This window comes from Protomyctophum parallelum (genome assembly GCF_964188405.1).
Source record: "Protomyctophum parallelum genome assembly, chromosome: 13".
NCBI lineage: Eukaryota > Metazoa > Chordata > Actinopteri > Myctophiformes > Myctophidae > Protomyctophum > Protomyctophum parallelum.
In genome coordinates this window covers 12,723,183-12,867,361 of record NC_139708.1, presented here as the reverse complement: position 1 = coordinate 12,867,361, position 144,179 = coordinate 12,723,183, and the positions used below count along the sequence as shown (strand labels likewise).

General features: G+C 42.3%; 8 protein-coding genes across 20 annotated transcripts in view; 4 read left to right on the top strand and 4 right to left on the bottom strand.

The window, feature by feature from the left end:
• st6galnac2 (ST6 (alpha-N-acetyl-neuraminyl-2,3-beta-galactosyl-1,3)-N-acetylgalactosaminide alpha-2,6-sialyltransferase 2) overlaps positions 1 to 1,374 on the bottom strand; it is a gene marked incomplete at both ends in the record, with an annotated part of 11,880 nt that extends 10,506 nt beyond the window's left edge. Inside the window, one exon of the mRNA XM_083778941.1 lies at positions 1,255 to 1,374. Coding sequence (XP_083635067.1) covers positions 1,255 to 1,374 — 120 coding nt within the window. The remainder of the gene's footprint in view (positions 1 to 1,254) is intronic.
• A 12,047-nt stretch (positions 1,375 to 13,421) lies between these two features.
• Positions 13,422 to 18,022, top strand: LOC310868851 (G-protein coupled receptor 182-like). Its single transcript, XM_083779323.1, has 3 exons — positions 13,422 to 13,545; positions 14,009 to 14,334; positions 14,821 to 18,022. Exons 2-3 carry the CDS (start codon positions 14,017 to 14,019, stop codon positions 15,592 to 15,594), a joined length of 1,092 nt encoding a protein of 363 aa, XP_083635449.1. The 5' UTR covers positions 13,422 to 13,545; positions 14,009 to 14,016; the 3' UTR covers positions 15,595 to 18,022.
• Positions 18,023 to 23,419: 5,397 nt separating this feature from the next.
• mfsd11 (major facilitator superfamily domain containing 11) lies at positions 23,420 to 37,507 on the bottom strand. The gene is made up of 14 exons (XM_083780540.1): positions 37,323 to 37,507; positions 36,532 to 36,695; positions 36,026 to 36,081; positions 35,163 to 35,270; positions 34,965 to 35,044; positions 34,363 to 34,459; positions 34,198 to 34,256; positions 33,754 to 33,913; positions 30,810 to 30,853; positions 30,494 to 30,559; positions 29,437 to 29,562; positions 28,335 to 28,509; positions 27,123 to 27,258; positions 23,420 to 25,703 (listed from the first exon to the last, which is right to left on the bottom strand). Exons 2-14 carry the CDS (start codon positions 36,625 to 36,627, stop codon positions 25,542 to 25,544), a joined length of 1,365 nt encoding a protein of 454 aa, XP_083636666.1. The 5' UTR covers positions 36,628 to 36,695; positions 37,323 to 37,507; the 3' UTR covers positions 23,420 to 25,541.
• A 766-nt stretch (positions 37,508 to 38,273) lies between these two features.
• On the top strand, positions 38,274 to 41,923 carry srsf2b (serine and arginine rich splicing factor 2b). Of its 4 annotated transcripts, XR_014570171.1 has the most exons (5): positions 38,274 to 38,555; positions 38,750 to 39,167; positions 39,711 to 39,990; positions 40,504 to 40,759; positions 41,189 to 41,923. XR_014570171.1 is itself a non-coding variant. In XM_083780311.1 (4 exons), the coding sequence occupies exons 2-3, from the start codon at positions 38,758 to 38,760 to the stop codon at positions 39,973 to 39,975; spliced, it is 675 nt and encodes a 224-aa protein (XP_083636437.1). In that variant the 5' UTR covers positions 38,274 to 38,555; positions 38,750 to 38,757; the 3' UTR covers positions 39,976 to 39,990; positions 40,504 to 41,182. The 4 variants fall into 4 exon arrangements, 3 of the variants coding, with proteins under 3 accessions (XP_083636437.1, XP_083636438.1, XP_083636436.1); XM_083780311.1 differs by lacking the exon at positions 41,189 to 41,923 and having other exon boundaries at positions 40,504 to 41,182; XM_083780312.1 differs by lacking the exon at positions 40,504 to 40,759 and having other exon boundaries at positions 38,275 to 38,555; positions 38,750 to 39,119.
• Positions 41,924 to 42,764: 841 nt separating this feature from the next.
• Positions 42,765 to 47,236, bottom strand: mettl23 (methyltransferase 23, arginine). Its single transcript, XM_083780864.1, has 5 exons — positions 46,956 to 47,236; positions 44,156 to 44,260; positions 43,630 to 43,867; positions 43,312 to 43,396; positions 42,765 to 43,228 (listed from the first exon to the last, which is right to left on the bottom strand). Exons 1-5 carry the CDS (start codon positions 47,064 to 47,066, stop codon positions 43,072 to 43,074), a joined length of 696 nt encoding a protein of 231 aa, XP_083636990.1. The 5' UTR covers positions 47,067 to 47,236; the 3' UTR covers positions 42,765 to 43,071.
• Positions 47,237 to 47,373: 137 nt separating this feature from the next.
• On the top strand, positions 47,374 to 57,587 carry jmjd6 (jumonji domain containing 6, arginine demethylase and lysine hydroxylase). Its single transcript, XM_083780863.1, has 6 exons — positions 47,374 to 47,952; positions 50,048 to 50,436; positions 51,711 to 51,997; positions 52,964 to 53,099; positions 54,123 to 54,261; positions 56,949 to 57,587. The coding sequence occupies exons 1-6, from the start codon at positions 47,824 to 47,826 to the stop codon at positions 57,087 to 57,089; spliced, it is 1,221 nt and encodes a 406-aa protein (XP_083636989.1). The 5' UTR covers positions 47,374 to 47,823; the 3' UTR covers positions 57,090 to 57,587.
• A 6,322-nt stretch (positions 57,588 to 63,909) lies between these two features.
• On the top strand, positions 63,910 to 99,431 carry LOC310869719 (uncharacterized protein). 10 transcript variants are annotated; one of them, XR_014570179.1, is made up of 7 exons: positions 63,910 to 64,458; positions 85,226 to 85,403; positions 85,872 to 86,006; positions 88,821 to 88,905; positions 92,176 to 92,249; positions 96,372 to 96,409; positions 98,410 to 99,431. XR_014570179.1 is itself a non-coding variant. In XM_083780587.1 (6 exons), exons 1-6 carry the CDS (start codon positions 64,078 to 64,080, stop codon positions 98,344 to 98,346), a joined length of 846 nt encoding a protein of 281 aa, XP_083636713.1. In that variant the 5' UTR covers positions 63,910 to 64,077; the 3' UTR covers positions 98,347 to 99,431. The 10 variants fall into 10 exon arrangements, 8 of the variants coding, with proteins under 8 accessions (XP_083636713.1, XP_083636715.1, XP_083636714.1 ...); XR_014570180.1 differs by having other exon boundaries at positions 98,321 to 99,431; XM_083780587.1 differs by lacking the exon at positions 92,176 to 92,249 and having other exon boundaries at positions 85,875 to 86,006; positions 98,315 to 99,431.
• Positions 99,432 to 140,493: 41,062 nt separating this feature from the next.
• The window catches only part of ubald2 (UBA-like domain containing 2), an 18,037-nt gene continuing 14,351 nt past the window's right edge, over positions 140,494 to 144,179 (bottom strand). The window contains exon 3 of the mRNA XM_083779332.1: positions 140,494 to 144,179. This exon is cut by the window's right edge and continues 655 nt beyond it. The gene's annotated coding sequence lies outside the window, so the exon portion shown is untranslated.

Below are 144,179 nucleotides of genomic sequence, written 5' to 3'. Positions count from 1 at the left end.
GGCTCTACAGCGCCGAACCGACTTTTATTGAGCTCTAAAATAGGAGTATGAATCGGCCCTTATGGCCACGCGGCAAACCACACGGGCATTCGGTGTAACCTAACATTTTTTGAGTGGCAAAAACTAGGCCGTTTTAGAGATGAGGTTTCCACCGGACAGTGACGATATTCAAGTAGCCTATAGTAACTGTAATATATCCCTTACTTATTTGTTAAACCATTCAATTAGCTTAATAATGTCTTATTAGGCTACTTTTAAGAAAAACAGCAGTGCTCTGCTCATGTCACATTATTTGTGCTCTATGTCCCTGTACCAACAGGAGGTGACCACGAGATGGTGGTGTTTACACTGCAATGGAACCAAACTCATTCTGCTAGATTAACACATAAATAATCATTATTTAATTGCATGCAGTTTGGTTTAAATGAGTTGTGCTTATTTCTCTTATAGTTTAATGTGTTATGTTACATAGGTTTTAACACCCTCTTGTTTTTTCAAGATTTACTGTCTAACTGTCTACTGTCTACAGATTAACTCTACAGTTTGCACCGCTGCCACAAGGACTTTGGTGTGCGTTAGCTTCTTTGTAGGCTACACAATACACATGTAGATGTAGGTTTTAATTGACATATCTACAACTTACAGTAGACTATAAACTTGGTTTGAAACTATGGGTTTTTTAGGTTGTAGGCCTACAATTTAAAAGTTCCTTTACTTTATAATTGAGTTTGTATTTTCTAGTTTAGTTATAGGCCTAGTTACTTTGCAGATTTACATTATCTATAATGAATGAAATTATTAATCACAAATCTTGAAATTGTTTCAAATAGCAGATCAAGGCCTACAACAACGTGACGTGTTTTGAGCTTGTAGTCATAGATTAAGATAATATAGTATAAAAAAATCACTTAAACCCTCTAAAGTAAAGTAAGTAGGCCTAGGCCTACAAACGTTCCTCAGGTACTTAAGGAAAACTCCTCAGACATAAACTAAGAAAATTGCACAAAACATATCCTATACATACTATAATAGTATGTATAGGATATTTTTTGTGTTCATTTTTGCCTGTCAATGTCTGTGACCTTAAACGGTCCATAGCTAGCTTTCTGTTCAAGAACATCACTTTAAGACAAAAGCAGGTGTTACAAAAAGGTCAATATCTCCAGAATGGAAGATGGTAAAATCAAAATACTTTTAAAAAATTGGAGTAGGATAAGATAAGTTTTCTTTTGAGGTATGCGGTGTGATTCTCACTATAAGAGAACATTTGGTGTGGGCCTCGGAAAAGGTCCTTCCTTCAATGCTATCCTCCTCCTCCTGTTCGATGCTGTGAGACATGAACTGGGAGCGATGCAGTGGTGGGAGATGTTCCATGCTGTGAGACAGGGGTGGGCAACGTTGACGATAGAGAGGGCCACTATATTTCCACACTCACTCCAGAGGGCCATATTGCATGCATTACTGTCATAGCAAAAAAAAGCTGATCTTGTAGATCAGCTATTTTTGCTATATTTGAATTGAAATCTGGATCTACAAGCTCATAGCGCAGCACCGAGTGCCGTGCTACGAGCTTGTGGGTCTGCTATTTTTGAAAAATCGTGAAAATGTGGCGCAAATCTTTGACTATAATATTCCAGGATGAACGTTTTTAACTCAAATCTTCCCTGAAACAACATCTTTTTAGATGGGGGTCGGCGGGCAATTACATATATTTTTGGGGGTCCTTGACATGAAAATGTTTGAGAATGACTGACATAGAAACATGGGGTTTTTCAGAAAACTGTCAGGATTTAGAAGACATTTATAGAATCGTCCTCAGGTCTAAATGGGTTAAAAAACTATTTTATGTTTAATACTCCCAGTGGTGAAGAGAGAAGCTTTTCTATAAATGCTTGTCTTCAGTTATGTTCCTCTATTTTTGGCCAGCATGCTATTTTCAACGGACCCCAACTAGCCTAATTAGACCCGACCGATTCTAAAGAAAAAAAGTCTTCTAAATAGTCAGTTTTCTGAAAAAAACTCTGTTTCTATGTCAGTGGTTCTCAAACTATTTTATGTCAAATAATTATATGTATTTGGCCACCGACCCCCATCTGAAAATATGTTGTTCCAGGGACACCCCACCAGAAGCAAAGATTTGAGTTAAAAACGTTCTGAAAGAATATATACCCGTATATTACCAAATAGTAACCCGGGAATGAATCTACCTGTTTCTAAAGCTAATGGTAAGGTCCCAGAATGAATCTACCTGTTTCTAAATCTAATGGTAAGGTCCCAGAATGAATCTACCTGTTTCTAAAGCTAATGGTATTAAAGGTCCCAGAATGAATCTATACCTGTTTCTAAAGCTAATGGTATTAAAGGTCTCAGAATGAATCTACCTGTTTCTAAAGCTAATGGTATTAAAGGTCCTAGAATTAATCTACCTGTTTCTAAAGCTAATGGTATTAAAGGTCCCAGAATGAATCTACCTGTTTCTAAAGCTAATGGTAAGGTCCCAGAATGCAGCTGTGCACAAAAAGATCTCTGTCTTTTGTATACATTTTGTGTAACATAAGGTTCAGGGCCATAAAAGTGTGAGTGTCCATTAATTATAAAATAGCATAATATTACATTAGTTGCCCTAATAAGCCACGTCATTTTACAGCATGAAGATCATTCACAGCGCTTCTTGAGAATGCGTCCCTATTCATCATAGATGAGTTGTGACTAGAATAATAATTAAAATACTTGGCCTATAATTAGTGCTATGATTGTTTTTATATAAAGTATTATGAGTAATCCTAATCCTCTCTCTCTGAGGGAATACCGGATGTCTCACCCACCTTAAGAATTTTTGTACTTCAAATATAGTATTTCAAAATTTCTGTAGGCCTACTTTTACTATACTATACACTACATCTCAGAGGCAAATATTGTACTTTTATTTTTTATTTGAAAACTTTAGTTAATAATTTGTCGATTGTGATTATATTATTACAAAACCCATTTCAGCCTTATATACATTTCGGCCATTTGAAATCAGCAGATCTACAAGCTCACAGTGTGTTGCGATGTGACACATTGTGAGCTTGTAGATCTGCTATTATACATTTGAAAACTTGTGAATTTAGACATTCTGCATAATTACTTTAATTACATTTTGATACCATGTTGTACTTTTACTCAAGTCAATTTTGAATTCCGGACTTTAATTTGTAACTTTCTACATTGTAGGCTATTGATACTTTTACTTAAGTAAAATATGTGAGTACTTGTTCCATGTACCACTGTCTACTCAAGCCTACTCTACTATACACTGACCGCAGTCCCCTATCCTAGGTGACGGACGGTCCCCTTTTCCTTTTTTCCCTCTACCACAATTCTCTTCTCTAAAAATAATTGACTCAAAACGTGTCACAACATCAGAATTGGATTATACTGCAACTACATTATCTTAAAATAAAGAGGTATTATTGGCGACCATCTTCGATTATAGCAACAAAGTTGCTACTTGGGAAACCATGCATGCTAAAATTGTTGTAGGTCCCCATATTAGTATACAAATGTTCCTGAACGTTCCAAATTGCTAATATAGAAAAAAAAAGGTGAACGTTCCTTTTGCTTTTAGAGCCCCGACACTCTGGAATGCCTTGCCCGAGAAGATAGGGCTTGCTGAATCTCAGCGCTCTTAATTTTAATGTGCGGCGTTGTCGGTGGTTGTCATTATTTTTCTTTTATTTGTTTGCTATTGTGAATGTATTGTTTTTATCTTTGTACTGTGGTTTCTTCTTCGTCAGGCACTTTGTGACTGAATGTTCTAAAAAAGTGCTATACAAATAAAGTTTATTTTTATTATTATAACGTTTTATTTATTATATTTTGAAAACAGAGCAATACTCATCAAAGTTGGTGTTGTGACTTTATAAATTGTCAATTACTTGCATGCAGGGGAGAGGTGGTGGAGTTGCTTTAGCAGACAGTTTGAGGGTCCAAATTGGACCCTCAAACCCATTGGACCGTCTAATGGAGTTAAGAGGTTTTGTCCAAAGCATTTTTTACTACTTTTCCATTGGTTCAATATTTTCGAAACAACACAGAGACAAGGGTGTTCAATAGCACTGATTTATGGAAAAAAAAATCAAAAACCTCAAAAATTGAGTTAGGTGTTTTCCTCCCGACAGCAACGGAAATATATCTTGCTATTGTGAATGAGTTTTACTTATTTACCAGTGCTGGTGCAGTAATAATATTAGCTTTACTCCTCGGGTAATAGACAGTGCTGACCCGTATATACGTATCTCGATGATGTTTACTCAGACTTCCACAGAACGTACAGGGTAGCCGGTAGCGGGCCTCAGGGACTGGTCTTCCTTAAACTTTCCCAGAATTAGTCATTCTGTGCTGAGTGCTGACTACTCCTTCCTGCTGCTTTGGAAAAAGACACAATTGGCTGTCAAACAGGATGGACGAGGAGAGAGTGAACAACAGTGGTGGACAATGTACTCGGCCCCAGTACTAGAAGTATTCCTGGTCAAATCAACCACGAGTTGAGCTTAAATAAATGATGTGATGTGAAATAGGGCTGAAGTGGGTAATGTATGTTTTGTAATATTAATAATAGAAATCTACAAACTAGTATAAAATAAAGTTTTCTAATAATTGCAGTGGAATAAAAAGTACAATATTCTTTTCTCTGAGATGCCGTGGAGTATAGTAAAAGTACTAAGAATTGGAAACACTCCAAATTCCTCAAAATTGTACATAAGTATGTGTACTTATAGTTACTTTACACTACTGGAAAGAGGAGACGTGCCATTAATCTGCAGCCAACACAAATGTCCCTGCATTCTGTCCCTGGCACACAGTGACCCTGTGTGTCATGGCCTTACTCTCACCCTAGTGACCACATGTCAGCTAGACAGGGGTCTTCATGGGTTGAGGTACCCATGACCATGAGTGGTATTCCATCCATTGATCCATCTTCAACCGCTTATCCGTAGTCGGGTGCGGGGGCAACAGCTCCACCAGAGAACTCCAGACATCCCTTTCCAGAGCAACATTAGTCATTTTCTCCTGCATGGGGGATCCCGAGGCGTTCCAAGGCCAGTGAGTCGATGTGATCCCTCCATCTGCACCTTGGTCTGCCCGGGGGTCTCCTCCCTGTGGAACATGTCTCGAGGACCTCCCTAGGGAGATGCCCGAGAAGCATCCTAACCAGATGCCCGGATCACCTAAGCTGGCTCCTTTCCAGGCGAAGAAGCAGCGACTCTACTCTCTTGCGTGACTGAACCTCTCACCCTATATCTCTAAGAGAGATGCCAGTCACACGTCAAAGAAAACTAATTTCAGCCGCTTGTATTCGCGACCTTATTATTTTGGTCATGACCCACACTTCATGACCACAGGTCCATAAGGAACAAGCTCCCGAAGATTGCTCGGTAGACAGAGAGCTTTGCCTTCTGGCTCAGCTCTCTTTTCGTCACAACAGTGCGGTACAGTGACTGCAATACCGCCCCTGCTGCTCCGATTCTCTGGCTGATCTCCTTCTCTGTCCTCCCCTCACTCGTGTACAAGACCCGAGATACTTAAACTCCACCTGGGGTAATGACTCATTCCATACCGGGACTGTACAATGACACAATCCATCGGTTTCCTGCTGAGAACCATAGCCTCAGATTTGGAGATGCTGATCCTCATCCTAGCCACTCTACACTCGACTGTGAACCGGTCCAGTGAGAGCTGAAGGTGTTGGACCAATGATGCCATCAGGACCACATCATCTGCAAAAAGCAGTGAAGAACCCTTAGCTCACCGAGCCGTATACTCTCTCGGCCACGACTTCGCCTCGAGATCCTGTCCATGAAAATCACAAACAGAATATAGGTGCATGGGTATGAGTGGTATTCCGGTATCCCCTAATTGCTTCCCTGAGTGCTAAATGACCACATCAGCTGGGGCAAACTGAAAAGTAGTTTCCCCTTGTTGGAATATTTAAGTCTTTATTATTATTATGAACAGCACCATGACCTTCAATATTGACCTGTGAAAACAAAATGACAGAGCTACGTGTGGGTGCTATAGGTGGGTTGGGTGGAGGTGGGTGAGTGTGGGTGGAGGTGGGTGAGGGGGGAGAAAGTGGCTTTGAAAGGAATTAACCTTTCTAGGACAGCAGGCTCATACAAGATGGTCCATGGTGGGGGTGGGTGGACATGGGTGGACGTGGGTGAAGCATATTATCACCTTTTTCACCCCAGGGCTGTTTGCATGGCTGTAGGTTAGGGTCAGCTATTTAAAATGTTAATTTGTTTATTGAATGATCTTTTTTCTCTCCTCTCAAGTTCAGTCTTCTATATGGCTTATCGCTGCCATATTGTATTGTTTGTTTTTGCTATGGATTTGCAAGGTTTCTTTGCCAGTGTCAGTCATCAGTCATGAATTTGACTGCTGTCAAATGCATACTCAGTACTTCGTACTTTGTGTGACAGGTGTTATTACTGCACCGGTATTTCTCGCGCTCTGGCTTTCTGCTTCCACCCGACCAACAAACCACACCACTTATATTAGGAACATACCTTCACAAAAAGGGCCTCCCTATTCGTGTTCAATCAGGACATTTATCATCTGTAGAGGGTTTTGTGACACAACTTCCACAACAATGTGGGCAGCAACATCTGCATGAATTTACATTTATGTTTATCATGCCTCACTGACGTCAACATATACCATGTATAGGACGTGAGGGGTCCATGGTCTCATCACAAACATCCCTCGACTAGAGGAAAGGTAGGCCTATATGTCTTTTTATCCTCTTCCACTGCCTCTACTCCTGTGTTGTCACATTAAGAGTTTAGGAACTAAGACTGTGTGATAAGAAGACTAGGGCTATTTACAGTCATTTAATGTAAAATGTTTGTTGTATTAAAATTAAAATTTGTTATAATATAAAATAAAGAATTATAGTTACGGTAAATGAAATGACCAATGCTTAAATTATCATTTTTCTTTTGTAGTACTTCTTGTCATCTCATCCTCATCATTATCATCATCGTCGTCTTCGTCTCATCTGGGTTTTGGCAATGTTGCTTCATCGGCATCTTTTGTCTCCAAATGTAACTCCAATCTCCACTGATGTCATATGGTGTGTGGACCACGTGGAGGGCCCCGTCATCTGGGCATGTTTCGCTGCAGTCTTTTGCTTATGTGGCTTTCCCGCCTGCGTCGCTGTCCTTTGGGAGCAATTTAAGAGACACAGGAATGGTGCCCCCTTCACCCCCAACGATGTCTTCATGCTGAACATCACTGTCATGAACCTGGTCTTCTTTGCGTTACAGCCGCCCGCCATCGTGAATTTGTTCATGAGGCTCAACTTGACGTTTCTTAAGGTCATTACGTATTTGTACGGGGTGGTCCTCACCGCACAGCCTCTGCTCATGGCCTGCATCTGCCTGGACTGCTACGTAGCCGTGGTCCAGCCGCTCGTCTACAGGGCCAGGAAGAGTCTGATTCCCCGGATCGTGGCGGCGTCCATCGTCTGGCTCGTCACGCTGACTTACGGGACTGTATTTGTAATTTATATCGTGTATTTGTCCAACAGTCCTGTGTTTTCGTGGCCGTACATCGTCGCTCTCCCCACCATTGCTTTCTGTGACTTCTCCATCCTCTGCGCTCTGAGGAGACCTGACCCCACCGGGGGAAGAGACATGAATCCCCAGAAGAAGAGGGCTCATCAGATCATCGTTAACAGCCTGGTCATGTCAGTCATCGTCTACCTTCCTCCCATGACGTTTCCTTTGCTGACACTAGTAATCCCACTGTCTGTGCCTGCGTTCATGTGTCAAGTGTTTTATACAATGTCCATCTTTCCATCTTTAGGCTGTGCACTATTGCCTATTCTCCACCTGGGAAATCTAGGCAAAATTACGGTAATCATTTAAAAGTTCAGATGAGGTTATTGCTGTTTAAATGCTGGAAGTCTTTTTAATACTCATTTTCTTATTAATATGGATTCTTCAATATACTCTTCAAAAGGTGGGTTATCGTTCATTCATAGCACCTTATGTCTAAAACAGCTACTTTTCAGGATTTAAATAAAAAGATAGCGCTATACAAGCTCAAAACAGAATGCGCTTTGAGCTTGTGCATGCCATGTAGATCTGCTATTTTTGCTACTTTTGTATAACACTGTAGTATGGAAAGTAGGGCATTAATTTACCCCCAAAAAGTTAAAATATGGAGTTATGACTGGTTTCTGCCCAACAGCAACGATATGCTAGATATAGTTTTCTCGTTTTCTAAGCAACATGTAGTCAGAAAAAGTGGGTAGGCCTACTAAAGCAAATATTTTCGGTTACTATTTCTCGCTTCAAACGTTTTCAAAAACATTCTTGAGCAATGTTTAGCTGTAAATGACGTATACACCATGGTTGCGTGCATGCAGCATAAAATGAAGCAGCGCAGAGGATGCACACGCAGATCAGACACACCAAAGATCCGACATGCGGGAACAACGGTCCGACATGCGGTCGAAAATGTGCTGCTCCGTGCTTGTGGTAAGGGTTGGTTAAGGTATAGGTTGTCGGTCTAACGTCTAACGACACGCGGACCACACCTGTGCTCTGAGCCTTTGTATGAAATGTATATTTATTAGGAGAAATCCCTTGAGATGCGCAATTTGCTAAATACGCTTCATACATAAAGACAAATAGAAATTGAAGACAATTCAACCAGACAAAACAAACAAAACAAGACATGTAAGACAAAACAATACATACTAAAACAAAACAACTGCAACAACACAACAGTACACATAGACTCTACAGCAAGATTGCATGGTGCTAAAGAGGAAAACATTGAGATTTGGTCTGGTATTGCAGATTTGGTTAAGGGCATGGTTTAATCATTATTATTATTATTATCATTATTTATTTATTTTTTGTCTCCATTGCACAGTAGTAGGAGTAATGACATTTTGTGGCATCTTTGGTCTGGGGGGGGGGGAGGGGTGGGTGGGATTGTTTGTTTTTGTGCTTTTGCTGTTATGTGTTGTTTTATATGTGTTTTGTTTTCTTTAAGTCATTCATGTTGTTAACGTGTATCATTGTGATTTTTGTCTTAAAATAAAAAACATTTGATAACAAAAAAAACAGTACACATAGACATAACACATGGATCATTGCATTATGGATCTGTTAGTGAAAAAATGTAGTCTCAAGATGAGAGGACAGCACAGTTTTGAACAATTGAATATGTTATTGAACGGTAGATTGTTCCAGTCAGAAGGAGCTTTAAACATAAATGATCTTTTGCCAACAAGACAATAAATGATCTTTTTGCCAACAAGACAAAACAATACATACTAAAACAAAACAACTGCAACAACACAACAGTACACATAGACTCTACAGCAAGATTGCATGGTGCTAAAGAGGAAAACATTGAGATTTGGTCTGGTATTGCAGATTTGGTTAAGGGCATGGTTTAATCATTATTATTATTATTATCATTATTTATTTATTTTTTGTCTCCATTGCACAGTAGTAGGAGTAATGACATTTTGTGGCATCTTTGGTCTGGGGGGGGGGGAGGGGTGGGTGGGATTGTTTGTTTTTGTGCTTTTGCTGTTATGTGTTGTTTTATATGTGTTTTGTTTTCTTTAAGTCATTCATGTTGTTAACGTGTATCATTGTGATTTTTGTCTTAAAATAAAAAACATTTGATAACAAAAAAAACAGTACACATAGACATAACACATGGATCATTGCATTATGGATCTGTTAGTGAAAAAATGTAGTCTCAAGATGAGAGGACAGCACAGTTTTGAACAATTGAATATGTTATTGAACGGTAGATTGTTCCAGTCAGAAGGAGCTTTAAACATAAATGATCTTTTGCCAACAAGACAATAAATGATCTTTTTGCCAACAAGACAAAACAATACATACTAAAACAAAACAACTGCAACAACACAACAGTACACATAGACTCTACAGCAAGATTGCATGGTGCTAAAGAGGAAAACATTGAGATTTGGTCTGGTATTGCAGATTTGGTTAAGGGCATGGTTTAATCATTATTATTATTATTATCATTATTTATTTATTTTTTGTCTCCATTGCACAGTAGTAGGAGTAATGACATTTTGTGGCATCTTTGGTCTGGGGGGGGGGGAGGGGTGGGTGGGATTGTTTGTTTTTGTGCTTTTGCTGTTATGTGTTGTTTTATATGTGTTTTGTTTTCTTTAAGTCATTCATGTTGTTAACGTGTATCATTGTGATTTTTGTCTTAAAATAAAAAACATTTGATAACAAAGAAAACAGTACACATAGACATAACACATGGATCATTGCATTATGGATCTGTTAGTGAAAAAATGTAGTCTCAAGATGAGAGGACAGCACAGTTTTGAACAATTGAATATGTTATTGAACGGTAGATTGTTCCAGTCAGAAGGAGCTTTAAACATAAATGATCTTTTGCCAACTGATGGAGGGTAGGCTAGATATTAAAGTAAACCCGTGGTCGTGGACAATGTCTAGTTGATGTGAAGAAGTGTATGGTATAGGCCTACCATAAACCTTGATTAGACAGCGGTCTGTCAACTCATTATACAGAAATTACTACTGCTGAATTTAGTGATTGACTAATCGGAATCAAGCATTCAACCAAGCTGTGTAATAAAGGTCTATATCTGTCCATTGAGAAAGTGGCAATATTCCACTGTTTTGGTGCCTACATTTCCCTAATTGTCATAACCTATCTTGCCACACCTATCTTGTGGGTCCCTGCATGTCACAAAATCTTTTGGGTGATATTTATTTTTTTCTTTTTGAGAACTATAGTGATATAGAACCAGGGACGTCACTGACCATGTGGTTGCACTACTCGTAGGATATTTGTGCTGCCCCCCTCCCGCCGAGAGCGCTATTCCCTCATGCAAGATCGGCTACTTTCGCCGTTTGCGAGGACGCACACACGGCCGCTTGTTATTACGGGGCAGAGCCGCGGAGAAATGTGTTATTATGAGGGTCGGCTTGGCACTTTTTGGCTCATTTTGTTGCCCCCCCCCCCCCCCCCCCGTCGGTCTGCGTGTTGCCCTATGCGCAGTGTGTGTTGCACTACGTAGCAACGGCACTGTATAGAACTAGATTATCTTCATTATCTAGATTATCTTGGTGTTCTCAACATCTCAACATTGAACAAATTTGAATGGAATTTAACTTGTAATCAAAACTCCAGTAAACTTCAGTTGGGTCATTGTAAACACTGTACTCTGAGTATTGCAGCGGAAGATAATGATGAGCTGAATGGTTCTCATCTCCAACCTGACACAAACCTTCTGCTGAAGCCAGGAACCTGATTGAACTACTTACTTAACAGGCCCATGATTAGACCAATACTTGTTGACTTCCTGGATACAACCATTATTCTGTCAGAGCAGAGGCCAATGTCTTCACCACTTAATCTGACTGAAAACATAATCCCTCGCCTTCGGTGGTTCCGGTCTTCTGGTGGAGATAGGATAATAAACCGGCTCTTTTGAGATCTTAAATTTAGATTTAACAGGAAAAAACAAAGTACAGCAAAGTACAGCGCACTGCGCACAAAGGGCCACAGATTTGCATAATCAGTTCAAACTGTGTTGTGTTGGTTGGTCTCTTCCAGCTGCACATATTTAAATGAGCTTCTGAGTGGTTGCTGATATGGTCTGGTATTGAATGTCATGATATTGTTGTTTTTTATCGTTTGTTTTGCTATGGATTTGCAAGGTTTCTTTGCTTGCACATCAGTCATGAATTTGACTGCTGTCTATAGGCCTACATACAATGAGTATAGACAGGTGTTATTACTGCACCGGCATGTCTCGCGCTGTGGCTTTCTGCTTCCACCTGACCTACAAACCACACACATACACACATACCTTCACAAAAAGGGCCTCCCTATTCGTGTTCAATCAGAATAAACATCACCTTCCTACACCATTTTGTCTAACCTGCAACGAATGCTGGAAATGGTGGTAATGAGCGGCATCGCTTCATCTAGCTGTGCCAAGGGGATGTGAACCCTCAAGTGACATCACAGTCCATGACAGGGAGGCAGGTACGATGGTTGCCATGGAGATTGTTGTGAAGCACATAATTATGAAAGAGTGACAAAAAATAAAATAATAATAACATTTAGGACTGAGGCTGATTCTAAAAACACCTTCAATCAGCTTTCAGTCACGCACCTTGAACAATGTCCGTGTTCATGTGACTATGTCCGTGTTAACCTATGTGACTATGAGCACCAGTATGACTATGAGTACCAGTAGGGGCGCTGTTGTGCCAGAAACAGAGAGAAAGAGAGATAGTGCTGCACTGTTGCCTGCTAATGAGAGAGAGAGAGAGAGAATGAGAGGGGGGGGGGGGAGTTGCACCACTCAGTTCACACAGGTGTGATTTTTTACCTCAGGTACATGTCGGTGTACTCTGCAGGCCAAATGGTGCGTTCACACGGGCAGATGATACTGGAACAGAGACTGTATTTTTTTGCAACCCATTTTTTCACCCAGTGTCAATTATCTAATGTAATCCTGGGCGCTACATTTCCTCTGCCAACCTGGGCGGAACAGAGACCGTCATAACCCTTTCCAAGAAGGAAAGGATGTCCTGTTACAAGTGTGTGTGTGTGTGTGTGTGTGTGTGTGTGTGTGTGTGTGTGTGTGTGTGTGTGTGTGTGTGTGTGTGTGTGTGTGTGTGTGTGTGCGTGCGTGCGTGCGTGTGTGCGTGCATGCGTGTGTGTGTGCGTGCATGCGTCCAAACAGAACATTTCTATCTGATTGTATTAAACAATGTTAAACTCAACATGAGTACGGAAAGCTTGAATTATTCTTTATATATCAGCAATGTTTTTGTTTCATAAACCATGCACCATAGACATGTTATGAGCTACTTTCTCCCATAAAATTACATGCAGGTGATTATTTTTCTTTTAATTGTCAGGGTTTGGCTCAGTTTTCAATAAGGCAACGTCCTGCTGCCTCCTGCATTATGTGAAATTTACAAACAGGTGGTATGCACTACGCAAGTATGCAGGGCCGTTGAGTGATTTCCAACGAGCGCTTCCAAACTCCAACGTTCCATGCTGCTAAATTTTTTGCCACTCAGTCTATCTATTTTATTATTTTATTGTGTTATTTGGCGCTGCACTGCGGCGACATGGACATAAGGGCTACGCTTGCATGCGGGCCCTTTGTCTAAGACAAATGTCTTCCTCAGGAGACAAATAATAAAGAACCTTGATCTATAGATGAGGTGGTTCTCGCGTCTGTCCACGTTCTATTGTTGGGAAGGCTTTCGCAGGAAATAGCAGATGTACAAGCGAAAGCATTCCCCCACAATAAGTGTTAATGAGCAGTGGGAGGGGAGAAACCGCAGGCTGCCTGATTGTCCAGACAGACAGTCCAGGACAGCAGAGCTGGTAGAGTTGTCTCGTGACTCTCAGACACGCCAAGCTGCACCTCAACATGGAACCCAACCTCTTCAGCATTTATCCTTTCCAGTAGACACACACCAACAGATCAAGGTAAATAATTATGACATATTCAGTACTGTACTTGAGTACACATTTTAGTACTTCCAATTTTCAACAAGCTCAAAGGCAAATAAAATATAGTTTTACTCCGCTTTAATTATTTGAAAACTTGAGTTAGTTACTTTGTAGATTTTGGCAATCAATCAATGTTTTAATATTGCCAAAGCTTGTAGATCGGCTATTGTCACTACTTAACGTTTGTTTTAAATTTTCTTCGATTTTTCATTTATTTCTTCATGAAATTACTGAAAAACATAATTGAATTTGTTTTGAATTCTTTAAAAAGTTTTCATTTTTGCGAATGTTTTCTGAAAATGGTTTGAAATAATAATTAAAAACTAAATGTAGGAAACCAAAAAATAAAGTGAATAACAGTGATTTAATCGAATATTACTAAAATACAATGGGGCAGTTGCAGCCCTAATGTCCTTTTCCTCCGTGCTTTGAACCCCAGAGACCATCATGTCGCTGGAAGAACACGGCAACCACTCGGACAACGACACGGACTGGTACCGGCACCACGACTGCACCTTCCACCTGAACAAGGACACGCGGCGCATCACACTCTTCCTCCTCTACCTGGTGGTGTTCGTGGTGGGCCTGCTGGAGAACGCCCTGGTGGTCTGGGTCAACTGGCGCCGGCGCCACACTGCCAGTGGCGTCCTCTTCTGCGTCATCAATGTGAGCCTGTCGGACCTCATGATGATCCTGGTCCTGCCGTTCTTCATGATGGAGGTGACTGTGGGCGACGTGTGGCTCTGGGGACACTTCCTCTGCAAGGTTATTGCTTTTTATTTTTTAAGCATTTTTCAATAATTTTATAGATCGCTTCGAAATTGAAATGTATACATTTCTTTTATATATTTATTTATTTAAATAAAATCTTTTAAAATACATAACGGTATACAGTGGATTCCACTGTCTCTCTGCGTTCTACGTGTTTGATTACACTGTCTCTCTGCGTTCTACGTGTTTGATTACACTGTCTCTCTGCGTTCTACGTGTTTGAAACAGTGGACTACACTGTCTCTCTGCGTTCTACGTGTTTGAAACAGTGGACTACACTGTCTCTCTGCGTTCTACGTGTATGAAACAGTGGACTACACTGTCTCTCTGCGTTCTACGTGTATGAAACAGTGGACTACACTGTCTCTCTGCGTTCTACGTGTTTGCCTTGCTTAAGGTAAGTTGCTCTGGGATAAGAATGTCTGCTAAATGCCTGGTCAGGTGTGATCGAAATTGTCTTTTTCTTTTCCTCTGCAAAAGGTCACCAACCTCATCTACATGCTGAACTTCTACAGCAGCTCCTTCTTCCTGGCCCTGATGACGCTGGAGCGCTACCTGTCTCTGTCCCGGCCCTCCGCCGTCTGCTTCCCGGCGGCCGACCGCCGGCGCCGCTGGCTGCTGTGCGGCGGCCTGTGGCTCACGTCCTTCCTGCTGGCGCTGCTGGAGAACGTGCACGTGGACCTGGTGGAGTGGGACGAGCCGGGCTGCTACATGATCCCTGAGCACGGCCTGACCTTAGCCTGGTTCGAGCTATTCTTCTTCCTCAACCTGGCGTGCCAGTTCCTGGGCCCCGCTGCCGTCATCGTCACCTTCAACGTCCTCATTGCCCGCGCCATTCGCTCGGCGCCGCAGGGTGCGCGGCCGCCGCCGCGAGAGACACGGCTGGTGCACGTCTACTCGCTGGTGTTCGTGGCGTGCTGGCTGCCGTACCACCTGGTGGTGACGCTGCTCATGATGACGTCCTACATCTACCCACTACAGCTGGACCACTACAGCTGCATGTCCATGGACGCGCTCTTCTTCATGTACGGCCTGACGCAGAACCTGTCGCTCTTCCACTGCGTGGCCAACCCTGTCCTCTACAACTTCCTGAGCAAGGACTTCCGCAGCGACCTGGCCAGCGTCGTGGCGAGCTACATACCCAGGGAGGCTCAGGCAGGGACGGCGGCGGGGTCGCCGCCTGACACGGCGGGGAAAGGTAGCGGGAAGCCTGCAAGCGACGTGAGCACCAGCCACTCAGATGTTGGATCTTAACCCATTCGGGAGTCCCTCAGAGCTCTATGCTAGTGTCTTTTCGGTTTTCCGTAATTGTGCAGGGGAAAGCTTTCACTTCAAATAGCAGATCGACAAGCTCACAACATGTGTTGCAAGCTTGTCGATCGGCTATTTTCAGTGACACAGATGCTGGGATCTATACGTGGATGCTGGGGTCTACGTGGATGCTGGGGTCTAGGCTACGTGGCTAAAGGGATATTTCACTTGCATAAATGTGGGTAATTTTTATCGTGTACTCAGGCTTTTGTTAACAACCGGGACAGTTTTTAAGTTGCTCGATTCAGCATTTAGATATTTGATATTCATTTTATCAGGCATGTCCCCAATCATCTTTTTTAAAGTGAAATATTCCTTTAAGCAGTTATCCTTCCAGGATTACACTCTGACAAACAAAAAAGTGAAATATCTCTCTAAGAAAGCTGGTGATTTATTGTTAGAATAGCCTTCTATCATATCTACGCAGGAGATACAGTTCCAAAATCTTTCTCTTTAAGATGATAAAGACCCGTGGGAAAATGAAGTTTAATTCTACATGTGGTAATCTGAAATGCAGTTTGCAGAGGCATACAGTATACATTCTGCGTATATGATGTGACTTTAGTGTCTTCTTTGACAGACTCATGCTGTTGTTTGTTATGTAAGAACGATGGGCACCTTCCACTCCATCACTTCCTGCTTTTCTTTTTACCTAAAGGACCACTTCACCCATTTTATACTACTTTTATAACCAGAACGACACCTGAAGACACAAAACAAAAACAAGAAGCTGATCTACATGGTCAAAACATGTCGTGTCGTGACTCTTGAGCTTGTAATTTTCCTATTTCTATTTTATTTTTTTATTTTTATTGCAATTAAAATAATAATAAAAAATGAAAATGTGTAAATTCTGGGTTCTCAGAAGTTCAGAGCTAAGGCTTAGAAGAACAAGGTCCAAATTAGGTTCTGATAATCTTGTCTGAAACCGAGCCTGTATAGCACTGTGTGGAAACAAAATGTTTGCTTAGTTCTAGTAGTAGGAAAAGAGGCTACAACAATTTGCCGTAGTTGCATTTCACTATCTGGCTTCTTGTTGCTTTGTGAGGAAGTCCAGGCGGATCCTGTGACTTCCATTTCATCGTGCCAGGCTTCACTTCCAACAATGTGGACTGGCTGATAAGAAGAGGACAAGAGTTCAGGATTCTGTCCACACCTGGGCTTAGAGAGGTCAAAGATCACAAAGCTCTGGAAGTGAGATGTGCATAATAAAGGCCTTTTCAGACGGGGAGCGACTGACTGACGTGCCTAGTGACTCATTTTCAATGAGAGGCATGCGTTTATTTTCAAGGGGGAAATTGTTGCTCGCATGCTTGTTTTGTGCACACGCCCGCGGGCGACTATAGACCTGGATTGTGGTGAGCTTTTTATCATGCTACGCATCCTGCGCCCCTCATGAGCAGACCTGTTGCGACAACGCCTGAAAGGACATCCGGAATACTGCTAATTCATCACTGAGCTTCTGAGGAATTGAATGTTGTTTAAAAAATTACGAGAGGTTCGGGATGGGACACTAATACCAGGAATTTCATAATTTTAACCACATGGAACCAAAATGGATCCTAACGGGTCCATTTGGTTCCATTTGTGTACACTTTCAGGCAGCGTTAAACACCCACCCGTAAGGGGCCAATTGGAACCACCTCAAGGAACCATGAGGACTCCTGGACCACAAGTGTTTCTAGTGAGCCAACATGCACAATATCACCCCCCTGTTTGACCAGAATTAATCCGTCAATATCAAAGGAAAAGAGGGCACTGTTTTTCCTTAATCTTTTGACGATGGGTTCTCAGATTGGACCAGAATAAACAGAGCCTTAATTAGCATAATTATTGGTAACACCTGCTGTGAAGGAAGTGAGGCCTATACTGTACATTCTTTCCAATATGGCTGCTGTGCTGTTCAGCTGGGACCCTGGGGCAGACACGTACGCACTGCTTTTTATTCTAGAACTACAAACAAGATTAGATTTGTTAGGAAGGCTAACATTTATAGTTCTTATACTTTAAACTTGTTTAAAAATGAAATGGTTAAATAAATACATAAAAAGGCATGTATAACAAATAATTACATCATAATTACAAACTGTAATTAGATACAGACATACAGATGTAGGCCTACTGTTACTATTGCTGCTGTGCTGTGTCTCTGCTATAGCACATCTATACACGTGTTATACACATGGCTATTCTAATTGCAAATTTGCTCTTTTTCCTCTCTGCCCTTATTATGTTATGCTGATGTAGATACTGCTGAATCATATTTGTTTATGTTTTATTTTGATATTATTGTCATTGTTTTTGTAGAACACTAGGCCTACTTTGTGAACCACACACAATTGCATTTCGCTATACTTGTATACTAGTGACAAATAAATTGATTCGTCTTGATTGTAAAACAAAATGTATCACAGGTGTGAAGTTTTACATTAGTAGCCTACTTTAGTAACGTGTCTTCAGCACATGAAAACAGACCAGTGGTTTTTAAAGTAATTAGTAAAAGTATCAATACCACAAAAGGTAGAAATACTCTGTTACAATTAAAATAATCATACATTTACTTAAAAGTACAAAAGCATTGGTATCAAAATGTACTTCAAACGTGTAACAATCTTTTGATAATAGACGATCTACAGGCTCACAATGCGTCGCATCACATATTGTGAGCCTATAGATGTATACGAGTAGGGTTGAATTGTTTATGTTTTGTAAGTTTTCAAATAATTGTAGTGAAGTAAAAATACAGTATTTGCCTCTGAGATGTAGTGTACTTGTCTTTAGAAGTAAAAGTACACTATTAAAGTACACTATTAAAATAATGTAATTGAGCATTTGTCCACGTATCTTATTATTACAAAACATACATTAACCATTGCTCGGCCATCTGAAAATAGACGAAATGTAAATGCCGATCTACAATGCGGCAATGCCGATCTACAATCGTGATGTAGATCTGCTATTTTCAAAAGATGATTGTACATGTGATAACTTGGATCCAGAAGGAAAGCACGCACATCTCAAAAAGTTCTATGGGTGCTGAACAATACGTACAGGTGAGAAGAGAAGAAGTTCGCACACCGGTCTTGAGCTCCAAGCTTTTATTTAATATACATATACATATATACATATTTTTTATTAAATATACAAAAGTATAGGCATCACTCATCTTGAGATGAGGGACAAAAGTGGAAAAAACATGTCCCACATTTATGTTAAAAATAAATTAATTCATAAAAATAAAAGCACGTGCAAAGTTAAATGTAATACAGTTGTGTATTATTATGCCATTAATTTCATTATAATTATTTTCATATGCCATCTGAATTAGTTAAAAGCAGGCACTGTACCCAAAAAGGCCTGTATTTAGCCTGTCCCCAGAAATGGTCACAATTTCAAACTGCCAAAAATGTGTCTACTGTCACAATCACATAAATATACATATTAAATGAAAGTAGATTGTCAACAACATAGCAAACAATATGCACAGTTAATTCTAATTTATATTTTCCATTAAATATCTCATATCAAATGTGTGTCCCACGTCTCCGTCAGGTTTTTTAAAAGTCTTAAATTAATCAGAAAATATTGTCGACAGATTTAGCCTGAAGGCTAGTCCTTTTCCAAGTCCTGTTTATATTTGTTGCAACAGTGGAGCACCTGGTCTGACAAGCATTCCATTGTTTGATATTTCAAACAAACAATGTTGATATCAATGTGGTCACAGCTTTTACATGTCAACTCCGTCAGTACATTATTATGATCTTTGTTAAGAATTCCAAAATAATGTTTAGTATTTTAGTTTAGGGTTAGGTTTAGCTAACAACTGAAGAAAAAACAAAATGGCTACATTGTACTACAGAGGGTTAAGATGAAAACAAATGCCATTTTGTCAACTCCGTCAGACGTCAACTCCGTCAGGTTTTGTGTCTGACGGAGTTGACATGTATCTGACGGAGTTGACAAAAGTGTTCCTAAAACAATAATCTCGTGGTGACCATGGCAGCCATTTTCCAAAATTGCCGCCACCTGATGTTATTTTACAATAACTCAAGTTCTACACCACCTAGGATCTTGATTCTGGTGACTAAGACTAAATTTTCAAGGATGAGGGATACAGTGGTACAATTTAGATTTTCCCTGTGACCATGGCAGCCATTTTTCAAAATGGCCGCCACCTGCTGTTATTTTACAATAACTCAAGTTCTACACCACCTATGATCTTGATTCTGGTGACTAATCATACATTTTCAAGGATGTTGGATACATTGGTACTATTTAGATTTGTCCTGTGACCATGGCAGCCATTGTTTTTCAAAATGGCCACCACCTGCTGTTATTTTACAATAACTCAAGTTTTAGACCACCTAGGATCTTGATTTTGGCGACTAATCATTACATTACAATCATTACAAGGATGAACTTTCTCTGGGAGGGGCCAGGGCTTATTTCAGGTGCAGGTTGAGTTGCTACTGACAGGACATTAAAAGGAGGTGGGCTTTCTGGCCTTTGACTTGTCCTTTTCAGGTACAGACGCACAGTTTGACTTCACTGGCCACTGCAGTGTGGCGTTGTATCTTGGTGGCCTCCTGCCAGTGTTTCTCCATCCTTCTCATGAGCTCTGTGTTCTGGGGCTCTGTTATAGTCAACTTACATTGTCTTGGCTGGAGATTGCTTTCCTGCAGGGTCCAGCCCAGTCTTGTGCAGATGGCTGCTGGCCCACCTGGAGGCCCCAACCTCACTTGTTCGGTTGGTGTGATTACTGTAGGTGGGGTGGTCTTCCCCAATCAGGATGAAGGGTTTGACCCTTTCAAACGGCAGTCTGGCCAAGTGTCTGTATTTAGTTGTGAGGCTAGATACAGGATACGATTGCTCACCCAGCCCCAGGTGACTTGAGGTGAAGGCTCCTTTGATTTGGTTACATTGCTTTGGTTGACATGCTGGGGACACAGAACGACACTGATGCCTTCAGTGTCTGCACATCCTGCCTGATAGTCCTGAAGGCAGATCTTCTGTCGTCAGTCTTTCGCTCACTGTTCACTGTTCACCTCAAGCAGGTCTTCAAGGTGTTTGCCTTTGCACAGGCTATATGGCTAGGACTCGTGCTTCAACCACTCAGAGAACTCCAACATGGTGTTGGTTGCTCCTGGGCCGCAGAGCATTGTGCGGCGGAATTCAGCTCTCATCTCTGGTGGCAGCTTGTTGAGGAGTCGTGCAACATGTGAGCCGAATCTAAGTTCTATATCTCCCTCTGGGCCTATGGTAGACACTTGCTATTTTCCGTAACACTAATTGGTGGGGCTGTCCAAACTTGTTGTTTAGGTGTCAATCGGGTCTCTGTTGGTGAAGTCGGGTCTAGGTGGTCTAGAAGATGAGTTATTTAGTCAGGGGATATTAATACAATCTGGTAATAAATTCCTTATCAAGAATTTTCTTCACCAATGTGTTTGGAAGGGTGTCTACTAACATATCCCACATTGCTTTATATTCAACCACCCTAGGGGAACTTTTGACAGCTGCTGAAAGTTGGGGTACCATCAACAACCTATATAAGGCAAAATGTTCATTATGCTTTAAGTAGCATGTGACATGTCAAACTAGGGAGTTTTCATGATTCTGAATGCATTCCAAGCATTAGCTATGCACGAAGAACACTCCTTGGGCTGAAAACGGCCATAGCCGTCATCACAAAATGAGGTCAGCACATTTGGGCAAGTGGATATATGGCCGAATTTAGCCCAAGGGTTTTGGCCACAGACTCCCTAGTTTGGCCATAGCCACTTGGTATGGTACCCAACTTTCAGCAGCTGTCAAAAATGCCCCTATAGGGTGGTTCAATAGAAACCAATGTGGGATATGTTAGTAGACACCTTTACAAACACATTGGTGAAGAAAATTCTTGGTAAGAAATGTATTCACAGATTTGACATTATTCTGATAATATTCCCTGACTAAATTGGTAAAATAATAGCGTTTTAATTAAGCTACTCCAACCTCTAAATGTTTCTTTTTTTAACAGTTGGAAATGTCCGACTCACTCACGCAGTTGATTTGATTGACACCTGAACACTTGACATGTCAATCTTTCCTAAAACGAGAGTCTAAATTTTAGGCGAGTTACAGTATGGGTCCATTTGGTTGTATTTGTACACGCTCAGGTATAGCCCATTCTCCAAACCATCATATATCGCATGATTCTCATCTCTCCTCACACACAGACACAGGCTGTCGGTAGTGTTGACAGGCTTGGCAGGTATAAAGAAGTCGTTACGCCACTTTTTAGCTGCGCTCCACTGTTGCTCAAATTAGTGCCCCTAAAGAATTATGAGGCAACATGGCTGGAGACGAGGCAGCCAATCAGAACTGCTCGACCAACCTCCAAAAACCAGGCAAGCAACTGTGGGGAAAGAATTATCAATTTTTTGCTGGAAATAAGCGGACTTGGCAACCCTGGAATCGAGTCTGGTTTATGCCAGGCTAGGAATCGACTAGGTCATGACTCGTGACACTCGTGGTCGCGTACATTTCTTGGTCATTTCTTGGTCATTACCAGCCGCTTTCCAAGCAGCTGGTAAAAAGTACGTAAGCCTTGGCGAGCCATGAGGCCCCAATGCCCCATAGGGCCTATCTCTTGTTTCTGTATAGCGTGAGGCAGCTTGATGTACAAATACAGCCCCTGGCTGGACATGATAGTCCAGCTATCGCAGGGATTTACCCCCAACCCCCTTGATGCGGAGTGCCAAGCAGGGAGGTATTGGGTCCCATTTTTTATCAGTCTTTGGTATGACCCTGCCGGGGATCGAACCTCGACCTCCCATTCTCAGGGTGGACACTCTAACCACAAGGCCACTGAGCTGGTCACACACGCCTACTTTTGTATATTTCATTCCTGACGAAGACCCGACTGAAGGGGTCAAAACGTTGTTACATAAAAGCTTAATTGGAGGCGGAGCTCAAGACCGGTGTGCAAACGTCTTCTCTTTTCACATTTGATAACTTGAAATGGGACATTCCTCCATTCTGCATGAGTACTTTTACTTTTGGTACTTTACGTAGCTTTCCTCAAGTTGTATTGATACTTTCACTTACTATAAGTAAAACAATTGAGTAGGCTACTTTTTCCACCACTGAGCATATTATTTAGCTGATCAGTCAAGCATCACGTGAAGGCAAAATGAAGGGCCCCAGTGTGGTAGGGTAGGTGACCTATTGAAATCAGTGACTTCATTACGTTTTCATACCAAGAACAATCTGATCTAGTGCCCTTAAAATTGTTCACCCACACGACGAACCATCTGGATGGGATTTCTACTCTACTCCTTGGTGGTGGCTGAAGTTGAGAGCAGTGACGATAGGTGGACCATGAGATAACAGGCCCCAGTTGGCACGGATACGCACAAGTGTCAAGTAGGCTATAATGTAGCTCTGATCCATAGCTCTAAAATGCAACGCCCTAGAGCTATGGACCAGAGCTAGCTATAATGTGGCTAATTTGCTATATTAAAATATATATTATGGATATTTTTGAAGAAGAAAATAAATCTTTAGTGTTTAAACGCTGTTTCTTAATTTAGCTTTTTTTGTTTTTACCCCCACAAATCTTCTGGCAAAAACAAGCTTCATGGTGCCACCTGCTGGTCAGACAGGTACCAAACATTCAATCAAAATATGACAATCCTATTGATTATTGAAAGATATTTCACTAACAGAGTAGACACACACTACTACGCTGCACGCAATAAAAAACAAGCAAGCATGCTATTCATGATCATTCAAGTATAAAAATCACCTTTATTGTACATTGGTAATTCCCTTGATATCCTAGAGATACTGTAGATTGCATGTGACCCAGTCGCAACACAATCTAAAAGGCTATAATGTAAACCATGAACAAACCAGCCATTCTCAATGCTCCGTCTTCCCACAATAGATTAGCTACACAGTGTGTGATTCATCAACTGCATAAATAACAGAAAATTAAAATACAGCATGGTGAGATCCTTTGTCCAGGCCCCGATTTATGCTTTGTCGTGCGACATCCGACAAAGACAACTTCGCGAAGGTCCACTTCATACCAATGTGTTTGCTTTGTGTCTGAATGGTACCAAATGACTGTGAAACACACTATTCAGAGCTGTACCATGCGTGTACCATGCGACCGTGTTTCCCCTCCAGGCTTCTCTGTGAGGGGTTTGGGAGGTGGGGAGAAGAAAACAGGATATGGACTAGATAGAAGATGATGTTCAGTTCTACATGCACAATCCAAACAGTGTCGAGTTAGTATATTCACTGCACACCCAAATGTCACATCGACCTCTTTACAACATGAGGAGGTCACATCGACCTCTTTACAACATGAGGAGGTCACATGGGGTCCAACGGCAGGCACCGTCGTCCAACTAGGAGCTCCCAGCTGGATTGGATCTTCTAGATTACAGTCAAAGCATAGAGTTTGACAAACTTTGACGAAAACACAAAGACAAACATTTACAGCATAGTCCTTCATCAGTTGGGGTTCACAGATCCATAGATTTCCCTTTAAACTATTAATGTAATTTGATGCCGTGTCTTGTAATACATAGATTTATATGGGAAGGCGGTGGCCCTATGTATGTCCACACGTTTTTATCTTTGTTTCTTTTTTTCTCAGCTGATAAAAATGGCAGACATGAACGGTCGCTTGGCACCTCATTGTGCTCCTGCCGTTCCCAGCATAGTATAGATTCATGGCACTCACATTTAAAAGAATTCAAACCATACGATGTTCTCCGCGGAAAAAGGCGTGTTGCTGGATGCAACCAACCCATCAGACAACCATTTGATAAACGCCACAGGATGTGACGAAATCAATGATCTGTCTGTAACCATTTTGCATCACATTATTATTATATTTATTATATATATATTATTATATAGTTGAAGCCTCACTAAAGAATCTATCTCGTTCTGAATAAGAACGTTGTTGGTTCTTCACCGCATCATTTTCGCTTGGATCTACTCATGACAGAGACAACAGCTCAAAATCATATATTTTGGGGCGACTTAATCGCATGAAAATAATGCCCACGCAGCATACAAAGACAATATGTGCTTATAATTTAAGGAGGAGAAAAGGGATGTAAATTTGATGTAAAACACATTGACAGCCACAGTCCAGGGGACTGTCAACTGTCAACTCCAACTGAAGTAGCGTCCCTACAAAGCGGCGTTTCTTGCTGAGACCGGCACATTTTTGTTGGCATCATAGCCTATTTTAATTTTTAGGTCACGCAGTGACCTCAATATGATACCATCTGAATGTCTACAGTGACAAAACAAAAGGAGGCACGAAGTTTCATTTACAATAGCCGTGGCAATAAATATCACTGTCCCAGTGTCCCCAAACGGTGTCCATTCATTGAACTCTGAAGGCAACAAACAAACAAACAAACAAAAACGATTTGATTTATGGAGCTAGAAGAAGGCTGTGGGGGAAACAAATCAAATAGCAGAGATGTTTCAGCGTGCCGTTGAGTGGAGGTGTGTGGACTGGAGAACCCAGGCAGGTCCAGGTCCAGGTGTGTGGACTGGAGAACCCAGGCAGGTCCAGGTCCAGGTGTGTGGACTGAGGGTCAAGGTGGGTCCAGACAGAGATGCAGGTCTTCACCCAGGGTGGAGCTGTCCTCCTCACCAGTCAATGCTATCAAAAGTCAGGTCTGGTGACCACCAGGCAGGGGGTCCAATTGCCCCATCGTAGGGGCTTGTATCTCCAAGTGAGTTAAATTAACGCTGGGGGGTCCCAGAGATCAAATAAAATGGCATCAAATATCCTCAAAATTAAAAAAGAAAAGGCTTGAATCACTGGCCACCGCCACTCCCTCCTCCTGGTCCCACTAGTGCCACAACATGGCTGGTTAGATGCTGTCGTAGTCCGAGTTCCGCCGGCCGGCCTCCACCACCCACTCAGCCATGAAGAAGGATAGTGAGCCCAGGAAGCCCACCAGCACCAGGATGAGTAGCTGCCAGTGGAGCAGCAAGTAGTTGCTGTAGCCGAACGCCAGCGCCGCCATGATGGACTGTGTGATAACATAAAACACCATTTACAATTTACATTACATTTACAGCCAAAGACGACTTTTACGCCCGTTTCCCCCAATGGCTCCCCCTGCCGAAGACGACTTTGACGACTTTTTGGTGTTTCTATTAGTTCAGTTTGAGGTCGCTGATAGCCACCGTCTAGGAGCGTCTCTGTCGCCAGGAAAAGCTCGGCTTCATCAATGAAATGATTCCCCCTCGTCCACTGCCATACTGTATGTCGCAAGCACATGCACACAGTCGCTCGCGCATACACAGATATTGGTCACCGAAAGAAATAACCTCTTAAATATGTAGACCTATTCATTATTAACCCACACAACAAATCACGTTTAATTCTCTTTACTTATAGTGTTGTCATAATGCATTGACCCGTATAACCTTTAGTTCATTCCCCTCTAGGCAGCTTGACAAGTGGGTGCAAGTAGTTGCCTTGACAGACAGACTCATTTAGCCAATCACAGTGCGCTAGTAGTCTGCTCCAAATGCTTGAAAGATACCACACAAAAAACAAGGTCTGTTTAGTTTCTACTTTCTATGTGAGTGAGCTATGTCGGATATACAGTATGTCACAGTCTATAGGTCCTTTCAAACGGGCAGTGACTTAATGCGGCTATAGTTCATTTTCAATGAGACCTGCGTTTTTTTTCCCTGTATGCACGGAGAAGTCGAGGGGCAACAACGCAAGCGTATTTACGTGGGTGTAGTCCCGTGAAATTGCCACACATGTGCTCGTTTCGTGTCACACGCCCACGACTCACCAAACCTGGATTCTGTTTAGCTTTTTTTTATGCTTGCGTTGTCGCGCCCCTCTTGAGCAGACCTGTCGTTGATCCAGGAGACAACGTGTGCGTTAATCACTGCCCGTTTGAAAAGACCTTATATCTGAAATAACTGCACTTCTAGCTGTTCTTGTTTCTGTGGAAACCTTTGAACTTGTTGCGTCGAGGGCAGCCATTGTATTGAGTACCAGACAGTGGCCTTGTGGTTAAGAGTGTCCGCCCTGAAACTGGGAGGTCGGGCGGGGTTCGATCCCCGACCGGGTCATACCAAAGTGGCACTCAGCATCAATGGGTTGGATTGGGGGGTCAAATGATTCCCAACCTCGGCACGGCTGTGGCTCACCGCTCCAAGAGATGGGTCAAATGCAGACTTTGACAGTACCGCAGCACGTATGTTACATCACCATATACACAAGGACCAATCAGAGGCTGCTTTTCACTGTTGTACGGCACAGCAGTTGAAACGCAGTCACTGATTGGCCTCGATCATTTTCTGATTTTCTCCAGCTTCCGCATACTCTCTCTGCCTATGGGCCGAAGTGCAGACTCATACCTGGAAGGAAGCGTCAGTGAATCCACGTTATGTGTCTGGCCAAAGCCAGACTAGTGAAAGCGTACCTGAATGAACTTGAAGACGGCGAAGGCTGGAGCGCTCTCCTCGCGCCACACGAAGCCGATGATGCTGAGCAGCTGTGTGTTGAAACAACTGTCTCCCAGACCCAACAGGAAGCTGCACAGCAACGCCACCGGCACACTGATGCACACGCGCGCACACACACACACACACACACACACACACACACACACACACACACACACACACACACACACACACACACACACACACACACACACAGGGTTGTTCAACTTTTTTAGGCCAAGGACCTCTTAGCTGAGAGAGAGATGAAGCTTTCTTTCTTATGACATGTGATGTATTATAAATATTTCACTATAAAAAACAGGGGGTTTACAAACCGGCAAAATCAGTCTCAAATCGGTAACTCAGGGATTTCTATAGGCAACCGTTGCTAACTACAAGGTTTTGTCGTCAACACAAAAACTGCTTATGACGGAGCTTCCGCCAATTAAAATCCAACTGTGAACTGCTCCTGGTGGACCGCTCCGTCAAATAAGCTTTATTATTGATATCAAACGGAATCGCTGTATTCTTTTTTTGCTTGGCCTTTCCTTCTTCAGCGATCCTAGACCGGTTTCACACATGCGCACTGCCGTTCACTTCTTGTATACAGGCTGACTAAAAAGCTGAATAACTCTAAATCTACAGTGCTCTCCATGGTTTTGACAAAATGCGCAATGTTCTGAGGTCTTTTCTGATCATCCGGTGATCCCGATTGGAACATTGGCGTTTTCTAGAGCAAAGGATAGCCTCATTTTACGCAAAATATTTCGCATCTAAAATAGACCACAAATGGACCACAAAATGGCCACAAACGGACGTGCATCACACTAAAACCAAGTACATCCGGGTCAGCAGTCAAGCGTTGGCTCTTGCGTACACCAGGTGGCAGTGATACGGTTTTAAGAGTTGTCTTATTCAAAAACATAGGATCCGTGATCATAAATATAAATCATGTGCTGCTGAATGAATAATATCATCTGATGTGAGTGACTGCTAATCAAGGCTGAGTCATGTCAGGTTTATTTGTGTATGGAAAAAGAGAGATATCGCCTCCGTCGGGTGGAAACCTAATACTGTATGTCCAAAAATTTACATTTCAGGATTCAAATTCCAAAAATAGCTAAAGTAACCAGATCTACACACACACACACACACACACACACACACACACAGTGTGGGGTCCTACATACCTGGGGGTGATGTAGGCCTGCAGAGAGGTGCCCTCCTCGGGGGCGATGGGCGCGTCGCTGGCGATGTTCAGGAAGATGAGGTAGAAGGCCACGAAGTGCACGATGAGCCCCAGCAGCACCACGGGGTTCCTGCCGAACCGGTTGCACTTGTTCAGCATCCCGAACACGCCCCCTCCTAGTGGCCAGGCGGGGACAAGCACCCAAGCCCAGTGTTAATTTCACCGACTAAACCGAGAAAAAAAAACTATAACTAAATATGTACAGACAATTATCAACAAATACAAAATAGACTAAAATGTAATAGGGAGGGACTAGTGGAGAAGAGAGAGAAGTCATTTTATGCTTGGTTGTGTGCAGGTGTCACTCTCCAACATTAGACCACAAGCTCACAACGTTGTGAGCTTGTAGATCTGCTATTTTCAGCACACAGGCGACTATATAAATCAGGCATTTCAACAACAAAATATATTTTAGTCGACTAAATCAACTGCATATTCGGTCGACTAAAATCATATGGTATTTAGTCAATTAAACTAGACTAAAACTTTTCAGGTGACTAAAATATGACCAAAACTAAATGGAATTGTATTAAAGACTGACTAAAACGACATAAAGAAGATGTTGCTGTCAAATTCAACACTGCACTCAACCCCACAGAAAACAACAACTAACATCAAACAGAGAGCTTGTCTTGTGACATTCCCTCTCTAAATGACACTGTGTCAGTCACAGCTCTGCCCTGCCGCTCTGCATGTGACACGTTGTAAACAATTGGTGGAACGTCACTATAGTACATTTGCTCAAGTGCTGTGCTTTTACTTTGCAGAAGAAGAAGAACCACTTCTTCCACCCCTGGTTAATGGTTATAAAGACTCATCCATGATGTTATGTAGTAGTGTAGTATATTGATCTGGCTTTAGTTATGTACAGTTCTTTTTGGGGGGGGGGGGGGGGGGGGATTTGGACCGCAATGGAAATAAGCCGAAAGGCTTTCTTGTGTTTTCATCCTCTGTGGTGCTTTGACTTGTAGGCCAGGAAGTACTCCGTGCTCTTTTTATTATCACGAAATAAAATCAATCAATCAATCAATCAAAACACTCACCCAGGATCTCCCCTAAGCCAATGAAAATGCCAGAGACTCCGATCAGGCTCTTGGCGTCTTGGCCAAACTGCGTCATGGCTCCGATGCACGTCCCGTACACCCCGCTGAAGAAGGTCAGCTCCAGACCTGCTCAGTGGAAGAGAGAGAGAGAGAGACAGAGAGACAGAGAGAGAGAGACAGAGAGACAGAGAGAGAGAGACAGAGAGAGAGAGACAGAGAGACCAAATCCACACAGCACAAAAATTAGGGCAAAGTCAGGCAAAATCCTTATCTGTGATTAGTGAAACTGTGAAAGGAGTCCCTCCACACTACTGCTGTGAGTCCAATTAACACAATATGCATAATTATATGTCCTTGCTGTTCATACAGCCAACTGGTGACAGGTTGAGGCGTTAACCTAGATGCTTCTGAACATGAATACTATCGCTAGTTTTATCTTATAAAATAACTAATAACCAAAAAGGTCCGATTTAAAAGCTCACAACACGTCAAGACACACTGGCCTCTTTTCCACCGGTTGGTTCCCAGTGGGAACCGGTTCAGTTCTTTTTGGTTTTTAGTCCATGAGCCAGAGCTCCAAAATTGAAACATTAATTATGAATTGAGTGGGCAAAACCATACCTATATTAGATTGTTATCACCATTAAACTTCCCCAATTGAGTACTTACACGAAGACAATGATTTATTGTATTACAAATTTTACATTTTAAAATATGCAAATGAGGCATTATGTAGGAAAATATGCAAAATAATCAAAAATATGAAAAAGGTACTACTGTGGAAGGGTTATCATGTATTCATTTACTTGTATTGATCCTATAAACAATTTAATATAGGGTATAGTTTGCCCACCAATTTTGGAGCTCTGGCTCATGGACTAAAAACCAAAAAGAACTGAACCGGTTCCCATTGGGAACCAACTGGTGGAAAAGGGGTCATTGTGAGCTGGTAGGCCAATAAACAGGTGCATTTGGTTACATTTCGTTCACTCTCAGAGTTATAAATTAACACAGTACATTTGACAGTGTAGCACGAGCTGTGTTCATGTGGACCAACCTGTGTATGCTATAGAGATGCTGAGCAGAAGCATCTCCTTGGTGACCAACACTCTACAGGCTTGGACTGATGAGAGAGAGAGACATTGTTAAGAAAATGTCACAAAGAGGTTTCAATGAAGCATTCAAATATAGGCTGTAGATTATTTTTTCGTGTTTCACTATTTGTGTTAGGGGTGCAATTGATTTAATTGATGATAAAAAATATATAGTAATGTATTAATAATAATTTAGTATTATCATCATCATCAATTAAATCAATTGACAAGTGACAGAAAGAGGTTTCAATGAAGCAGTCAGATATGGGTTGAACTCACCAAAAGCATTTGTAGCCTTGGTGCACAGGCTTACACTGGGTGTTCTGAAAAGATGAGGAGGAAGTGGTTATTCTTTATAAACTCGGGCAGCACTGTGAGAAGCACAACAGGTCTTGCAGAAGACCTGTTGTCAGATATTTCTTTAGATAACACAGAAAGAGTTTTTATTTTGCCATTTAGGTAATCAATATCGATTCATTTCACATTTTCAACAGCTAGTTTAAAGGTTGTTAACAGTTTTGGGGAGCTTCCATGCAATATGGGGGGTCCATCGGGATGCTAGTGATATTTTATGACCAACTAGCAGAGACACCGGATTGATAAACGACGTGGGTGTGACATTAATGATGGGTGTGACCATGAAGTGACGACCTGACGCCACAAAATTCGCTGTCAAGTCCATGGTTATATATTACTCTTTGTTTGGAGTTCAATTATGTGTAAGTTGACAAGTATAAGTTGCTCTAATGAAGACCACAAATGTCTAAATCTTTTGATTGTAAATGTATGATTTCTATTTAAGAGAAAATCAAGTTTACTAGTTAGAAGAACTCCATGAAACATTGCTGAAATAAACAATTGCAGTTTATCAAATACAGCATAAAAGAGAAGCTACTTCAGTAGTGCTTAGTTATAAAGATATAGCTGAAGCACTTTGTACTAGTGCAACATTGTTGTGGAAAAAAACATTGTCACTTTGCAATTGTGCATATCAAATAATAGCTTAAAGATTGGGGAGATCGCTGTGTCCACCACACAGAGATGAACTTGTTTCTATTATTTTAAACCCAAAAATGAGACATTTAGAGAGACAGTAGGTGTCAAATGTCAAGACTGTACATTCTTTATATCCCCAGACCAGACACACCGTCATGAAACTAAAACATTTGCATTGGAAGAAAATCACTTGCTTTGGCTCATTCATTTTCGACTACTTCTCTCAGTTTATACACAAAGGAGATTATGCAAGTGATCTCTATGCAAAGCGGGTAGCTATCTTCAATTGTCCTGTAGCCTACAATGCCAATCAGCAGTTGATGGGTTTCACCTGGGGTTGTTGTGGCATTCAGTGTGAAAGGGCCATTCACACGGTCAGGAACCGCACAGACAGAGAGACAGCGCTCAGATAGACAAGACAAGAGTGGCCAATACACAAAGTGTGTAGCATACAATGAGGATAGCCAGACTGAATCATGGGGGGGATACTTATTCACCAGAAACCCCGGCAGTGTTTTCACATCACCTTAAGTTATGGTATCACTTCTGCTCACCTGGAACCTTGGAATTGCATTGGTAGCTTCCTTGTTTATGACTGTTAAAAGTGTCTGTTTTATATCTGGTTTTATTGTGTCCTAAATATAATTGCCATCATGGACTCATGGAATAAAGCAAAAATAAAACCTCATGACTGAAACATTTAAATCAAACAGCATGAAAGTAGTCACCCCACACACTAGTGCTCCGTTTCATAAACAATGACCACTATGTAGAATTATTATCCTAATCCCAATGTTCTTGCTGTTGGACCAAGCAGGACACACATTGGAAACAAGTGTTTCATTACACTTGTAAGTGTTTATTCTGGGTTTTATTATGATTAGGCCTACTTGTAATTATTTTACCAAAATCAAATCAAAATCAAATCAATTGAAGAAGTTACAGGCTTTAACCTTAGCTTTTATGAAATATCCGAGAAAATTAGGGTTTTATGGAAGATGCGTCTGAACATGCATTATATTGTTAGTTTGTCCACCTGAAAAATAACTGCAAATCTACAAGCTCACAAGTCAGCGCAACGTGTTGTGAGCTTGTAGATTGGCTATTTTCGGAGTGGGACAAATAACTGAAATCAGTCTGTTCGATTGAAAACTTGATTCCACGTGGACTGATAAAATCACGATGTGTTGAGCTTGTAGATCGGCAATTTTTTTTACTTTTTAAAGTGAAAGTGGTTAAGTCCTTCTGTAGCTTTTTTCCATTTTCACAAAAGTAACAGTTTTGAACATATCCACCCGTCAGTGACGATATAGGTTTGTATTGTATTGTACCTCAACAGAAGTGATACTAGGTGCCCAAAGGTAGGTCTGGTGAGTAGAGTAGAGTGGAGCGCTGTTACCGTGCAGAGTTCTCAAACCAATCTATGCTGTGGTTGAACTGTAGCTCTGACACTGCATTTCCACATGGGAAGTGAGACAGCGAAAAGGTGCTGGTTGCAGATAAAAGTGCAATTTTTAAAAGCCCGTGCTCTTTGTGGGGCCAGTGGGAAGTCTGGAAACCCAGCATAAGAGGACATTTATAAATGGCTCTTTTCGAATACAAAGAACAAAAATAACTGCGCCGTTCTGTGATTGTTTCTGGATTTGGGCCCTGCTCTGAGTTTTTGGGAACCAACAACTCCAAACTTGTTACTTCTTAAGTGCATTGTGAGCTTGTAGATCAGCCCGTTTTTTTTAATGTCGTACCTACCCCTTCAGGGCTGGTTTCTGACTGGTTATAATCGAAACATAAACAAAAGAACATCCCTGACCTTCACCGGTTCTGGGAGTTTCAGGTTATCCAAGGTTCTGGGTTTACCATTCATCAGGGGTCTCACATTTGTTCATGACTGGGGACGCCCACATACAGTATTTGTCCGTGAACCCCCATCTGAAAATATTTTGTGCCAGCCTGCCAGGTACCTCCATATAAGATTTGTGCTCTTAAACTGATTATTATTATAATTAATTAATTATCTATTTTTACAATTCTTTTCAAGATGCTTTTTGAAAATAGCAGATCTACAAGCCATTTTCAAATACGGTAAAAGTTGTTAAAAGGGATGCCATTCTAACTCATTTTACTGGGGACCTCGTCAAGGACCCCTGGGGGGGGGGGGTCCACTCCACTGGCCTGAATGAATTGTCCAAAGGAGCCATTAGAGTAGACGAGACAGAGGTTCACTCACTGCACTGCCGAGGCACTCTCCGACAGCTCAACCTGGAGGTCCGGGTCTGATGTTTCCACGGACGTGGAGTCAGGGTCCGGCTTCCGGATGAGGAAGAATAGGAAGCAGCCGACCAGGCTGACGATCGTGAGCGAGATGAACACAGTCCGCCGTTCGCTGTCTGACGTGTGCACGCACACACACACACACACACACACACACACACACACACACACGAGTCAGAAACTTAAAAATGGGTATGAATAGCAATGACAAAGTCCTCATGATCTACCATTGTGTTGTTTATTATTGTGCAATGACCATAATACAATTACAATCCATCCATCCATCCAATGTGATATTCAAAAAGATACATTTCAATTGCCTGGCGTACAGTACACTGACAATAAAGTAATCTTCTCCATCCAACCATATAAAAGCTATGATTAACCAACAGCTAAATACCTGTTATGTGAGTTTGATGGCGCCATGCAAAGTATATATAGAGGTTTCCAAAGAATAAGCTGCAGAGAGACATGGACATATTCAACAGAAGAAGAGTACTGCATTACACAAAACGGCACAAAATGCAGCTAGAAGAGTCAATAACGGCAAGTAAACCATAGTCACCTGAACTGCAGTAAGGACCAAAATATGCCACTGTTCCTGCCGATGGTCGTATCACTGGAGTTGACAGCCAGCACATATCCCTGAGCCGTCCACAACACTAGATCACAGATCACACAGATCAGATCACACAGATCAGAGGACATTTCAAAACACATAAACAATAATATATTCAGACAGTGCATTGTGAGATGTATAAGCGCCTCTTATAAATGTTCCATCTGGCCTGCCGGCTCTCTGAGCTGGGTCCAAACAATATTTTTCCTATAAATTATGAATATGGCTTTTGTTAATATTCTTGTTTAAGTTGTTTATTTTCCTGGTATACTATACTGTGCAATGTGTGCATACATCATTTTTCCTTTCTTTTCTGTATGTGTGTGTCCTACTATTATGCAGATTTTTGGGTTTGTTTTGAAACAGAAGGTGCCGGTGTACAGTAGTCATTTTAAGGTAATTTGCTGCCTGGAGAATGCCACTTCTCAAGCCTGTGGACTAGGGTTTATTTTTTTAATTTACATTGTACTTGCAAATTGTTCTACCATTTCAATTGACATGTGAGACAAACGAACACAAACGTGATATTGCAACACTTTGATATTTACCTGCTGCTGCAACCCCTACGAGTACAGAGGCTGTATAAAAGGTCCATGTATATGGATGTATGAACATGGCGATGTAGCCACTGCAGGGGGGGTGGGGGGGGGGGACAACATTCAGAAGCCATTAGGAGACTGGGCAAACTGGAACATCTAGTATATTAAACTGAAAGACAAGCGACGTGTGTGTGTGTGTGTTTTTACCTGTATAAAAGTCCACTAAAGAACATGGACAGTTGTGGTCCTATGACTGCGACCACTGATGGAGCGATCATATTGGATGCAGAGAAAACGCCATAGATGATGGACATGCTACAAGTATGGACAGGACAGGACGGTTAGGCTGGATGCTGATGGAAAGAGTCCATTTGTACAACATCCGTTTGTTGTTAGAGATGACCTCCTGTTTCCCTCTACACTACATATCTTTGGCAGAAATAGCCAATCTTGATCGTCTAATTGTGACCGAACGTTCACCCCATAATGGGAATGCTATCTCATAATCTCACAAATGTTGCCTGATAAAAATAACTACTAGCCCTTTTTAACTATTTTCTTATACTCCATGGCTAAAAAAACAACACTAGAAACAATTGATTGATTGAAGTATGTATTAACAGTTTGCAGAATGGGTGCATTTCACAACTCAAAGGTATTAGACAAGCTATTAAACACAAACACAATCATGTAGGATTCAAATTGCTTATCAATTTGTATAATTTTTGCTATAAAAAAACGCCATTTTGGGGTCCTGAAAATGACTCTATGCCTCAAAAAACCTATGAGTTTATTTCATGTGCTACCTTATTTCACTGGAATGCAGGGAGCTGAGAGTAAGCTTTGTTACCTAAACTGATTAGCTATGATTCATTTATCCTTCTAATGTCATTTGCCTCTACATTCGATTAAGCTTCCTTAGATGTGCGACCAGGTGAGGAATCTATCCGTGCAACTAATATATGTCACCAGATCAGAACTGATCTCATAAGCAACAAGGCCATCTGCTATATGCATACAATATACGTTTATAATAATGTAAAACGCTCAACATTCTTGTCATAAACTACCTTGTATATCCACTGCCTTGGAACTCTGAGCTGTTGAAGCTCTTCAACACCGTTTGCTGGGAAGACAAAGTAAATGGACAGTTATGCCTGGTTTATACTTCATTGTGCGCTGATGTTGTGTGCCGGAAATAACTGACCACGTTGGTTGACACCGTCGTAAAACAATGTTAAAAATTAGGCATTACAGTTTGAATGATGAGGTTCTATGTAATCAATATGATCAGAAGAGGTTCTAATCAATATTGGGCATTACAGTTTGAATGATGAGGTAGTTGTGTAAACAATATGATCAGGATTAAATTAAGAGCTTCTACTGTATGTACGGTATATGAGGTCCCATGTAATCGACACAATGAAGAATACATGATGAGGTTGCGTGTAATCAATATGATCAGGATTAATTGATGATGTGCTGATCAATACGATCAGGCCTACATCAAGTGGTTCTGCGCAATCAATATGATCAGGATGTAATCGTGTATAATCAATGAGATCCAGTTAATTACCTCTATGTTGCCACATGTTTGAAAGGCAGTGAACATGAACATAAAGCCAAATCCCAGGATGATGATGTTCAACAGTGATTTCCCCTCGGGAGACATGGTGACGTATGTAGTGTGTCAGCAAGTCAAGTGTCTTCCAAAAATAATTTAATCAGCGTCAACTCTTCCTGCAGAAACAGACACAAAAACACGTTAATACGTATAACCAACTCCAATGTTTTTGTCACATAGCTCAGCTCAAGCTAGGCGAGCTTCTTTAGTGCAAGCCCAAGTCACCTTAATTTGTATAGCATGCCTAAAACAACACAAGTTGCTTTCCAGTCAGGAGAAAACTACATCAATGACACAGAGAGAGCTCAAAACATAAGACACAAATAGGCAAACATCAGAGAACACATTTAAGGAAGCAAACACATTAACAACGACAATTATCAAAAGCAGCTGCCTTTTAAATAGGCTGCAGTATAATACCAAAGTAGTATAAGTAAACAGAAATAAATGTCAAAACAAATATCATGTCAAAGTGTGTGTGACAGAGTTCCTGATTCTCTTGTGCAAAAAAAGGACAAATCAAACAGCAGCAGATAAAATATTCATACAAAAATGTATAGAATGTATTAATCTATAGCATGGACACAAATAGGACACAAAGTAACTGAAGTAGAGGACTAAAATAATTAATCCACAAGTTATCAGCAATGCAGTGGAATCCCTTAGATGTACACGATTTGATATTTGATCACAAGAAGTGATTTAATTATTGCAATAGTGTTTGTTTGCGTTATTAAACTCACCTTTTGTCTTATAAATGTAGTTCAACCCTGCGGGCTGCGGCTGCTATTGTTTGTGACAGCTCATAGCGACCTCGTCGGTATAGTTGAATAAGATATAATAAATATTTTATAATAATAATAATCCATGGGCAGAAACAACACTTTTCTGTTAAGAGTAGGACAACAAATGAAGTAGTCTTGTTATTTCCAGCTCCAGGAATGAGACAGTAAAAAAAGTCATGTGAATAAACATGTCAGCTGACGGGCTACGTCACTCAAACTGAAAATAGCAGATCTGCAAACTCACAGCGCGTCGCAGACGCGGCGCGCTGTGAGCTTGCAGATCTGCTATTTTCGAGGTGCGCGACACCGCCATACGACGAAGTCCCTAAAACCTTCTTCTTCCGCTTTCTCCCTTTTCGCAGACTTACAAATCATACGGATGCCCTTTCACAGGCAGAGCAGAGGCGCGTAGGCCCATCCCAATCGATGAAGATCGAAGCCAGAGAAACGAAGCGGGTGACGACAACAAACGTCCGGTATAAGGAGTTTTTACTTTAATAAAAGTAAAATACCATGCAAAAATATAGCCCTGGTCCAGAGAGAGAAGCACTGGACCAGAGTCTCTGTAAGCACTGGACCAGGGCTAGCAAAAATACTACCAGTGAAAGGCCTTTATTCATGTTTTTTATTCCAGTAAAAGTATAATAGCATTGGCATCGATATCATATACTTACAACAGAACCAACGTGAAAGTACTGGTATTTAATGTATTTGTTTTTAAAAAGTCATAGCAAGGCTGTGTGGTTAATGCATGTTTTGTTAATCTACAAAATGTTACTAACGTATTCAAATATTTGTAGTTGAGTAAAAAGGACGTAGAAGTACAAGTACCTCCAAAATACTTTTAATAATATACAGTACTTGAGTAAGTAAACTGGGGGTGGGGGCGGGTGGGAGGAGTCATGAGCAGTGAGCGATACTTGTTCCTCTTCCGGCGCATGGCGGAGGGCTGGTTGGTCGACGGTATAAAACCTTAAAGAAACCCAAACAATAAAACACATCTTTTCGCTCCATTTCGACGAAACAACTCGGTAGATTTTTCACTCTGAACGACCGACGACGGCGAGAACACGAAACACACGGAACTTTGCACGCACACGGCCCATTTCCCCCTCCTAATCCGTAACGGGGCGCGTGGTGGTGGTGTTTGATCCGCCGCGCTCGAGCGAGGAGAAAACGGAGCAACAAGAGGTAAGGAGCTAAGATGCTATTGCTAACGGCATTAGCATCACCCCCTTCGGAATGTCTTATAATCAGTAATCACGGCGACACAGCCAATATTTAGATAATATAACGTGGGATATATCGACAACTCGATGGATATATTATAGAAATAATCGAATTCATCGTGTTTTCTTTGCGTTTTATTCCCCCCCCCCCTCCAGCAGGCAAGATGAGTTACGGAAGGCCTCCTCCCGACGTGGAGGGCATGACTTCGCTCAAAGTGGACAACCTGACCTACCGCACGTCGCCGGAGACGCTGCGCCGGGTCTTCGAGAAGTACGGCCGGGTCGGGGACGTGTACATCCCGCGGGACCGATACACAAAGGAGAGCCGCGGCTTTGCCTTCGTGCGCTTCCACGACAAGCGCGATGCTGAGGACGCGATGGACGCCATGGACGGCGCCCTGCTCGACGGCCGCGAACTCCGCGTGCAAATGGCGCGCTACGGCCGCCCGCCAGACTCCCACCACGGAGGAGGCGGCGGCGGCGGTGGGGGCGGCGGCGGTGGCCGCCGCGGAGGACCACCGAGGAGGTATGGTGGTGGTGGAGGAGGGGGTTCTGGTGGTCGCCGAAGCAGAAGGTGAGCGTGATCCGTATGGTCATTCTCATTGTTTTGCAGGGTTTAATTTTCATGTCTTATGTTTAAATGTTTTATTTAATTGAAATCATCATATATTCTTTCGGATATAACATGCCGTTCTTTTCCCTCCATGTAGTGGTATTTAGAGCTATAGGTCATGTCTAAACATAGAGTATAGGGGTCATGTTCTTTGTCCCTGCAAAAGTTGACCAATTATTGCAATCATGATGATTAACAGGCTTTTCCTCTTAATTCTACAGAACGTAGATGTCTTGTATGAAATGGTTTCACCAATATTCAATTTAATGGACTAAGCACTGGGGGAACTTGTTTATAAGAGTTTGAGTTTTATATTTTTCACCAATATTCAATTTGATGGTTTTCACCAATATTCAATTTAATGGACTAAGCACTGGGGTAACTTGTTTATAAGTTTGAGTTTTATATTTACCAAGATGCCATGATAATTAGTTATTTAAAAAAAAAACTATGCAAGGTTTTATTTCCTAGATCTAAAAAAAATTCTTTCCCCCCCCTGAACAGCCCAAGACGTAGAAGACGGAGTCGTTCCCGCAGCAGGAGCCGCTCTCGTTCCCGTTCCCGCAGCCGCTCTCGATACAGCCGCTCCAGGTCTCGCTCCTACAGCCGTTCCAAGTCCCGCTCTCCCCAGAGGAAGAAGCCCGCCGCCGCCTCCAGGTCACGCTCCAGATCCAGGAGCCGCACTCCTCCGTCCAACAGAGCCTCCAGGTCGAGATCTAAAAGCCCGCCGCCCAAATCGCCTGGAGAGAATGGAGACGGATCCCCATAGAACATCAACCACAGGGTGCGTATGGGGGGTGGAAATGACAATATTGCAACTAATGAATGTAATGATCAGATGCGTTGGTGAATTGTGAATTAACTATTATCTTTCTAACATTAGCTACATTGTCTTGCAATCAGGGTGGGAAATTGACTCCATCAAAATTTCCAGTACATATTTTGTGTGGTTGGTTTGTCTGCTGTTTTACCAACACATTGAGCATGCAATTCATGAACTGCCATGATCAGATTTCATTCTGCATGACAATAATTTGTTAATTTTCCAAATTTATTGATTCTACTGGCAAGTTTGTTGCAACTCGGTTAATTTCCTGCCCTGTTTGGATTTGGATTGCAGGTGGTTTTTGTTTCCATTCCTACAAATTGATATGCAAAAAAACAGTTTTGGATTTACTGTTTACATGTTCATACCAAGTGTAAGCAAGTAAAAAAAGAGAAACAAATCAGTACATGCTAAGTCTTTTTGACAAACGGTTGTGATAGTAAACCACATCTGGAATTTTCTCCTTCTAAGCTTGCGGAATCCTGTTTGCAAAAGTGGAGCTTGGAGTTTGAAGTACTGAGCTGAACTGAGGAAATATGAGCAGTTAGAAGGGGTGTGTGCTGCCCAGGGGTCGCCTGTTGCTGTTGAGGGTTTGCTATGATGGAGCAGGTTGGCGAGGCAGTCAGAATGGTGGGGTTTGGTGGTGAGGTACGTCTGTCTGCTCCACAGTGGCCTCCAGGTTAAGTCCCTGACAAGGGGCATGATGGTGGTTGTGCAAAAAACCAAGGTTTGTCCAAGTCTTAAGCCATGCAAATTACATTTTTTATTGCTCCCCTCCCATTGTGTCAAGAGCTCACTGTGTGCTGGAAAATCACCACCAGCCTATGTAAAAATGATGCCTTTTACACATTTTACATAGGCTGGTTCTCAACACACAGATCACACTGGGGAGTGATATGTCAGATTTCCATGTCCATCTCACAGTAGACAGATGGCATTTGTGTTCAATACCAGCGAAGTACCCCTTTATAGCCAAATGATGTAACATTGAGGTGTACTGTTTGGTGCTGTTTTTAATAGTGACTTGGAGGGTCACAAAATTTGGCATTGTAGACTTAATTTGGGAAATTAAAAAAAAAAAAATGGGGGGGAAAAAAATTCTGTCGTTGACAAATATTTCCTCTTGTAACCATTGCTTTGTTTGGACATTTTGCAGGTGAAGACGTCAGAACTTCAGGTCCCAGACTGCACAGAGAGGACCCCATCCGAGCAATGATTACCTAGTGTAAAAGGTTATTGTATCATCCTAGGAATGCCTCTGTTTATCTGGTGTTTATTTAGCCAACAAAGGCTCAGCTTTCATTATTATACTGTGATTAATTTCCTTTTCAAATGTTCATATAATATCTTCTGAGCTCTCCTCTCTGTGCACTTTGTAAAAGTGGCTACTTGACAGCCAATATCTTAATTTCTGGAGTATGACACATTGACAAGATCATGACATTGCTAAATTTTACCAGGTAATCCAGGCTGTATCGCATATTTCCATTCATTTTGTTTAAATTTAACTAAACATGCCACTTGTTTACTGGCTGCTTGGTGAGCTCATTTTTATTTCATTCTTCTAATCTTCCTCCCTGTATTGTTTTTGTGCATTAGGCGCAGTTGTGTAGCAGTTGAATTTTGCTGGTTAGCTGTTAAGGTGGCGTGTTGCTCTGCTGAGTGTGCTGATGTTTCCAGTATTCTCCAGAACGGTCCTGTGACTACCTTTGGGTATGGCTGCTCCTACCCTCTGTAGGAGGTACTTTTTCCATTCTGTCAAATTGGAGGTTAAAGATCTATATTTTTTAATTCTCACAAACAGTACATCTTATTTTATGTAACTTTTCTTTCCCCTGTGGTGTATTTTTGACCACTGTGAATGCGATTAAAGTTTTTGCATTTGTTTAAACTGGTCTCATGTTTTATTACTGACGTTTCAATTGTGACAAAGATATGTAATGGAGATTAAGAATAACATTTATTGTCAAAGATGTCATGTCCATGCTCACAAGCAGTAAACTTCACTGAACATGTAATCGAATAACTCAAGAATGAGCAATACAAGTCTTTCTGTACATTGCAGTGATGTAAATGAGTTTTCAATTAAATGAGTCCCGGGATGCAGGAATGGTCTTTTAGATGAGTCCCAGGTACATTTTATGAGTCACACTTCAACGACGTCAGTCATATTTTGCCTTTTTTTTTTTTTTTTAATTGCAGCATTTAATAATTCATTTTATATGGTGTGGTTACATTCATGTAGAGAACAGAAGAAATTATAACTAAAGCTAGCAAAATAAACAAACAGTGCAACCAGTGGATGCAGAGGTCGTTTTATTTCGTCCCTTAACTATAAATTGTTTTGGGATGCAAAATGCACCCTATTTTAATCTGCATTGTCTAAGCTTAGTTTGGACAGGTATAAGGGCTACAAATGTCACCTAAAAACCACGTGTATTGATAAACGGGGTGCCCAAATTTAACATTTTCTAAACTATTTACAGGCCTCTAGCAATGGTGAGGCTCTTAAACGTGTGCCCCAACAGAATTGACCATGTGGCACGATCAAATCAAAAAGCTAATCAGTAATCATGATGCACCATGTTCGCTCGTAGATCCATTCTTTCTCAGGTGACATCCTGTAAACATTAGCCCACTTGACCTGTTCTGGCCCTGGGACTTTTTTTTAATGAAACGTTATATCCAAACATTTTCCAAAACAAAATTCAGTTTATTATAAACTGTTAAGAATTCAAAAATATTACATGAATTTCATGATCATGACTGGGAACCCTGGATTTGGTGTATATTACACAGTAGCAAACAATTGCTGATCTACAAGTTAGTCTTTTACATTGCCAAACCTTTCACAACCCCCTCCACTCAGGCTATGTGAGGTTGAAAGTGGTTAAATATTTAACCAATGAAAAGTAGGGGGTAGTGACTACCCTAAGTAACCTTTGGAATTCTGGTTATTTTTCTCATGACCTGGCAGCAAAGTAATGGTTTGACAATTGACATACAAGGTTTGCATCCAACTGTAATATTCTGGTTGTCTTAAGTCCCAAGTGTGATTTTCATCATTTCAACAGAGTGGCTCCCTGGTAGTGTTGACCCAGCAAGCTGAGCTTTGTCTGCATGGAATGTTTCCAGTGGAATGTCCGTGCACTTTAAATTCCATCTGTGGAGCAACGCCTCGATGGACCAGTCAGCACTGAAACACAGACAACACATTGCAATTCAGGAATAAACCTCACTGCAGTCTCAGTTCCTGTAATGAACACTTTAAGACCTTACCTTCTTTCTTGGTATGTGGTCCAAAACTGGGCCTTGGGGTTTTTCCTCAGTAGGAAGGCAATGGTCACAAGAACATTTTCAAAGTCTGAAAAATGTAAGAGTTACCCATTCTCATGTGTGCACTGTGCATACCGCTATACAATATATATTGTTCCTGTTTTCAGAGAGTAAACAAATGGATAGCTGATCTGCAAGCTAATCAGCCATTTTCACTATTAAATATATGAATGCACATTATTGGTCATACAACGTTTCCATCCAACAGACCGTATGAATAATCCCATATGTCTGTCATTGGACACTGCATGTAAAATAGACCTTCTGGCTCGTAGAAGACATCGGAGCCCAGGATGACATCCAGGGCAGGGAGTTGAAGCAGATGTGGGGATATGTCCCCCCATGTCAGTCCCATCACGGTCACATCAGTGAGACAGTTGGCAGCACAGGAGCGCCTACAGTTGTCCAGACACACAGGAAGCTCGGCGCTGTCCGACAAAATGACCCGTGCCCCACACTTTGCAGCCACAACACCTGGTAGACTCACACCTGCACCCAGCTGGAAATAGTTTACAAAATATGTTCAATAAAGTCATTGCTAACTTTTGTCATCATCAGCACAACAGCACTGTTAATCAACCAGTTACGGGCTTAATGCACCAAAAATAGATGTACAAACACAGTGCATTGCAACACTCATTGTGAGCGTGTAGATTGTCAGAACACAATGCACGCACACACAAGACAATTGTCAAACAGTTTGGGAACCGCTGCATTCGCACACTAAAGCACAGTTGACCATTGATCATACAACAGTGAAGAAAGTAATGAATGCTTTGTAGCATACCTCCAGTACCGTCTTGCGCTGCAGGTCCTCTCTGTGTGTCCATACATACTGGGCCAGGACCACTGCACAAGGCCACACATACATACCGTACTGTGCATCAAGCACCTGAGGGTGAACATTATACACAGTCAAATCAGAAATTGATACTTTTCAACTATACATGAATGTATAACTACACAGTTGAACATGATCTAATTAAACAGTTCATGACAGACAGTGCAGCACATTTCCAGTGGTTTAATGATTTCTAGTTAATAACTAATGTATTAGGCTACTTGCATTTTTATTTCATGCACTTTATACTTTTGCTAGATTTCAGAGGGAGATGTACTTTTTACTCACTAGGGCTACATTGTAAAGGGGAGCAGAAAATGGTGTGTGGACTCTATTTATTCTTGATTTTTTTTTTTACAGGTTACGCTAGTAAAGCCTTTACCAGCTGCAGTATTGAAGTAATGGACAATAATCATAATCTATAATACCGGTAGTCCAATAACATCATATGAAATTTTCTGCACAGCGACTCCTTTTTACTTTTTCTACAGTATTCTCAAATACGTTTTACTTTGAAGATTTTGAATTCAGGACTTATAAGTATTTATTTATACTGATATGTTGGCTCTGATCCATAGCTTTAATGCAACAGGCATTAGGGCTATGGATCAGAGCTATAGCTCTGACCTAGCCCTGGTTCTTGACTCTCGTATTCATACGAGAGTCAAGGCGTAACTGCACCCTGTTTTTTGCGCTCGCTACATTTACAAATAATCCGTATATATAAACATTCGGATTACAAATATAAAGTACTCACAATTTGTCCCACGGGTGTTAGTTAGTTGCTGCTCCAGCGATTAGAATTGCTGCATCCCGCGTTGTTTAATAAAAAGCATTTTTATCTGAGCTGTTATTTTGCCATTGGCTTTCAACTACGCGCCCCTATCGGTCGGGAGTAGGGTGGCACTCGGTGTGTTCGATATAGGTACGCTGACCGCCATGCCAATACAGACTAATAGGCGAGTGCGCTCCCGGTGTGCAACTGTGGATTTCCCAAACGAACCCCGTTTAAAAAAAGTAGCCGGCGGCGGCTTTTTTTTGCTTGAGTTATTCTGAATTCGGGAACTTTAAGTACCTATACTTCCCGCTGCGAATATCTCCTGTGGCGCGGAAGCCGTTAAGTATTTTTACCGATTTGGTCGCTTTATTTCTTCTTGTTTGTTTACCGTTTATTGTACCGCCTCCCGGTGTGCGGTTGGCTTGTGCGGCTACGTCCCTGCCTCTGATCTGCTCTGTCATAGCTATAGCGCCACTAGCTAGCCAGATAGGCGGTACAATGAGGTGTCAATAAACAAGGAAGGAAGAGAAGAATCAAAGCGACCAAATCGGTCAAACAAAGATTAAAAATACTTAACGGCTTCCGCGCCACATGAGATATTCGCAGCGGCATGTATGGGTACTTATACTTCACATATTCAGAAACACTCACACGAAAACATTTCGTCAAAGAGCGCAGACAGGCCATAAACACGGTGTTTATGTTTTATGTAGTCTGCGTACCAGGTGGCACTGTACTGATGCAACAGGACGCAATGCTCTGTGTCGTCAAAAAGTCAGAAACTTCAGTAGCATTTGGGTTCTGCTTGGAGGGCTAAGCAGGACCCAATGCTACTGAAGTTTCTGACTTTTTGACGACACAGAGCATGGGGTCCTGTTCCAGCAGTACCATGCCACCTGGTACGCAGACATACATAAAACATAAACAACGTGTTTATGGCCTGTCTGCGCTCTTTGACAAAAAAATTTCGTGTGAGGGTTTCTGAATATGTGAAGTATAAGTAACCATACATACCGCTGCGAATATCTCCTGTGGCGCAGAAGCTGTTTTAAGTATTTTTAATCTATGTTTGACCGATTTGGAAGCTTGGATTCTTCTCTTCCTTCCTTGTTTATTGACACCTCATTGTACCGCCTATCTGGCTAGCTAGTGGCGTATAGCTATGACAGAGCAGATCAGAGGCACAAGCCAACCGCACACCGGGAGGCGGTACAATAAACGGTAAACAAACAAGAAGAATCAAAGCGACCAAATCGGTCAAACATAGATTAAAAATACTTAACGGCTTCCGCGCCACAGGAGATATTCGCAGCGGGATGTATAGGTACTTAAACTTTTAAAGTTCACGAATTCAGAATAACTCAAACAAAAAAAGGCCGTCAAACGCCGCAGATACTATCTTAGAGAGAATATTTATGTCCGCGTTCCAGAATTCCCATACGAAAATATAGTTATGAGCAGCGACCCTACATAAAACTCATCAAAATTTCAGAAAAGCTTTATGGAGGGTCCCGAAAGGGGCTAAGTTACGTCATGACTGTCATGATAATCATCATGGCAGTCATGTATCAGGGCGATCAGGGCTAGCTCTGACCAGAGTGTAGAGAGTGGCGTTGAATAACTTGACTCCCATTGTAACAATGGAATGCGGAAGTGCTCATTCTATCTCATTGGGATAGTTACTATATTACTCTGGTTCTGACTACAAGCACCCTTAGAGTATACTCTAAGCAAGCACCACTGCATGGTTAAAATATATATTCCATAGTAGAACGGTGTCGCTGCCTAAAAGTAACAGATCTACATGCTATCAAAGCGTGGCCTAGCTCTGGTCCATAGCCTTCTACTGCAGGGCAGAATCGAAGCAGTAGAAGGCTATGGACCAGAGCTAAGCGTGGCCATGCAATGTGTTGATAACTTGTAGATCTATTCTATTTAATCAGTTTACAAGACAAACGGACAACAAACCTCGGGTATATGGACTGTGAGTGAGTTCAGGGTGTCCCCTTTGTTGTCTTCAAACGTGAATGTTTTTTCTGCTGTCAGACTCATATCTGCTTCAGTTCCACTGTGCTCCATGCTTGGCCATTTTACTTGTGATTAGATTATTTCTCAAATAATTTTACGATTACAATACAACCCACCATACTGCCATGTTTGACATTTTACTAGCGTCACCAACCAATGTTATAATTCTTTCACGCAGCAACTGTGGAAAGGGGTTTCTATTTACTGTTCAGTGCTCAGATCCGGTGTAGAGCCCACCTAGTGTATCTGGTCATTTCCACATACACATACTTGCAAACTGAAATAACCATTTCCACACCGGATCTGCAATATGCAAAGCGAATTGATCCCAGTCAGAGAGAAAGGCGGGAAGGTGCCGACCCAATAAGGGCCCAGAGTAATGTAAGGGTCTTCCCTCCCACACCCCGCAACCAATGAGCTCTCCGTGTGTGCAACAGGGGCTAGCTTGACCATTGGGGGCGGGTTGGATGGTTGCAGTCGCATTGTTGTCGTCTCACCAAACTAGCTCCTCCCGAAACTACACTTTCACTTAGCACTGCAGACAGCTTCACAACGTCTCTATATCAAAACATAAAACCGAATACATTCATGAATAAATACTACTCTACTTGGTTCATTGAATAACCTTTTGAAGCTGTTACAACCAGCTGACGTTAGCCTCTTGTTAGAACAACAACAACGCAGCTAGCCGGCTAGCCAGCCGGGCAAATGCATTTCCCCGTCCACCGAAGTAGATAGCTAAGCTAACAGCTAAGATAGCAGCATTCGTAACGTTGTTATTGTCGTTGTTTGGGTTTTCATGTGAAACATGAACCACAAGAGCAAGAAGCGGATCAAAGAGGCCAAGCGGAGCGCAAGACCCGAGCTGAAGGACTCGCTAGACTGGATCAAACACGACTACTGTGACACTTTCGACCTGTCACTCCGCACTGTGAAGGTACGAGTACTGTCACTGTCACACGTTATGCTAACGTTAGCCTAGCCAGCCTCCTAGCCTCGCACGTTGAGTTGAGTGCAGCTGGGCACGTAGGCAGCACCGATAGTGACACCCTCTTTTAGGTAGCCCAGGCTATTTAAGACTAATTATAATATTCTGTAATGCTTTCATACTTGATGATATTACAGGGCTAACTTGATATGCATGATCAAATAAACAGATACATGTCTGCTTGTATATTACTGTTGCATTGTAAGTAACTGAAATGTATTATTTTGATGAGGAGTTACCAAACTTCCATTCTAAGTTATGGGCTAGCTAGCTTGGTAATTTGCCAAACTGGACTATCTATCTACCTGTCGTCCTGCCATGCATGACAGTGCTGTTTTTTATTACCACATTTTTTACTCGTGAATGTGAAATGAGAATGTGTATAATCTGCCTTTTAGGGGTTGGGTCAGTTTACTTTGAAGTGTAGGCTAGTTACTAATTAAATGTTTAATCAAACTTCCTTGACAATTACAATGTAGTTACACGTTTTTCAGAATGTAATCTGGTCTGATTATTATATATTATTATTTTTCATAATCTGACCTGAAGTCAGTTGCTACTAACCCTGTTGTATCCATCTTTTGTATAGCAGATGTTTTTAATGCTAATCAAAAAAAGCTCTAGATCTAGATTCAGACAAATATGCGATCTGATTTCTAAATTTGAGCAAACATTTGAGCACTAGTTGGCTGTCCAATTCATTTTATTACTATTATGTTTTTGTAGCCCCTTTCGGAACTCTCGGTTACTTTTCTGAATTTTGGACGGCGGTACCCTAGGGTCCCTCGTAGCTTATTCCACCCATAGGACACAGATTTACCCACTGTCTGTAACTAGGACGTGCAGCTAGCCAGTCTCGGTGCGGTAGGCGGTACAATGGGAAGTCAAGGAAGAGAGAGGAGGGAGAAGTTCAGCGAAGCAAAACTTCTAAAAAAGACAACGGCACTTAATGCCGTCTCGCACACGTTTCAGTTGTCTCCTAAAGCTGTTGTATGCATCTTTGAAACATCTCACCAACACTCAAGCAACCGCACGGGTCTCCGTGAACAGACAGTGGGTAAATCTGCGTCCTATGTAGGGTAGAATAAGCTACGAGGGACCCTAGGGTACCGCCGTCCAAAATTCAGAATAGGTAACCGAGGGTACCGAAAGGGGCTAATGTTTTTGCTGAGGTATAAGTCAATCACTTTCATGTTGTCTGTTTAAAACCACAGTAGTTGGCTCCAGTTGCCACATTTTGAATGTAGTAATGTTCAGGAACTACAGACTAAAGACAATAAATATTTTCATGGAAAAAAATGAGAATCGTGATCTCAATTATTGTGGGGAAATTCACATTTGAGCAATAATTCTTTGTGCATGTTTTATAGGACAATACCGGTGAGATAAGAGGAGATGATTTGGGTAAATTGTGTTGTCTTTAAATTGTTGCAACATATAATTAAATTTAAATAATGTAACAAACTTTGAAATATCTCCATACTGTTTCATGTCTATCATATTTGAGAGTTTGATATATTTTCCAAATGTAGTTAATGCATCAACTGCTTTTGGTCATTTAGACTTTATTGTAGACAGATCAACACGTTTGAAGTCAACGGCACATCTCAATAATTTGGTTCCTAAAAATGTTTTCCAGGATAAGAATTCAGTTTCCACCACAAAATTGGCATAGTTTGAATAAGTGTAAACCATTGATACTAGTAGTAGCACAATAATTCTTTACATAATCCAATAGTTATTTTTTGAGGTGTTCGAGCCGATTAATTTAGGCTGCATTAGGGCCTGTTTCTACTTTGAGGTGAGGCTAAGACTAACCTTTGTCTTGTTGCTCAATACAAGAATGCTTCTTTCAGAGCAACACGCCTGTGTGCTTGTACTTTTTGGCGAGCTGGTGTCTACACAACGTGGCTCACAACGTGTCACTCACAGTTTGAGGTGTTGTGAACTTGTAGTTGTAGATCAGCTATATTCTGCATAGGACACCATTGTATTATTGTATGTCAGAGTATGAATCGGGCCTAAATCTATTCTGTGTTGTTAGGACAATGTGGAACGTGCCGACTCATTGCGTCTCACCCCCGAGGAGTTCATCGAACGCTTCGAGAAGCCCTACAAGCCCGTCGTGCTCCTCAACTGCCAGGAGAGCTGGCCGGCCCGCGAAAAATGGACGATGGAACGCCTCAAGCGCAAGTACCGCAACCAGAAGTTCAAGTGCGGGGAGGACAACGACGGGTACTCTGTGAAGATGAAGATGAAGTACTACATGGAGTACCTGGAGGCGACGCGGGACGACAGTCCGCTCTACATCTTTGACAGTAGCTACGGCGAGCACGCCAAGCGACGCAAGCTGCTGGACGACTACATGGTGCCCCTGTTCTTCAGAGACGATCTGTTCCAGTTCGCCGGGGAGAAGCGCAGGCCCCCTTACAGGTCAAAGACACTCCTGTGTAACTATGGCTACATAACAGCTGTTCCTGATGATACATGCGGTTAGAGCTGGACAGCAGGGTGTAAAAAAGAAAAGTGAAGTGAGGGGCGCTCTTATCTTCGTTTAGGACAAAAATAGCCGATATCACGTAAATTCTCCATTGTCAATGGGAATTTAATGTTTGTGTAAGACAAAAATCTACACTAGCTGAATATAGGAGGGGCTAGCACCCCTCAAAAAGTGGTATCATGTTTCAAAATTGTTTTGGTTTTTTCCAAACCCCCTAAATGACTTGAACCCTGTTCCCCTATTCTGGGGTGAACATTCAGTGGAAATTGCTGATTTTAAAAGCTTACAACATGTTGCCTATTTTCAGCAAAGATATTTGGTCTAGAGGGAAATAGTTACTATACATAATATAATGTATGTATAATACAATAATAGGCTCTGTGTGTGACTGTTGTTACCTTTTCCAGAAGCTGGCCTTCCTGAGTTGGTGTTGGCTAGACCTCACTCTCGCAGTAACTAACTAACTAGTCTCTCATAGCTTCATTTGATTGGCTCAGCAGCAGCAGGATTTGAACCAGAAACTTGTATGCATGTATTGTGTGCTTCCAGTTAGAATCTGCTGCTGAGCCAATCAAATAAAGCTATTTTGAAACTGTCCACGAAAAGGAAACTGCGGTCATGCACAGGGCCTATACGGCAGTAGTCGAGGAGGTAGATCGGCCACTTGGAAGTCAGGAGGTTCCATGTGTGGTCCCTGGGTTAGTGTCAAAGTGTCCTTGAGCAAGACACTGAACCCCTAACTGCTCCTGATGAGCAGGTTGGTGCCTTGCATGGTTTCCTCTGCCGTCGGTGCGTGAGTGTGTGCTTGAATGGGTGAATGCAATGCACATTGTAAAGCGGTTTGTATATAAAGGCACTACATAAATTCACCATTTACGCTTTACCATTTTTACTAGCAGCCCTAGTACAGAGCCCTGTGGGATCCCGTTAAGCTAAGTATATGGGGTTCATTCATGTGTTTAATTGCAACATTGATCCTTCTTGTTTCATATATTTTAGGCCACGGCGTTGACCTATGGCTTGCACATGTATTTTTAAGTGCAATATCTCCCCTGACCAATTGGGGATTGCCTCTTCGCAGCGGGAGACATGGGGTTGAATGCCTTCGTCAATTTGAATAATTCTAATTTGTATATTAGAACCGGTCACTTTTATTAAACAGTTGAGTCTGACATTGTGTTACTGTGCTTGTGTGTTTCTAATGCAGATGGTTTGTGATGGGCCCGGCTCGCTCTGGGACGGGCATCCACATCGACCCGCTGGGCACGAGTGCCTGGAATGCCTTGGTGCAGGGCCACAAGCGCTGGTGTCTGTTCCCCACCCACACGCCCCGGGAGCTGATCAAGGTGACCCGGGATGACGGGGGCAACCAGCAGGATGAGGCCATCACCTGGTTCAACGTGGTGTACCCGCGCACGCAGCAGCCCACCTGGCCCGCAGAGTTCAAACCCATGGAGATCCTCCAGAGAGCCGGGGAGACAGTCTTTGTCCCTGGTTAGTCATTTTTACAACTCGCAAACTCATTGCATCAGCATAGCGTATTTTTAAAAATATTCGCCTATAATGACCATGCCCAAAAGCCAAAAATCGAGAACCCAGGTTGAAAGTGTTTATTTTGTCGCATTCCTAAGCCAATAATTTGATGACCACATCTCTATGCTCCCTATACTCCTTATGGAGACACAGAGGATACTCTTTGTGTCTCCATAGGGAATCACTGCTGGTCATCCATGGGGTGAGTAATCGATATCTCCATCCATGGTAGTAATCGATGGAGAAAAAAAAAGTAATTTTGGAGGTGAACTATCTCTTTAAGCCACATGTTTGTGCATCAACTGTCAAAGACAGACCAAAATGTATGGGGCAGGTTTCTTTTCCATAAACATTGACAATACTGCAGCATGGCATGCCACTGTTTAGACCACCGCCAGGAGTGTGACTGGTACTTCAGAGCTTCATGACAACACGGTGTGATGGCGATGCATGTGACCTAGATTCTTTAAATTCTCCCTGGCTGTAAGATGGCAACTAGATTGGATTAAACGCTCAACTGTTTTTGGCACAAGGCCCAGGGGTTGAGCCTCTCTTTTGTTGCTCTGGTGGATGATGGCAGCTGTGACAAAACCGCACAGAGCCGCACAGAACTGAACTCACTGCTTTGTAGCCCGGCCCTGTCCATCTGGGGGCCTTAACCTTTAATCACTTAAACGTGAAAATCCTAAAAATCTACTACCCCCCCACCCCCCCAAAAAAAAATCAATTGCCCCTGAGAACCAGTGGCCTTGAGAACCAGTGCTGTAGGTGATGACAAATATGTTGTAGGTTGCAAATGTACCTCCACACCATAAACCCAATGATCAGCATTGTAATAATACTAATCTATATTTGCTGATGGCTATGATCGACATTTCTTTCATGGCTTTCATGACATTAATGAATGATGACTATCTGCTTGTTCAGGTGGCTGGTGGCACGTGGTGCTCAACCTGGACACGACTATCGCCATCACCCAGAACTTTGCCAGCACCACCAACTTCCCCATCGTGTGGCACAAGACCGTCCGGGGCCGACCCAAGCTGTCCAGAAAATGGTATCGGTAGGTGTCAACAGACAGTCTTTATGAAACCCCATAGTAAGGGTTTGGTTGGTTTGAAACCCCAGGCTTTCAGAGAGATTAAGGTTGAATTATTACATTATAATACCTATTGGGTTGTCATTATGTGACACATTGTGAGCTTGGTACATCTGCTATTTTTGGATGTGGGAGGTTAAAACACATTAATTGCGATAAATTATTTATGCGTTTCTGTCTTGAAAATTATGAGTAAAAATGGCACGGCAGATATCACGGCAGATATCACAAATAATATAATAGAGTAACTTTATACTTTATATGAATAGTGGAAATAGCTGATCTACAAGCTCAAAGCGCATCACACTGATGCGTTTAGAGCTTGTAGATTGATTTTGTACTATATTTGAAAACATGAACATTTTACAACATGAAGACTATTATGACGACTGCCGATTATTATATAATTAAAGTAAGGCTGTCAAAATTCACTGATCATTCACAACTAACTAACTCTAGACATCGGTCTCCATCCATCCATCTTCAACCGCTTATCCGTAGTAGGGTCGCGGGGGCAACAGCTCCACCAGAGTGTTCCAGACTTCCCTCTCCAGAGCAACATTAGTGACTTCCTCCTGCAGGAGGAAGTCACTAATGTTCTAAGTCACTAATGTTCAGTCTACATGGCCAAAAGCCAGTGTTAATTTAACTCAAAGTGTAGGCTAGGCCTACAAATGCTCACATCATATACTAAATGCATTAGAAAACAAAAACATTAAAAAAACAAATGTATATCCGCTTTCTGTCATTTATATTTCTATTTCCACAATATACAGTAAAACATGGCATATTTTGGACATAGTTTGAATGGTGATTAATCATGATTAATTAATTTTGAAGCTGTGATCAATCTGTTTAAAATGTTAATCATTTGACAGCCCTAAATTAAAGATTAGGACGATTATCTAAAAAATAACAGCAATTATCTCAAATAAATGCAACTATTGATTATGTTATAATTTACGTTGTTCCCTGTAATTCTCCCAGCATTCTGAAGACAGAGAGGCCTGACCTGGCCGTGCTGGCTGACAAAGTGGACCTGCAGGAATCCACCGGCATTGCATCCGACAGCTCCAGTGACTCTTCATCATCCTCTTCATCCAGCTCGTCAGACTCTGACTCGGATGTATGTACACACACGCACACTCCGTCTCACTCAAACGTGCACACACACACACACACACACACGCTCGTAGTGAGATATTGACACCTTCAAGCAGACACCCTTCCGTTTTATGTTGTTTAAGATCTTATATCCTCCTGATCTGTACCGAAAATAGCCGAGCTCATAGCTGCTATTTCCGTACTGTCTCAGTCTCTTCATACTGTCTCTTATTGGCATACAGCAAAGTATATATTGTAGTCGGTCTTAAGCGGTTAAAAAGTAACGCATTTGGTGTGATATCTTTCACATAATATGCCGGTAAAAAAAGAATAGCAGCAAGCAAAGCTACAGAGCGCTCCCAAGTTCCAACCAAGACTGCAGACACAGCAAAATGATCAAGGTTGCTACGTTACTCTGCGATAGCAGCGTTATAATGATGCTCTACTTCATTAACACCCCAATCACCGTCATTTCAATTAGTAACACCCAGAGTGCAGGACGAAGTTTTATCCAAAAGACGAAGATTATTGATATCACAACCGATCACATCGCTCCACGGCCTAGGAGCGCCTGTTGCGCAATACTCGAAGTTGCGTAACAGTGGGACGTCATCGAAAATATTCCGTTAAGAACTCTTGATCTAAATCATCCCGTCCAATTATAAGAAAGGATCATGTGTTAGACGGCCCACGCGGTCCCGTCGTGTTGGATTTAATCATACCTCCCGTTGTTGTTGATCGGCTCTAGTGTTTTGGCTACATTTAGCTGCTACATCCACATCCGGGATAACATCCGGTCCGTCGGTAAAAGTGCTCCACTGCTATAAATCGCTGGGCGCTATGATTTAATGGATTAAATAACTCCGGGCAATTGGAGTGTTAACATACATGCTAGTCCTCCCTGTGTTGTCTGAACTGCTGTTCATTTTTGATTGCACAAAGGTCGTTCAACCATTCCTCTAGAGAATAAGTTTAAATAACGTTAGTGTTTTTTGTTGGTTTTTGTTTTATTCAGTCGAGGCTAATAAATTTAGCATTATGTAACCTATGTTCCATGTGGCAGCCGACATGTGCTTGGCATGTTGCCTCAGGGCCAATCAAATAGCGGAGGTCTCCTGTATTGAGTTCCCTGACTCAGCCTATCTTTCCTGAGTGTAAATGCTTTTGGCATTTCCACTTGACCTCCTTGGCCGTCAAACCTCCTCCCACTGTACCGTACTGTACTGTAAGTTAGATACCAGGCTGGCTCCGGTCCCGTTGAGTTTAATGTCATTACAGCGACAGGTGGAACTGGGCACAGTGTGACACAATGGACCCTTGACCCATGGCCCATATAGGCCTCGTCGAGTGGTGGCTTCAGCATCGTCATATAGAGCAGTGATTATCTAATTAAAAATAAGAATATATATATATTATATATATATACATATATATATATAAGAAATTAAGAATATATATATCAAAGACTCCCAGTTTGATATTGTTGGGCAGAAATGTTGTATCAACATATTTCACCGGTTTGTTTTTCCCTCGTAAATTAATGTCCCACTTTGTTGTGTAACAGTGTCATACAAAAGTAGTAGGTACATAGATTAGGCCTGTCACAATAATTTCATAATCGCCTAATCGCAATTATTTTGTTAATCGCAATTATTGTTGCATAATCATCAATCATCATTTTTCAAAAATCGCTGAAATCGCAGATCTACAAGCTTACAACATGTTTTTTGCAATTGTCTACGGACCCCCATTCTTAACTCTCAGAGTGACAGACCCGTAAGGGTCCACTTGGATCCAAAACTACTAAATCATTTAGCTGGGGAACCCCAGCTAATCGAGGGACACCTGGGGGCCCCAATATAGAGAATACAATGTCCCGCTAGCTGTAGATTCATGTGAACAGCTGCCTCTGTCTTCAGCAGGAGCTGTCAGCAGGGACATTAGATCTGTATGTAAGCCCTGGACACAGCTGCTGAGAAGAACACCATAAACACGTGTCACATTCTATATCGTTGCTGCTGTCAGGGCAGAAACTTCTTATCTCCGTATTTTTACTTTTTGTGTTCTTTTCCCCCCATAAATGAACGCCCTACTTGAACATGCTACAGCTTCGACACAAAAGCATCAACATTGAGCAGATGCGCAAGCTTGAAACGTGGTGTGAAGTGATGCGTTTTGAGCTTGTAGATCTGCTACTTTTGCTATTTTTTGGAATCTGAATCCTGAAAAGTAACTGTTTTGGAGTGACATGAGGTTTCCACCCGACAGAGAGGATATGTTAGTACCCATGATAAGGCTGTCCCTGAACATTCAGGGTTCGAATGTTCGCTCGTTAGGGTTGGCACTCAAATCTTAATTTATGGCCTTGAACCATTCGTTTTTAATTTTTATTAATCCCAGAGGGGACTATTCAATTGTCATTGCAATTCCTTATGTCCCTACATGATTTTGGGTGGTGAAGTGACAATTTAAGGACTTTTATAATCGAAAAGAAAAAGACCATTAAGGTGGTTGCACACTGGGCGCGTTTTTCAGAAAAACCGATGGAGAAACGCCACTAAAAATCAGAAAAACGCGCTCGGTGTGTGGGGACCTTTACAGTATCAAAAGTAATCACCAAACTATACTATATAAACTGGTCAAACTTTGCCAAATTTAAGACGCAAAGATTGTGAAAATATGTGACCTACCCACCTCATCCTTCTGCAGGCGGAGTCGGGAGGCTCGGAGGGAGACGCCATGTCGTCGCACCACAGGAAGAAGCGACGGACGTGCAGCGCCGCAGCAAACGGGGACGCCATCACCGCGCAGGACGACTGTGTCAGCAAGGAGCGCAGCTCCTCGCGCTGATCCACTCCACCACCGCTCCTCCGCTCCCCTCCATGATGTCCATGGGAGACTCCGATGACTTAACAACCAGGGTTTTCATTTGTATTTATTTTGGTTTCTCCTATACCGCCGTCCCCCCTCCTCTTCCTCTAGTTGTTGTTGGTGTTGTGCCACGGAGGCACTGCTACTGCTCTGTCTGTTAGATCTGTAAGACCACCGGTGCTGCCGTCGGACAGATGGACAGATGATCAGGACAGAACTTCTGAAGAAGACAATGGTCTGGGGTGGGATCGATCGAGGGTTCTGTTCTGTAGAGCTGCCGCCACTGTGCATCCCGCGCAGACAAAATTGCTTCTGCCGCTGTCGCTTTGGCCTGTCTTTGCCTTATCGGGCGCCACTGGTAGGGTTTCATTGTCTTAAAATCCTGCGTTGGGCTGTGATTTGTGCGCAGTAGAGAGGCACAAATAGATTTTGAAAATATCTACAAACTCACCTAGATTATATATTTCCGACGCAGAGATTCGGTGTAAAGGGGGAGGGGGGTTGGGGGGTGGCTGGGAGCTAAGCACAGACCCCTGGGGGACCCCAGTCAAGGGGGGCGTAACCTCTCAGTACTTAAATGTATTGAATGTGGCGCGTTGTAATAGATTGACTACCGCCATTCGACAAAGTATCAATCAATGGTTAGTGACTTTGGAGTGTTTTCTGCCGTTGGTAGAGAGATTGGAACGTATTAGGGCTTAACATGCAGAGTCCCAATTTAAATACTGTCCCACAGGGTTACAGGTTAGTGGTATTAACACGCTGCCTCTTTTCTTTTTATCATAGATGGTGAAAGAGAAGTCTGCATCAGTCACTTATATTTCCTACTTCCAGACAACCTTTTTGATAACGTTTATGCTTGAATTCTGCACTCCTGGAGTCATGTCGTGTCACGTTAAGTCGGTTAAGCCTTAATCAAATTAAGCAGTTAACGGTTGTCCGCAGACAGACAATTGGCAAAAACAATTTAAAAAATAAATAACCCCAAAACATATTAATTGTGACATTAATTCATATCGTACGTATATTTATTTTTGTCCAAGCGTTCACTCTTCTTGTAGGTATAGGATATTTATTCCACTTGACGATGGGATAACAACATGAACGAAGGGAGTAAAAATGGCAGAAGTAATCCTTAACAGTAGTTTTTTTATACAGTTAGTTGTTCTCAGGTGCCAGAGTGTTAATGTCTACTACTTAAATTTAACAGCAACCAATATCTGCCACTAGTTTTCTTTTCTTTTTTCTTCTTTTTTTGTATTCTGCCTGGCTAATCACACTTGTGGTAATGATATTAAAACAATAAATTATATATTTAGAATGCTGTTGTTCATATAGTAGCATTTATAAGTAAAACACAAACAAAAAAAAGAAAACTGTGCCATATGCTGCTATGTTGAGATGGACTACAGGATGTTGTTCTTGTGAGGTAGTCTTTCTGAGTCTGAATCGCATTGTCTTTTTTTTATATATACTTTTAAATTCCAATCGGTCTATGTGAAAGTTGATTCTCCAGCAAAAACACTAGAGGGCACTACAACTCAATTAAATGCACTGCGGGATTGTAGCTTGTTGGATGGATGCAGTGAGTGGGTTATTATGCCTAGCTTTAAAAGTCCATTTACATATGTTGTTTTAGAGCAGGTCAAGGGCCAAGTGAGCAAAGTGTAATGGCATTCATTCAGGTTCTACGTCGTCTTGTAAACTAACATCTTGTTTCTCGCAATGAGCATGTGTGAGTTATGTAACATTATGTGACAAACAAGGCTCAGTCCGAGCTTGTTCCAAGGTTCTATTTCTCACTTCCTTCTTTCAAGCCACAGAGTACTGTGCAGTCAACACAGATCCCACTTGGGCCCACCCACTGTTTATTTTTGGGGCGTTGAACATGGCGTCAAGTGAATAATGGTTTTGTGCTTTAAAGCAAGAGACTCCATCATCTAAACAATGAATCACTGTAATCAGAATCCACAGTACATTTTTAATCTGTTAAGGAAAAAACAAAACAAAAAAAGTGCCTATTAAGTACCACATGACTGAGGTTTTTGGTTTGCCCCTGAGAGGTGTGTGGTTTGGGTGTGACCGGCTGGCTGCGTTCTCTCCCTCTGAGCTGACTACATGTAAAAAGCATTTAGCACTATTATTGTGGTCCCTGGGCTCGCTCACACACAGTGCCTTCAATGTGGCTTCTGTCCTAGCAGGAGGCTTTTCTCCTTCATGTCTTAAGCCTGATATGAGCTAAGCCTGATTTAAACCTAGTTGCGTGCCCATGCTGTGCAGTGAAAATAGAAGATCTACAAGCTCTCAACACGTAAGCTTGTAAATCGGCTATTTGCACTTGACTAGGTAAAACCCAGGCTTTGTACTTGGCTGCATGCCAGTGTCGCACACCAGAAGTAGCTAACATTCCGGCTATTTTCAGTGCACAACGAAGTATATGAAGTCATTTATGGAATCCTTTAATTCACTGTCCTCGCCTCCGCCCAACAAGCATTGTAGCTGGTCTGAGATGAGAAACAAAATTAGTGAAAATAGGCTAGCTGATCTACAAGTTCACGATGTGGCACTTTGTGAGCTTGTAGATTGGCTATTTTCACTATTTTAAAATGATGATGATAAAGGAATGGTTTTGGACATACAGGGTTTCCACCTGACATTAATGATGTCACAGGATGGATGGTCAGTGTTGATGGAATGAGCGAGAGAGAGAGCGGGAACACTGACACCTTCACCTTATGGAAATCAAGAGCAAAGTGAATAAAGTTTGTTGAGTTAAATAAAGTTGTTTTTCTATGTATCAAAGTGTGTTTCTCTTGCTTCACATCAAAATGATGGTTTCATACATTTTCCTTTCTTCAAGTTCATTGTTTTTATAGAGTATAGTCATACCACATTTGGGTTTTAAGATAAGTTAGTTACTGTTGTATTCTGTTATGAAAAAAGAAAAACTTAATTTGAATGACTCAAATTACTCTTGAGTGCAAATGGATCCAAATGTAATTACAAACCTTCAATTGTCCATTTTATATTACATTTGGTTAAATTACAAGGCTTTTCAGGTGGATTATCCTGGACAGGAATAGTTATATAAGTGAAATTGAAGCGATGGCACTAAGAAATTAGCTGGATACTGGATAAATGGGTACTCTCCTAATTGGCTGAAATTGTGTCACCTACCTGAACACATTTTCTGTTTATTAAAGAGAGAGAGCCATGCCATGTTACTGAACAAACGTAACACTATAGCAATGATTAGCCTACAGAATATAGTGCTTTAACCTTAACAAGAAACATTGTTTTGACCAAAAAATACCACTTACCCTATCTTTAATTGACATAGTCATATTATCGTTAATTGACATAATAAGAAATACACTGTCCAGATGAACTGCATAGCATCATAGATAGAATATATCCACCGGCACTAGGCAGAGAGGACACTACAGTGTGCAGGCAGATCAGGAGGGAGTCATTGTCAACTCTGCCACCAAATTAAAAGCACAGAAATTGGTTTGTTTGCTGTAGTCAGAATGGATAATGAATTAATAAATAGTATAGAACAGGTAACTCATTTGATTATTTGGGAATGCCTAGTATCTTAGAAATCAGAGATAGTGCTAGCCTAGTACTCAACTATGTATCCCACCCCATACACACACATAGTAGGATACAGTACTGCAGCAGTGCAAGTATACAAATACCAACTTGAATTTACACACACACACACACACACACACACACACACACACACACACACACACACACACACACACACACACACACTCACACAGTCACACACACACACACACACACACACACACACACACACACACACACACACACACACACACACACACACACACACACACACACACACACACACACACACTCACTCACTCACTCACTCACTCACTCACTCACAGCTCACTCTCTCTATCTCTCTTTCTCACAGTTAACAGTCTTTGTATGAGTTGTGCTTGAAATGTATCAATCAATCAAACTATATATTGCATTATACTGCATTGTTACGGCATTATTACACTTAACTTAATGTTTTATTTGATTTGATTTCTGAGAGTACAAGAATGTGCTGCTTAAATATTCTGGCACGTGACATTAAACATTGAACCTTGAACTTTTTTAAATATACGTAGGCCTACATTATGCCAGTGGTCCTCAAACGTTTTCGTGCCAAGGACCCCTTCACTGCATTTGAAGACAGCGTGCGGGAGTCCCTTCTTTTTCATTATGTCAAGGACCCCCCAAATTAACATTTGGTCACAGACCCCCTTCTTAAAATGTGTGGTTTACAGAAAGCCACATGATTTGTGATTAAAGTGTTTAATTATGTCATGGAAATAGCAGATTTATTATTAAACACATGTTTGATTCATGCAATTAACTAATTTGGCTAGGGACCCCCTGGAACCCCCTCAATTAGACTTTTAATTTGTAGACATGGACAGGAAGTGCTGTGTCCTTAAACCTCAGTGTGCATTACTTGATGCTCCGTGCCGCAGCCTGGCCGCAGCCTGGCCGCAGCAGTTATTTGCAGTGTTGCCAAGTTTGCTTATTATAAGCTGATTTGGGCTTGTGTTCCTGTAAAGTTGCTTGCAAATATATCATTTGGTTTGATTGATTGATTGATTGATTGTTTGATTGATTGATTGATTGACATTTTTATTTAAAAGTTTGTAGAATGGGTACAGTTCAAACGAAAGTACAGGTCCATTTTCAATTCATCAGAACATTTAAAGACGTACAAATATACACTTCAATTTATATACAAATCATCAGTTAAAAATGGAAAAAACATGTACAGTATGAAAAAGATAAAGGGGGGGGGGGGGGGGGGGACTTTGACTTTTTTACAGGGGCAGCAGCCTCCCGTAGGTGCTCTTTGAGAGTGGATTTGAAGGAGAAATTAGAACCCGGCAAGTTGGCAACTACCGCCCTATTTCTATTCTAAGCTCCATCTCGAAAGTGAAAAAACAGGTTGAAAAGTATCTTGCCACTAATAAATTAATGTACGAGTTCCAATCTGGTTTCAGAACATCCCACTCCACTGACACATGCCTCCTCTATTTGAGCGACCACATCAAACACGAGGTGGATGCTGGCAAATACTGCAGCATGGTCATGCTGGACCTCCAAAAGGCTTTTGACACCGTGAACCACTCCATACTGGTTAACAAGCTATAAAAGCTATTGGTAGCACATCAGTGAGCTGGATGCAATCCTACCTGGAGTGGAGAGAACAGATGGTGGAGGTCAATGGAACACTGTCTCCCCCCCTCCCAGTGAGCTGTGGCGTTCCACAAGGAAGCATACTAGGGCCTTTACTGTTCCTAATATATGTAAACGACATGACATCAGCTTGATGTATAGCAGATAATAAACTATCCTTACACCTGGGAAAAACTGAATCCATTCTCTTCGGATCAAATAGTAATATCAGCAAGGCAGATGGCTTCTTGGTTAGAGTGGGTGACAATATTATCACACGAAAAGATGAAATTACCTACCTAGGTTCTATCCACCAACTTAATCAAAAAAGTCAATCAAAGAACAAGATTCCTTTACAGGATCTCCTCACTGGTCAACAAAAACACCTTGAAGACCTTAACAGGAGCCCTCGTACAAGGTTTATTTGACTATGCATGCACCTCAGGTACCACAGCACCTCAAAGGCACTTAAAACGAGGCTCCAGATTTCCCAAAACAAACTGGTCAGGCTCCTACTTGGCCTCACCCCCCGAACCCACCTCACCTCTGCCCACTTTGACAGGCTGGAATGGCTTAGGGTCTACGACAGAGTACAGCATCTTGCAATGGGTCTGGTCCACACGATTCGATACACCACCAAGATACCCTGTCTAAATACTTCCTTAATGTTAACGAAGTCCACACCCACAACACCAGAGGGAGTGCAACAAACCATGTACAACCCAGATTCGGCACAAACAAGGGACTAAATTATTTTCCGTCCTATGCCACCAAAATGTCGAACGCCCTACCAACAGTCATTAAGACATGTTAATCCCTTGACTCGTTCAAAACTGCTCTCAAAGGGCACCTACGGACGGCTGCAATTCAAAACTGGCCCCCGTAAAATATGAATCCCCCCCCCACTTCCCCTCACTGTATATGTTTCTTTTCCCTTTTTGCTTCCTTTATGATGAATTCCTGTTCTGTTCTTTGGCTATATAGAAGTGCCTATTTGTACGTCTCTAAATGTTTTGATGAATTGAACATGGTGGACCCTCTTGTAAACAAGTGTAATGCTTAATTGGGTCTTCCACTCACAGTTAACAGTCTTTGTATTGAGTTTGTGCTTGAAATGTAGGCCTACTGCCATTCTGCAAACTGTTAATACATATTTCAATCAATCAAAGTCTAGGGATTCACATTTTTTTTTTAAATGTTATGTTTTTTTGTTAGGGATTCACAGGGATTTTTAAATAGCTGTTGGTAGGGTGTTCCACATTTTAGTGGCATAGGAGCTAAATTAATTTAAACGCTTGTTTGAATTCATGGTGGGTATTTTTTGTTTTGGGGTGCTTGTTTCTAAAGTCAAGCGTAGTTGCTTATTTGACCATTCATACTAGGGAGGCTATTATTCCAAATGTTTTACTATTTATTCATTTATTTCTCTCTTTCTTTTGGGGGAAAATAGCCTACATATAGCCTGCATGGAGTTCAGGTGTAAACCGCTTCTTTCTCTCTCAGAGTCAGAACCTGGCAACACCGGCTCTTTATCAGATGCAGTGTGGATGCGAGCCTCTTCAGTGTGAAGTTCACTGCGGCTGAACAACTACTACCACTCACGCACACACTCCCTCTCCGGACGATCGAGCCCACCACCACCACCACCACACAATTCATGCCCGCAAACTAAAAATAAAAAAAGACATAATTTAATTTTAATTTTCTACTTTTCTTAATAAAACAAGAACTCACACTCACAATGATGGACATGGACAACGTCATCCACGCCATTGTCTTCACGGTGGTCGCGGGCTACATCGCGTACGTCTACCTGAAGAGCAAGTACGGAGGAGCCCAGCCCGCAGCCGAGGAGACGAACGTCAAGCGCCAGGTGGGCTACGAGGGCATCATCCCCCCCTCCAGGGGCATGGCCATGGGAGTACTGCATGAGGAGCACCACCACGTCGAGCCTGCCGCTGCTCCTGCTGTTGTGGTGGAGGAGAAGCACGTCCCTGAGCCCGAAGTTGTGCCCGTTGTCCCCGAGGTGGTCCCAGCAGCGCCCGTTGTGGTGGAGGAGATCGCCGTTGTAGAAGAGAAGCACCACCACGTGCACAAAGAGCCCGAGGTTGTAGAGGTCCAGGTAAGAAGAGATGATGGATGGAATCTGCATAGATGGATGGATCAGTGGTTCTCAAACTGTGTCATTTCAAAGAACCTCCTTAATGTAGGGTAAGTGACTTTCTTTGGTTCAAATAAGTGTTAAACAGCTCTATATTCTGATAGTACTCATTGCTAGAGGGTGTTTATTCAATATTCAGTAACAGGAGTCCAGCTCTTTATTAAACAAAATGTGCATGTTCAGGTCATATGATAAACAATCAGCATAGAGAACTCAGACAGGATACAGATTAAACAAGTGGAATTAGAAGGGGTGACACTAAGACATGAGCCGAAAGAATTGTAACTGGAACACTATAAAAATGAAGCTAATGAATGGGTGCTCTCTCCTGATTGGCTGAAAGTTTGTCACCTACCTGAAAATGTATTTTCTGTTTATTAAAGAGCTGGAGAGACAGGGAGACTCCTGTTACTGAACACACTATGTAGCAATGATTATAGATGTTTAACCTTTTAGCAAAAAACTTTTGTTTAAACCCAAAAATATCACTTACCCTACCTTTTTTACTCTGAGCTTATACAAAGGGAACAAAATGGACCAGTACGGGTCCATTTGGTTCCATTTGTATGAGCTCAGAGTTACAGACCTGTAAGGGTCCATTTGGAACCCCCCCCCACCCCGAGTATCCCTGAAGCAGGTTCCCCTACTGTACCCTACACCAATTTGACAACCACAGGGATGGATTTATTCTTATTTTATTCATTATTGCATTTGTGCGTGCACAGCTACTGCACACAGGGCACACTTTTAGATTGGCACAGTAGTAGTACCGGTAGTAGTAGTAGTAGTAGCAGCCTAAAAAATAAATAACACATTTTAAATAAAGTAAGGAATTTGTTTATTTCACTGTGGACCAAAATGACGGGTAATTGTGAATTATTATTTTAATTGTGGCACAATGGGTCCTCCATAATAAAACGGGGAGCAGATATGCAGTGTGATGATCAATGGCATGACTACAGTGTCACTTAAACTGCACACAGCTTAATGTAGTCTACTGTTACCCAAAGTCACATATATGTAGTTTGTCCAGATAATTCGCTTTTGAAGGTTTATGGAGGTCTTATTGGCAGTTGTATAGTTTTGTTTTATCCACGTGCCAGTCACACATGTTGTGTTGAGCCTTGTATTAGATTGTAGACCATTGAACTCTTGTGAAGATCTCCAGACGTTTGGTTTCGAAGCTAAGTTCAAAGCATTGGATTGGATTCCATTCCGCACTCTGGAGTGGAAATGGTGCTCCTCCTTGTTCTGTTTACTGGCGATTGAAAGATCTTTGAAAGATCACAGACACATTTTCTCCCTGAAGATCTGTCATGATCTAAAAGTTGAACAGAACGAAGAGCACTATTTGCCATGTTCACATCTTTCATTTTATGTTCATCTCAATTTGCTCCTACACCTGGACAGTTAAAGTGTGATGAACACGCACTACTGTCTCTTCTTCAAAAGCAAGTTCATGGTAGACAAGTTGTTGAGCCCATAAAACTGAACTTTAACTTCAACTTGCTGTGTAAGTGGTACATGATAGTGTCTGACTATGCATTTCTCACTGTCTGGCACACCTGTCAACCCCACTGGCTCGACTCAGTGTCGTCTCTGAAAGGTCACTTTAGCAAGACCTGATCTTTTCCAAGCTACGTTTTTTTCCTTTCTGACCTTTTCGAGCACTAGCGCATAACCAGGGGCCCTTTTTTGAACAGGCCCCAGACTAGAGGGAAGAATGTCGCCCGTAACATGAGGTATGTGCTCTCTACAAAGAAAGGCACAGAACACCGCTCTATATTTGGTGCCTAACCTATATTTACACGTATGTCTCTTGACATTGGTGTCACATGGCTGTAATGGACCCCGCCGCTCGCGGGGGGACAAGCTGAAAGGCCAGTACCACCCATAGAAGTGGGTGTGACAGCGGGTTGGACTTGGGAACATGTGAATGCCACTTGGTGAACACAATCTGCTGTGTTATTTCTGATGAATACTTCAGGGTGTGTGCTGCTGGCTCCGTTGAGATCGCTGGTTCTTCAATATTGAAGTGATTGATAGTTTAAGAACCAAATTACTTATGGAAGCTTTCCATCCATTAAGGTCTTGAGCGTGGTTTGCTGTACAAACTGCACAACTGTCCAGAATGCATGTACATTTGGTTCCAGACTTTGTACACTAGGAGTTAAATCAACACAGATGATATTCCAGTGTAGATTGTGGTCAGAGAGATGGAACACACGCAACTGGGAGTCCTTGATCTAAAGTTTAGATAGAGGTTTATAACTAGTCCATACGGCAGCACATTTAGTTTCTAAATTGATGATATAAGCTGTTGTCATATTAATGAATGCAATACAAATTGTCCAGTTGGCTGGTGTATATGATGAACTAGTCAGAGAGAGAAACATACTTGGATGCAATTCTGAATAATAGCCAAGTCAGATAATGTATCCATTGGCCATGTGCTGTACAGGCCAGTGTGCGAGAGTGACTGTACTCGACATAAACAGGATCTGGTCCATGACAAATGGTCCTCCTGCAAGAAAAGACTCGTCACACACCCTCCCTGAGCCATCTCTCGTCCCCTATCATTATACAAACTTACAAAGCAGTTTGCGAGCGAGCGGACAACAAAACTGCACTCAACCGCTTTTTATGGTGGGCACTTGAAGGCTCCATATGCTGCCTAATTTGTTTGACTCTTGCCCTATTAGGTCCCATGCCATGAAAAGTGCCCTTAGCTACAATCTGTACTGTATGTTCCAGTGTTTTTTTCTACTTTTTGTTTCTTTTTTTCTTTTTCTTTTTTAGAGTTTGGCATTGCGCAAAAAAGTCCACATTAAGGAGCTTGTTTCTCCACCCTATACACAGTATAAGTGAGACAGACCATCTACTGTTCCCTTGGCCTCCAAGCATTTGTCACAACAGTTGCTTGATTCAGTTGAGCTGCCTCTGTGGGAAGTCATAACAGATTGTCCAGCCAGTCATCCTGCAATGAAATGACATAATCACTTGTTTTAATGCCGTAATCCTTTCAATGCAACTAAAGTCAATTTCCCATTATCGACTCTTACTGTATAGTCTGTGTCATTAGACTATCTTTGCGAGGGTGTCAGACATTTAGTCTTAGTCTTTTTTCGAAGATTGTGTTTCTGAGTTTCTGACATCATTCTATGATACAGTATGGGCATAAGGAGTAGGCTGCTAATTCATACTGCTGCTTCTCCCCACGGCGCAACATTGTTGTAACGCTGAATTTATGCTCCTCCGTAAGGTAAAAAAGCAGATCTACAAGCTCACAGCGTGACGCTTCGTCAACACACTGTGAGCTTGTGGATGCCGCATGAAACCATCGTACGATAAGATACAAATTGGGTACAAAAAATAGATTTACAGTAGTTTGACAGGAAAGGGGGAGAGAGATAGGGCGAAGACACACAGCAAAGGTCGTCGGGCTCGGGACTCGAACCCGCGACACGCTGTCAGGCCGGATTACCAGCCTATACGCCTGGACCGCTCGGCCGGCCCAGGCCTTAACGCAGGTTTCTTTTGTCTTTTTTGTCTCGTTGCAAATCTATGCTTTGAAGTTAAGACCAAGCGCACTGCCACTGCACAATATAGACTGAACTGTCCTTAAAACATCTGGTCTAAAATGCCATCAGTTTTAGTATTGTTGCAAACAGCTAGGGTCAAAGTTGCAGACATTACTACATCTTCAAATGAAATAGGATTAGTCTGCATTACATAATGATTTAAGGATTTCTATTCAGCGCTGCTGTGTTATGGCAGACAGATTTAACACAGCCAAGCTACATCTGCAGGCAGGGAGCTAAGGAATGTTTGGGCTGATTCCATGTGTTGCTATGAGAGTTCCTTCACCTCTCTCTCTCTCTCTCTCTCTCTCTCTTCGTGTGTGTGTGTGTGTGTGTGTGGTGTCACCCTTCCTCCCTGTTTCTCTGTCTGCCTCTCTCTCTCTCAACCACCTTCTCCAACCACCTTCTCCATGCCTTCCTTCACTCTCTTCATTCTCCTCCACTTTTCTCACACTCGTGCATGTGTTTGCATGATGTGTGCGACGTCAATGCGTTGGAGTCGAAGTGAGACACAAAGACAACATGTTCCACTCCTCGGCCCGTGGCTCTGCCGGGAACAAAATGTCAGTCTCCTTCACCCCTCCTGTACCATGGGTGCATGCCTCCTTTTAAAAGAGCTGCGTGTAACTCCCAACGCTATAGTTGCATAAGCTGACCCAGCTGCCTCATGATATATACTGTGCTAGCAGCCACCAGACTGTGTGTGACTTTATACTGATTACTGAACACCTGTGGAGTGTCCACTGTCCAGTCCACGTGTCGCAAGGAACCAGGGCTGCACAAAGTCCTCACCCCCACCCAGTGCTAGGCCTGTGACAATTATTACATAATCTCCTAATCATTTGAGATAATAGCACTTTTCTTTTTTTTTGTATTTTTCTTTTTTTGTATTTTATATATTGTATGGAGGGACAGACAGTAGGCTGACAGGAAATGGGGAGAGAGATGGGGGTGCCTGGACCACTGAGCAGTTATTTTGTCATAATCGTCGTCATACTCTTTTCAATTGACTATATTCACACAGCGGCCATTTTTATTCCTGGGTGTTGGGGTAAATGGGGTGGCAAGTTGCAACAGGGTGGCATTTCATTAACTGGCTCGTCATGTTATTTTCCCTCATCGGCTGCCTAGGATGTGTTGTTTCCTTATGGACCATGCTGGCAAAGCCATGTTGGACGAGCTTTTCGGTTATGTATTGATTCACAATAGCCTCTTTTATATTTACCGTATACAGTAGTAGCTTCCCCGATGCTATAGGCAACGCTCACTTCCGCTGTGGTCCGTCAATGAAATGTTTCCCCAACGTCCACTTCCATTCTAAGCACAATCTTAACCTTTTTAAATTAAATGTGTTGGATGTGTGCGCTCCACCTTGGACTTTATACGTTTTATAACAATATTTCATTCCCAATTGATAATGTATTTGGCCACAGACCATCCACTTGAAAATATTTTGTGCCAGGGACCCCCCAAAAGAGATTGTCAAGATTTCTTTCAATAGGCCTACATTTGAAAAATGGCCATCACATCAACACACGTGAGCTTGTAGACAGACAATTTAGACTCAGACTCAGTAGGATACACTTCTGTTGTATCCTACTGACTCAGTAGAATACACTGCTGTTGTATCCTACAGTAGGATACACTGCTGTTGTATCCTACAGTAGGATACACTGCTGTTGTATCCTACAGTAGGATACACTGCTGTTGTATCCTACAGTAGAATACACTGCTGTTGTATCCTACAGTAGGATACACTGCTGTTGTATCCTACAGTAGGATACACTGCTGTTGTATCCTACTGACTCAGTAGGATACACTGCTGTTGTATCCTACTGACTCACCTGTCCTTGCGGAGCCCCCACCGTAGAGCCTTCGTCCTACTCCTCCCTGCTGACAGGTGCCACGCCCAGCCCGTAGGAACTGATTCAGTGACACCGTCCCCCTAGACACTATTTTTGAATACCCAAATGATTAAATATGATGATGATTAAATCTATGGCTTAAGTGGCTCAAATTTGACCCCCACACACACACACACACACACACACACACACACACACACACACTTGTGAGAATAACAGGTTTATATAATATGCTGAGACATGTGACATAAGATTATTATTGTCTGTTGGAAAAACCTTTTTCTTTTTTTCAGGATACAAATTCAAAAGTATCAGATTGACAAGCTCGAAATGTGCTTGTCAATCTTCTACTTTTGATGCTTTTGTTTGACGCTGTATTCTGATCAAGTAGGCCATTAAATTACGAAACAACACAACGTTTAAATATCGAGATACAAGGTTTCTGCCCGACCGCGACGACATGTATCTCATGTGTCACCAGTACATAGATTTATAGCTGTGCACCCTTCTACCCACCGCCCTCACCCCTAAACATGTCCACATGTACCCGACTCCCTCGCCGCGGAGAGCCTAAAGTGGTTCAGTGACCTTTGGACACATGTGTGCTCAGCTTAGCATGTTGGCGTGTCCATCTCTCAGATTACATGTCTGAGCACAGCCCCGAAGTCCACGTGTGTAAATCCACCCCTTTCCTTGCAGTTGGCTACTGATAAGGAGACAGGCATGCATGTAACATAATCAGTATCGGAAGGATCAGAGAATCAGAATCGACTTTATTGTCACAGGTGACGGCCAAATTGATATGTATTTGGCGGCGACGCAACATTTTTCAAAAGTTTCCAAATATATTTTCAAAAATGTTGGATGTATAAGCTTGCAGTGCGGCACAAAGTGGTGTGCTGTGCAGCAGTCAACAGAAAAGTCTTCAGTTTTTGATTGAAAGTTTCCTGGGAGTTTGTTCCAGATATGTGGTGCATAAAGACAGAATGCTTCAAAGGTTAAAGCCTCAATGTGCGATTTCCTCAACCACCTGGCTGTATGTAGAACAGCAGGAACATTGTGTTCTGAAAGATAACACCTGAACATCATCATCCTAATGATTGTGCTAATTATTTTAAAAAGCAGCTTAATTGGTTGATGTTTGTCATATGATAATAATCAAAATTTACAAAGTAACTAAAGTTTTGTGGAATAAAAAGTACAGATTGTTTTCCTCTTAGATGTAGTAGAAGTATATATATATATATATATTTTTTTTTTATCCCACGATTTTGTAACCCATTTTTCATCCCTGTGTCAATCATCTAATGTGATCCTGGGCTCTACACACCCTCCGCCAACCTGGGGAGAGCAACGGACTTAACTCATGCTTCCTTCATGCTTGAGTGTCCAAGTTGCTCCTTTACACCTGTCAGGGGGGAGTTTCCCTGGTTGGACGTAGCGCGTTGAAGGAACACGTTATTCCAACCAGTTCCTTTCCCCTCCATCAGGCTGGCCAGGGGGAGGCAGTTTAGAGACCAGGATTACTGCATGTTTTTGTGAGGGTATCTACCCTAGGGGACACGGGGAGAACATGCAAACTACACACAGAAAGGCCCTTTCGCCAACCCCGCCTTCGGGTATGGGCACTGATGACGCAGAGGAGGAAACACGCCGCCAGCACCCACAGCGCCCTGAGCGGGAATCGAACCCAGGACCTTCTAGCTGTGAGGCGACAGCACTACCAACTGTGCCACCGTGCCCCCAAGAAGTATAATTCTTTAAAAAATTAAACAAGCAAGCAAAGTAAAGGTCACACAAAACATTTACTCAAGTACAGTACTTGAGTAAATGTGCTTCAGTTAGTATCCACCACTGTGAGGAAGTCAATAAGGGGACAGAGGAAGCCTGGGGGCCCGACACAAAAAAGTGTATTTTTGTGTACTCTAGTTGGCAGAGCAAACATGCACCGTCCAATCCCGAGGGTTGATTTAATGGGCTATTTCACTTTAAAACACTTCTGGGGTCATTGTTTCCTTGATTTCAATAATCAGACCCCCCCCCCCCCCACCACCACCACCCACTGTGTGTAATGGGGGGTGGGGGCTCATACTGCACATCCTAAAAATCGTCAGTTGTCCCATAACGGAATGAGCTAATTGTGAATCACCATGCCTATTTTAAGGGCACGCACATGTGCGTGCGTGTATATGTGTGTGTGTGTGTGTGTGTGTGTCAAACATTCCGCTCCCATGTGAGTCTTATCATGCGTCTAACAGTAGCATGTAATGGAATCCGCTGAGCTGATTACTGATTGGTCAGGCTCCGCGTCCTGAACTACCATCAACTGGATATTTCCCTCAGAGCGGTTCCTTGTTCCTAGAGTGGTGTAGACTAGGAGAGTGGTGTCATTGAGGGGGCAGAAAACAGCGCTTGAGCGCTGTTCATGCAGTCCTGGAGTGTGACATGCTGGAGTTTTAAATGAATTGTTTTTCAACGAGGGTGGCGCAAATATCAGCTATTTTAGCCATGTGTGCAACATGCCAACTGTTTTAAAGTATTGTACAGTAGTGACAGCTAAAGTCTGTTATGTTTATGTTGTACTATTACTAAAAAACGATCTAAAATAAAGGGATAAGTAGAGCCGCCATTGGACTGACCCCGGGAACTTGCGTGAAGTGAACGGAGTTGTCACAACTCTCTCATCTAAACAGCGCTGCTTGTTCTCACCCCCACCTTTCAGTAAGCAAAGGAGAAGATACCCTGTATTGTTTTGGTCTTTGTTGGCCTAGTATAGCCAGTGGCCAGCAGTGGGGGCATTTACTTAAATATTGTACTTAAGTACAATTTTAGTATTTGTACTTTATTTGAGTATTTCCAATTACTCCTACCATCTGCTCCAATACATCTTGAATTCCAAATATCATACTTTTACTCCACTGCATTTATTTGAAAACTTAAGTTACTACTACTAGTTATTTTTTAGATATGGAATATTATTATAAAACATACAGTACATTATCCACTTCAGCCCTATATTCATTTCGGCCATTTGAAAATAGCCGATCTACAAGATCACATTGTGAGCTTGTAGATCTGCTATTTTTAAGAGATTTTTATATACAAACTTGAATTGGGACATTCTGCACAATGAGTACTTTTAATTTTGATGCCTATACTTTTGTACTTTTACTCAAGTACATTTTGAATTCTGGACTTGAAACAGAGTATTTCTATATTGCATTATTGATGCTTTTACTTAAGCAAAACATTTGAGTACTTTTCCCACCACTGGTGGTGAGTCAGAACAGAGGATGTTATTGAACAGTAGCCTGTCTTGTGCTAAACAGAGAGCAGAGAACACTGGTTGTTTCCACTCATGAGGTTAGACCAGCACCACCCAACAGCAGCATGCTCTTTTTTTGCCAGGTGCTTGAAAAGCGCCTGGACTACATTTTGATAGTACCTCTAGTACTAACGGCCATAAAGAGGACTATAAAGACGACCCTATACTGGACACCTTTTCATGATTGGCTGCCTCCAGTCTAGGCTGCCTTTTAGCCATTGGGAGACTTGCCCATAAAACCCATAGTCTGAACGGTGCAATGTGTCTGTATTCTTTGCAAGAGGAACGGACGGAGCGAGAGTGGCAACAGAAGCTAAGTTATGAGCATGGAGCTAAAGGAAAGTCATAACAAAACACAGTGAGTGAACAACGGCCGGAAGGCGGGATAGTACAGCAGATAATAGGAACGATCTTTCACTTGGTGATACAAGCGTGAAATTTGGCATAAACATGCCTCTGGGTCACCTCTTTAACTTTTTTAACCGAGCCAACGAAAAATCCAATATGGCGATAATTTTTCAAGATGGCCGCCAAATAAAAAAGGCCTTTTGTGGCGGTTCTGGACAACCATGGGTGCGGCCGACTCGAGACCGGGCACTGCACTCCCTGTGGGTGTGTGGAACGTGTGTGTCGAATTTGAAGTCGGTGGGGCGAACGGTTCTCGAGTTACGTGGATTACAGATGTACACACGCACACAAAATTCGTGCAATATAGCAGATCATTGGAACGGTTGTTCGCTTGGTGATACAAGCGTGAACTTTGTCATGAACCTTCCTTTGGGTCAACTCTTTAACTTTTTTAACCGAGCCATCCAAGAATCCAATATGGCGGTGCTATTTCAAGATGGCCGCCACATCTAATTGTTAGCCTATGTCTACATTTCTTACAAATTTTAGGAAGAATTTCACCATTATAGATAGATAGATAGATAGTTTATTATTATTATTATTATTTTTATATTCTTTATATAATTTCTTTATTTTTTGTTATTATTTTTAGTTTTCATACTGAAAATGGTAGCATGCTAATGCTAACTTAATGCTAACATGGTAGCATGCTAATGCTAACATAATAATGCTAACATGGTAATATGCTAGCATGCTAACATAGCATGCTAACATGATAATGCTAACATGCTAATTAGCATTAGAAAATGGTAGCATTAGCATGCTACCATTTTCAGTATGAAAACTAAAAATAATGACAAAAAAAAAGAAAAAAAAGAAAAGAAAAAAAAAATCTATCTATCTATAATGGTGAAATTTTTCCTAAAATTTGTAAGAAATGTAGACATAGGCTAACATTTAGATGTGGCGGCCATCTTGAAATAGCACCGCCATATTTGATTCTTGGATGGCTCGGTTAAAAAAGTTAAAGAGTTGACCCAAAGGAAGGTTCATGCCAAATTTCACGCTTGTATCACCAAGCGAACAACCGTTCCAATGATCTGCTATATTGCACGAATTTTGTGTGCGTGTGTACATCTGTAATCCACGTAACCCGAGAACCGTTCGCCCCACCGACTTCAAATTCGACACACACGTTCCACACACCCACAGGGAGTGCAGTGCCCGGTCTCGAGTCGGCCGCACCCATGGTTGTCCAGAACCGCCACAAAAGGCCTTTTTTATTTGGCGGCCATCTTGAAAAATGACCGCCATATTGGATTTTTCGCTGGCTCGGTTAAAAAAGTTAAAGAGGTGACCCAAATTTCACGCTTGTATCACCAAGTGAAAGGTTCTCTCACAATATGGCTGTTAGCCGCTGTACTAGGAGGTTGTGACAGAGAAACAAAAGTTTTTGGGAAGGAAAACAAAAAAGAGAGAAAGAAAGGGGAGAAAAGAAGATGCACAACGGAGCCGGCCAAGCAGGAGCGCTTGCTGCACAGTTATGACTGGAGTGTCATTCTGGTTATAGACTAAACTATAACCAGCCTGCTGTTGTAATTCAGTTTGGTCAACACAGTGAGGCGGGTGCTTCCTGCTAAAAGCACAGCTCCCGTTCCCAATGATTCTGTCTGTAATCATTTGAACAGTGTTGCCAAACAATCCCAAAAGAAGCCACTAGGCCACATGAGCATCAGATATTTGAAAATAGCAGATCTTCAGGCTCACAATGCGTTGCGATTGTGAGCGTGTAGATCTGTTTACCTGCAACCTGCAACTACCAATATTTATAAGTGACTTTACAGGAAAATCAAGCCCAGAGTAGCTTATAATAAGCGGACATGGCAACACTGGATGCTGCCTCTTTCGAGCTAAAATTGTTCAGTGACATTACGCTATTTGACTTTGTTTTCCAGTGGAGATGTCGCGGGAAAGGTGGGGGGGGACAAGTCATTGTAAGGGGCAACTGAACACTGCGTCTATTGATTGTCGGGACAGGGACACACAAAGCCTGTATGTGTGCGAGTCTTTGCATCCGTCTGTGTTTTGTCACTTTTTTGTGTGTTTGTGTTTGAAAGTCCTGGTTCGTCAAAGCAGCGCTCAACCCTGTTGCCACACACACACACACACACACACACACACACACACACACACCCTTTCTTGGCCATGAATTCCCCCTGGACATATATGTAATGGAGGTCTGTGGCGGTGTCAATCAACACCCAGAGATAAGACACAGCTGTGTGTGTGTGTGTGTGTGTGTGTGTGTGTGTGTGTGTGTGTGTGTGTGTGTGTGTGTGTGTGTGTGTGTGTGTGTGTGTGTGTGTGTGTGTGTGTGTGTGTGTGTGTGTGTGTGTGTGTGTGTGTGTGTGTGTGTGTGTGCCCGTGCCCACAGAGCAGGGTGGGAGGTCACCCACACATAACAACAGGCCTTGTTCTTGTCCCCCCCCCACCTCTCTCTATGAGCTGAAATGCAGGAAGAGTGCTTCAAGGCATTCCTTGGTTTTCCTAACCATACATAAATAAATGAAATGTATATTAAGCACTTCTGAAACCAACTCCTGTACAGTACATAAATATAGAAATATGAACGGCATGATTGAAAAATTCTGTAGCAAAATAAACAAATTTATTATGTTGGAAAATGCATTGACCACCTTCCTATTAATAAATCCGGACGGTTAGCTCAACCGTCTGGGCTGCCAAACCAGCCGGACGGCGTGCCGCGGGTTCGACTCCTGAGCCCGACGGCCTTTGCCACGTGTCACTCCCCATCTCTCTCCCCCTTTCCTCTCTGTCTACTGTGACTATCAATAAAGGCATAAACCCCCCCCCCCAAAAAAAACTAATCTTAAAAATCAAAAATGGCATTACAAAATAACTCATCTGCAAGCTCACAACAACTGTGAGATGTAGATCAGCTATTTTGGCTATTCGAATGTGTTGTTAGTGTATGGGGCTTACTTAAGTGGCTAACAAGGTTTCCGATTTCTTAAACGATCGACCTGATAAAATCTTACAATGTTATCTCTGTCGTCTTGAATTGTAAGAAACATCCTAATTCATATTGCTATGCAATGCAATGATGTTTTCTAATCACACTTGAACTTGAATCTATGAGGTGATAGGATACTGTGCTCTCACTCCCTCCAAAAGGCCTTTTCTGCTGCATCAGCTTATTGCCTCTGTTGGTTCCTTGTCAAGACTAACGGAGTGTTAATCTCTGTGGAGCCAGCTTGGCCCACACATATGATTTCTCCCCTGAGCAAGCAGGCAGGCTCAGTGATACGAGAAAAATGTCAGCACTTACACAAGAGACCTGGGGTCAAATTCAGCCTAGATACAAACAGATACAAACAGATATCCAGTTGATTATAGATGATAATAAAATAGAAAGAGTATATGAAAACAAATTCTTGGGAGTGATTCAACCCCATGTAGAATATGTGAGGAACAAGATGGCAAAAAGCATCTCGGTCATAAATAAGGCAAAACACCTACTCAACCCCAGCTCATTGCACACGCTGTACTGCGCAATGATCCCACCCTACCTGAACTACTGCTCTGAGGTATGGGGAAACGCCTACCAATCTACCATAAATCCACTGATTATACTACAAAAGAGCGCAGTAAGAGTAATAAACAATGTAGGATACCGGGACCACACACACCCACTGTTTTTACAATCTCACCTTCTGAAGCTCATAGATATGGTCAATGTTATATATACAGTATGTTCAAATTCTACAAATTATGTACAAAGCAAGATATAACCAATTACCGGTAAATGTACAAGACAAATTTCTGGATAACAATCATAGAGGACCACTGAACTTCAAAAAACCTGTTGAAACTTGAAAACGAGGAGCATCTCTTACTCTGTGGAATGAGCTGGAGGATGTATTAAAGCTCTGTGGAAACATAAACCAATTCAAAACTAGAGTGAAGAGAACTATTTTTGATGTATACAGAAATGAAGAAGGTACTACACAGCAGGAATCATTGTGTTGATGTGATGTATATTGTTATGCTTGTATGTTATATATGAATATGTGTAGGTGAATGTAAGGACAACATGAATGTATGCACTGTGCAGGTAGACGGATATCCATCAGTCTACAACACATGCACTTAAATATGCAAATGAACTCCAGGGGTAGGGCCCGACAAGCCTATGGCTTCTTCCTAGCCCTTTTTGGGATATTGGACAACAGACACTCAAAAGAAGTAGGAGAAAAATGGAAAGATGTTTTATGTATGAACTGTATGTCCACCACCATGTTCCACCAAAAACTGAACTAAAAACAAAACTGAACTGAACTGTAAAGTACCACTGCTCTACATAAAGGAGTAGATTGGTTCAAATAACCTTTTTATTAATACAAAAAAAGACCCAACATGAACATACAAGTCTCACCAGAACAAAGAACCCCATTCAATCCCCAAACCTCGCAGCCACTGTTTGTCTGAAGGAGAACCTCTTGTGCTGAAATTAAAACATCATGGGGGGATGATGTCATCGGAGTATTACTCATCATACAAACATTAGGCCACTCCTCATCGCAGAAAGAATGATTTGACCAAATTAGGTGTGATAGAACATGGCCAAATGTGACGGATGGCTTGTGGTGTTTGGGCTACATATAGTACATCTCATTAGCATCATCTCACCTCATCAGTGCTACATCAGTCAAAGTGGGGTTTGGGGAACCCCAAATGTCCTTGAGGGGGTTCTATAGGGGGGGTCCTTGCAGCTATCACTGCAAATGGACAATTACAATTTACAATTTAGGCATTTAGCAGACGCTCTTAATCCAGAGCGATTTACATTAAGCAAGAACAAAAAGGTATGGCAATACATCACATAATTCAAATGCATTTATCATGAAACATGCGTAAGCTAAGACCTAACCTAATTATAGGTCTGTAACTCTGACAGTGTGCAAATCTGTCATGGGAGTCTGTGGCCTGACCCCCAGGGGGTCATCACATGATCTCTGGGGGTCCCCAGATTACATGAAGTAATCAGGACACTATACTATTACTACTATATAACCTGGTGAAACAATGCCCAAATTGTCAAATCGTATAAGAAAGCTGTAAAAAATGTGAAAAGAGCCGATCTACAAGCTCACTCAATGCCTCGCATTGCAAGCCTTTGCTTCATCCTTGAGGTTAGTTCCAGTGGTTGTAAGGAACTAAGTACATTTACTCAAGTACTGTACTCACGACGTGTCGCATCGTGAGCTTTACTTGTAGATCTATGATTTATTTTCTTTTTTAGTACTTGTACTTTGGTACCATAAGTACATTTTGATGCTTTTGTTCAAATGCAGGACTTTTCTTTTTTTTTTATACTTGTAGCAGAGTAACATTGTGAATGTGATATGAGAACTTCTTCCCACCACTGCCGGTTCTCTTCTGTATTTTGGTGTTTTAATAGCTGAGGAATTCCGGGGCATTCAGTTTCAGAGGAAGGGTTGGATGGCATTCCTGTGTGGGCGCAAGGGAGGGTTCTGGGCTGGGATTAGATGCCCCTCGGTCTGCCCACCAGAGAACAGCTAGGCCAACTGGCTTTAATACACTCGGTCCTTCCTGGTGGACTTTAGTTCTCAACCTCTTTCATTTCAATGACGCCTAGTTTGATATAAAAGATTATATCACTGTTGTCGGGGGGGCAGAATTTCTTTTTTTAAATTAACGCCCTACTTGATATTGAGAGATATACTTTATTAATCACAGAAGGGAAATTATTACAGCGTCACACAAAAGCATAAAAAGTAGCGGATCTGCAAGCTCGGAACGTTGGAGCTTTCGATCTGCTACTTTTGATATAATTTAGAATTTGAATCCTGAAAACAGTTTTGGACGTATGAGGTTTCCACCCGACAGAGACTATATATAAACAATGTCTGACCTCAAGATACAATTGGTCTTAGTAGAGCACCCTGGAATGCTCCACCACTCCTTTTTCTGTAAATATACTTTTTTCTGCTACTGGAGCTACTGTATGTACCGTTGAGAGACACCGGTTTCATGTCCCACCCCCCTCTTGCATGATGTGACCATGCATTTGTCGTTGTCCTGCTTTTGTCTGGCGATGAGGCAGGGACAGGTATTGACAGGCGGATACGTTTACCACTATCTGTCTATAACAGTCTGTGTGCCTTGTCTTTGTATGTGGAGCTAATCTCTCATAATGCTGGAGCGACCAGTGCCAGATTCCTTCCTTGTACATACTGCCAGTAGGCCACAGAAATATCTACAGTAATTCTCTTTGACATGTCGTATTATACTTTGAAATATTTTACTTTCTATGATGATTATAATGGAAAATTTGGACTAATACATTAATTATTTGTTTTACTTTTATTTTACCCAGGGACGGGTTTTCTGAGTGCACTTTTACAGCAACACCCTGCACACCCAGACACACATTAAAACTGAGAAAGCAACTGTCATTTTAGATTATTATATAAAAATAAAAATAAGTTAACTAATATATTCCAAATGTTGAGAATAACCTTCGCACACCTAGAATCAAAGCTTAAGAGCAGGTGCGTTAGCGTAGGCAAACAAGTGCACAGTCCACCACTGCATGGTTCTCCATCTTTTCAGCCCGACCCAAAATAATCATTTGAACTGGCGACCCTGACAACCACTGTCTTGGAATTGTAGGAGTTCAGGGCATTTCATTTTGATTGACTCTGTTCCACAAATATTATGAAAATAGCATATCTACAAACTACACTGAGCTTGAAGATCGGCAATTTTCACAATTGGTGCCTCTTTCTTGGATTATTTCTACTAGAGCAGTGGCCGTTGAACACTGGCCTACTTGGAACGATGCAAGTTGGAAATGATTCATGAATTCCCCACCCAGTTATTATGTTTGTGTCCCTTTTATGCCCATATATGGAGTTCTTTGTCAGGCATGCTAGAGTCTATGCAGATGTCAGAACATCATTGTGATGTAGAACAGGACAACTCCATATATGGAGATCTAGAGGTGATCAGGTGTGATAAATTGGCACATTTTGACCCTGTCCATAGCCTGTGCAGAGGCTTTTATGACCATATTTTATTATATTGTTTGAAGTATTAAAAGTCCTTAAAGGTATACTCAGTGATTTCACTCAAAAAACCTTAGGTTTCGTTTTTGGCTGTGGGACCCAGCCTTTCGTCCAATCAGGATAGAGAGTCAAAAACGAAACCTAAGGTTTTTTGACCCCCAGGGGTTAACTGGGGACAGGGAGGAACTCCTTATATGGCCAGCACACTCTATAGTAGGGAGGATTATCACAACAAAACAAAAAAATAAGTGATATTTGAATTAAGTGAAATCACTGAATATACCTTTAAATTGTCAGATCACTATCATCTGGGGACACACCGTTCCCGAGGACCTCATGATTCAATTTTCTTGCTATTATTTCGTTTAATTTGCAATTTTTTGCCTTAATTAGTGATAGTGACTTTAATCTTGTAAAGCCCTCTACGTACTGTCACTTGATACATCACAAGAATGTCATTGTTCAGAATGAGCTCTTGTGTTACACTTTTGACATAATTCACTTGCTGACATGAGAGGAAGAGGTGCGAACTACACATCGTTCTGTGTCTTTGATCACATTACTTGGTTCTGTTGTACCATTCCCATTGGGATATGACAAAGTAAAATAAAACTCTATTGCCTGTCCAATGTCCATCAAATTTGACATAAAATGGGAACACTGCACACTGGCAACCAGTATACAAACAATAAAAACAAAACTAATTCAATGCCAGCCAATTAAGTACAATATAAACTAGAACTGCACTCTGTCGAGTGCATACTTGCTTGTTGCACACTAGTAGGCCATAAATGGCCAACTAGTGCGCAAGCAGAGCGCGCATGTAATCTTTTCGCCCGCTGTAAACTGCCAAATTTCAGTATCTCTGTGGAGGAACGTTTGAAATGATTAATGTTTAGATGTAATTATTTGCTACCTACTATACCTACTAAATTAGATATATATTTAATTTTGCAAACCACACTAATATTATTAATTATGGTAACATTTTTGACACGTTGTGACTTTTATACATTCCAGAATCATAATGTTGTATTACATACGTCATTACTGAGAGCAGTTATACAATATCTATATACGTATATACGCATATACTATATACGTATATCTATATACTCTATACTCTATACTGTATAAAGTGTGTAGTTGTAAGTTGATTAGCGGTATTCTGTGATCGGCCTGGTCCAAAAACCGTGACAGCAAAAAAACCGTTCCGCCATTCCAGGACCCCCCCAGAAAAACATCAAATCTGTGCCCGTATTGCTGGACCAATGATGACGAAATGACCATATCTCTTACGTCATCATTTAGAGCTGGTCATACACGTATTTCTTACGTCATCATTTAGAGCTAGTCATACACAGTATATATCTATATACTCTATACTCTATACTGTATAAAGTGTGTAGTTGTAAGTTGATTAGCGGTATTCTGTGATCGGCCTGGTCCAAAAACCGTGACAGCAAAAAAACCGTTCCGCCATTTCAGGACCCCCCCAGAAAAACATCAAATCTGTGCCCGTATTGCTGGACCAATGATGACGAAATGACCATATTTCTTACGTTATCATTTAGAGCTATGAGCTATTAGAGTGTATGACTAGCTCTAAATGATGACGTAAGAAATACGTGTATGACCAGCTCTAAATGATGACGTAAGAGATATGGTCATTTCGTCATCATTGGTCCAGCAATACGGGCACAGATTTGATGTTTTTCTGGGGGGGTCCTGAAATGGCGGAACGTTTTTTTTGCTGTCACGACAAATGGACCAGGCCGACCACATTACTTGCGCGCTCTGCTTGCGCAAGTAATAAGGTATTCCCAGCAACACCGTAACACAGCAACAGTGATCATGGGCTGTAGTGGGATTGGGTGCTAGTGTTATTTAAAAATGTTCCTATTTAAAATATCCACTGCAGATGAAGCACAAACACATTCTTGTAAGCCTTTGTAAGCTTTTTTTTGCTAATGGTACTATTAAGGCTAAGCCTCCTGCCTAATGAAGGGCAAAGAGGGTGGGTAGAGTCATTGTAAACCTGAATTGCCTTTTTGGTTATGTAGCGGTTGTATACAGTATTTCCTCAAGTTGCAATAGTGTGTCTGATCTTACTATAACCTGGTTGATTACCTGGGTGAGCTTGTTTTTATCTCTAACCGAGACGTTCCCATTACCAGGAGACAACGTTGAAAGTAAGAACACACTCGGTCTCCGTGAGTGACCTGTAGACCATGGTCAGGGCGTGTTTACTGGCATTAAAACTTCTCTGTTTCCTGAGAAGACAGAGCCTTTCTGTCTTTCACCTTTTCTTCTCTCGAGCAGCATTAATCCTCTGTATCGATGTGTAGATCGAAGCGAAGACCTCGGATCATTTCTGCACTACTTGATCCTTTAATGCCCTGATCTTAGATCTCATCTCTTTGATCTGAACGCTTGGTTTCTTGCGGTTTGATTTCAGATTGGATTCTGTGAGTGTTCAAAATGCATGAGCGCTCTCTCTCTCTCTCTGGGATGCGTTGTTAGCTTGTAGATCTGTTATTTCGGTTCTGATGTTAGTTCAACAGACAACATACAGCCACCAGATGTTGCACTCTCAACACCTCAGTTGCATAATGTCTTAAAGGGATAGTTCACTTTCAAACATGTTTGTTGTTTTGTCGTCTACTCTGGCTTTCGTGTTTTGGTTTTATACATTATTATTATTATTTTGTTTTTATATCTTTAAGGGAAAAAATCTATAAAAATACAATGTATATATTGTTTAAGAGAATTTAAAAGTAATTGAAAAAACGCAGCCTTCTCAAGTATTAGAACAACTTGTTTTCGATAAATAGTTAAAAGATTTAGTTTGAAAGTACAATGTTTGTATAGGAAGGGGGCATGTCTGATAACAATAAATATTGAATCATACTACTTATATACTTAAAAACCTTCTGGGCTGCTCACAAAAGCCTGAGTAGACATTAAAAGACATGTTTGAAAGTGAAATAACACTTTACTTCTCCTCATCTCACTTATGTAAGGCCGTAACTGTAATTGTCTGCTTGCGTCTCCTACTGGTCGACCTTCGAGAGGTCAAACTTATGACAGCTGCTTCATGTCAGTGACTCTTATTCATTCTACATTTATAGATCATTCATAAACTAAAAGGAAGACGCCAACTCTTAGCGCCGACCGTCCATGTATGGCTGGGTGCGGCGAGTGAGAAGCTCCTGTTGCTATCTATGCAAAGTCAGCAAACAGCTGCCTTGTGAATGTACACAGTCAGTGACAAGGCTGTAGCCTTGACATGTGTGTGCGTAGCTGCGTGCGTGGCTGGCACGTGTGTTTGTTACTATATCATTTATACAAATTTGAGAAATGGACATTGTGAGGACAGTTTTCTAGTTGTCACAAGATAAATGGTTGTTTTTGTGGTTAAATATGTTTTTAGTAAAGTTTTCAGGGTAGTTTAGATATTTAGAGGTTAGGTTTAAAGGTTGGAGTTATGCAACATGCAAGCTTGTAGACTGGTTATTTTCGACTTTAGCGTTAAAAATGGCCATATACTGTATATCGTCGCTGTCTGGCAAAAACCAGATTTTTCAGGTTTTTGATACATATCATACACGAACCAGTGAAAAGTATTAAATAGCGGATGGGCCAAAACCTCCTAAAGCCTTTTCCTTTTTTTTTTTAATCTTCTGATGAAATGTAGTATAGCTGGTGTGTGTTTGTGTATGGAGTCTGTGCAACCGGTCACTCAGAGACCTGCCAGGGTAAGGTCCTGAAAAGGGAAAGGTTTCCATTGAAGTGAAGAGTGGTGGGAGTGTGTCATGGTGTCAGTGGCAGGCGGTGGATTTGGGACCATGGAGACCCTTAAAGGAGGACCTGAGAGAGAGCTGCAGGTGACATTAATCACTGTCGGTACACAGCTCTATCAGGAATCATCGGAGTTGATTAAAAGGATCACTTCAGCCATTCTCAACCGTACCTTCATATATTCTGTTACGAGTAAAAGTCTGGAATACAAACCTTTACTTGAGTAAAACTATAAAAGTATTGGCTTCAAAATGTAATTAAAGTACCAAAAGTAATCATTGTGCAGAATGTCTTGAAAATAGCAGATCTACAAGCTCACAATGTGTCGCATTGCAACGAGCTGTGAGCTTGTAAATTGCCAAAGTGTATATAGGGCTGCAGTGGTAACTGTATGTTTTGTAGTAATAATCCATATCAAGAATTACAGTAGCTAGTAAATTACGTTTTCAAATAATCGTAGTGGAGTATTTGGATGCAAGAGTATGGTACTTAGGTAAATGTACTTAATTACTTCCCTTTGTGAGATGGCACCATTTCTGTCCACTTATTCTGCGTGTCATTGGTGGGCTGTAGACCTGCCTACCAGAAGTGACATCCTCCATTTCTACCCTAAAGTAGAAATGGAGGAAATGAGGTTTCTATATTAGTCCGTCCGTCATAGAATCTAACGACTGTTTCTACCGTCCCTCCACGCAGCCTGAGGTGGTCCCCGAGCCTGTGGTGGTCCCTGAGCCTGTGGTGGTCCCTGAGCCTGAGCCCGTGGTGGTGGTGCCAGAACCCGTCGTGGTGGTGGAAGAGCCCGTGGTGGTGGAAGAGCCTGTTCCAGAGCTGATCGTGCCTGAACCCATGCCCGAGGTGGTGCCCGAGCCCGAAGGTTGTTACAGTTTTTAACTTTTTATATTAGAGTTTATTTTTATTTATTTTTTCGTAGCACGTCAAGTCGTCAAGTCAAGTCATTTTATGTTTGGTTGCGATCGGGTCTTGCGCTTTGAAAATAGCAGATCTACAAGTTCACAGCGTGTCACAGTGTGATGCGTTGTGAGCTTGTAGATCAGCTATTTTCAGCAAGCAACCAAGTGTAAAATCAGCCATTATGACGCCACAAAGGCCTGCCAAATTACATTTTTCTCGCCAAAATCAACTGTAGATTTAATCAACTAAAATCACATGATATTTAGTCGACTAAAACTACAGTAGACTCAAACTAAAACATTTCAGGTGACATTTCAATATGACTGAAATTAAGTGGAATTTCATTCAAAAGACTATGACTAAAACGAAATAAAAAATGTCTATCAAAATCAACGCTGCTGTGACCTGCCTGTGTTGTGTGTCTGTGAAGCAGAGCCAGCTGTTGTGGAGAAGCCCCTAACCCCTGAGCCAGAAGCCCACCCAGAAGAACCCATGATGGATGAAGCCCCCGCCCATTTCGCCGAGTACGCTTCAGAGCACATCCACGAACCATACAACTACAACGGTAAGCACCACTCGTAGTTCTTTACCTGAGCCCTACAACTACAACGGTAAGCACCACTCGTAGTTCTTTACCTGAGCCCTACAACTACAACGGTAAGCACCACTCGTAGTTCTTTACCTGAGCCCTACAACTACAACGGTAAGCACCACTCGTAGTTCTTTACCTGAGCCCTACAACTACAACGGTAAGCACCACTCGTAGTTCTTTACCTGAGCCCTACAACTACAACGGTAAGCACCACTCGTAGTTCTTTACCTGAGCCCTACAACTACGACGGTAAGCACCACTCGTAGTTCTTTACAAAAAGTAGCGATGCCACAATGTAGAAATACAAGTTATAAAAAAAAGAAAAGGCCTGTGTTAAAAAGTTGACTTGAGTGAGTACAGAAGTATTGAAAATGTATGTACATTTTTAACCCTGGAATAGATTGAAATAAATGGAATAAATGCGATTATCTCAAATAATTGCGATTAGACAATTATGTAATAATTGTGACAGCCCTACTGCACTGCGTTACGTATTTCTGTGTGAACAGCTGGGGCGCGTTGTGGGGTGTTTACATACTGTATGGCGGTATGTGTTCTCCTGCTATAAAGTGCTCATTCCACAGCAGAGCCGACGGAAACACTGGCTGGTTATATTCCATAATGGAAGCCTTCCCTATCTCCAAATCCTCCCTGTACCAGTAAATATGCCCTAGTTTCAGGACTGTGTACATTTATGGCCATTTAGTACAAATGTACAAAATGTAAGGTACCTTTTTGTACTTCTACTCAAGTACATTTTGAATTCCAGACTTTTTCTATTGCTGTATTGATACTTTTACTTAGTAAAGAATGTGAGTTATTTTTCCAACACTGATCTTTATGCCTTTTTTATCTGACCAGGGTTGTTTGCATTGGAGGCCTTCTTCCTTTGCATGCATAAACCTCTTGGAGTTGTAAAAATAACACTTCTAAACACCACTGTGCAGAGAGCAGATAACATGTTTCCAGGAAAAGCCAATATCTTTGCCTCTCTGCACGTTTCTGGCACGTTCATTTCTATAGCACACTTCAACAACAAGGCAATTCAAGGCAACATCAAATATTGTACAACATGTTATACAAATTGAGAGAGAGAGAGAGAGGCCTATTCAGGATGCAACACAATATAAAATGACATTTGAATACAGTAAAAACAAAAGAAGTAGGCTACAAATTAAATGTACTCGGGTGGCGCAGCGGCTTTGTCGAGTGTCTATAGAAACAAAATTGGCCCGGGTCCGGGGGAGGGAAGCCGGGCGGGGTGGGTGATATTAGTCATTACTCAGCCCCAGCTGTTCAGAGAAGTTTTTAGCCGTGTGAGAGTTGTGGCAGACCAGCAGGTTTCTGAGAGTTTGTTCCAAATGATGTGGTGCATCCAAACTGAACTGGGTCGACGCTTCAGCGACTTAACTGACTTTTCATGGTACACTTGTGATTATGTGGTTGTGCTTCCTCTCCAACCGTGGTGAGGAAATGGACAGTTAAGATGTATTATACAAAACATGCTACATTTATGGAAAAGTACCAGACAGATCTTTTCATTGATCAAAGCAGGAAATCCTCCTGCATGCGAGATTAAGTATTTCTCTGTCACGTTGGCGAATGACAGCGCGTGACAGTAGGACACACAACGCCACATTACAACACATCGTTGGTGGAAAAACCTTTTATGTCCAAAGCTGTCACTTTTCAGAAAATGGACCTGAGGCCGATAATACAAATATGTTCTAAATCCTGACATTCCTAACACCAAGTATGTTGCTATATCAGTGGTGCTCATACTTTTTCATGACAATGACCCCCAAAACTATGTGTTTGGCCCCATCCCCATTATGTTGTTCCAGGGACTCCCAGAAGCAAAAATTTGAGTTAAAAACCTTCATCATAAAAGGCTTTTTCAGCTTCACATTCAAACGTAATAAATGCAAAACAAGATATCGGGTAAAACCAATATGTCATTTAGATATCGGTTCAATACAGATGTGTCATTTTCAAGGCCAATTCTGACATGACCGATTAATCGTGCATCCCTAAAGGAGCTACAAGGCTTCTGTGTTTCCGTTCGACAGAGACAATACAGTAAGATCTTTATTATAGCTGTGGCCTGACCAACTGTTGAGATAAGTCATTCAGCTCTACTTCCAGACATTAGTGCTGGCCAGTGGCCAGCGTCTAAGCAGTGTCTGTCAGCAGCGCAGTGTCTCCAGCGTCTAAGCAGTGTCTGTCAGCAGTGGCCAGCGTCTCAGACCAAGTGTCCAGATTAGTGTCAGATTATAACATCATTATAGTGTCAATCCCAGCTGACTCTGGCTCTCCATACAAGAGAAGGAGCCTTCTGTTTTATCCTGGCTTAATCTCAAAAGAGAACTAAATAAACTCTGCACATGTTACCTACCTACGATTTGGCTCGGTGGTATCAAATGATATTTTTCTCCCTACAATGGAATACATTCCAGGATTGTAGCTTTACACTAGCATGAGATGATTCAAAGGGTATCATAGGCTTTAGAATGATCTGCTTCTGCACAGTGCGTTTAATATATCGTCCCTGTCGTGTGGAAACCTACCTCATTATGTCCAAAACTATTACTTTTCAGGATTCAAATAAAAATAATGGCAAAGGTAGTCGATAGACAAACTCAAAACGCATCTTTTGATGCTTTTGTGGGACACTGGTATGATCAAGAAGGGCGTTAATTCATGAAAAATCACAACTTAAAAAATGGAGATGCCCCCCGACGATGATATGCACATTGTTTTAACCTGTTCCTCTCCGCTGTGTTTCAGACTCGGCCTCCGTTGATTTCACCCCCGGCAAGAAGAGCAAGTTTGAGACCCTGATGACCAAAGAGGAGATGGAGGACGAACAGAGGTGAGACCCCGCCCCTTCCATGCACCGCCCCGCCCGCTGCCATGCCCTGCCCCCTGCCCCTAAACCCCTCCCACTGCAACCCACCGCAGCATGACTGTTGGGCGATCTTGCTTAGACCCAGTGCCTGGCAACAGTAGTGTCCACAAGCCAGCTCTGCTTTTACGTGCAGTCAGTGTTGATTTTGACTAAATACTAAATAGCATGCAAGTTTAGTAATTAAAAAAAATATTTTGGTGAGCCTCGTAATGGCATATTTTACACTTGGTTGCATGCTGAAAATAGCCGATTTACAAGCTCACACATTGTGAGCTTGTAGATCTGCTATTTTGAGAGTGCAACCAAACATAAAATGACTGGATCTCTTCTTTACTAGTCCCTCCCTAACATTTTAGTCTAGTTTAGTTATTTGTTGACGAAATTGTCAATATATTGACCGTCTTATTTTTTGTCATCATAGCTTAGTTTTTATTTAGTTTTCGTTTGTGAAAAAGGGTGGCCGACGAACATTTTTCGTCATTGTTTTAGTCAATGAAATCCACACTGCCTGCAGTAAGCATCACACGGCGAAAATGGGCGATCTTCAAGGACACAATGCTACGGTATGCTACGTTCTATCAAGAAGCCCGATAGCATTGTGGTCCATGCTAAAACCGCCCAATGGCACGTTCCTGCACGTTCCTACTCGCTGTTTCCTGCTTGTTCTTTCATCCCATCTCACTGCTTAACATGCAGACCTAGCATTTAGCTGCGATCTGACCTCATCATGCAGGAGAACTGGTGTCACACATACAGCTATACCGCTAATCCTGCAGAGCCTTTAGCTGAAACTGAAAGTCACAGTTCATCTGACACAGAACTAACTAAAAACAATTGAGCAGACACAATCGAAACTGGAACACTATATAGAAACTGATAAATGATCTATGTGGGTCAGTTGTAAACTTGTATCAAACCGAGTTGCATATTATTTCTCTGCTCGGTTCCGATTGAAAAAAAGTGAGAAAACCAGGCTCCCCCTCTCTCTCTCTCTATCTCTCTCTCCCTCCCTCTCTCTCTGCAGCAGCCAGAACCTCTCCAGTAGTCGTTAGTTTCCGGTCAGTGTTACCTCATACTGCATCTGGCTGCTAATGTTTGTCTCTCGCGTGTCTCTGCGTCTGTCCTGCAAAACGTGCCCGAGGCCTCCGCTCCACAGAGCAGTGACATCATAACAGAGGCCAGCGCTGCATACACTATCAGCTGCTGATCTCCATACTGTGCTATGTGCTGCTGTGGAGGGTCTCGGGGGGGGGGGGGGGGGGTTTAGGAACTGGAAGTTCTCTGTGAATGAGAGGAAAAGGGGCCGACCTAGGACAATAGAAAATAGAAATACAGTACAGTACACCAAGTATTTATAGTCGCTTGGTGTCACAAGCAGCGCACACACACAGTACCGTGTAAAACTTTTTTTAGAGACGCATGGCACAATGTAAAACATTGTCCGGACTATAGGCTCATGGTCCTACTTATATTGATCCCAAATGACTGGCCATGGGGTCTACTTGCAGAATTGCCCCTGTGTCCAGTTTCCCCAGCAGCATCATAAGCATATTGCTACTTAAGCAATTCGTTGCGATCAAAAGTTATTTATTTTATAGTCTCCACTCTTATGAGGGCTGCTGGGGACAATTCTGCACATTTTATAGTGTTTCAGTGGGCTTTGACTTTTGTCATCTTCCATTCTCGCTTCAAGCCATCAGATCTGAATTACATCTCTTCAGTGTAGAAATTGGATTACATTATGATGAAAGCCCCCGCCCTCCGCCCCACTCCTTCCCAAGCCTTCGTTAAAGCTGCCGCTGTGCGACCCAGAAAACAAAGGGAACTATGTTGTCGTGTGTCACAACAATCCAGCTCTCCCCTCTCTCCCCGTCACACACGCCACCAACAGACTACGACCAGCTCTCCCCTCCCCTCTCCCCTTCACACGGCTGCCGTAGTGGCAGCCAAAGCTGGACAAACGCAGACGCTACTCGTCATGGCGCGCTGAGTGGCGAGAGCTGTGCCGCAGTGCTGTAAAGCAACTTTACTCAAGTACTATTACTCAAGTACTGTGCTTATTAATCACTTGAAACCCATATGGTCCCTCGGCGCTAGTGTATTTTCAGTTTCGTGAAAATAGTTTCTGCTATTTCTTCTGTGGAAGTTGATGCTGGTCACTAGCTTTAGTTACTTTGAAGATTTAAATGAATACAATGCATACAATAAGTGATAAATGATAATGTATTATTATCTGTCAATCTGCCCAGTTAAAGTGACAAAAACAACGCATTACTATACAATCCAATGGTGATTCTTAAGCGTATTTTGCTTTAGTAATTTTACTCAACTTTTAATGCAGTGCTTTCACTTAGAACAAAGGGGTATATGTCTACATTGTGGTATTGGTACTTTTACTTGAGTGCCACTGCCAAGCTCCCTCACAGATCTAGGATCAGGTAGGGAGGCAGCTTAGGGTGTTATAAGGAGCTTAGAGTGGAGCTCAGGGGGCTTTAGGAAGGAGAGAGACAAACCACACTGATCAGTCGCCTGCCAGATCTTATTGCTCGCTATAGCTTTACGTCTCAAATAATTCCTTTGCACATCATGAAGGTCCTGCTTGTGCTATTTCACTTTAAAACACGTCAGGACTCATCATTTCAACGTCTGCTCTGGCTTCCAGACAGTTTCTTAGGTAGCTTGATTCAATATTTTTATATTCATTTTATCCCATTTGAAACCCATTGAAACCTATTTTAACCATGTTAGACGCTTTTAATAAACACTTCCCTGGTTCCGGTGACTGATAATTTTCCTTCTAATGCTCGAGTTGGCCTACTTTTAGTTTTACTTTTTTCTTCTTTATTCTGATTTTCTAAATGTTTATATATATATATATATACAAAAATGAATAAGTAATTGAAAAAAAAACAAAAAACAATGTCAGTCACCAGAACCAGGGATGTATAGTGAAATAAGTTGCCGTAAGCATCTCCACAAACCTGTGTAAATGGTTGCTCACATGCGCTGTAATCGCTTATAACCCGTTACCTTCAACCAAATGGACCCATACTGGTCCATTTGTACCCCTCAGAGTTAGATTAACACTCAGGACTTGGTGTACCATTCTAGTTTGACTGAAACTGTTATGTAAACAGCGGGGGTTAAAAAGAAAGTTTGGGGTATTTTCTTGTCTGCCTTCACTGTTCTGCTTTTCACCAGAGCTTTCACTTCTATCCCATCTTTATCTTTCAGGATAGAGCTTACAGCAGATTTTACCTCTTTATAAACAACACCAACAGGCCACAGTGTTTGTTAGAAACATAATGGTAAGATCATATTTCTCTTCAATAAGCCCCCCCCCCCCACCCCAACCAAACCTTGTCCCTTTGAACCGACTCCCTGAACGCACTTGATTTCCAAACTGAATCCCATTGTTCCGATGAAAGGAGATCAATAATATAGCATGGAAAGAAACGACCGACGTCTGTGTGTTTCTCCGAGATGTTGACGCCATATGCGCCATTTCACGTCAGTGATGTGAAACGACCCATTTGGCAGCGTCATTTCATGGAAGCATAGGGTATTTTCCCTCCCACTATCACACACATTTATTTTGTTTGGTTCTTTAGTGGTTCTTTCGGAACTGATGTTATCACGAGGAAATGTGTGTATTATTAATCTCCTCACAGTAAACAATGGCCCCTTAAAGGTGCTCTAAGATATGTTTTGGTTCAAAAACTAACAAAAGAGAAGTGTTAAAAAGTTAAAGCATTATATTCTGGTATAGTTATCGTTGCTATTGAGTGTTTGTTCAGTAACATGGGGTCTCACTTGTCTCTCCAGCTCTTTGATAAACAGAAAATACATTTTCAGGTGGGTTACACATTTCAACCAATCAGGAAGGAGAACCCATTTATCAGCTTCAGTTTGATAGAGTTCCAGTTCCAAATTCCAAACCCCCGGGTTGGATAAAATTGGTATCCCGACCTGGAAATATATTCTGTTTACTAAAAAGCTGGAGAGATGGGGGAGACCCATGTTACTGAACAATCACTCTCTATAGTCTATAGCAATGATTAATATGGTAATGTAGAGCTAGCCTAGTTAACACTTATTTCCCCCCCCAAAAAAAACTAAACCAAAAAAAAGAATAACTTACACCACCTTTTAAAGACAGTTCACCTATCCCTCCATCAACCCCTGCCATCACCATAACCTCATCCCATAAGCCCCCCTCCTCTTCCCTTAAAGATAGCCCACCTGTCCCTTCATCAATCCTCCTCTTCCCTTAAAGATAGCCCACCTGTCCCTTCATCAATCCCACCTCCACACTGCTGTTGTGTACATGTTTAGCACTCTGACGCTTTACATTACTGCTGACAATTTGAACAAGCAAACCGTGTTTTCTGGGAGGCGGCTTTGTTTTCCTCTACCTTTCAGTAAGCCTGAGAGTGTATGTACAAATGTAACCAAATGGTTACATTTGTACACTCTCAAAGTTATAACAGTGCAGTCACTGGGCTAAACATGCACAAAACAGTGTCATTGTTATTAACCATTGATTAGGTACAGTAGTCTGTACATTGTTCCTTTTTAATAATAAACCTAACTGCCTTATGAAATACTTACAGCAGGTGTGTGCGCGTACATGCGTGCACAGTGCTATTCTTGCAAACTGCTGGACCAATCAGCACTGGATTTGTTGTGCACATTGCCAGTAGGCCACAGAAATACCTCCACTCATACAGTACATATCTCAATTATATACAGTTTTTTGTAATGGATGTCAATTACGTAACTCCATCCAGAGCGCACCTCAGCAGGGTCTTAGGTTTGTTCGCCTTCTTACAGAAGCCCATTTGGGACAAAACACTGCAGAGTATTTGGTCATTATGAAAGACAGATGTGTCTCTGAATGGAGTTATGTAATTTTTCAGCTGTACCACTCGTTATTGGATATAACATCAGATTAAGGTAAGAAAATGGTTCATCCGGAATTCTCCTTTAAATCCTGGCTATTCACATGGGCTGTGGGGGGAAAAAATCACACCCGTGTGAAGTGAGGGGCGCTAATTTATTAAAGTCTAACTCATTGATTAGGCGATGTAATGGTGATGTAAAACAAACGGTGCCAACATAAACATTAAACGCCATTAACAATAAAGAGACAATATGAAGTAAATGGCACATCATGACGTAAATGTTCTCTTCATTGTCAATGGTGTTTACAAAACCAACATTGAACTAAAGACAAACATTAAACCTAGCTACCCTCAAAAACAAGTGTATTTTCGCAGTGGGCTGACCAGTGTACACTCAGGCCAATTTCCTGGAGCTTAAAACGCTCACTTTGTAGCCACCTCCACCACCGGCTACGATATGGCCCTTAAACCGCCTCCGTTCATAAAGGAGGGCCTGGCGTCATCATGGGACATTATATACACTATGATCTATGTGGGTCATGTGACTGTGACATGTACAGCACATACACAAAGAGATGCCGTCACTCTTTCACTAAACAACGCATCTGGGAACAATCTTCGGACAAAAGCATATTGGTGCCATTAAGCTCAGAAAGAAGGTAGGATGTCTTGTCCGCTCACCGTTCATCAGGAAGGAATTGATTCCTGATGAAGAGCCGATGGGGTCAAAATGTTGCATCCTAAATTGATTGAAACCCTTTTTTATTCTCAAAGAGCATTGAGGTTCCCCCTCATTTGCAATGCTGACGAGATCACATATATAAAAAACAATTACCGGTAAGACAGAAAAACACAAAACAAATCTAATCAAGTAAGGCATAGAGACATAATATACAGACAGTGAAATAAAAAATAAAAACAGTTGCATATTGAGGTAGGGGGGTTCAGAAGCAGGTTATTAATAAAATAAAAGACTACTGGGAGCTTAAGAACATCCTACCTTCTTGCTGTATGTATATTTTTTTGTTCAGCACCCGTCAACTTTTTCAGATGTGCATGTTTCCATTTTGGATCTTATCACATCCATTAAGCTCAACACAGGGTTTGAACAGTGTCCTCTCCCAATGACCGATCTCTTTATTTTAACTTTTTTTTAGTTTTTCCTAAATGAATGCTCTACGTGATTGTACTACAGCGTCACACAAAAGCATCGAAAGTACAAGATTATTTTTTCTCTATCTATACATATTTTTCTTCTTCTTCTTCTTCTTCTTCTTAATTACCATTTTTATTATTACTATTGCTACACACATTTAATTGTGCTTTACTCTATAATTGAAATGCATCTCGAAGTGACTCATTTTGAGCTTGCTGCTTTAGTTTCTGTAGCATCGTGAGGCAGCTTGATGTGTAAGTTCACCCCCTGATTATGACACTATAGTAGGCCTATATCACAGGGACTTACCCCCAATCCATAATATCAATATAGTTCATAGTATGTCCCATTTCTAATATTCCAGTGAGATTTCTATCACCGCCTCTCAGATTTTAGGAGCTACCTGACAAAATGTGAATCAATCTTAAGCCAGCAGCTGTGTTTGCAAACATCCCTCTGCACGTCTGTGTGTGTGTGTGTGTGTGTGTGTGTGTGTGTGTGTGTGTGCGTTTGTGTCATGCCTTGTGCACATTGAGAACAACCTGTTTGAACTTTCAGAGTCGTTCTAACAGAGAATGTACTTACGACACAGTGTGACCGTATCGCTGTAGCCGGTCGACGTGGTCGTGGGTGCATTCTTTTCCTCCAGCAAGGCAGTTGTTTTGTTTTCTATACTGCCAATGACATGCAATGCCGATCATATAACAACACCTGTGTGCTATGTTTAGCTAGTCCAGTCTAAGGAGTTGCTAGCTAGAGTATGGCTGGCTATGTATATTACTCAGTGGCTCTCAAAGTGGGGTCCCCCAGGGGTCCTTGATGGGGTTCCAGGGGGCCCACAGCTAAATTGTTGACAGGAACCAAATGGACCCTGACAGGTCTCTAACTCTGAGAGTGTACAAAATGGAACCAAATGGACGTGTCCATTTTGTTCCTTTGTACACTCTCAGAGTTATGGGGGTCTGTGGCCTAATCATGCATACCAACATTTTATGTATTTATTTTATTTGTTTTGTTATTTATTTATTTATTAACTGCTGTAGCCTGTTTGCACCCTGCAAGTAAACATGAGCTCCCTACTGTTGTACGTTGGCGCCCTCTAGAGCACTAACACCAACTGTTTTGTTGAACTTGAGAATCCTTATATCTTTTTCACACTAATTATTGAGATGTGATGAGGACTTTCAATCCTATGAGGAGAAATGTGTCTATTCAGAGGGTCACTAATGCAACAAATGTTGATGACAGCCTAACCGTCCATTTACATGTCACCTCACTGGCTCACTCACTGCATCAGGTTGGACTAGTACAGTTTCTTTTAATAGCAAATGTTACATCAGTCAGTATAAAATCTGTGGTGGTCATTACAGCACAGAGATTGAACCATCAATGGACGTCACACAGTCAGGTATTCAGTTTACCGCCTTTCTCTTTTCCGTCTTCAATACTGCTCCGTCCGTCCATCCCTCCGTCCGTCCGTTTCATTCTATTCCGTCCATCCTCGTTCGTGGTGCATTCACATCAAATGCGTTGACAACCCCTCTAGACCAGTGGTTCCCAGAGCTGGTTCCAGGGACTGTCATGGTTTCCTTTAAGGGTCCCAAATGGACCCCTACAGGTCTGTAACTCTCAAGAGTTATGGAGGTGCTTTGAAATTAAAGGGTTTGAGAACCACTGTACTAGACGCATGGACATTTCTTCAACTGTGGTGTTACCAATGATGTTAATTACGGCTCCATTTGGTTCCATTTGTACACTCTCAGAGTTCCTTGAATCCTTGAAATTGTTTGTTTCAAGGATTGAGAACCACTGTGCTACACCAAATGGAATAGAGCCTTTATTGGAATCACTGATTCATTGGTAACACCTGTGAAGGAAGTAAGGAAGAGGCCCAATTTCTTTCCAATATGGCTCCTGTTCATACAGCCTATTGTTGAGAGAACACAGCACTAGTGTGGAGGGAATCCCAGACTGACCGGACCTATTGGGCCTGACAAACGCATTCAGTCGTGAGATTTGCTTTTGTTTCAATCCCTGAGGACATGCTGTACTAACATGGTGGTGGGCTACAGTCTCTTTCTGTACGTTGGGGGGGGGGGGTGGTCTTTCTGCTGGCGTTTTTATTCCAGTTTAACCTACAACAAGCGGTGCTACTTACACTCCTAACTCTGCATGCTGCGTCGCTCGGCGGTGAGTGCTAACTCTACTCTCTTTCCATGCTTAACCCATAAAACCTAAGGTCCATTCCACAAATGTCTTTCTAAAAACGTGCTGTGAGCTTTAAACTTTAAAATAGCACCGCTATGCTTTCGCAGTTTTAAATTTAGAGTCCCGTCATATGACTGGGTCCCTGCGTCAATTGCCGATCTACAAGCTCACAAGTTGAGAGGTTGGAGATGGATTGATTGAAACCTTTATTTCAGGGAAATCCATTGAGACCAAGGTCTCTTTTTCAATGGCGCCCTGTATTAAGGCTGCACAATATTAGAAAAGCATGCGATATTCGATAACGTATTTGAATACCTCCAACGATATGACTCACAATAAGTACATTAGTAATAAGTAAGATAAGTAGATGTACTTCCATGAAGGGCTACTGGGAACTGGGAAGTACTTGATATAAACAGAAAACGTTCAGTTGAGAGGGGCAGCTGTGCTCAACTTGAGAAAATAGCAGATCTACAAGCTCACAATGCATCGATGCGTTGTGAGCTTGAAGATGTGCTGTGTCAAAGGCCCTGTTCAGTCTGAACACCTCAAATCCAGCCCAAATCTCATTTCCTATCCAGATTGGAGTCAGATTGGTGTTTATACAGTCTGAACAAGTCTAAGGATTTTGTGATTCAAGTCAGATTAGCAAAATTCTGACTGCATAAAAACAATGCGACATCCACTGTAGGCCACAAATCGGATTTGGGCTTCCAGTCTGAACGCAGGGCCTATAAGAACAGAGGGTTTAGCCTGTTCTCTGCTAACAGCAATACATAACGTAGTGGTTCTCAACCTGTGGCCAGGGGTCCCCACATGATTGGGGGAGAGGTCCCCAGATGTCAGTGAAGTGGCAAATTAAGCCTTTTTAAAGGCCTCAAAGGAGTCAAACTAAATGCAATGCTCCTAACTCCTACTGCTGCTCCTAACTCATACTGTAGGTTGGGGTCCCCACTCCCAGTTCAAATACGGTATGATTATTTTGGGGGGGCCGCGGCCTGAAAAGGTTGAGAACCATTGACATAACACACTACTATAGTGACCTCTAATACCAGTTTTAACTTTCTGACACTCACACTCCGTTTCATCTCCTCTTCCCTTCCAGTTCCAGAGCCTCAGAGTTCTGAGCAAACATAAAAAGACTCCCTGCCAGCAGCCTCTTCTTTGTTTTTGATTTGTTTCGTTTGGTTTGCTTTTAAGCTGATCTTTGAGAGAGAGGAGGAACCTTTTGGAAAAAAGAAGATGGGTGCGTTTTGGAAGATCGGTTTGCCTTGTCGACGACTACTACGCCGCATGGAGCCCTGGACCCAACCATCGGCCTCTACTCTTCCCTCCCTGTAGTTCTTCTACGGTGTTTCCGGGGGAGACGTGCGACTGTGTCGGTTTGTTTTGTTTTGGCCTGTGAATTGCGAGCGGCTTTTTTTAAGCCATTCACCCAAGTGCCTCTGAAGTTGTATTGTACACATTTTTTGCTTGCCTTGTGTTTGTCTGGGTGGTGTTAATTGTGTTGTAATTTGGTCTATATGGGGAGGGAAGATTCCAAAATCGAAAATCCAATTTGGAAGTGGAGAAAGAGCAGCAATAAGCATTCAGGTGGTAGAAATTGGAGAATAGGAATTTGATCTGTTTGGATTAGGAATATAAATATTAGACATTGTCAGTAAAAAGCAGAGAATGGTTAGAGTAGTATTTTCTTGTTTTACAGGCTAAACTTTTATTAAACTGTCGTCTCCAGAAGAAAAAGGACTACAATGTGGTAACCTTAACATAGCCGGTCCCAAACTTTCAAAAGTACCAAAAGGAGAGAGGAGGGGGGGGGAAAGAAAACCAGAGTTTGTAATCAATATCTCACTCTTGCGGTAGACATTTGTATCATTTAGATATGCACAATGCCAATGAACACTCATGTCTGGTATACATTAAAGCAAAATGTAGGCCTAAACTCCGTTTCCGTAGTGTGGCGTTGTCGCTTGGCGACAAGAACGGAGATATTAGCTACAAATTGTCCCGTTGCTATCTTATCTTAACTAGTTTCTTGTCACCAATTGAAACCGCCATGTGACAGAGTATGAGTTATTTTAGCTTGAATATATGTGACATAACGTGTTTGATACATAGTGCGTTTATGAAACCGTACAGACCTTGTAGATAACTATTTGTTTAAACTTGGAGGGTTTTACTGTATAAACTCTGGATTATTAAAGCCAATTTGTCTAAACCAACGCTTGTGTTCTTATGCTTGTTTTCACGTCTACTATAATTTCTGGGTCAGATGAAGCAAACTGTGGTATCAAGGAAAACCAACTGTTTCTTATTACTTTTAAGCCAAAGAGTTTTTCCACACATTCAAATGGTGTGGAAAAACAGTACCTATTTTATAATTTGGCATTCTCATAAACACTAAATGTGTTAAATTTGCCCCTGTCCGAAAAAGTCCAGCCTGGTAAAAGCTCTGTATAAAGAAATGCAAGGATAAAGGCCCTTTAGGCTTACAAAACCAATCACCAGTACAGTAGCCTACTTCACTGTTGAGAGGCTTTCAGAGAGTGCCTGTGTGTGTGTGTGTGTGTGTGTGTGTGTGTGTGTGTGTGTGTGTGTGTGTGTGTGTGTGTGTGTGTGTGTGTGCTTTAAAATAACAAACATGAATAAAACAGTTCAAGAAAAGTGTACTTTGCTGGGGGACAGAATTTTGACTGTGCCAATAGTTGCCCAGGCCACTCCGGATGTGTGGGAGTTAAACAAACTAATCAATTGAAATGGGCATTTTACTTTAAAACACTAATGGGGTCATCGATTTTTATCTGTTATTGTTTTCATTTAAAAATTAAAGAATAAAAATGACCCCTCATGGACAATATCATTTACCAGAACCAGAGGCATCTGTTTTCAGTGAGTAACATGAAGTTACAATGGGTTCATAATAGGAATGTTCTGGATATTGAATCAAGCTACTTCCAAACTGTCTGGGGTGCAATAATCGATTATTGAAAAATAATTCTATCCTAAAATGTCCTAATGAGAGGACGATGGACGTCACAAACGGGTAACATTTGGACCGGCAAGGCGCTTAAATCCACACCAAACTCGACACAAACACGGTTCAGGGGTTGCATGGCCATGACAATATAGTCACACCAGTCTATAGCCTTGTGTAGCCAGCCTTCATCTGCCTTCGCAATGCATATTGCCCCAGGGCAGATTACAGTGATATTAGTATTGCTACGCGAGGCTAGACCATGGAGGACTGCCCTTAAGTCAGACCTCCCGTTAGTCCAACCTGTGGTGCGGGTTAAAAATCACCCATGGCTTCTTCTGAGGTGGCCATGTCGGGGACCTATAAACCTAACACATACACTAGTATGGGGCACTACAGCAATGTTTAACATGTCAAATGTCAATATCTCAGTTGACTATTGCTCTGATCAGAGTAATATAGCGTAGGACTGGATTTTATTTGAAGCCTGAAACTCTAGTTCAATAAAACATCAAGCAGTGCCCTGTAGGCCAGGTGTAGCAATCAGTAATGGCCGTGTCCAGGACACCCATCTGTGGATTTGTGGTGTCTTTAGTGGGATTGACAGGGCTACTGCTGTGACTTCACTTCCCAGGGTGCAACGGGAGCAGCTGGCGGCCATCTTCCTGATGCTCAGGGAGAACCAAGAAGCACTGGGTGACGTGACGGAAGGAGACATGAATGAACAACTCAAACTCTACTACTCTCTGTAGTCTATACAGGAGAGGCAGAGCAACTCAAACTAGTCTATGTAGAGAGAAGCAACCAAACTGTATAGTCTACTAGTAGAGAGAACAACTAAAATTGTAGTCTACTGGAAAGAGAGACAACTCAAACTGTAGTCTATTAGTCTAGACTAGTCTAGAGAACAACCCGAAGGCCCCTTTTCCACCGTTGTTGAACTGGTTCCTTTTTCTCTGCCTAATATTGAACCAGTCCAGAGTGTTTCCACTGAAAATGAATTGGTTCAGAACCCTAAAAGTTGGTTCAGAACTGGAAATGCCCTGACCTGGGAACCAAAGTGGGTCTGTGGGTGTGTCACTATAGCTTAGATGCAGATGTGATATAAAGTAAGCAATGGCAAGGGAAAAATCATCATTAAAAAAAAAGAAAAGCTAAACTGTAACTGCCATTGACGACAGAATTTCCCCTGTTAATTGGACACTTTGACGGGTCATATATAACACATTGCGAAAACTGGGGCAACTGGGAACTCCTGCTCCCTGCAATGGTTCTGCTTTAAACTGGTGGAGACGCAAGCTGGTTCGTGGCCCGGTTCCGTGAAAGCACCACGGCTCTCTTTATTGGTTACTATTTGAACTTTTAGCACAGTAACTTGCATAAACACATTATATTATATTACATAACTATATTGGATCTCACCTTTTCGTAAATGAATGCCCTACTTCATCATACAAGAGTGTTGCACACTCAGATCAGCCAACGCAGGGAAACTGGAAGTACCCTCACTAAAAACGCCGGGACAACGCTCCACACGTCCCAAACTCTTCTCCCTTCTGGCTCCAAAACTGTGGAATGCACTTCCCATTGCAGTCAGAACTGCAGCATCACTCCCAATCTTCCGCCGTAGCCTGAAAACCCACCTTTTCAGACTCCATCATGGCCCATAGCACTTACCCTAACCCCTTAGATAGCATTTGACACAGACTTATAGCATGTTATGTAGACAGCACTATAATTGTATTGTATATAGCCTAGTCATAGCACGCCATAGTACATATGTATAGCACAGTAGTGAATATGTATAGTTTATTATGTATAGTGTAGGCTATGTATAGTTTCATCATATAGATATTCCACTGTTACCTTCTTAGCTTACGCATGTTTCATGATAAATGCTTTTATGTGATGTATTCCCATGCTTTTGTTCTTGCTTAAATGTAAGTCGCTCTGGATTAAGAGCGTCTGCTAAATGCCTAAATTGTAAATTGTTGCACAAAAGTATAGCAGATTTCTTTTGTTTTTGAAATACGATAATAAAAACAACGAATGGTTTTGGACATTTTACTTGTTCTACTTTTCAATGTGTTCACTGTTCATAAAGATGTCTGTCTAGCTGCAGCCTGTCACTCTCTGCTGCACTATCATGACCTGTAGGCTGTGTTAAATCTGTGGAATTACCCAAAAAAAAGAAAGCTAAAGAGGGAAACACCGCCCCCTGGTGGCCACATACCTCCACATTCCCAAGCAGGTGTTGCACTCGAACGGGTGACCCTCTTTTATACTACTCTGCCCACAAGGTAACCAGTTTGAGTGTAACGTCGCTGCCATGTCAACGTGGGATGCAACCAAAGACCTCCAGCCGCATCAACTCCTGAACGGGGGTTGTTGCTGCTCGCTGTCACCACTGTGTCCCCAAGATGTCATGTCACCAACAAACAAGACCCAATTGCAAGTATACTAGTATACTAGGCTTTTTTTTAAACAATCTGGATAGACCTTTTTTGTTGTTGGTGAAAACGTCGCGAAAAGCGTCATTTTGAATGGATCAGATCCATTATAGTTTTAAGTTAACTTTGAGTTGATTTAATTTAATATATATATATTTTTTAATTCAATGAAATACTATTAAACCGACGTGTTTAATTAACTTTGGACGTAAAGAGAAAGCCGCATGAGTATGATGGTGAGTTTACATGACTTGGTGGACGTAGCGCTGGGTTCTGATGCGGGGCTGGTGAACTTCAACGCTCTCCGCGCCGCGCTGCACGCTATGCTGGAACACCTGGACATGCAGCATGTACCGACCACCTGGGCACACCGCGATGATGAACACGACCCTCCTCCTCCTCACCATCACAAGTCAACGGGTCCGTAATCTCCGTATGGTATTGGTATATTAATATCTGCTGTATTCGCTTCTGCACTGTTTGGTTTTGAAGTAGGCTAGTAGACTATAGGCCTACTGTTACTGAAGTAGAATTTTAGAGCATTGATTCTCAAGCTTTTGTATTTTAACCCCCCAGCGGCTCAGCCCCCAGTTTGACTGACTGACATGTATGCATGATTTACCAGTGGTGGAAAGTAAATACGTACATTTACAATGTTGAGGTATAAGAAGGTTAAATTAAGTAAAACATTTGAGTACTTTTTTTCACCACTTCCACCACAGTCCAAGGACCCCCCAAAAACCCCACAAAAGCCAGGCATGGGACCCCCAGAAGAGGATAGAGGGTATGCGCGTGACATCATGATACCAGGACTTTATGCGGAAATGCCTACTGAGTGGCAAAAAACTACTTTCTGGACTTGACAGACCGTACATCCAAACAGAAAAGTCATATTTGATTGCATTAAATGACTGTAATCAACGTTAAACTCACTTTGTCACTCGATTTGCCACTCGATCTGTCATTCACTTTATGCATGCGCATACCCTCTATACTTTGTCAGCTCACACTAAAATGTATATTGCGTCCCATATGGCAGCCCACATGTACAATATGCATCACATAGGCTATAGCCTTTGACATAACACAGAAAACAAAACAAAAATTGCATATAGGCCTACATGAAAACATAAAGGCAAGAGCAATGTCCATAGCAATGTCCAAAGGTATTAAATCTTAGAAGATTTGCGTTAGGGTGGAAAAGAAAATAATCAGAAATGTCCAACTAAAGTGTTTCTCCACTGTGGTGGTGTTGTTGTTTACTGAAGTCAGAGAGCTGAGCAGGCCATCTTCTGGCCGCGCTGCACAGCGGGCCATGGCTGTGGAGGAGAAGCTGCAGCGGATCGAGCAGCAGATCTCCACGTGGGAGAAGCTGCCCAGCGGCGCAGAGCTCCTCGAGCAGACAACCTCGTCCTCCAGGACTCCTGTCCAGGACATGTGGACCCTGATGCAGCTCCGCCACAGGACCCAGACCAATGAGGACGGGGTATCCAAGGTCAGCCTCCTTCCTCCTGAATGTGTAGAACGAGTGATTCTGAACCTTTACAGGCTGCCTGCAACCCCCGGAAATAATCCTATTTCAACTGGGGGACCAAGCACATGGAATTGTCAGAGTTGAGGCATTACATTTAGTTTGACTCAGTTCCACAGATACATTTGCAAGGCGTTGTGCGTGAGCTTGTAGATCAGCTATTTTCACAATGTTTGCCTCTTTCTTATATGATTTTATTGTATAGTTTGTTAATTACTTTTGATGCAGTAATGGTCTTTTCTTTCTCTCCTTTCCTTTCCTTTCCTTTCCTTTTCTTTTAAACATTTTTCTAGGTATTAACAAACTTAAATTGTCCCTTTACTGTACACACAGGAACATTACCTTTAATCCTCCCAACACTAAAACATATCGTCATTACATCACAATCGAAGACCAATTACACTCTGGCATTGGGTCCTTTAATCCACATATTTCTTACGTCATCATTGAGAGCTAGTTATACATATACACACCATGTACTCTGGTCCCAGCAAATCAGGCACAATTTGCATTTTTTTCTATTTTACAAATTACATATAATATAGTAGGCCTATGTATGACTAGCTCTCAATGATGACGTAAGAAATATGGTCATGTATGTAATCTGGTCCCAGCAAATCAGGCACAATTTGCTGTTTTATTTGCATACGCATCAAAAGTGTCGGGTTGGCTGGGACGGTGCATACGGACCGGGCGAAACTATTACTTGCGCACTCTGCTTGCGCAAGTAATAAAATAATAATAATAATCATGTGGGGGTCCTACGACTCCTACCCATAGTTTGAGAACCACTGGTCTAGAACTGTGTTCTTGTGTATCGCAAGACATCTGGTGTACTGTAGCCTATATCACAGGTTCCTTCTGTAGACCGCTGTGGGGTCTTTGGTGGAGACTTGTGGAGACCCCCACACACACACTGTGATTTCACATGACCGCAAGCGGGCCATAGGTAACTGCCTGGAACTAGGGCTGTCAAAGTTAACGCACTATTAACTAGTTAACTCACAATCCTTTTAATGGCACTAATTTTTTTAATGCGCGATTAACGCACTGTGAAGTTTGACAGAATGGTTGAGAGACGCATGCATGTGAATGCAGGCAGTCAGTGAGCCCCGCCTTTCTCCCCCCCCTCTCTCTCTCTCCCAGTGAGTCTACACAATTAGAAAACTTATTTTGATCAACATGGCCTGTTATCTCTCGTAATGGTACCATTGGCCAACATCAATACAGTTCTTTAGTTTGGGTCTGGAAGGCTAAATCTCATCAAATGGTGGTCCGTGGCTCAAATGCAGAATAAATAATGGGCCTTGATATGAAAAATCTTGAAAACCACTGATTTAAGGTATATTTAGAACGTATACAAAATATGCGGGTTAATTTGCGATTAATCACAGTTAACTATGGACAATCATGCAATTAATCGAGTTAAATATTTTAATCGATTGACAGCCCTACCTGGAACATGTAGTGTTGTTAGCAGGAATAAACACAGAGACACCCGGGAGGAAGTGGACTAAGAAAGGGCAGGCCAAACAGAGTTCCTGTTTCTACATAACCTTGCATCACCAGACTTTCCACCTCGGAAGAAAGCCTGGTATTGGTTCCAAACTGGCCTGTGTGATCCAGGCTATGCCACGTATACTGAAAACAGAAAAATATGGTGGTTCCAGTGCACTGGTTCCGTTTTTTCGGCGCTGCTTTGTTTTGGTTCCCCCAATCCCCATTTAAATGCTGAATACAACAACTAGTTTAGTCTCGTCAGTTGCTACGAGTTGGAAATAATAGAAGATGGATACAAACAAATCATTCCTATAAGGCCTATAGGAATAGTTTGTAAGTATTGTGGCATAGTATAAGCTAAACTATGCCACATTAAGGGTTTTATTGGGTAGGCCCTTAGCCCTTACGGGGAATTATTTTGGGTAATTCTGGTTCTGGTTTGGTGCTTCCGGCCTGATGACTACAAACCAGTGTCTACAACATGACGGAAGTTTTTTCTGCTCATTTCTGCTCACCAGATCCAAAACACGCAAATGGTAACTTTTTTTTACCAATGTGTTCCCAGATCGGACCGTAACTAATGCATTTTAGGACATCAAATCTGGCCTCATGGGCCATGAGTCATGGCCATGTCTTCCAACTGGGGAAGCAGTGTGTGTGCATGGTGATCATAGAATTAGAGAGTAGTGTGCAGAGTGCATAATAAGGCCTTTGATGACAGAGCAGCGTACAATAGGAGATGGGCACCATACTGTCTTCTCAGATGACCTGTCAGTGTGTCTCTTCAGGTTTCTGCAGGGACGCAGGACACAGTGCTGTTAGTCTGCTCACACTGTCCGTGTGTTTTAAGCCACTAACACCGATAAAGCATCTGTGTTATTGTACATTTGTGGTAAATTGTATATAAATATAATGTATATAGCAACCTAAGTAAAGTAAAACCCAAAACAGTGGTTCTCAAAAATAGCAGATGTGCAAGCTCACAGCGCATGCTGCGAGATTGTACATTTTGTACATCTTGAAAGTGTTGAATCATTTAGTTTTTTTTAACACAAATCTTCTCTTCTGGGGCTCCCTGGCACAAAACCTTTTCGGAGGGGGGTCTGCTGCCAAATACATGTCAATTTGGGGGTCCTTGGCAGGCACGATAAACATTTGAGCGATACTGATTTAGAAGGCATTTTGTGGAATCGGCCTCAGGACAGGTCCTAATGGGTTAAATGACGCAAAGTTTAAACAAAGCGATGGTGGCAACAGAGGGAAAATATTAACACAATTGTTTGCAGGGACATTGCCCGGACTTGCCATCATCCCCTTTTATCCTATCTCGCCCGCCCTCCCTCTCTCTCTCTCTCTCTCTCTCTCTCTCTCTCTCTCTCTCTCTCTCTCTGATAAGGGGTTGTAATTAGCCCCCTGCAGAGATGCCTGTGTCTGTCATGGTATGAATAGCTCCCGGTTGAGGTTGAGGGCAGAATAATGCCTGAATGATTCATGGTGACCCGTGGGCACACTTTGGGTCAAACTGCGTTGTGTTGAATGTTACCCAATGATCCCTTACAGGCCTGTAACTCTGAAGAGGGTACAAATGGAACCAAATGGACCCGTTTGGTTCCATTTGTAGCGCCCTCTTCAGAGTTACAGACCTTTTTGGGTCCATTTGGCTCCATATGTAGTTATGTACACTCTTCAGAGTTACACAGTACAGACCTTTCTGGTCCATTTGGCTCCATGTGTACCCTCTTTGAGTCTTATCATGAGTTAAATTAACACTACATATTTACTGTGTAGCCCGTGAACCCCACAGTGTGCACTTCTACGCTACTACACAGTACACAGTACTTATGTTCAGAGAATTTTGTATTTATATTATGTTCCACTGTTTAATGCCAAAAAACAATTATTTGTATGACAATTAATTGTCAAGTTAAAATTGTGACAGTCCTAGCTGTATGAGGACAAACTGAGCACTTCTTTAAGGTGCCGACTATTTTGCGAGGCATTGTGAGCTTGTAGATCTGCTATTTTCACTAGTTTGGGACCCGGGAAAACATCCAATTTCTCTTTTGGGTCTAGAGCTAAACATTTGGGGAACAACTGTGGTAGAGGACACTTCTGGTTGACAAGTAGTACTGCATGAGTACTGCATGAGGCTCAATATTTGTATCCAGCATTTTGAATTGATACTGTCAGAGTAAACTGTTAAATATCCTTTGGGGTTTTCCAAATGTGTATGTGTGTGGACATGTGTGTGTGTGTATGTATGTATGTGTGTGTGCGTGCGTGCGCTGTGCGTGTGTGTGTGTGTGTGTGTATACCTTAACCCAAGTTGAAACAAAGGAAATTCCCAAGTTCTATTGACAGAGATTCCTGTGCATATTTAGTGGTACTGTTTAACCGGTGTCAGGTGTGTCCAGACATGAAGCCATGGCATGCATAGCCACACATTATGCACGCAAGCAACGCACACACAGACGCACGCACGCACGCATGCACACACACACACACACACACACACACACACACACACACACACACACACTGCAGGCTGCCTCGCCTCAAACAACTCAATCACTAACAGCCTGTTAATGAGTGAACGCTGGGTACAATATGGAAGTCACCCAGCTTGGTCAGTGCATGGCGGAAAGCGACTCGTTAATTGTACTTTTCAGTACAATTCTGCATTACCTGGCTCTCAACAGTAGGTCTGAGGACCCCCAGGACGGCCAGGAGTCATTGATGGGATGGATAGATGGATGCATTTATGGATGGATGGATGGATGGATGGATTAGATATACTGTATAGATAGATAGATAGATAGATAGATAGATAGATAGATAGATAGATAGATAGATAGATAGATAGATAGATAGATAGATAGATAGATAGATAGATAGATAGATAGATAGATAGAGCCACCATGTACTGAATCATGTATAACGATAAAAGTGTACTTGGATGATCCTCACATGTGTGAGGATGGTGTTTCTTCTTTAGTGTTTAGGCACTATGCCCACTAGGAACACTGCCTCCTCCATGGAGGAGCCATGCTATCTGCAGCACCATGCACCACAGTGTGTGGGACCACTGGTTGCTGCAGTAACTGGCGCGGCAACAGCAGGGGCCCTAAATAAATGCAATCATGAAGCCATTGAGTGAAATGCGACAAAATGTGACAAAATGCGTCAAACTCGAACAAAAAGCGCCAAATGCTTTTACGGTGCCGCGTGGCAGCTGGCAGGTGGGTGGTCCCTAGGACAGGTCAGGATGTTATTATAGATGACCACAATGCTGATGATATTCAGAACAGATATTCAGCTATTCAGTGATGATAATATGTAAGCTGTCCAGAGCACATTCAGAGTGGTCAGCCATTAACCTAGCTCTGGTCCATAGCTTTAATGCCTTCATTAGAGCTATGGAACTGTTCTCTTCCTACGCTCGCATAAATGCAGACCAGCCTCTCGTCTGTAGCGTAAATATAAAAAACGTTTTACCTACTCACCAATACAAAGGCGGTTTGTGTAATTAGAAAGCCTACTTTCCTTAGTGGACGCACACAAAACGTATTTTTTATTTCCGCTACAGAGGAGAGGCTAGTCTGCATTTCATGCGAGGGCTAGAAGCAGAAGCAAAGAGTGGCAGAGCCTTAATGCAATGGCAGCAAAGGGCATTAGGGCTATGGACCAGAGCTACCATTAACCGAGCCTGATTAAATACGGCGGTCAGCCGTTTAATAACTTAAATTCTTAAAATAAAAACGTTTTGTTTTGTTTTGTTAAGAAGTTAAAGCGCTATATTACAATAGCAATCGTTGGTATAGTGTGTGTTTAGTAACAGCTCTTAAATAAACATTAAATAAATGGTTAGTTTGAGATTCCAATTTTATCCAATCAGGAGAGAACCGCACAAAAGTCATCTACCTACAGGTATATATCATAGTGCATGTGCCAATTCCTATTTTGTCTATAGACTTTTTTTTATTTCATTCTCACCATGTCCAATTTGACTTGTTTATCCTGTATCCTGAATTAGTTCTCTCTCGACTGGATGGAATTGGTATCCCAACCTGAAAAAGCATTTCCTTTTTACTAAAGAGACGGGGACACCCCTGTTACTGAACCAACACTCAATGGCAATGATTGCTAGAGTGCCCATAGAGCTATGCAACACTTATTTTAATAACATAAAAATCACTCACAGAACCTTTAACATACTCTACCACACGGATTGGGTAAAATAACCTTTTATATTCATTAAGTTCAGACATTGCAGCTTCAAGTAAAGAAAAAGGGGTCTGGCGGCATGTGAGCAATGTGGTGACCATTTGCACTGAACAGCAATGATTCACTGACTGAGCACACAGCAAAATCCAGAGTGTTCTTTTAACACTTGGATGCCTAAGTCCTGTTTCCTGCTGGGATAGCAGCTTTTGAAAATGAGTGTGTAACAGCTTGACGTGGCTTATCCAGGAACTGTGGGCCTGTGAATCAACACACATGCAACAGCTTGATGTAGCTGATCCAGGAACTGTGGGGCCCTGTGAGTCAAACACAGTGACAGTGCCCTCCAAGTCAACAACACTTGTCAACAGCGGTTTGCATTGAAGGCCAGAGGTTAGGAACACAGTCAGACAGCTACCATGGGCGGTGAGGTGCATGGGGTGCTATTGGAACCAGGCCCAGATTAGGTTGTTATAGGGACCTTCAGAGCTGTGGTAACATGTCATTGTACCTCCCATTGTTCCGAAATTACTAACCATATCTCAGACTCTAACCCTAACCCTATCTGCAAGCACGGGAGCAGTGCAATGCGCTTCCAACCAGCAGCGCATATTCGCCAACATTTCCGCATGTTCGGACTAAAGGGACTTCAGATCTATGGGCAGTCCCCCAGAACTGTAAGGGGTGGGCTGTCTTCTGGGGTCCCCAGTTCTTTGACCCTGAAGTGAGATAAATGTATTTACTTTCATTCATTTTAAAATAGCGAACGCATTACACCATGTTTTTGACGTTGCATAGAAAATCTCTTTTCTGAAAATAGCCGATTCACAAGCTCACACCTGTAGATATTTAGCTGAACGTCCGCCTATTATGACATGCTCAAAATAGGGAGGGTTGCATCCAGTTTGGACTAAGTCACTTACTTACAAGACTGTAAGATTGCATAGATTAATTCAGTTCATAAATATACTGTATATCAGGTGTGGGCAACCTTAGACACGCGTGTATAAAATAAAATAAAGGTTATGGATAGTCAAAATCAGTTGGAAATATCATGATGTGGTGTCATAATTACACTTAATGTTGATTTGGCACACTGACTATCAAGAAAATAAAAACATGGCACTTCATGTCAAAAAGGTTGCAGACCCCTGCTGTGTATATATATCACATTGTGGGTATGCCACCCTCTGGAAATCCAGGACTATAGGACAGGACACTATTTTGAAGCTGATGTATCTTCCATACGTTCACAGTCCATGGCCCTCATCCAGGATCTACTGAAGGAGATCCAAGATCTCCAAGCCTTCCGAAGCAGCCTTAAGAAGGAGGTTGAACAACTGCAGGACCAAGTGAACAAGGTGAGGATGCTCATATTTGTGATGTCGGTACATGGCACAGTACCGACATCAGTCAGTCAGACTCAACTGACATTGAGTGGGTGGAATTGGGGCTGGCAAAGTGGTAAACATGGATTGAAGTTCTCAGTCGCCCAGTCATTTGGATGCTATAGAAGCGAACATGTTGTGCACCGACAATAGCAGATCTACAAGCTCAGATCTCAAATAGCAGATCTACAAGCTCACAACACGTGGCACTGCAATGTGTTGTGAGCTTGTAGATCGGCTATTGTCGGAAAGTAGCAATAGAATATACATGTTTCATAAACATGCATGGTCTCAGAAATGTCATAAAAGCAAAGGTTAATGCCTCAAATCTGTGGTTTCTTCAACTGGTCGGGCTGTATGTGCAACAGCAGCAACATAGGTTTAGTGATATTATACCTAAACATCAGCATTAAACTTTTAGTCATGAGATTCATTTTGCTTCATTCCATAAGTAAAGTACTACCTGCCCACCATTGCGGAGGCTGGGTGTTTGAATCCACCGCTATGTATTTGGCTTTGTCGAGCGTCTTTACGAACTATGATTTACCTGTGTTCGGGAGAGGGACGCCGGGCGGGGAAGGGGGATATTTGTCACATACTCCTACGTGCTGGAACAGAACCTGTCAGCAGGGACTGTCCTCCTGGTGGGGACTCCTCTGGCAGGTCAGTCAGTAGGATGCAACAGCAGTGACAGCACACAAATGTGTGTGCCGAGGAATGTTAGTAACAACTGCAAAACAACTACATTGAGGAGAAAAATATTTGAATGGGTTGTAGCAACTGTATGACTTAGAACTTACTTTGTGGATAATTTTAAAAGCTTTTTTCCCCCTTTAAAGGTCAGGTAGAGAAAATAATTTGGTCTCTTAAGTCATAATTATGGTCTCAGTTACATAGACCACTAGGAGTCACTGTAGGAGTCACGCAGAGGGCAGCATCATCAAAGGGCTTGACTCTAATCCACTAGGTGTCACTCAGTACATCACCATGGATACGCAACAATAGAGATCTGGTTCCATGCTATGATAATGGTGATGTGTCTCTCTCTCTCTCTCTCTCTCTCTCTCTCTCTCTCTCTCTCTCTCTCTCTCTCTCTCTCTCTATCTCTCTCTCTTTCTCTCTCTCTCTCTCTCTCTCTCTCTCTCTCTCTCTCTCTCTCTCTCTCTCGCTCTCGCTCTCGCTCTCGCTCTCGCTCTCTCTCTCCAGATAAACATGGGTGAAGTGGCTCAGAGGGTGACAGAGGTGGAGAAGTGTTTCCACCGTGTGGACGAACTGGAGGCCGTTACAGTGAGTTCCTCTCTCACAGTAAATGCTTTAAATACAATGGTATGTAAATGAGATGGGCGTCTGTGGCCTAATGATGCATATCGAACTGTGGGGTCATTGAAATCAAGGTCACAAATCACTTTATTAACCAGATCTGTGCCAGAACGAGATAATCTTGTGAATAGCTATTGTATCCAACGGTGCCATTCACAAGATTACGAGATTTGATTAATAAGCATTAATCCAGCATTATTTTATTTTGTTTTTTTTGAGTGGTGCAACCACTCCTATAGACAGCTATGTGTGTCCCTGGGTCTGTCCCTGGGTCCCTGTGTCCCTGTCCGAACACGAAAATAGCGTTATAGCGTTTGTTCACCACCAAGTGTCACTGTTGCACAGCCTAACACACAGACACAGACACACAACAGGCCAGGGAGGAGGGCTTGTACAGTACAGTACAGTACAGTACAGTACAGTACAGTACAGTACAGTACAGTACAGTACAGTACAGTACAGTACAGTACAGTACAGTACAGTACCACTCACCTCAGACAGGTCTGATTTGTTCTTTTTTTTTACTCACATGGTAGAAACACCTACATCCCGATCCGAGGGGAGGGTCATTGGCACAACATAGTCTGAGGACAGTGGACTACTGATTTAAATGGCATTTGTAGAATCGGCATCAGTTAGAAATGGTAAATGATCCATTATCCAAGGCACTTTACATAGATTTAAGCGGCATGCGAGTGTGCCGAGCCTGAACAGACTGCCGATCACATCATCACAGGCTGCCCCCTATACAGCCCATCCTCAGAAGCTGGCCTTTTCGACGTAGGACCAGAGACGAGGGCATGGCTGCATGACACTGAGTTGGCCATCTGATGATATACGAAAGAAGAAGATAGATTTAAGCAATACTACACAAGCAACAACAACCAAAAAATGGGTTCCCGTCCTGGGTAAACAATATATATTTTTCAAAGATTTGCAGAAATTGTCACAATTTTTAAAAAGTAGCAGATCTACAAGCTCATAGCACGTCACAAAGGGACACGTTGTGGGCTTGTATATCTGTTCTTTTTGGTTAATAGTTCAAATCTAAAATGACACAGATGCTTTCCCGGTTTCAATTCTCATTGTCATTTACAAATGGAAACTCATCTCAACGACTAAAATACCTGGCTCCATGAGGTACAGTACATCTTCCTGCTTCCCCTCACACTACCATTGGTCGAGCGTCTTTATGAACACGACTGACCCGTGTTCGGGAGAGGGACGGCGGGCCAATAAGCTGAATTAGCGGTTCAGTGTCTTGCTCAAAGCCGGGGATCCAAGTAGGAACCTTCTGGTTCCCAAGTGGCCACTCTATCTCCTCCGCTACTGCCGCCCCAAATGAATATGGAAGGGCTTTTTGGACCTGTCACGTGTGTTGTTGTTGACAGAGGACACTGAGGGAGAGAGTTCCAGAGAAGCTGGACCGTTACGTGAGCTGGGATGCCCTGCACTCAGCCCTGCTCAGCCACCATCACACCCTTCAACAGGCAAGACCACACATCTGCTGGCAATTTAGCAGATGCTCTTAGCCAAAGCACCTTACAAAGTAGAACTGTCATTTTAGTTTTTGACGATGAATTGCCATTAACAAGATTTCTAACTTTTTGGGGGGTAATGTTTTATCTTCTACTCCATCTTCTACTCCACTGTTTCCCAAACACCCCCACAAATAAGTAAATAAAAGCACCACTGTTGTATTCCACAGGAACTTGGAGGCCCAGGGACAGTAGAGTCAGTGAAAGACGCCAGTGTGTCCAGTGATCTAAGCAGCAGCACAGTCACAACCCTGACCAGCCCACTGGCTCCAACAAGCACCACCACAATCATACACGAGACGCCGCTGACTTCTCCAAGACAATCAGCTCCAGACCAAGGTTAGTAGAGCTTTGCATTTTGCATTATTTTGTTTTATTTCTGGTTAGTTTTGACTTTAGTTTCAGTTCAGTTGGAATAGTATGTAACAAATAAGCAAAACAATATTCATTTTACTCTCTACCAGCAGTTGTCAGCCACTGGTGTAGTGGTGGTGTTTTACGTGCAGAAACACACTGCTCCCTCGCTGTATTTTGGTATTTTCACAGTTTTGGTTCTGTTTGATAGGTTGAATACTTTATTAGCAGGGTTGTTAACAGTACAGAAAGTACGGTCAAAAGGTATGCTAAAAGGATAACACAGAAAGCCCCAGAGGGCTTTTTTCCATTGTGGTCCATTGTACTCAATTCATGACAGTACTACATAAAATACATACACTCCATAAAGTGTGATAATCACATACGTCCCTATTAACCAGAAAAGTGGGTTTGCTGGTTTGTTACTTTTTTTGAAGACTTAGTTTTACTTTAGTCTTTATTAGTTTTGTTACAGTCGTTTTATTTTTTTATTGTATATAAAAAAGTGTGAACTCCCTTAGTTTCAATGAACCATAATAACCTATATCCCCACACAAACCCCAGAGCTCCCCCCACCACGGCTGCCCGTGCACACTTACCCCGACACGGACACTGCGGTCGCTACGCGGCACCTGTCTCAGGGGGGCGGCAGCAGCGGAGCCCTGCTGCGCCACCCAGAGACAGTCGAGGCCTTGAGAGAAGTGGGCAGGCTGCCGCAGAGGCATGGCAGCGTGGAGGCCCGGGTCACAGCGCTGGAGTTAGGAAAGGTGGACCAGGCACAGCTGGCTCACCTCCGGGAACTCATCAACAACATGGGTGAGTAGCGCGCCGCTGTCACTGGAAACATAACTTGCTCACAACGCCTCGCAGTGAACGAGGCATTGTGAGCTTGTAGATCGGCTATTTTCACAATGTTTAATTGTGTAATATTTTATAATTTGGTATTAGCCGGGTCTTAAAGGTCATTTTGAAATGTGCAGACACTATATGTTGGTTTGTTTACTGTTGAGTGAGAAAACAATGTTGCACATTAATTTAATCATCTGGGAACCCCCCCAAATCATTTGGGGACACGCCTGGATCCCAACCCCCAGTCTGGGAACCACTGCAAGACGCCATTGACCCTTATTTGTATTTTTTTTATTTATCTGTGCGACCCCAATCTACACTGTAAAAATTATGAATTGCCATATCCTCATTTGCCATGTCATGGCCTCTGTGTTTTGTCAACAGGATTTAACATGTGGTATAATAAAACATTTATTGTCTTGATATCGTGTCTTACTGTACAAATACATAATAGGAGCGCGGGAGCTGCCTGACAACCTGCAGGATCAGCTGAACCACCTGAGAGCGTTGGTGCACAGCCTGACAGCAGACAGGGAGCGGGTGGGTCCTCCAAACACACACATACGCTGCTGTTTGGCCCAAGGGCCCACAAAGGGTACATAATGGGTCTGTATTATTGTTTAATTAAGAACCCCATTAAGGCCTTTTCAGACGGGGACCGGATGTGAAGCGGGCGGGGGGAAAAAAGCTGACCACAATCCGGCTCATGCACGCCGTTGACAATTTCATGGGACCTCTTGTGTCTCCGCCCCTCAACGTCCCAAATAATCTCCCTCGCCCCTCATTGAAAATTAATTACCAAGGCTCCCCGTCTGAAACAGCCTTCAGTCTTCACGGTATAGTAGATAGGATTCTTCCTGGGGTTCATGGTAACTCTGAGAGTGTGTAACTCTGAGAGTGTTCAAATGGTTATTCTAAAGTGGTTAGTCGTCCCAATCCTTGTTTCTGATTGGCTGGTTTCCGTTAAGTAGACTATAATCTACACTTTAGATGGGCTTATATCAATCACAGGTGTGTGATCTGTTTCTACAGTGATCCAGCGTATGTGTAGCAGGATGAGGGAAGGGTTAGTAGTTTGGAGTATCTGGCTGGCGAGGACGTGTTGTGATTGGCCAGTCTATCGCTTTGAGATAAAGTATAGTGATACACAAATATACTAATACAATTGTGTGCGTGCGTGTGTGCGTGTGTGTGTTGACCTCAGAGTGCAGAGTCACTGAATGCAGTGCAGGGGTCCGTCCATCAGTTGCAGGAGGAGTGTGACAAGCTCCATGCTGCAACCAGAAGCCTGGTGGAGGAGCACAGCCACAAGCAGAGTCACATCCAGGTAGGGGACAATGGACACTGTTTGTTTACAGTAGGCACTAAACAAGTTAACTGCTGAACAAATGTCCCTGTCCAAAATGAGCAATTACCAGGCAGCTCACACCTTGTGAGTGTTCACCCCCAGAATAGACCTTGCCAGTGATGACATCACCACAACCAAAAAATGTATTTCCAGGACGATAACACCAGCAGTGTTGCATTGTTATTCATTTTATTCATTATTAACCGTCATTCTGGAAGAAAGGGACACTTATTGCTATGGTTATTGACTAATATAGAAATATATTATTTTTGTTCTAAATATCCACAGGTTGACAAACTAGACATAGAGCTAATGTTCTGGACACTTTATTTAATAACTCTGCTGTCGGGCAGAAACCAGCTATGTCCAAAATATTAACTGGTCAGGAAATGTAAAACACAACATGTTTTTTTAGGTACGCTAGCACCTCCTATGCCCAGCTTTGTGTGTCTGTGTGTTTGTACCACGGAATGTGATGATTTGATTGGCTGAGCACAGAATGTGATGATGTATGATGATAATAGCACTCCTCACTTCAAATTATTTTAGAACAACACTGCCTCATCAAAGCTGGTATGGTGTCTTAATACATTGTCAGATATACTTGAATGTGTTCTTATATTATGATCATGTTACCCAAATCCAGCTCAAGTGGAGTTACAGGAGGTTTTTGGGCCATTAATGTGGAGATATAGATTATCCATATACAGACATTCTTCTTGGAAATCCTTCCTTCTTTTTTGCTTACAAACCTTTAAACACTGTGATGTGGTCTACAGGGTTCAGGGGTTATAAATGCACCTTGAGTTCAGCTCACCAACATCACATGCTTATGGATTATTTTTTAATCATCACAAATTTAAAAAGCTGGAATAGCAGATCTACAAGCTTGTAGATCAGCTATTTCCGTTATATTGTAAAAAAAAATACAACATTAAGTATGTCAGTAATTTCTTTGTTTAAGTTACTTGTCCTATCTGCCCTGTGCAATTTTTCATTACGAAGCCTTAATGGCAATCTGAAATGTAATTTTGATTCATATCAAAGTTCTAATGTTCAATGCCAAAATCAATTCAATTGTCAATTCTCTCTCTCTCTCTCTCTCTCTCTCTCTCTCTCTCTCTCTCTCTTTCTCTGTCTCTAGAAAGCGGCCCTGGACAGCAAGGTGAGCCAGGTGCAGTTTGACACGGAGACAGAGCAGCTCAACACCATGTTCCATGATCTGCTGTCCAAGGTCACTGACCAGGAGCACGACTGGCACACTGTCATCCACAGGCTCTCCTCCGAGATGGACAACAAGGTAAACACACATGCACGCACGCACGCACAAACACACACACGCACCACTCGCGAGCGCGCACACACACACACACACACACACACACACACACACACACACACACACACACACACACACACAGAGAAATGTACTATAATGTACTATAAGGTCCATTTCAGATTAACTCGGATTTTAGATGAAGGCTTAAACGCCGAAACGTTGGATTCATTTTTGTCTTACCTGCTGTCCTAATAAAATATTGTCACTCTGGCTATTGGCTTGTGCGGTCACCCTCTTGTTTTTTCAAGATTTACTCGACAGATAAAACATATTTGTCACTGTCCAGCAGAAACCAGCTAACTCCATTTTTCAGGTTTGGGATTTGTTTGTGCCACAGCCATATACTGTAAGTCTATAAGTAGGCTGTTAAATAATTTATTTCCCCAGTAAAGACAAATAATCTTGAGAAACAAGCTAATATACCAACAAGAACCCCAACACTTGAACCTTTGAGTTGTGATGCCTTGGCATTTAGGTGTTTGAATGTATTTTTCCATGACTCGGTGTACCATCCAAAGAGTTGTTCCTTAACCACTTCAACCCGCTATACTTTGTTGTGTGTCAAAAAGCCGCCAAAATGCTTATCTACATTAAGCTCAAAACGAGACAAGTTGTGAGCTTGTTTCTGTGGTTTCCGTGGTTCAGCTATATCCGGCGATCGTTTGTCTATCACAACACGGCCAGAATAGGGACACTGTGGTTCATCATGTGATAAAACACTGATCGGTGGACAATGGCATTAGAGTTCTCATTTTCTGCCCGAACCCGACCCGGCCCGGCCCGACATTTTAGGGCCGGGCCGGGCCCAAAAAATATGCTAATTAGTCGGGCCAGGGCCGGGCCTCGGGCTCTGTGATTTTCCGTGATTTTTAATTTTTCTTCTTTTTTCTAAAATGTTATTATAATAAAAATAGCAATTCTGTTATTTGTGTAATGTGTAGGCTATATAGCCTACAAGTATGTATTTATTATGAAGAGGGCTGCGCTATGGCGATTCACTTGTGACAGGAGGAAGACGGAGGAGTGGAGGCGGGGGGGCTTGGAATGGATTACTGACTGCGCGCAGGGCAGGCAGAGAGAAGTGAACGGTGGGGTGGTTGTTTAATGTTTATACCGCTGGCTGGCCTCTGTTTTGCGGCGCACCAAATGAGCTTCAGTTCATAATGCTAAATGTTTTATAAATCAATCGGATTATCACACGATAGACTGCAACATGACAAAAACAGCTGCACTGAGCCATCTCGTTAAACCCAGCTGGCTACGATGAATAACCTAATCATTAGGCCTAATCAACGTCATATAGTCACCAACCGATCCATATCATTCTGTAGTGTATGATCTGACCACGCAATGTTACAGTCCACTGCAGGCTACAGGCTATTTGATTTACAAAATGATTAGTATTATAACCGCCGTCCCTCTGTGCGGCGGCGCTCCTCGTTATATGTACCCGATTTAAAATAACAGATCTCTAAGCTGTCGAGACACGCCATGAGCGGGTGCATGGATGGTTTATAAACTTTGTAGGCTATGTTTGTTCTTTTGGACACCGAACGGGGACGATACTTGGGGTCTTGGACATAGCTTCACTTCAGAGGAAACGGAGAGAGCTACTCACCAGTCACCACCACTGGAAATGGAATCCATTAGAATGATATGGAAATGGTACATTAACAGTGAGCTACATAAATCCTTTATTTCGGCGATAAGTCCATTGAACTCCGTTCTCACTCTCACACAGACACACACTGAAAGAAGGAAAAAAAACGCCACTTTATTGCATGGCCAGCAGCAGCATGCGCCGTCAGTGGTTCACTGACGGCGCATGCTGCTGCGCTGGCCATGCATTAAAGTGGCGTTCTTTTTTTTCTTTGTCGGGCTTTATAGGGCTTCGGGCCTAACATTATGGTATTTTTTAGGGCTGGGCCGGGCTTCGGGCTGACCCAGTTAGGGCCGGGCCGGGCCGGGCTTCAAATTTCGGGCCCGATGAGAACTCTAAATGGCATCAGATTGCTTCCTCAAAAAGACCTGTTATAATGCTGGATGGTGTTTTGGCAGCTGAACCGCATCGAGCTGGACTCTGTGAAGACCGAGCTGGAGGCTCGATGGAGGAGCATCCTGAAGAACCTGCAGGCTCAGCCCACACCCCAGCACCAGGACGCTGCTGGCATCAGGAGGTAAGAACACACCCCAGCACCAGGACGCTGCTGGTATCAGGAGGTAAGAACACACCCCAGCACCAGGACGCTGCTTGCATCAGGAGGTAAGAACACACCCCAGCACCAGGACGCTGCTGGCATCAGGAGGTAAGAACACACCCCAGCACCAGGACGCTGCTGGCAACAGGAGGTAAGAACACACCCCAGCACCAGGACGCTGCTGGTATCAGGAGGTAAGAACACACCCCAGCACCAGGACGCTGCTGGCATTACACACCCCAGCACCAGGACGCTGCTGGCATCAGGAGGTAACCCTCCACGTTTTGAGCCATTATTTTGTCAAACAGTGCAAAATGAATGAATGAATGTCTTTCGGTGAAACCATAAGCATATTATGAACTAATTGAGCAACACAATAATTAGACTGCATAGCATGTTTGCTAACAGTAAAAATAACTTGTTGTTGATATTGCTGTTGTTGTTTGGTAGACAGCTGGTGGCCAGGTTCCACTGCATCTCCTGTGACCGTCCCGTCCACATGCACGTCCCGGGGCCGTGAGTCATTCCACCAACACATGACCTATTCATCATACCGTCGCTGTCGGGGGCAGAAACCTCTTATCTCCATACTCTAACTTGACCTTGATACTATACATCGTCACACAAAAGTACTTTTCGAATTTTAATCCTGAAATCCTTTGGGAAATATGAGGTTTCCACCCGACAGAGATGAAATAATGTTATGGATTTCATTCTAATGCAAGGGATTGTTTACTCTGAATCCGTTGCCAAGTAGTCTGCATGTTTATTTTTGAAATTTATTATTATACATTTTTAAGCCATTTATGTGTTCACAATGCTTAGACAAACATTGTAAATACTGTAGCCTATGCAATTGAAGGCATTAAAACACTTGGATTTCTGCCTTCTTAGGAAAGACAATTTAATAGCCATCATCAGCCCTTATCAAGACCATGCAAAGGAACCAATATGGACATTTTCTACATATTGACATTGTCCGATGTTTTATTGGTTGCGTTGTCTGACTACTAACCCTAATCCTAAATAACTCTAACCCTAACCTCAGTCTTAACTGGCCACGTAAGTAAACATGAAGCGAAGTTGTTGTATAGAGCACCGAAGTCGTGACGTCACTGTCGGTAGAGGCCGTCAGTCCCCAGGTTCATGTAGTCTTTATTTGCATTGAAATCCCCATACGGGGACTTTAGATCTCTTCATATAAGAACTGCGTTTGAAAAATAATACCGATCATCCCGGCCTTTTCACTCATATGGATATGAAGCATCGACTGAAGGTGGAAATGTACAAATATACCCAAAGAGTAACAAAATAAGCGTTAGAAATGAGTCAAACAACCCAGAGACTACATTTCCTGGGAGGCGGGTTGCTGCATCTGCCCGTTGCACAACAGAAACTGAATGTTAATTACGTTTATTTGTATTTTTATTTTATTGATATTTAATGTTTCGTGGTTAGTACGAGTCAAGTCACCACCAGCTGAGCTTACGTCAATGAGGAATCTCAGGAACGCAATGTGTTGACAGCTGGGCGTGACGTATATTAGCAGCGACATTGCCTTCATATGTAGTTTCAAGGCTTTTGCGGCCACATTAATTCCATTTTCTCCAGAAACTGGCTGTATCAAATATTAATGGACATCATTAACGACACACAGCCACCCCCCTGACAGAAAGGCAGTTCTTATATGAAGCGATCTAAAATACCCCTATGGGGATTTCAATGCAACTAAAAAAATACATGAACCTGTGTACTGGCGCCCTCTACTGAAAGTGACGTCAGACTTTGGTGCTCTATAGCCAGCTTCATGTTGTTTTCGCTTGGCGGCAGTAATTTCACTTTCGTGTTTCCATTTCCTAGTTGCCTACTCGCGGTAGGCAGTATGTAGGAAATGTCCATATTGCTCCATTGCATGGACCGATTCAGTTGATAACATCCAAATTCTTCCTTCCTTCCTTGGGGGGAATCAAGTAATTTGGTGTCCATCCCCTCTGCACCTGGTCTGCCCTCTCATAAGTCCAGCAGGCCCTACACGGTCTATGACCTGGAGCATGTTCACCACCAGCACGCAAGAAGGTGAGAGAGCAACACAGCCACCCTTTTCTACTAGTGTTTGTTTTTCCTGTCCAGAACCTACAGTGCCCTTAGTATGTGTTGTTTCTGCTCTTTGCCAGCAGGTGGTGCCAGCATTTAAAAATAAGATGTTCAAGGCCCTTGTAAAGTGTTTGTTCAGTAACAGGGGACTCCTCCAATGTTTGATAAAGATGACATGCATGTTTGGATCAACTCCGAAATTGGAAGTAATGACATAAGAAATTGAGCAGACATAATTGGAACTGGAACACTGGAACAACTACAAGCTGGTAAATGGCTACTTTCACCTGACTGACTGCAATTAGCTCTTCGCTAAGTCCCACCCAAGCCCGTTCTTGGCCAATACCACGTTAGCAACGGTTACTAGGTTAGGATCCTAGTCAAGCTTGCAATGCTGGTCAAGAGCAGTGTAAATAAATATATTTGCTGTACAGCATGTGTGGACCTCTTTGTTTTTCTTAGTTATGAGCAAACTAGTCCATTCCATGAATCATTTCGCTCCGTTGTGCAGTTTAATAGTATCTATAAAAATAGGCTCTCATTGACTTCCATTGTAACGGGGAAACAGCTCAGTCAGTTAGCACATAAGCGAACAAAACAAAAGCTGATTCTGACAGTTTATGACGTTTATGCCGTTTTATTTTCGTCTTTTGATAGATTTATAAAGTAACTATTTTGGTTGGAGATATACAGTGAAGCGGTTCTGGTGTTCCCAACTCTCGTTTGTAAACATGTCGCCATGCTGTTTGAGATGCACCCAGCTGCAGTCCCAGACATTTCTCCTAAAGTGTCTCCCTCAAACACGTACAAAATTGTTTATGGTGTTTGCGACAAGTGGACAAGATCAAATACATTTGTTTTCATCCAGCGGCCTGGATGGTAAACCTGGGACCAAGTCTGCTTATTTCCCGCTACTTTTGGCTTAAGGCTAATAATTAGTGTAATACATTACCAAAACATTAATTATCATAGACATAGGCCTACATAGTATTTATAATGATAAATGCATACAATCCTTTTATTAGGATTATACATGGTTTGTTTTGGCTTGTCTTTCTTGATTTGGCTTTAAGAGTTGGCTTGTTTTTGGAGGTGGGTTGGCTTAATTATTTCTCTCACACAATGTGGCAACACTGAAGACAACGTTGAAATTTTTTATTAAAAATAAAACGGCATGAGTTTTCCTGATGTCATAGACGGTCAGAATCAGCTTAGTGTTCGCTTATGTGCTAAAAGAGTGACTTTGAGAGTTGTTTCCCCGTTACAAGTAAATGAGAGCCTATTTTTATTTCTAATATGTACTATTAAACTGCACAACGGAGCGAAATAATTCATGGAATGGACTAGTTTGCTCATAACAAGGTAAGAAAACAAACCCTCTTTCTGAGGTCCACACATGCTGTACAGCAAATATATTTATTGACACTGCAAAACCATTTTGACCAGCATTGAAAGCTTGACTAGGATCCTAACCTAGTAACCATTGCTAACGTGGTATTGGCCAAGAACGGGCTTGGGTGGGACTTAGTGAAGAGATAATTGTCAACCGACTTTAAATTGTATTTTTTTGTTTACTTGAGATGGAGAGATTTCTGTTACTGAACAAACACTCTAGTCTATAGCAATGGACATCTAGCTATAATTTAACTGAAATTTTGTTTTATGATCAATCAAATCAATTAGTTGTATGCAATTTACAATTTTGGTATTCAGCTCTTAATCCAGAGAGGTTTACCGCAAGCAAGGTAAACACAAGATAATACATCAACTGCAGAGAGACGGTGTAGTATGTATTGGTATTTAACAAACAGTTCACCATGCCACTGGCTCTATTTAAGAAACTTTCAATAAGTTTCCTGTGTTATTTTGCCCAACACCTATAACAGGAATGATTTCACACAAACAGGGTTCAAGTTTGAACTGAATTAGTCTTTATTGTTTACAGTATGTTGCAGAGAATGATATATTTTTTATATATTTTTTTATATTTATATACATGTATTGTTTGATTGTTGATTGTTTTGTAGGGGGAAATGGAGCGTACCAACACAAACGTCTGGTGCGCGTAGTACATGTGCGCGCCGCACAGCATGTCTGTCACTCTTGTGCTGCGCGCCGTAATAGTAGGTTTTCTCCCCCACGCACACCTGATGTTTGGCCGGCCTAATCGAGATGTCGTTCCTCACCATGAACGGGATCCCGGCCAAGATGTCTGAATCCAGGTTTTCCACAACGAGGCCTTCAAAGTAGAGGTTGTGGCCATCCCTCTGAAAGCATGTTCTTATCTCCCCCAATACCTTCAAAGGGGAGGAGCCATCGGCCTGATGGGCCGACTGCGTGGTCTTTGTTATGGTCACGCCCAGTCTCGTGGCGCATGATGCCTTCATCATATTTCCTGTTGCGCCGCTGTCAATCGTGAGTCTTACGGCTAGATGGCCATGAAATGTGTCGAGATATGGTGATGACTTGATGTCCACACGCTGAACTACGCTGGCTGCAGTCATCTCTTCACCCGTGACGTTGTCTGATTCTTCTTCAGACTCGCTATGCTCACCCGTGACCTGCCGTGTCTTTACCATGAACTTTTTGTCCTCTGGGGGCAGGAATGGGCATTTACTCAGAAAATGTTCATCAGGCCTTCTGGCCTCCTTGCAAAGGGGGCACACCCTCCTCCTCGGCACATAGTTTGTCTGTTTTGGCTTGGGAAATCTAGAGCTAGAAAATCTAGAACTAGACCTGGAAAATCCAGCAACAGCTGTGCGCATAACCCTTGCATCCACTGATGCCTGTAGCTCATCTAACAGGGAATCAAGGGCCTGTGAAACCTCTGGCTTAATGGATGCGAGCGTGCGTGATCGTAGCTCTGTGCCATATCGCTGCTTCACCAGTCTGGGTAACTCCTCATGCAGTAGGCGGAGCCATGTGAGCACAATAAAGTTCTCAAGTGATGGCGATAGTTCCTCATCTTCTCTCACAGCCTCTCCCATATGACTGATGCCAGCGTCTTTGTGCAGCAAATTGTCCTCCATAAATGCCATTAAGCGCTGGAATAAATCTTCTGGTCTCTCATTGGGTTCCAATTTAATAGCAGCAAAGTCAATGAAATGTGCTCCTGTGCACTGAAATCCATAGTGCTGGCGGATAGCTTGCCATATACTGTCAATACATGTAGAATTTTTCACGAAGCTTTGACGTGAAATGACAGGGCAGTAATTGGCTATTTGCCCCAGCATCAATTCCAACATGCTCACTTTTTGTTCCTTTGTGCGGCGCTGCGCGCGGGCTACGTCATCCTCGTCGTCAGTGAAGCCTCTGTGTGGTGACGCTCTAGTTTTCTTCTCCCATACTGCGCCGTCAACAAGGAACGGAGCGAACTCGCTGTCAAGTAACAGCGTATACAGGAGATTCTGTCGCCAGTTTTCAAACGAGTTCACGTTCTCTATCTTCGTCAAGCACCACTGTTTAGGCGCTCTGTGTGACGTTGCCATAATCCTCTCGCGTTCCGACGGTAGAAGTATATCCACAGTGCGGCTTTCTCTTTACATGGTATACGATCCTCTTTCGGTGCGAGACGTAAGTCCGATCGCCGCTGCCACCACGCCAGTTTAGGCACAGGGATATATCCAAAGGAGCCACAGACACGAGAGGAATAGTAATGAACGTTTAATGGTAAACAACCAGGGGGAAATGACGGTACACAATAGATCCGGTCACCTGGGGCTCAGGTGCCTATATGCTGTTGCCATGACACTGTTGTCATGACAATACCCAACCCATTCCTGGCGGTGGGTTTGTGTAGGGAACATGCCCACATTGGTTTTGTGTCAGGTTTTTGTGTAAAATACTCTGAGTATCATTATTATTATGTTTATATTATTATGTGGATAATTGGTTGAGTAATATGTGACACTTTAAACGTGTATGTGACTTGTAATGTCTCTGGACATTTGGAAATGAACTGGTAAATTGTGGAAACAATTCAGGTTTGGTATGGTCCAATGGGGAGGGGCTTAGCCTATTTAAGTAGTGAGACCTGCCACTGCCTTGCAGTGAAGCGAAGCTATGACTGTTGAGTTGATAAGACCGAGGGCCAATCTGACCTTGTCTTGTCAATACTTTTGTTCTACTTCAGTTTGATCACTAGTCAATGTACAAATGCGAAAAAAAAAACCTTCATCTCTGCATCATCCAAAGACTGTCTGGCACTTTTTCAGTATTTCTTTCCCAGTTTTGCTATTTTTCAACCGGTGCCTTTTGGCAAACACTACCCACACTGAGGCAAAGTGTGACAATAATTTAAAAAAGAAAACAAATGTACATTGAAACTATACAAAGGGGCCCAGGCCGTAGCGTAACGGTCTGGGCACCGGACTGGTGATCCAGTCGCGGTGTGCCGCGGGTTCGACTCCCGGACCCGACACGGCCTTTACCGCATGTCATCCCCCCATCTCTCTCCCGTTTCCTGTCAGCCTACTTTCTATCCCTTAAAAAATCAATAAAGGCGTAAGCCGCAAAAAAATATCTTAAAAAAAAAAAAAAAAACTATACAAAGGATGCCAGGTCAACACACATCTGCTAGGTTAAAAACATGAAAGGCTACAGCCTCACTCACACCTTCGCAACAAACTGATGTTATGTATGCTTATTGTATACAAAGGGTGTGATACATCTTGCCCCAATGCATTTCCAATGGAAGTCACATGGTTTGACACAACATTTGTGTTGTATGAGGGGGAGGGGGGTAGTCGAAACACAGCCGAAAGCCATACAACAGCTTGTAGTCCAAAATGTTGTATCAAACCATGTGACTTCCATTGGAAATGCATTGAGGCGGCCATGACACTTACATCTTGCTTACATCTAGCATGCATCAATGTTGTATGCTAGATCGAAAGGTGTGAGTGAGGGGGGGCAGAGACATAGAAGACCCTGTCCGGCTGTCCCCCCAGGTGCAGTACTTGGCCTTGTGGACCTCAGGAGGTATAGGCATAGCAGTGGTGTTTTTTGTGGTTCCACAGATAGAAAACCCATACATTTTTCCCATAGAGATTTCAGAAAATATTTACACACATTTTAAACCCAGCCATCTTGGTGAAACATGACCATAAATATTTTTGGAAATCTAAATGCTATGCCCTGGGAGAGTGTCTTTTCCCAGTGTTTCGCCCAGGTGGACAGGGTATTGCGGTTAGGGATAAGGTTAGTACAGTGTTTGTGAGGTTAGAGTTAAGGTTAGGTTTTTTTTAGGCATAGTTTTTTGTTTAGTCAAATGTTAGCCCCTCTCGGAACCCTCCATAAAGCTTTTCTGGATGAGTTTTATGTAGGGTCCCTGTTCATAACTATATTTTCGTATGGGAATTTTGGAACGCGGACATAAATATGCTCCGTAACATCGTATCTGCGCCGTTTGACGGCCTGTTTTCCTTCTTCTGAATTCGTGAACTATAAGTACCTATACATTCCGCTGCAAATATCTCCTGTGGCGCGGAAGCCGTTAAGTATTTTTAATCTTTGTTTGACCGATTTGGTCGCTTTATTTCTTCTTGTTTGTTTACCGTTTATTGTACCGCCTCCCGGTGTGCGGTTGGCTTGTGCGGCTACGTCCCTGCCTCTGATCTGCTCTGTCATAGCTATAGCGCCACTAGCTAGCCAGATAGGCGGTACAATGAGGTGTCAATAAACAAGGAAGGAAGAGAAGAATCAAAGCGACCAAAAAATACTTAACGGCTTCCGCGCCACAGGAGATATTCGCAGCGGTATTTATAGGTACTTAATGTTCACACATTCAGAAGCCCTCAAACGAAAAAAAGTCCTGAAAGAGCGCAGAAGGACTTATCCGAAGTTGTTTACGTTTATATATGTGTGCGTACCCGGTGGCAGGGTGGAGGTGGAATAGGACCCAATGCTCTGGGTCTAAAAAATGTCAGAAACTTCAGTAGCATTGGGTTCTGCTTGTAGGGCTAGTCAAATGTTAGGGTTTAGGGCAGGTGCAACCTGGACTACACACCGATAAAAGAGATAGAGTCTCGCTAGGTCCTATTATGTTTACTCCTTGCATGCCTACCTGTGTGTGTGTGTGTTGACTATTCTAGCGAGCGCATCCCAGAGATGTCAGACTACCGTTACCTGGCGGTGTCCCGCAGCTGTGGGGGCAGCCACACGGTCACCCACCCCCACCAGCGCTACACCACCCGGCTGCAGCACATCACACACGTTCTGCAGGCGCAGGCGGACGCGCCACAGCCCCCGTCTCCCACCTCGCAGCTGGTAGGAGTAACTTATAATGCAGCACGGCCGCAACGGAGGGTATTTACATCTGTCTACCATAGCGCGTGGAATAAATGCATAGGGTCCCTACGTAAAGTGACATCCAAATTTCAGAAAAGCTTTACGGAGGGTTCCGAGAGGGGCTACATATCTGTAAAAGGTCTGTTTGCCATAGCGGCCATAGCTGAATGGTTAGAGAGCCCGCCTGGGAAGCCAGCGGTTCCAGGATTTGATTCCAGGACTCAAGCAATGCTCCCCGGAGCACCCACTGCTCCTGTTACTAAGGATGGGTTAAATAACTATGCAATAATATACTGTGATAATTACCACAAAAGCGCGTGGACTTGATTTGTCACGTGTAGGTGAGGTGAGAACCCAAACTCAGGACAGCCAGGCATGATAGTGTTCAAAACCCATGTTTTAATACAGAAGAATAACAACTTAAACAGACTGAACAGGTGACACAATACAATGACTCAACAAGGACTGACTGGGGGAAAAATCTAAACTGATGGTTGATTACAAAATGAGATACAGCTGGAGCAAACAAACAGAACCGTGAAAACTTGAACAGGTAACAATACATAGAAATACAAGACCTAAACTCTACAATGAATTACACAAAAGTCTGGGACTGTGACAAGATTACATTAATTCATTATATAAAGTTCCATTTAGTGTCTAACTATTAACAATTTCCGCCCTATAGGCCGAGGCGGACACTGAGCCCATGTCTCCCTCTCAGCAGGTAGGAGGAACTTGTAACTATGCTGTATGCAATACAACAACAGTGATTCTCAATTAAACATTTTTTATGTCAAGGAACTCCACATTGATTTGCCAAAGACATGCATCTGAAAAGATTTTGTCTAAATTCAATTGAATATTAAAGGTAGGGTAAGTGATTGTCTTTGGTTAAAATAAGTGTTAAAAAGCTCTATTGTGATAGTAGCCTACTCATTGCTAAAGAATGTTTGTTCAGTAACAGGTGTCTCCATGTCTCTCTAGCTTTTTATTAAACAGAAAATGCATTTTCAGGTCGGAATACCAATTTTGTCCAATCAGGATAGGAAGGAAGGATACAGATTAAACAAGTGGAATTGTAAGGGATTGACCATAGACTGTAAAAGAAATATGGACAAAACGTTCTCCGGGTCTGATATGGACGTAAGATGAAGCCTGTCAGTCCTTGAATTGTAAATCGCCATCTTTCTAGATCCGTTTGGGCCCAGCTGGCCATTGGCTGGCCCAGACAACGAGGTGGGACTTCCCCCCCTTCTTCTTCGTTGGTTTTTATTTTGACTCGAGCGGGGGGTGGATCCCGATCATAGACTGTAAAGGTAGGCACGCCCCTCAGAACATACTCGACTTTATGGTCATTTTTTAATAAATGGGACCATAATTTTCCAAAGATAATATTATGAGATGAGAAATTAGACTTTAAACTGGAAGCAGAAAGTATTCATGACCATGTTTATTAAGGTAATACAGTCTAGGTGAAGTTGGGCCCAAATACATGGACCTCTATGGGGCTTTTTGGGCCCAATGACAGCACCACAACAGGAAGTCAGGATTTCCTACTGGCTTCAGACACTATTGCCTTCACTGCCCCCCTGGGGATGACACAAAGAAATTATGCAACAAAATTGGAACTGGAACACTATAAGAATTATGCTGATATTTGCTCTCCTGATTGGCTGCCATTTTGTCACCTACCTGAAAATGTATTTAATGTTTATTAAAGAGCTGGAGAGACAGGGAGACTTTTTTTTTTTTTAAGATATTTTTTTTGCGGCTTACGCCTTTTATTGATTTTTGAAGGGACAGACAGTAGGCTGACAGGAAACGGGAGAGAGATGGGGGGATGACATGCAGTAAAGGCCGTGTCGGGTCCGGGAGTTGAACCCGCGGCACACTGCGACTGGATTACCAGTCCGGTGCCCAGACCGTTACGCTACGGCCTGGGCGAGACAGGGAGACTTACTGTTCATTATACTCTATAGAAATATCACTTACCTTACCTTTAACGGAATAAAATGAACTGTAAAAAGACGTGATTGTTCCCCTGCTAGGACTGAACTGTTGTTGTTGTTGTTGCTGCTTAGCCAGAGGAGGTTGCTATTCTCGGCCTGGACGGACATATTTACAAGGGTCGGCTGAACACGGGTGGCGTAGCAGCTACAGACGGCCGTCTTCCTACCATCTCTCCCAGAGACAGTATGTATAATCTCTGTCTGGACATCGTCTCTGTCGGGTGGAAAGAAACATGTGCATCATATGTCCAAAACTTTGACTTTTCAGGATTCAAATAAAATATGATCTGCTACTTTTGATGCTTTTGTGTGACGCTCTAGTGTGATCAAGTAGGACGTTGGAAAAAAAGAGGATGAGCAAGCTAACTGTTTCTGTACATGTTTGTATTGTCTAGTACTGTGAGATGCTCTAAAATGAGATGCTCATCTCAAGGGGCTATCCTCTCAATAGAATTCTGACCAAGTTCTCTACCACACTGAATCTATTTGATAAAAGAAATATCTACAATCTACAAGCAGACAGAAATCTCTGTCTGTCCGTGTGCGTGCGTCTGTAGTTCTCGTCTTCAAAATTGGCGCAACAATTTGTCCAAGTAATCACTTTGATCGATTGATTGAAACAATTATTAATATTGATAACATTTTCAATAGCCAAAATAGCCGATCTATAAGCTATGTGTTGCAGTGAGTGGTCTTGGAGATTTTTCTTTTCACAATAATTGACCTGCCAAAAAAGACTCAAAGCAGTGTTTTAGGTCAGGAAATGAGCGAGGATGGATGAGGGGGATGAAATGGTGTGTGTGTGTGCGTGTGTGCGTGTGTGTGTATGTGTGTGTGTGTGTGTGTGTGTGTGTGTGTGTGTGTGCGTGCGTGTGTGCGTGTGTGTGCGTGTGCGTGTGCGTGTGTGTGTGTGTGTGTGTGTGTGTGTGTGAGAGAGAGCGTGGTGGGCTCTGTTTACTGTTACACAATGTGTTACGTAACATCTCTGCTCACATCCTGCATGTCTGTTCTGTCTTCTTTAGACAATAGACATTGTGAAATATTCTTCAGAGGTTCAACTGACAATGTCTACATTTCTTCACATGCAAATAAATCTCTGTCTTATCTCTGTCCACTCCACCTTCTCCTCCAGATTAACACTGTTTGAGGTGGACATCTTCTCGGATATCCTGTTGTCAATGTCAATTACCCCTTTTGTTTTTTAGGTTTTTTTCCTTTTAGGTTGTTTCTATGTTTTCTGGTTTTATTCTTTGTTTATGTTTTTTTTTCTTAACCACTTAAACCCTATATTGTTTGACCTGAGTCCCTCAGGGCTCTATACAAGTGACTGGAACTGGTTTGGCTCTTAGGTGACATTCACACCAGAAAGCTTTGCTACAATTAAAACGAATCCTGCTGCGCATTGTCAGAAAGTGCACTTCGTTTGGAAGGTGTGAAGCCTCATTAGAATCCTAATGCGTATCAAAGAACCGCATTCTACTCCGAGCAAAAACGGGGGTTTCGCTTCGCTTCCAATCGCACTTGATTACAATTCGGTGCAGGTGTGAATGCAATCCTCAGTAAATAAAGGAAATGAAGCAAACAATGTGGCGGGTGAGAAGCTGAACACAGTTGGAGACGGAGAAGGCATATTTAAGCAGCGCAAAGATGTCCCGTTACCGTGGATAGAGGTGGTCGAATGAGGTCGAAATGAGGAAGAGTACATTAATCAATTGCTTAAGGAAACACATAAAAACACTGCAGTGTAGCCTATTATAGCCTACAGAATATTCTGTCTGTCTGTGCGTGCCGTAAGCATGGAGTGCTGTCACTGTGTGGGGACTGGGGAGTTATATCAGTGCGCTCAGCGCTGTGCCTCCATGCCCAAAAGAACAGTGCGTGGCAGCTGCGTGCGTAGAGAGAGAGAAAGAGAGAGAGAGAGGGGGTCCAGTCCCAGACGGCACGACACATGCACGTTAGAGTGTAATTTTATCACCATAGATTTCACTGTGTAGGCTAGTTTATGAATGGAACACATTGATAGGTCCCCCCTGCTGTGTTTCCAATTGCTGCGAATGACAGTGTGAAGGCAAACCGCAGCAAATGAAATATGCAAGAATCCCAAATTCTCCGCCCATACGCATTGAGTCTACCGAAGTATTAGGTGGGAATGTGACCTTAGTATCCTAGTCCGGCCTCTTGTCCGGCCTCGATTCCGAGTGCGGTCTCGAGTCCACATTTTCATTTACTCGGTCTCGTCTCGGTCTCAGCCATAAAGTGACTCGGTCTTGACTCAAGGGACTTGGGAGTCCACACAAGTCACTACAATGTTTGTATAATTACAGACAGCTAGCTTGTTAAGTAACTCACAACTTGTGAGTTTTTTAATTTGTTTGATGACTGCAGGCATCAAAAGCAAAGACAGACCGACACGACCTAGCTCCCAGAAATCTTTGGGGTTCCCCGAGCCGCCCGGACGCAGTGGAACCCCCGTCCGATCGCACAGTGCCAGAAGCCAGCACAGGCGCCCAGGTCAGCCCTTATGTGCATAATGAATCCATTTGTTTTTGTGTTATGTCAAATGTGTATTATGTGTTGCAAGACAAAGTTCAGTGAAAGCTGACAATAAAGTAGTACCGTATTGATACAAATGAATTGAATATGAAGGACCCCGATGGAAACAATCCGTAGGCTGTCTTGGGTTTTAAATCCTCTTAGCACACTGTTAATAAAGTATGCAATCAATCAATCAATCAAGCTGTGCCCTCTCTCTCTCTCTCTCCTCTATCCCCATGCAGGTTCCAGTGCTTCGGTAGGGGATGGTTCCCTGTCCGTTCTGGGCACTTTGTCACAGGGCTTGTTGGCCCAACACTGCTCCCCACAGCCAGACAGCCCTGGAGACAGGGACCAACCGCCCCTCACCACACTCTAGGAGACAGGGACCAACCGCCCCTCACCACACTCTTGGAGACAGGGACCAACCGCCCCTCACCACAATCTAGGAGACAGGGACCAACCGCCCCTCACCACACTCTAGTCCTGGAGACAGGGACCAACCACCCCTCACCACACTCTAGGAGGCGGCATTGTCATTGGCATTCATGTGGAGTCAAGATTTTTTCAATTTTAACCACACGGGCAATTAGAAAATAGCTGATCTATAAGCTCACAACGAACGATACAGGGTGTTGTGAGCTTGTGCTCATTTGCTATTTTCAAAAATATATAATTAAAATGTGAAAGATTTTATATTTGGCACAAAATATTTTCAGCTGGGGGTCCACGACGGCCACATACATACTGTATCAATTTGGGGGTTGAGAGCCACAGCTTCAGGGGGCTCCATTGTCCCCTAATCTGTATCTCTTTTATTTTGTAAACGTTGTATTTATTGAGTTTTTCATTTGAAAACAAGGTGCAATTTACTTACCAACTTACCTTTTGAATAAAATACAGGAGTGTGTGTCCCTGACCACCCTCTAGGGGTCAGCATTGTCCCCTAATCCTTTTTTTCTGTATTTATTTGAAAACCAAATGCAATTTGAAAACAATATCAAATGTGGATCCCAACCTTTTCAATAAACCACAGCAGAACCAGCAGTGTAAAAAGTACTAACATGTCTTACTTAAGTAAAAGTATCAATACTGCATTGTAGAAATATTCAGTTACAAGTAAAAGACCAGAATTCAAATGTAGATGCGTAAAATTACCAAGGTATTGGAGTATGAAATGTACTGTCATGATACTGACCATGATACTGTCATGATTCTAGCCATGATACTGCCATGACACTGACCATGATAGTGGCATGACACTGACCATGATACTGTCATGACACTGACCATGATACTGACCATGATATTGACCATGATACTGTCATGACACTGACCATGATATTGACCATGATACTGTCATGACACTGACCATGACACTGACCATGATACTGCCATGACACTGACCATGATACTGACATGACACTGACCATGATACTGCCATGACACTGACCATGATACTGCCATGACACTGACCATGATACTGCCATGACACTGTCATGACACTGACCATGATACTGCCATGATTCTAGCCAAGCTATACTGCCATGACACTGACCATGATACTGTCCATGATACTGTCATGATTCTAGCCATGATACTGCCATGACACTGACCATGATACTGACCATGATACTGCCATGACACTGACCATGATACTGTCATGACACTGACCATGATACTGCCATGACACTGACCATGATACTGTCATGACACTGACCATGATACTGCCATGACACTGACCATGATACTGGCATGACACTGACCATGATACTGTCATGATTTTTTCTTTTTTTGCGGATGGGTTTCCAGATTGGACATACCTATGACAGCACCATTTTACCATACTGTGACAGCACCATATGTTACCATACATACTGTGACAGCACCATGTTACCATACATACTGTGACATCACCATGTTACCATACATACTGTGACATCACCATGTTACCATACATACTGTGACAGCACCATGATACCACCATACATACCACACAAAAAGTTAAAATATGAAGATAAGAGGTTTCTGCCCCGACAGCGATATAATTTCTGACGTCTTGACATGAGCATGTTTGAGACTTGTTGTAAGCTCGACCAATAAGAAGTGATGTTGCCTGAACAGAAGTTGGGCTGACAATAATACCACAGCAGCCGTCAATCCCTTCAAATTGTGTCCAGTTACAGCTGGGCATCCCCTTGGCCATGTGTCAGCGAGCCATGCCTGGAAATGTAACATATTTAGAATAGCACCAGTAATACGCCTTTTAAAGGCGATAAACCGACTGCTATAGGGCTGAGACACTACCGGAATAATGTCAAGAATGGGTATAATGTATTCAGAATCATGGAGAAGAGTATAGAAAGAATAGAGATGAGAATAATGGCTTGAGTTGGCGTTACAGTGTCACTGAAGGACCATGTGACAGGCTTGAGTTGGCGTTACAGTGTCACTGAAGGACCATGTGACAGGCTTGAGTTGGTGTTACAGAGTCACTGCATGTTTGCCTAGTAACTGCGACCGCTACGCCGTTGCAATAAACAGAATCCTAGCATATAGCATAGCACAGTGAAGCATGCTTTATTGTTGTGACCTGTAGACCCACACTTCCTGCAACAGAGTACTGCTAGTACTGCTGGGGGGGGGGGGGGGGGTTGCCAGTTCGAACCCTGGCTCCCCCAGAGTTAGTGTCGAAGTGTCCTTGAGCAAGACACTGAACCCCTAATTGCTCTTGATGTACTGGTTTGTGCCTTGCATGGTTTCCGCTGCCATCGGTGTATGACTGTGTGTGTGTGTGTGTGTGTGTGTGTGTGTGTGTGTGTGCGTATGTGTGTGTGTGCGTGCGTGTGTGTGTGTGTGTGTGTGTGTGTGTGTGTGTGCGTGCGTGCCTGCCTGCCTGCCTGCATGCCTAAGCGACTTAGGTCTATGAAAAGAAGCCCAAAAGAAGTGACTATATCACATATTTGAAAATAATCAAACTATTAAGAGCTTGTAGCTCTGCTATTTTCTATAAATGTAGGAAAAAAGGATCATTTTGACTATCTTTTGAAACATTTTAACAACACAAATCTGGTATGGGGGTCACAAAATACTTTTAGATGGGGACCCAAAGAGCCCAAATAAGCCACTACACATTTAGAAACTAGCTTAAAAAAAAACCACAACGACCAATATTCACAAGCAACTTTAAAGGAAAAACAAGCACAAATTAGCTTCTAATAAGCAGACATGGCGACGGTTTCCTTTTCTTTTGAAAAGAAAATGTCTGTGGTCTCCGAGGCTAGGTGACAATGGTGCATATTTCCTAGAAGTACTTTTTTACATTTCAAGATTCTACGTGTCAGTCCTTTGTTGTCAAATGTCAAATAAGTGAGTTTGTTGTGACTCAGCCACCAACGTGCTGTCCTGCTTTCTTGTGTGTGTGTGTGTGTGTGTGTGTCACAGCTGGTTCCTCTGCAAATTAATGTTGTCACTGTCACCTATACATGTATGCTCTTTCTGTGTTCTCCAGTGTTGCCATATCTGCTTATTATGAGCGACTTTGGGCGTGTTCTTCTGGTAGTTGTGGTAGCAGATCTACAAGTTGTAGACCTGCTATTTTCAAATAGCAGATAAATAAACAGTGCTCATGTGTGGCCTATAGTCGCTTCTTTTGAGCTTGTGTTCATAGGCCTGGTTGCTTGTTTCTCTCGTCGCATCTGGCAACACGATGATCTCCTTGAGAATAGCAGTGTCACCTTGCAATTTACAATTTACAATTTAGGCATTTAGCAGACGCTCTTAATCCAGAGCGATTTATATTAAGCAAGAACAGAAGCATGGGAATACATCACATAAAAGCATTTATCATGAAACATGCGTAAGCTAAGAAAGTAACAGTGGAATATCTATATAATGAAACTATACATATATACTACTATGCTATACATATGTACTATGGCGTGCTATGACTATATACAATGCAATTATAGTGCTGTCTACATAACATGCTATAAGTCTGTATCAAATGCTATCTAAGTCTACGGAAGTGCTATCTAAGGGGGTAGGGTAGGGTAAGTGCTATGGGCCATGATGGAGTCTGAAAAGGTGGGTTTTCAGACTACGGCGGAAGATTGGGAGTGATGCTGCAGTTCTGACTGCAATGGGAAGTGCATTCCACAGTTTTGGAGCCAGAAGGGAGAAGAGTCTGGGACGTGTGGAGCGTTGTCCCGGCGTTTTTAGTGAGGGTACTTCCAGCTTCCCTGCGTTGGCTGATCTGAGTGCGCGGGAGGGTTTGTAGGGTTCAATCATACTTGCAAGATATGGGGGAGCCATACCTTTGGTTGCTTTGAATGCCAGCATCAGAGTTTTATATTCTGTGCGGGCAGCGACCGGGAGCCAGTGGAGGGAGCGGAGCAGGGGGGAGACATGTGAGAATTTTGGCTGGTTGAAGACCAAGCGAGCTGCGGCATTTTGGATCAGCTGGAGAGGCTTAAGTGCGCATGCTGGTAGGCCAGTAAGGAGGGAGTTACAATAGTCGAGTTTTGACAAGACTGTTGTCTGGATTAGGAGCTGGGCTGATTCCTGGGTGAGGAACGGTCTAATTCGTCGTATGTTATAGAGTGTGAACCTACAGGATCGAGTGACAGCTGTGATGTGAGTTTTGAACGAGAGCTGACTGTCCAGGACAACACCAAGATTCCTGGCTTTTGGGACAGACGTTACCAGGGCGTTGTCTACGGAAATAGTTAGCTCCCGCATAGGGCAGGACTTAGCTGGGAAGAAGAGAAGCTCAGTCTTGTCTGGAGCAAGGCAACGACAAAAAACAAGCAGTAATGCAATACAGTGAGGACATGAATAACAAAAAAAATAAAAAATTAAAGATCAATTAAAAGCAATGTTGTAGAAGTGGGTCTTGAGCTGAGCTTTAAAAATGTCTACAGAGGCTGCCTGACGAAGGTACAGTGGGAGCTTGTTCCATGCCGACGGCCCGTAGAAGCAAAAAGCTGCTTCCCCGTATTTTTTAGTTGTCATTTTTTTAGGCAAAGCGAGCAGGCCAGCAGTGGAAGACCTTAGGGGGCGGTTTGGGACATATTTAGGCAGTCATGTAGGTAGGAAGGTGCGAGACCATTGAGAGCTTTATAGACAAGTAAAATAATTTTAAAATCAATCCTAAAAACAACCGGAAGCCAGTGCAGTGATGCCAAAACTGGAGTAATATGTTCTCTCATCTTAGTTCTAGTTAAAACTCTGGCTGCTGCATTTTGGACAAGTTGTAATCTGTCAGTTGTTTTCTTAGGCAGTCCTGAAAAAAGTGCATTGCAGTAATCAAGCCGAGAAAAAACAAAGGCGTGGATTAGCGTTTTTGCATCGTCCAAGGACACAGGCTCTGATTCGTGCAATATTTCTAAGGTGAAAAAAGGCAATCTTGGTAACATGATTGTGTGAATTAAAATTAAATTCAGAATCAATAATAACCCCTAGGTTCTTTACTGTACTGTTACTTTCTACAGTCAGGTTGCCAAGTCTGCTTAATATTGATTCTTTCTGTTCACTAGAACCGATTATGAGAGGTTATGACACGAGATTATGACACGGAAATTCCATTTGGGGGATGTTAGTAGCCCTGTACCACCCCCTGTACCTGTTTGGCGAGGGGTGTGGGTGAACTTGTGTGAAACAGAGAGGGCGGCGGGAGTTGCAGTGGCCGGACGCTGGGCCGGTAATGTCACTTTAGGACACATACTTGGCAACGGTTGGTGGAAGAAGTACAGTAGCTGGCTACTCACACTTTTGTTTTATGTTGATACATACAAGTATCAACAGTGCATTGAAATACTCTATAAGTAAAAGTACAAGTCACAGTTACTTGAGTAAGTAATGGCATCAGTACTCATTGTGCAGAAATGTTCAAAATGTTTTCTTTTCAAAATAGCCTACAAGCTCACAACTGAGTTTGTATCTTCAAATAGCCAAAGTATGTGTAAGGCTGAAGCATAGAGGGCTGAAGTGGTTAATGTACAGTACACCTATGTTTTGTCATAATAATCCTGATCGAAATCTACAAAGTAACTAAAGACAAAAGTACAATATTTGCCCCTGAGACAGAGTGAAGTATTGCAAATTGGAAATACTCCAGAAAATAAAATTACCCCAAAATGGTACACACAAGTGTCTGGTTCGCCTATATTGACATGCTAACACCAAAAGGGGTTCCCGACGAAACGTTTTATATTTATTTAGTTATGTGGATTTAACGTTTGTCAAATTCAGTTAATTGGGCTGGATGATATAAATGTTGAATAAAGTGACGGAGGCAACAACAGTAGTGTCACAGTAGTGTTTGTTGGTTGTGTGACGACTGACGATGACAAGACAAAGTCACACCAGTTTCACAACAGCTCAACAGCAACGTTCCACCTACTACCCACATCCTTCCACCATGCACAGCGGAAAACAGGACTTATTGTAGGTGTGAGAGTCATTTTATTACTATACTTGTGAGGGCATTATGGTCAGCTCGACACTGCAGCGTTGATTGCATAGCTGGCCTACAGGGCATTTGTACTAGTAGAATTTGAGAAATAAGTCAATTCTCCTGGTCTTTATGAGAGAAATAGTTGTTTTTTTATGGTTAGAACCAGATTGGGTGTTTAGGGTGTGATATTTAAAGAAGTTAGGTTCAGGAACATAGATTTGCATATGCCTGATTTATACATATTCGTATTAGTTACGCTCCGGTGTAATGCACATCAATAGCCAATCAAAAAGCTCACATCGAGGGTAGATGGCCTATTTTCCCATTTTAGGCTTAGGGTTAAAACTGCCAATTATTTTAACTGCCATACATAAAATCGGCAGTTCCTAAAAATGTTAATGTCCTCACAATTATAGTAATATTAACATAGTTGTGTGTGTGCGTATGCAACGGTGGAAGGCTGTTTACAGTTAAAGATGGAGTGCGGTGTGCCATGATTTTTGTATTTTTTCATGTGTTTATGACGTGACAGTACTTCATTAGACCCCTTGGTGTGGTTATGTGCAATGATGTCTTCCCTTTGTATTAGAGTTTCTTACTGGAAGCTGAAACCTTGACAGACAAACGTGCCAATGAAAAAAAGTGATATAGTGACATCACAATATCATCCCCTCCCCCTTTATCATACAACAGCAGTGGTTGCGGCTTCTGTTCAGGTGGATCACCACCCATCAGGCAAACCAGGCATACATAATGAACTGGTGGGTGTGGCCACATAAAAACGACATTTTAACAAATACTGTACAATTTTTGGAAAAACATCCACTGCATCTTTAACGGCACCAACCCACGGTGATGAAACTGCAAAAAGACTCACCCCCAAAAACAAGATAGAGATCATCATACTGTTTTATTAAACATATAAATACAAATTTCAACAGAAGGAAGAAAATGAACACAAAATACTTGAGACAAGTCTATAAAAAAAAGAAAACAAAAGAGCTGCGGATTAGAACATTGTGGATTTCCAAGGGTTCCGTGAGAAAGTAGAACGTTTTTCTTTTTTGTAACATTTCGCACGCTTGATCAGATATTAAAAAATAATAATTTATAAACACTGAACGGACATTGTTTTTGTCGAGTCTGCTCTATTAGGGTTGGGGGCCTGGTCAAATATTCAGGGTTCTGAAAGTGTGGGACGGGTCGAATCCTGTCTCTCAAACTTTGATTTTGATGACCCCCATAACTCTGAAAGTGCAGAAATGTGTACACTCTCCGGAGTTACAGACCTGTAAGGGTCCATTTGGAACTCCCCTCAAGGAACCCTGAGGGTCCCTGGACCCGACCTTATCCCCATCAACAACTTGAACCCCATAATTAGTTGAGCGGATTCCCAAGGGCTAGGGCTACAGGGCTCGCTCCCGTTTTCGCTCTAGATTAAATACCTTCGCGGGAAATAGCCGCTGTACAAGCTGGTAGGCCTGCTACTCGTGTCAAGCACCGAACCGTAGTATAAATTAGGCCTCCAAAACCAGCCTTGATCCATATAAGCACAAATAATAAGTGTCACGTGTACAGTATGTGACTTAGGGCTGGGCAAATACAACCAAAAATATATTCAAACCAATATTTAGAACCAGTAACTGACTTATAAACATATAATTAAATATATATAATTTTCAATCAACAAATACATACAGAAAAAATCGAATGGATCGTTTATAATCGACAAAATCAATTAGTCTGCTTAAGTTATTAACTTTAGTTTTTCCAATGGTAGCGACGTACACAAATAATTAAAATTGCCAGTTGACAAGGTCACACGTGTCAAGTTGGGAGCTTATTTCCAGAAATAAGGACATGCATGGTGATCGAGGCAGCAGTTTGAAATAATCCTGCTATTGATTTGAAGTGGTTATCGCCCCAGCCCTAATGAACAAATTTCAGAACAAATCAGCAAACAGAATACAACAGGTCCAACGTCTCATTAATCTCCACTTAGTGGTAGAGCTAAAATGTCTTCTATCGCAGTGAGATTGGAGACACAGTCACATTTATCTTATCTTATAATCAGTTTGATTTGAATGAAAAATTAAAAAAAGAAACTTCTTGAAGCCAGAAATAATTTATTTTGGCATGCGTTGTGCACCTATTGAATGTTTTCCATCCTGTACATTTGTCGTGGTAATTCAAAATTGTCGGTCTTCCTCTATCATGATCCAAAGACATTTGTGACAAAGCAAAACTTTTGTCTTTTCGCTGTAAAATTATACTTCTAAAACAACAGGATGGTTGTTGTTTTTTGTGTTGACATACCCCTTTTCCTGGGGATAATATGGGAGTTTCAAGGTTGTCGTTTCGAAATGTATCACTGTTGTAAACTTGATCAGAACAATCATGGCCACCCAGGACTGCATTTCAGATTATTTCTACCAAGTAAAAAAGAATACACACATTTAATCGGTCTGTAATGATATGGTGTAATTCCCTTTACTTTTTGGCAGGAACTACTAAAAATATACGAAGCACCGGTAAATATGAACTTTAAAGCCATAGGGCGTTTTGATAGAAGCTTGGGTTGTTTACGTTAACCTTGTGTAACATGATGTAACTAGTCTGATTAGTGACATATATCGCTACGTTTTGGATTATTCATTTCTAATCAACGGAGCGATATACAATAAACCAATTGGACTAGTTACATCAGGACATGGTCAAGTACACTACAGTCCAAACCCTCTACCAAAGTGTCCTATGGCTTTAAAACCCATTGATGGTGTGTGCGTTTGTGTGTGTGTGCGCGCGTGTGTGTCTGCTGTTAAAGAATACATTCAAAGCAGGCGTGGGGCCTCTCCCCGTTCAGAGGTAGCACTGTTGAGCTGCGGTAGGTTGTGTGGGAAATCACTGAGCTGGCCTTTACCCCACACAGTCCAACTCCTCAGGGTTTCCACTTAAGAGTGTTCAAATGTAACCGTCGGTTACATCTGAGCACTCCAAAGTTACAAATGGTAAAAACTTGGTAACAAATTAAAGAGTGCTGTAAGTGATACATCTTTGATAAAATAAGTGTTGTATAGCCTATAGGCCCTATAATCATTGCTTACTATTATTTTAGGTATCGACTTTTGCACTGTTCATTCTTTCGCTGTGTCTTAGGTTAGGAGAAATGCATTTTCGTTTCCTTACACTTGTTACAGACAGCAATGACAAATAAAGAAATGTTGAATCTTGAATTTGCAATAGACGGTTTGTCTCTCCGGCTCTTTAGTAATCAGAAAAAAGCATTTTCTTTCTTCCGATGGGACACAGAACAAACACTGTAGCAACTAACTTTAACAATAAACTCTTTGTTTGAACCAAGAACATATCCCTTACAGCACCTTTAACACAGAGTATCAGTCTTGTCTGTGCGTAACAGTGAAATTGACGTCTGTGTATTTGCACTGGTCTGTTTTGGCTGAGCCTTTTAGATGCTCCCATAGATGCTCCCATAATATGTTGTAATATGTATATTAAGTCTTATTTCTCACCGAAACCACAAAGCAATGCCTTATTAATGACAATTCTGTGTGACATCAATTAAACCCAATTCATACATTGTTACGTCGAAAATAGCAGACCTTCAAGCTCATTGCGAGCTTGTAGGTCTGCCATTTTCACCACAAGACAAAGCATAAATTGGACATTATCCCTGCTCAAAGTCTCTTTCCGTTATGTTCATTCCATCTACAAAAAGAAAAACATTAAAAAAGAAACCCTACAATATAAATGTGCCAGCTGTCTGTCTGGCTATATAATCTTAAGTCAAAATAGTCAAATTATTGCTGTTCCTGCTAAACAAAGCCGAACCAAAACCGATCCCTCTTTTTTGAGATTCATCCGCTTTCTTTTTTTATATATTTTCCGAAAACACAAGAGCGGTGTGCTAGCTGTCCGCACGCCCCAAGCCCACATCGCTCATCGACACAAGAGCATGCAAACACAAGTTGAGCGAGAGTTGAGTTTCACTGCGCTTAGCACTGCTATGGCCAAGCGTATGAAACCCAACCCCTGCCCGGCTCCCGTCTCTATACCTCACCTACACCAGTGGATCTCAACCTTTTTCATTTCAGGGACCCCCTGTTTGGTGTGCATTATTAGGCCACGGACCGCCCCCACACAAAACAAGGGGGAGTGGGGGGGAAATTACGTTGGTAGGAAAACGGCCCGATGGTGATGGGTTGAAGCACTGCATCACACGATGGCTCTGGTCCTGTGTAAGGTACGTGTTTTAAGTGCTCTGTCGGGTCCTTCACAAACCCTCCCCCTGTCCCACGAAAAAAAAAGATGATCTGTGTCAATCTCTTCCTCGTGAAAATGTTTTTCCTTGAATTCCTGTCCGATGAAGTTTTTTCCCCCCCATCGGCTTCGTATCCCACTTCCTGTCATTAGTGGTTTGTCCCCTCGAGGGTACTACTTCCTCCTTGGCTTGGATGAGTATCGATGAAGAGAGAACGAGACAGATTGCTCATCATCATCATTTTAAGAAAAGATAAACAAAACAAAAAGGAAAAACCAACAGCATCTTGCCCTCTCTC

Excerpts from the sequence above, each read along its gene's own strand:
- LOC310868851 (XM_083779323.1), top strand. The coding sequence starts at position 14,017 with ATGTCGCTGGAAGAACACGGCAACCACTCGGACAACGACACGGACTGG. Across the intron at positions 14,335-14,820 it reads GGGGACACTTCCTCTGCAAG|GTCACCAACCTCATCTACAT; the intron begins GTTATTGCTTTT and ends CCTCTGCAAAAG.
- mfsd11 (XM_083780540.1), bottom strand. The coding sequence starts at position 36,627 with ATGTCTCCCGAGGGGAAATCACTGTTGAACATCATCATCCTGGGATTT. Across the intron at positions 35,045-35,162 it reads TTTAGTGGACTTTTATACAG|TGGCTACATCGCCATGTTCA; the intron begins GTAAAAACACAC and ends CCCCCCCTGCAG. Across the intron at positions 27,259-28,334 it reads CAGGCCTACATCACCCCCAG|TGTGCCGGTGGCGTTGCTGT; the intron begins GTATGTAGGACC and ends CGTGTGCATCAG.
- srsf2b (XM_083780310.1), top strand. The coding sequence starts at position 38,758 with ATGAGTTACGGAAGGCCTCCTCCCGACGTGGAGGGCATGACTTCGCTC. Across the intron at positions 39,168-39,710 it reads GGTGGTCGCCGAAGCAGAAG|CCCAAGACGTAGAAGACGGA; the intron begins GTGAGCGTGATC and ends CCCCCTGAACAG.
- mettl23 (XM_083780864.1), bottom strand. The coding sequence starts at position 47,066 with ATGGAGCACAGTGGAACTGAAGCAGATATGAGTCTGACAGCAGAAAAA. Across the intron at positions 43,868-44,155 it reads AGCGCAAGACGGTACTGGAG|CTGGGTGCAGGTGTGAGTCT; the intron begins GTATGCTACAAA and ends AACTATTTCCAG. Across the intron at positions 43,229-43,311 it reads ACCACATACCAAGAAAGAAG|TGCTGACTGGTCCATCGAGG; the intron begins GTAAGGTCTTAA and ends TCTGTGTTTCAG.
- jmjd6 (XM_083780863.1), top strand. The coding sequence starts at position 47,824 with ATGAACCACAAGAGCAAGAAGCGGATCAAAGAGGCCAAGCGGAGCGCA. Across the intron at positions 47,953-50,047 it reads TGTCACTCCGCACTGTGAAG|GACAATGTGGAACGTGCCGA; the intron begins GTACGAGTACTG and ends CTGTGTTGTTAG. Across the intron at positions 50,437-51,710 it reads AAGCGCAGGCCCCCTTACAG|ATGGTTTGTGATGGGCCCGG; the intron begins GTCAAAGACACT and ends TTTCTAATGCAG.
- LOC310869719 (XM_083780585.1), top strand. The coding sequence starts at position 64,078 with ATGATGGACATGGACAACGTCATCCACGCCATTGTCTTCACGGTGGTC. Across the intron at positions 86,007-88,820 it reads CGAACCATACAACTACAACG|ACTCGGCCTCCGTTGATTTC; the intron begins GTAAGCACCACT and ends GCTGTGTTTCAG. Across the intron at positions 88,906-96,371 it reads GAGATGGAGGACGAACAGAG|CACAGAGATTGAACCATCAA; the intron begins GTGAGACCCCGC and ends TGGTCATTACAG.